We start from the raw sequence: 144,179 nt of genomic DNA, 5'->3' as shown, positions 1-144,179 counted from the left end.
ACAGGGTTCGCGGTTGACTGGCGAGTCTCCTCGACGCTAGGCTAGTGCCCCGGCTAGTGGCCGGGATAGTATCCTGGCTAGTGCACACCACTTATCCTATTATTGCACGGTATATACTTAATGGTCTACTTTTGATAGAGTTTACACTGTTTGTCCGATGCCGCAATGTTCGAAAATCGATATTATCCAGAAGTGGCAGAAAATTAGGTACTCTTTATAGGTATTAGTCTATCTTGTAAGCTCTAGCAAAAGCAACGTTCCGCAGAGAGACAACATCCAACACAGAGAGCTATCCGTCGACACAACGAACGATATAATGCTATAGGTATTTATTACAATATAAATATATACTATTACAATATTTTGGAATATTTGCTCTATAAATAATGTTATCGGAGTCGATACGAACTCGTCAAATGTCTTTATGAGAAGTACAACAACGCGATCTAGGGGTTATATCGATACAAGCATAGACATTAACTCGGTAATAATAGATACTTTATTTCTTAGAAACGTTTATAGTTATTCCAGAAGGAAGGTAGAGTATTTCATATACATTCGCACTAATAGGTTTTGTGCTAGATCACTAGATGCAATACATAGACGCTATTCACAGTTACATCTCCACTTATCGACTAATTCCCTTATACATATTGCTTACAAATCTACTCCATTTCCCTTTCCCCAGCTATACATTGGAAATGTCTCATGTCGTCTACAGCTGCGGCCCGTCTCTCAAATATCGAATACTATCGACGACGACCACAACTCCACAACTCCTTGGTTCCCATAAATCGTCCACATTTAATCACAATCACTTAATAGCCAATATGAATGCTAATACTGACACGACAATGATCATATTTGCCTCACTTTCCATAATTTATTCAACTATATTTCACATTCCAGGCGTAGCTCTCTCATGGTCGGCCGTCGGGTTCCATTCTGATGGCTCCCTTTACACACGTTATGAACACTACATTATCTTACACTAATGCTTACAAAATCTATTATTGTTAAATTGTCATCGAAAACTAAACAATGTTCGAGAATATCGCTCTTACGTTACTATGTACAACGTTTTATGTAACGACAATTTAATGATAATAATTTTTATATTCTCTAAAGTCGCAAGAATCTGCATCGTATAACAGCACTTTAAAGATTTTAGAAGAAAAACAATTGGACCTTTAACTTTTATATTATAACTCTCAACGAGTTCATCTTTGTCGTAAATATACAATATATTTTGTTATTGTGCTCAAATTGAACTTATATATTATCCAAAATGTCGACCAAGCTAATTGTAAAGAGTTCAAAACGCGCTGCGCGCGCACTCGCGCGGGAAACACGTCATTTTATAAAACATCCCAGTCCCTTATAACATCTCGGACATTTTTATAAGATACTTTAATTTCTTCTTTGGTTAATTACCCATGAATTAAGCACTAAGTATATATTTTATGTCAATAAATTTACTTAATACAATAACTCTACAGAGAGCGGTGGGAAAGTCCGATTTCACCTAACATATGCAACGCTACTTTATAACGAATATGTCCACAATCCACATATTGAATACACTACAGTACCACGGCCAACTAATATAAAGGATAATCTTTAATCACAAATATATCTTACTTAGTTACTAGGTAACTTACGCAATATGATATTGTACCTTTAGTACGTTATACGTATGGTGGTAGCATTTATTTATAGTCATTACATTTCGAACGTTTATTCAACTTATATTTAAGCACTTTCTAAACATTATTTTATATCCTGACAACGGCCAAAGTCCACTAGATTCTATTAAGCATAAATGCAATATATTTGATGATTTTTTTAACAATGATATATAACATTTCGCTAAAAGAGATAAAGAATATCGCAATATTAAATTGAAGCATAAATTTGTAACAATTTTCTTCGAGGAACCTCAGAAGTGTTTACAACGAGACGGCATACAAACTGTAAAGTATCGGAAGAGCGGCTAGGAAAAGTAACGACTAAAACAGAGTCCATTTCAGTTATACAATAAAAATATTATGTATAAATGTTCGAAGTTTGTAAATAAAACATAATACTGATATTTATTTGGATACATTTTTTCAAATCTTATACACCATAAATCTATGTTTATTAACACATTTTTCAACATCAACCCTTTGAATCGGTATAAATAGGCCGATACAGAACAAACACAATATGTCCTGTCACCTTTGATACACAAAACCACTGTGACGTCACTTTCCCAAAGTTACGGGAGCATCCATAATTTTATGAGTCTTTAACCAAAAGTTCTCAACAACACACCGATTACTTGTGCCCCTTCTTCTTGGGTTTGTACAGATATTGTAAATCGATGTCGTCGTTGCTGGAGAAGTAGAGCGGGGTTCAGTCGGAGTCGGAGTCGGAGGAGGGCGGTTGGGGCGGTGTGGGCGGTGTCGGTTGTGTCGGTTGTGTCGGTGGTGCGGGGTCGGTGGTGGCGGCCAGCGTGTAGGCGGCCGCCGACTGGCCCGTCGTGCGCTCTATGCCCACCCTGCACACACACATGCTCATATTGATATGTCGCAGTTATCTGGTTGAATCTGTTATTTGATTGAATGACTAGCGCGTTTATTATATAATTCAATTGAATGACTAAAGGAGAACTCTTCAAATTTTTTAATGTAACGTTCAACGTCTTTTAGAATTTAGAATAGTCGTTGGTTTGGATAAGGGGTTGGTTTAGTCTAGAATTTTAAACACGTTGAGTGACGTTTGTAAAATCAACGTTCATCCCAGTCATTCAATAGAATGTCGTCATTTATTAAATGCGTTAGTCATTCAATCAAATAACAGATTCAACCAGATGACGACGACAGATATAGGTACCTTATCAGGTACAATTAATGTGGAACCTATATACACACTGATATTGATTATTTTAAAGGTTAACGTTCACCCATTAAAATCATATTTTTAAATGTGAAAGAACATAAAAAAAAATTTTTTTTTACCCTGGTGAAATTCGCAATTTTTGCTTTATCGTTGTGAAGCCAACACCGATAAGCGATTTTTCTTTCTGTCTTTAAGGATACTATGCTCCTTCTCTTTTCTGTCCTTCTTCCTATTTTTACTTGCCTACCTCAGATCGGCTGTAATTACTAATTTATTTTTTCATATTTATGTTAAAAGGGGAAGTATACGTATGTTGCACTGAATTTAAATTGCATATAAAAAAATTACTTAAAAAGCGTGATTAAAATCAAATAAAAAAATCATATAATTTTTGTAGAACTACAAAAAAGCACGTGGTCAGAGTGAGAAGGAACAAGCAGTAGGCGGGTCACTCACAGGTACTCGTGGCGCGCGAGGTAGCGCACGAACTTCTCGGGCGGGTCGGCGTCGTGCGCGTGCAGCGCCACGGAGCGCACGGTGGCGTGCGAGGCCTGCGCCGCCGGCATCGTGAACTCCACCCGCGCCCAGCGCGCCAGCTCGCCCGGCACCTGGTCGTACGACGTGAGCGCCAGGCGGCACGCCAGCGCGTGCGACGTGTACGCGCCCTGCCCCTCCTTGGGCAGCCGCCCCATGCGCCACACCACGGCGCGGTGCTGGTGCTCGTACTTGGCCTGCCCCGACGTCACCTCGATGAGCGACTCGGCCGGCGGCTCCACGGCGCCGAGGAACCGCTCGATGCCCTTGATCTTGCCGGTGCGCCGGTGCGCCGACTTCACGGAGCCGTAGCGGAAGTGCTTCTCGACGCGGAACAGGTAGATCCAGCACTCGGGGATCGGGAAGCTGATGGCCACGTCCTCGCACGGCACCTGCCCCAGCGCGCGCGACGCGAACCCCGGCACCAGCACGTCCGCGCGCAGCTCCACCTGCCCGCGACACGGGACATATGGACACTCATACTCGAAACGGATAATAAAATCATCCATAATATTATATTATAAATTCAAACTCAAACTCAAACATTTATTTATTCAATTAGACTACTTTTAGTAGCACTTTCGAATCGTCATTACATAAGTATTTTTAACATTTACCACCGATTCGGAATTAAACCCAAAAACCTCAAATCGTTACATAACATAACCATGCCACCTCAATGCATCTATCAATGTACAATTAAATCTTTTCATTTTAGTTATTAAAAAAAAAATAGTCTTCAAACCCATTTTACTGCTTTACATAATATCGAAAAATTAATAATTTAGACCCAAATTAACAAAAATTAATGTCACTGGTAAGAAGGTAAAATCAAAATTAAATAAAGGTTATCATGATTTGCAAATGAATGTATGTCTGCACATACCTTGTTGCCGGTGACGCACCAAGCGGCCTTGAGCTGCAGCGGCAACTCGCGGTTCTTTGGAGGACGCACACGGAACCGCATCAACTCGATGTAGCACGCGTCCGGCGGTTTGAACCTGATCACCACGTCGTCCATGTTTATTTATTTATTTATTTATTTATTTAAGTAATACCACATAATATACTAATACATTATAATATTAAGTTTTATAAAAATACATATTGAACATAATATCATCTATAATATATGACAATAACGGTTTACATAAATTCAGCTATGACAAAACTTTTACACTAACATACTCTAAAACATGGTTTAAAAAAAATGGTTGCCTGTAAAGTCGGTTTTACGGGCGAAGATTTTACGTGACAACGTCTTTTTCTCTATCATAGTTGAATGGGAGAGAGACGCAAGGCATTCGGCGGGCCTCTCTCTCGTTCGGTGACTCATCGTAACGTTACCGAGCGTTACACTTTTTCATAAGTGACTTACAGTCGCAACCTAATTTAAGACGTTGTCACGTCAAAAAAAGTCACATGAAACATGATGCGTTGTTTTAAAATATTGAAGCAGATTAAAAATAACAGTAAGATAATAAAAAAGATAAAATAAGATACTATTTCTTAATACTGTGGGTACGTAAGTAATTGAAAACAATTCTTTTAAATTGGGATAGCTGGCTACCGAATACATCAAGACCCGTGATGGTACTGTTAAGTTTGTTGTATTCCTTAAGAATTCGAATGAGAGGAGCCTGTGCACCCAAATTAGTTTTGACAAGAGGAATATGGAAGATTCTGTTTATTCGTGTCCTTGGAAATGAATGAGGTACCTACTTGAATACGAATAAGTTTCAAAATATCTTTGCATTGAATATGTCCATTTAATAGCTTATGCAGGAACAAGACATCAGTAAAACATCTTCGATTATGCAAAGATATCATGTTGAATTTGTTAAGACGCTGTTCGTATGGCTGTCTATGAGAGAAACCACTGCTTATAAACGCTAGGTGCCTTGTAAAGGTTTTTTGAATACTCTCAATGCGTTGTGAGTGAACTGTATAAAATGGATTCCATATAAGGCTACCATATTCGAGATGACTGCGCACTAAGGCGTTATACAAAATTGTTTTAGTTTTTACACCAAAGCAACCCGTATTTCGCTTGAGAAATCCTAACATCTGGGCAGCTTTAGTGACTGATTTGTTTATTTGAGAAATAAATGTTATCTCATGTTAATATTAGCAACCACTATTTTGTAAACTTACATGTTAAATTTAACCTAAAAACGTTTTAGTTGACCAATCAATACCATATATCAATATTTTAATACGCTCTCAATAATCTAATTGTGCAAGAAGCAATATTATCTCTGAGTTGGTTGCTACAATGATTTGATAATATCCTTTAAACAGTTCCAATTGGAGCTTTATATTTTAAAAACAAATACAACAGATACTTTTCTATATATTTTTTAGATTTATCATTATATTCATTTGATTAATATTCGTATAAACACGAGGGAATATTTAATATTGGTACTATAAGATAAAGGTGTAAGTAGTAAGGGTGTGTGTTAACTTGATGATCTGCGAGTTGTGGAACTCCTCGGGCTGCACGCAGGCGTGGAACTCGGGCTCCTCGACGCGGATCCACTCCTCCGTGACGACGGGGATGATGTCGTGTCTCCCCACCACCTCCTTGCCCTGCCGCCGCATGTCGTTCAGCCCCAGCTCCACGTCCGGCATGCCTGCACACAAGTCAAAAATATTAATTTTATTTTTATTAACAGCCGTCATCGTTTACGTAATTAATTTCGACCGGTTTCAAAACATCATCAGGCGAGTAAAAAATGAATAAAAAGTGATTGTAATTTATTTTCATAAACTAATAGTCTTAAATGTACATAGTTTCAATAAAGATGACAATACAAAAAACTTACAAGTTTACAACTTTTAAAACTTCAACTTAACAACTTTTGATTTGATTTGATAAAATATAGTCGAATAAACACATCATCATCATCTCAATCAGCAACAGATCTTACCACTAAGGAAGCCGAGGAAGAAGATCCTCACGCGCGCGATCTGTTTCAGCACCGAACCCTCCGCGTCCTGCTCCACGTATAGCTCGTCCACTGTCGTAATTTGCACCTGTATGCATATTGGGATTTAGTTACTTCCATTTATGTAACATGCTATGCAGTATGTAAAATGCAGTATGTAGTATGTAGGATAACAATTAACAAAGAGTTATAGATGCCAAGTAGGGGAATTTATTCTTTTAAAAGGTCATTTCATGTTACTTTTCTTACTTTACTGTCTAACAAATGCTCCAAGAATATTTAAATCGTTTCCATAACTAAATTCACTAAATTAAGTATGGAACCTATTAAATTACATCGAAAACCATTTATTAAATAAACAGTTACAATTAGTAACAATCACCATGTTTACATAATTATAGTTGATGATATTTAAATAATAAAAGTGTTCGATGATATTATGATATTTTTATTTCATATAATCCATACTAATATTATAAATGCGAAAGTAACTCTGTCTGTCTGTCTGTTACTCAATCACGCCTAAACTACTGAACCAATTTGCATGAAATTTGGTAATTATGGAGATATTTTGATACCCGAGAAAGGACATTATAGGCTACCTTTTATAGCGAAATATGTAGGTACCACGCCCAAGGACCGGGCGAGTTTATACGTTCCCTAGCTATGCAGATACTGAGCCATTCTGCGCACGCGCGGCCTGTGGATAGAGAGCATAGCGTACGGGATGTGGGTGGGAATAGGTGGGTGGTTTACTTTAATCAGTCGTAAAAATTTCCAATTTTAGGAAGATTAGAAAAATGATTTTAACAATAGTTAGGAAAATTTCGATTGACAGAAAAATTACGATAAGTCAGGAAAACTTACATAAGAAAGTCAGGAAAATTTCCATAAGAAAGGAAAATGTCTATACGTCAGGAAAATTTCTATAAGTCAGGAAAATTTCTATACGCCAGGAAAAATCCATAAGTCGTAAAAATTTCTATAAGAAAGGAAAATTTCTATAAACAAGGAAAATTTCTATACATGAGGAAAATTTCTATAAGCCAGGAAAATTTGTAGAAGTCAGGAAAATGTTTATACGCCAGGAAAATTAACGCCATAAGTCGGGAAAATTTCGATAAGTCAGGAAAATTTCCATACGTCGGGAAAATTTCTAGAAACGGGAAAATTTAAAAAAAAGGAATATTTCTATAAGTCAGGAAAATGTTTATAATCCAGGAAAATTTCCATAAGTCCGGAAAATTTCGATAAGACAGGAAAATTTCTATACGTGAGGAAAATTTCCCTTTGCAACATAATTATATAGATAAGGAAAATTTGTAGAAGACAGGAAAATTTCTATACGTCAGGAAAAATCCATAAGTCGGGAAAATTACGATAAGTCAGGAAAATTTCTTTAAGCTGGAAAATTTCTATAAGAAAGGAAAATTTCTATAAGCTAGGACAATTTCTATAAGCTAGGAAAATTTCTATAAGCTAGGAAAATTTGTAAAGATAAGGAAAATTTGTATAAGTCAGGAAAATGTTTATAAGCCAGGAAAATTTCTATACGTCAGGAAAATTTATTTATTTATTTATGCTTTATTGCTCAAGATAAATTACAAATCGAGACTTAGCCTAGGATACAAAATATAACAAACGGCGGTCTTATCGCTAAATAGCGATTTCTTCCAGACAACCGGTTGTACAGAGAGAAATTAAGTAAAAATTAAGTAAATTAAGTAAAAAATTTCTATACGTCAGGAAAATTTCTATACGACCGGAAAAATCCGTAAGTCGGGAAAATTACGATAAGTCAGGAAAATTTTCTGTAAAAAAAATTTCATACGTCGGAAAAATTTCTATAAGCTGGAAAATTTCTATACGTGAGGAAAATTTCTCTTTGCCGCAAAAATTTCTATAAGTCAGCAAAAATCCATATGTTCCGTACACTTAGATTGGTTGCAAATTTAATACATAGTATGGAATTTTTTCCACGATCATACAGCAAAAAAATAATTTAATTGCAATTTTAACATTGTTCCGGACTGCGGACAAGGTTGCAAAATGAGATTTATTGTCGTCCCAATGTACCATTCACTTGACTTGTAGTTTGAAAACTTTTGGAATTATTGTGAATTTATTGTCTTGACTGACTGGAGTAATTGCTCCTAGGGGGGCTAAACCGTTGTTAGGCGATTGTGAAAGTAATAATATTATTATTTATTTAATTAATTATTTAATTTGATAGATAAATTTAAAAAAATAATCAGAGAGATAATGTAAAAAAGCAGTTTTAATCCTACTAATATTATAAATGCGAAAGTTTGTGAAAATGTGTGTGTCATGTGTGTGTGTGTGTTTGTTACTCTTTCACGCAAATACTACTGAACCGATTACAATGAAATTTAGCACACATATAGAAGGTAACTTGGATTAACACATAGGGTAGGTTTTATCCCGGAAATCCCACGGGAACGGGAACTATGCGGGATTTCCTTTGAAAACGCGGGCAAGGCCGCGGGCGGAAATCTAGTATTTTATACATGAACAAATAATGTTATGAAAATATTATCTTTAACATTATTGATATCAATTTGAAGAATTAAACATTTTTTTTTTAATGTTTGTGTATATAAAATGTGGTGATACCTCCTCCATCTTGTAAGTGAGCGCGCGGTCGCGGTGCGCGGGCAGGCGGAACAGCGCCTCCTCCACGCAGCACGAGAACTGCTTCACGTCCTCGTAGCTCAGCGAGCCCAGCTTGAACAGCTGCGACACCTGCGACCCCACGTCATGTCAAGTGCTTGCCAGTTGCCCGTCAACACAATATCATTTTTAGAAATTCAAAGACGATTCGACTTTATGTTACTGCATGTTATGTTGAGTAGTTGTGTAAAATGTATCGTAACTGTGTCTATTATCTTTTAAGCAATCGAGTGGTTGAAAAAAAACGAAATTAAGACATCAGTCTTGATTAATAATTGTGAAACATCTATATTTGAAATTTTACATGAAAATCGAATTGAAATCGAATTAGTCATTTGAGTCTTCTTCGACGTGCTTGACAAAGAACTTGCAGCAATGTATTCCGAGTTATAAGTTGAAACTTATAACTCGAAATACAAATATTCAAAATGTGGCGTTCCACAGGGCAGCATTCTAGGCCCTATCCTTTTCATTCTATATATTAATGATATTCTGAATGTAACAAATCATAAGGTTATTTTATATGCTGACGATATATCAATAATTGTGACATCTGAAAAGAAAAATAATACGCTAAAGGATCATGTTAATGAGATTAATGTAACGTTCTGTTGACAAAATTATAGAATGGCTGACTTTTAATAATCTAAAAATTAATTTAAGTAAATCAATGTATGTACAATTTAATTAATATTCTATTGACATTCCGAAATTAGTAGCAACAGATGACCTAAAATTTCTTGGACTTAATATCAATCAACGTTTAGATTGGAAATCACACGTTGAAATAGTTTGTGAAAAAATTAATAAAGTTTACGCTCTTAGAAAAATTAAAATTGTCACAAATATTAAAACGGCTGTTACATTTTACCACGCTGTAGAATCAGTGCTTCATTATGGACTTATTTTTTGGGGTAATAGCACAGATGTACAAAGGGTGTTTATTGCACAGAAGAAATGCATAAGAGCCATATGTAGCAGAGCTCCAGATGAATCCTGTAGACCAATGTTTAAAAAACTTGGTCTATTACCGCTTCCGTCACTCTACATTTACGATGTTTGTGTGTTTGTATCAAAAAATCTGCATCTTTTCAAAAAGGCTTCTTATATAAATGATCGTATTCGTAGGGATCCTAATAAACTTATTTTAGATGAATATCCTCGACTAAAGTTGTATAACAAAAATTGTATTTTTATTGTATTGCACGCCTCATAAGCGAAGCGTTGAGGTGGGTACTACTGTCGCTTCGCGCAAAACATCTGATTTTTCAAACTTAAAATGTCTTTATGTATCATACATTGCACTTGTAAGATAATACATACACACACATATTAAGAAAAAACACTATTTTTAACGTTCATGATATTTTTGATGTCATTTTTGTTATTTAAACTAGTTAAAAAACAGTTTAAAAAAGTTCTGTCTTGGACGTCCGTGTGTCTGTATGTGCGGATCCTTTTTCTTGTTAACACGATAGCGACCGAAATACTTTACTAATCGAGTCTTTTTTTTTCTCTTACGCTTGAGTATGCTCAGGAATAGAACCCTTTCATTTTTCAGGGTCTGATTCGATGTGGTTTAATTGTTATTAAATAAACAAAAATAATAATTAATAAATATTTATTAAAAAAAAATTATGAGGCGTGCACTTTTGGATTTTCCAAATTATTAAAATTTTATTATTAAAATTTATAATCACGTACCTAATAAATTTAAAAATAATAAGGGCAAATTATGTAAAAAAGCATTAGGAGAATGGCTAACTAATCGGTCCTTCTACAGTATTAAAGAATTTTTGATGACGAGAAATAGAATTATGATTGACAAGCTAATTTATATGATACTAGCGGTCCGCCCCGGCTTCGCCCGTGGTACATATGAAAAATAGATGTTGGCCGATTCTCAGACTTACCCGATATGCACAGAAAATTTCATGAGAATCGGTCCACCCGTTTCGGAGGAGTATGCAGACTAACATTGTGACACGAGAATTTTATATATAAGATAAGTAATAATTTTGTAATAAACATTGATAATTTAATTGGACCCATTGTTTTATATACAATTATAAAATTTGCATGCTGTTTTTTTAATGACGGCTAAACATGTTGTACCTACTATAAGTAAAAATGTAACATCTAAAAATACCATGTTTAACGTAAATAAAGAATAATTATGAATTATGAATGCAGTATTTATCACCACTTGCAGCAGACTGTTACCTGCGGCGCGTGCTCGACGGGCAAGCCGAGCTTGCGCAGGTCGCTGCCGAACTCCTTGACCCCCTGGTAGTCGCCCTGTATCGCGTACGCCGCGAACTGCGACAGCTTGTTCGTGATGCGCTCCGCCTTCGTCACCTGCCCCGGCCTGACACACAACACTCGCATTATTACCAATCCACATAATATACATCGATCCGTTTAAAATCATCACTTCACATCTTTCCCTCTATTTTCCAAGTGTTAATCATTTATGTTTACATAAATGACTCACATAACAAAGCACGGTTCGAAGCATCCCAATAAGAAACTTGCTATCTCTAACGGTGAAGTAACTTATGGAGATAAAATTAATGTGAAATTCCGTCAGAAATAAAATCCTAGCCAATCCTACTAATCACTACATAGTATACAACAAAGTCACTTTCTCTGTCAAATTTGCCGATGCGGTTTTTATAACAGAGTGATTATCGACTAAGGATTAGTATACAATTTGCTATTAAGCTGTGGGCGAAAAGCTAGTATGTAAAAGTTTACGCTTCAAACGTGACGTCACCGAACCGCGTGTGGGACGACGCACCTGACGCCGGGGCGCTCCTTGTAGAACACGTATTGCAGCTTGACGGTGAAGATCTTGCCGAACTGGTCGAACTGCTGCGCGCCGACGTCGGACACGGAGTAGCAGGCCTGCAGCGGCAGCTCCTGCAGCGGCGCCTGCGCCTCGCGCTCGCCCGGCCCGCCCAGCAGCTGCACCGCGGGGCTGTCGCCCTGCACCACGCGCACCCACACCTTCTTCCAGAACCTGCCCGACACGCCGCTCACTCACTTTGTGCGATATCGATTCGAATACCGTTTCTTCATCGAGAAATATACTATTGAAAAACTGTAAATTGTACTTTCAAAAGAATTGAATATTTAAAATAAAATCATAATATTTACATTCACAAATAAAATGGTTATGGCACCGCATAGTGAATACATTATACATCAACAAAGTCTAGGGATATTTAGTATTGCATCAATATCTCAAAATCAATGGAGAATTTTGTGATATTGTAAATGGAAAAATTTAAGCTCATTTTTAGGGTATTTAATAAAAAATAAAAACAATTCATGATTGTTTTTAATTTTCATCAAAAATGTTAATTTTTCCCACCACAGTGGAAACTTGAATTGTTATTTGAATCTTGAATCTTTATTTTTAGCCAGAAAACTATAAATTTTGACTAAAATTGGCCATTTTTTTTTCAAAAAATCCATACTAATATTATAAATGCGAAAGTAACTCTGTCTGTCTGTCTGTTACTCAATCACGCCTAAACTACTGAACCAATTTGCATGAAATTTGGTATGGAGATATTTTGATACCCGAGAAAGGACATAGGCTACCTTTTATTGCGAAATATATGCCACGGGCGAAGCCGGGGCGGACCTCTAGCATAATATTATAAATGCGAAAGTATGTTTATTCGTTTAAATGTGACATGGCCTGTGGACATGGCCATGGGTAACTTTTGACAGCGGTGAAACGACTCACACTAATGCGAATTTAACATCAGGGGAATCCGCGGGCAAAGAAAACTATATGAATATTATTTTCAATAAAAATTATGATGATGATATTGTTCATGAACGCCCAACGACCAGGCGAGTTTATACGTTCGCTAGCTATGCAGATACTGAGCCATCTGCGCACGCGCGGCCTGTGGATAGAGAGCATAGCGTACGGGATGTGGGTGGGAATAGGTGGGTGGTTTACTTTAATCAGTCGTCAAAATTTCCAATTTTAGGAAGATTAGAAAAATGATTTAAACAATAGTTTAGTTATAAAGTTAGTCGGGAAAATTTCTATAAGCTGGAAAATTTCCATAAGAAAGGAAAACGTCAGGAAAATTTATATAGATAAGGAAAATTTGTATAAGTTAGGAAAATGTTTATAAGCCAGGAAAATTTCTATACGTCAGGAAAAATTTTATAAGCCAGGAAAATTTCTATACGTGAGGAAAATTTCTCTTTGCCGCAAAATTATATAGATAGGAAAATTTGTATAAGTCAGGATAATGTTTATAAGCCATTAAAATTTCCATGAGAAGGGAAAAATTCTATAAGCCAGGAAAATTTCTATACGTGAGGAAAATTTCTCTTTGCTGCGAAAAATTGTATAAGTCAGGAAAATGTTTATAAGCCAGGAAAATTTCTATACGCCAGGAAAATTTCTATACGTCGGGAAAATTTCTATACGTCAGGAAAATTTCTATACGTCGGGAAAATTTCTCTTGGCGCAAAATTATGTAGATAAGGAAAAATTGTATAAGTCAGGAAAATGTTTATAAGCCAGGAAAATTTCTATACGCCATGAAAATTTCTATGCGTCGGGAAAATGTCTATAAACTAGGAAAATTTCTATACGTCGGGAAAATTTCTATAAGCCAGGAAAATTTCTATACGTCAGGAAAATTTGTATAAGTCAGGAAGAATTATATACGCCAGGAAAATTTCTTTACATCAAGAAAAATTCTATAAGCCAGGAAAATTTCTATACGTGAGGAAAATTTCTCTTTGCCGCAAAAATTTCTATAAAAAAATCCATAAGTCGGTAAAATTTCGCTAAGACGAGAATTTCTATACGTCAGGAAAATTTGTATAAGTCAGGAATAATTATATACGCCAGGAAAATTTCTTTACGTCAGGAAAAATTCTATAAGCCAGGAAAATTTCTATACGTGAGGAAAATTTCTCTTTGCCGCAAAAATTTCTATAGGTCAGGAAAAATCCATAAGTCGGGAAAATTTCGCTAAGACAGGAGAATTTCTATACGTCAGGAAAATTTCTCTTTGTGGGGAAATTTCAATAAGTCAATAAAAAGATAATATTATAGATAAATTATGATAAAATACGTATTTAAGGCGATAGAAACGATTCAACTATAAATTTATATTTAAACATGGTATGCATAATAAATAACCTTGTATTTCGTGTTTCTCAGAAATAATAATTCAGAAGAGAACTGAATACAACGGTTCGGTGAGATGGGAGAGGATACGGAAGATTGCTCTTAACCGTTATTAGGCATTGTGAAGGTAGGTAATATTATTATTTATTTAATTAAGTATTTAATTTGATAGATAAATTAAAAAATTTAATCAGAGAGATAATGTAAAAAGCAGTTTTAATCCTACTAATATTATAAATGCGAAAGTTTGTGAGGATGTGTGTGTTTGTTACTCTTTCACGCAAATACTACTGAACCGAATACATTAAATTTAGCACACATATTATAGAAGGTAACTTGGATTAACACATAGGGTAGGTTTCATTTAGATGAGTTATATCGTTATATCTGTTCAGTATGACAGTGACACTGGTATTGTAACGTTTGTTACCTCTGTCCCGTGATCTTCTTCTTGTTGGGCTGTCGCAGATGCATCTCCCAGCCGGGCCCCAGGTACTTGGTGCGCGGGAAGTCCTCCAGCGGCTGCGACACGTCGTCGTCGAACAGCGGCGTGGGCGGCGTCTCGCCCCCGCTCCCGGCCCCCGCGCGACCCCGCACCGCCTCCGCTAAGTTTCATAAAGATTTTATTCATAAATGATGTGAAAAAAAGTGCTTTTATAAATTAAATAAATAAAACAGCCTGAAAGTAAATTTCTATAACCACAAATGCAAATAAATATTGTGATTTGGAAACATCCGTACGTGGTTGCGGCTGGAAGTGCAGCTGCGGCTCGGCGCTGTCGAAGGGGTTGACGCGCGGCGACTCGGGCACAGCGCGCGGCGGCGGCGCCAGCGCGGGCACCGCCGGCCCCGCACCCGCCGAGCTCTCCTTGGGCCTGCAATGCGTGCGTGCTTGAGATGCCTACAACGTAGCTTTGTATTTTTTTATTTGGTGCAAATTCAAAGAAATGTTTTTACTCTTAATAGAAGATTATTATGAACGAGTTAAAACGTCACCATAGATATAAATCTTTAAACCGTCTGTATCTTGTAAAAATAAATGAATATTAATCGATCAAAAGTATGTTGTTTCTGTGGTTTGGCACACTTCAGGTTAAAATAATTTTTTGACACCTCAGTGTATCCACAATATGCCGTATACATGCAGTATACTAACTTGATGAAAACTGAGAAAGTATCATCAGTGGAGTCCCTCGAGCCCTGGTGTTCGAGGCGCGGCGTGGCGGCGGGCGGCGGCGGCGCGTCCATGCTGAGGAACGGGTCGAACGCCTCCGCCTCGAACCCGCCGGGCGCCGCCTCCGAGCTGCCGTCGTCTCCCCACGCGTCTTCAATTATTATGCAAGTTGTTAACACCGAAATATATTTTTATTAATGTACTCACAATAGGACAACGACTCACCTGTAGCCATGTGATTTCCACTGGCCGAATCGAATTTAGCAGCGAAGGCATCGAATGCATCGTTATTCTCAGGGAAAGCGTCTTGCGCCATCGGTTCGGGTTGTCCCCATCCAAAATCATCTTGATTATCGACCTGCGATGCGGGCGCTGTGGTTGCAGGAGCACTATCGAAGATGTTTGTTCCAGTGTCGAAAGCCCCGCTGTGGTCCATGGGAGATTCTTGGAAATTATTTTTTGGAACTGAATTAAAAGCATCAGTTCCGACATTTTGCACCGTTTCCGCTGCAGGAGATATCATTGTATCACTAGGTTTTGCTGAAAATATATCAGTTGCAGCAAATGGTTCACTTGTGATACCGTCAGAGGCTGATTCGAAAGGATTTTTATCTAAATCATTGAACGCTTCATTTCCCAATGTGTCTTGTTCAACATTATCAAAAGGAGACGTTATGGTTTCTTCGACTTTTTCAGTTGCCTTTACTTCATTATGCGATTCTGAGGTATCCATTTCAGTGTTTTGGATTTCATCTTTAGTGTTAGTGTCATTTCTTATGTCCACTTCCTTGTGTGATTCTTCAATTGTACTCATTGAATCTGTAAAAATTAAACTTGAAGATTCAACTGTCGTACTAGCAGTAGAAATTGCATTAGGGGCAATATTGGTAGATATTTCTTCTTTAGCAGGCATTTCAGGTATATCATCGCTTAAAAAGTCAATAGGGTTTTCTTCTTTTTTAGGAGCTGAGTATAAACTCAGAATGGCTTCTTTAGTTGGTTTAATAACAACAGGTGCTGGAGCATCAAAAAGGTTAATATCATCAACTTGTGGTTGTGGAGGCGCTTGTGGTTGTGGAGGAGCTTGTGGTCTCGGTGGCGGAGCCGGTCGAGGGGGTCGCGCCGGTGGAGGTCTAGCTGGTTTATTTTTATTCACTTCAACGTTAGCACTAGGGGCCGGTGATTCTTCCAACATGTCCTGTTCCGGTGTCGGGCTAGGAGAATGAATATCTCTCACGGACACGGGACTTGGTGTACGCGTTGGTGGAATACGATTAAGTAAATGTGAACTTGTAAATTCCATCTGACCCGTGACACTGAGTATTAAATTTTGTGTTTCTTGTGGTACCGGCCTCATCGTAGGTTGATTATCAATTTCTTCAGATTTTGCATAGCTGTCATCCACGATTGTAGAGATAAGTTCTAGCTCCGTAGGTTTTAATATTTTGTCATTTGTCGTAGTTTGTTCTTCAAATTGATTATCAAAAATGTTAATTGAATTGTTTTCTTCATATTGTTTAGCTCCTATATTAACTGGCTCCGCATTACCAAATATATCAATGGGAACTGTATCACCAGCCGGTGGTTCATAATTGTTTCCAAAATCAGAGAAAGGATTGCTTGTAGCAAATGGGTTATCATTTGCTGTGAAGTCTGCGCCATCGTCTTCAGCTGTCATAAATGGATTGAGTTCTGCGGTGACAGGTGCAGCAGGTTCATTTAAACTTAAGAACGGATTGTATGCCATTTTTATTTTATTACTCTCAATTCAAAAATTCAGATTCTAGAAGCTTCACTTCTGTTTTTCCTGGTGTTAGATTATTTGCAAAAGATGTATCAAATGGATCAAAATCTTCAGTGTCTTGAGTAGTCTCAAGGGGCTCTGGTGTCAGTGCTTTTATTTGAAACAAATCGTCATCCGTTTCCAGTAAATCTTTATTTTCATTTACTGGTATATCTGTATCTTCACAAGAAAATTCTTTAGCTAATAATCTGAGTTCAGTTTTACTTGGGTTAATATTACTAGCAAACGATGTATCAAAAGGGTCTTCAACCTCTTGGTCTATCGATGCGTTTTGCGGTGGACCTGAAGGAGTTAAAACCTTTATCGGTAAATCAACGTCTCCGCTCTGAAGCAAATCGCTTTGTATCGAAACAGTCTGATCCGATTTCGGGTATTCCGAATGTCGTCGCTTAGTATTAACAGGAGGATGTGCAGTAAAATCTTCGTCAGAACGAGTTCTTTGTAAATTACTTGGAAATCTATCTGCAGCTTCGGTTTCTTCGCTTAAATCTTCTGTGATCGAAACTTCACGGCTATAATACGGTGTTAAAGGTTTCGTTGGTTTTGCTTTGCTGTCCAAACAGTTTACATCATTTGCACCATCGACATCAAATACCACACTTTTGCTAACTGTTAAATTTTCTGGACGAGACGCTCTTCTTTCTGTTTTTTTATCGATTACTTCATCAGCGCGAGGATCAAAATCAGGATCACTAGGAACCTTATAAATTGTCACAGGTGTGGGATCAATCAGTTCTTCCTCCAGTAATTTTAACTCCACTCTGCCTGGAGCTACAATTTTATCAACAATAGTAGTATCGAATGGATCGATGTCATTCAAATCAACTGGATCTAAGGGTGAATCACCTAGCTGTGTTAGATCAGTAGTGCTTCCTCCTAACAAATCTCTTGTTGGGTCGTTTAAGTGATTGTCAATAATATCATCAGATGTTATGGACTCCCTAACTCCAGAAGGATCCGTCAAATGAATTCGTACAGATGACTTCCTCCTATTATTTAAATGTACCTGTACTTCATCTGCACGGGGATCGAAATCATCATCTTCCTCCAATACAGCAGCTTCTTGTTTTAAATTGTATAAATTTGTGGAAGGCACAACAGCATCTGCAAAGCTAGTGTCAAAAGGATCGTCCTGATCAATATAAGGATCTAGAACATCAAGTTGATCTTCAACTATTCCCTCAGCAAATACCGACTCTTTTGTATTTGCTTCAAAGGCAGACCATGAATCTTGTAAAACTGGTTCAATTTTTATTTCACTCTCATCTAATTTAATAACCTCGGCTTTTGTTTCAAGAGATTCGGCTGCTAATAAAGTGAATTCATCGATTTCTTCTTCGCTAGGATTTTCCTCAACAACATTAGACGTTGGGCATTCCTGATCTTCTTGATGTACTTCTTTTTTAATGTGTTGTATAAGCGAAGTACTTAGATCAATGGGTGCTGTTATAGGAATGTCAGCATCAAGGTCTAAAATACTCTTTTCAACGGGCTCTTCAACAACTTTACTTTCTAAAACCGAACTTTTATCATCGTCTTCAAGTAACAAATCACCTGGTATAGTTCTTTTGGTTGGTTTCTTAGTTGTGACTTTCACATTATCTATACGACCAGTAAGGACTTCAACAGCAATTCCAATATCTAATCCTTTTTTATTTTTAGAAGACTTGACTTCTTGACCTTTTATTAACGCGTTGACGTAGGATGTATCGAATATATCGTCGTCCTTTGATTCCTCTGGAGAATCAGGAACGTATGCAAGTTTAACTTCACCACGTTGGACGGCGTCTATATAGGATGTATCGAAGATATCGTAGTCTTCTTCTTCCTCCTCCGACTCGTCGTCAGTAACACCGTAATCACTTTTGTCTCCGTCTGTGTCAGCAGCAGCTGCCTGTGCTAAGTGAGGAAAGTCAGCTTCAGTAACCTCAACTACAGGGCGCACTGGTTTTTCTTTTTCAACTGGCTTTAGTTCATTTTTTATGGTGACACGTTGAAAAAATGAAGTCGATTTTATGCGATCTAAGTCCCCTTGAGTTTTCTTGAGAACTGAATCAACGCCGGTAGTTAAATCTTTGAACTTGGACCACTCTTCATTCTCTTTAGCAGATCCTTCTCCGTTTTCAGCTTTTTGCTGATGTTCTCGTCTATACTTTTCTAATTCTTCTTCGGTAAAGAGTTCTTCTTCGCCTTTGCGTTTTGATTTTTTCCCTTTCTTCTTTTTCTTAAGGCCTTTGGGTAGCTTTAGCATTATATGTATTTATTAAATGCTTTTCGTGTTGCTGAAAAAAAAAACGTGAAAAATTTTAATCATAGGAGGAATTAGTTAGTTACAGGAATATTTTTTTTATTAATTAATAAGTAATCAGATGTTTTACAGTCAAGCGAGAAGAATTTAAATTATAATAGATAGGTATTTCACACTGTAAGTACACAATATGTGGGTCACTTCTGAAATGATTACAAAATCGTTTTTACGATGAATGTAGTCGCCCACTGCGCATCCTCCTTTTCCTATTGCCTATCCAATCACATATATTTAAATAATATAAGAATATAAGCATTCGCTTTGTTATATAAATGCATATATGTATATTTTATCCATATAGGTAAGTCATTTTGTTTTTTATAACACGCATTTAATTATTTAGTTCAGTCGTAAGTTGACTAACGGCCATGCAACATCGAGAAATATTTCGAAGATGATCTAACTACGTGATGAGGTAACATGTAACTACCCATGCCTGGCCCGCTATACGGCTGTACAGCAGACTGAAGCAATCGATACATAACTAAACGAGAGATGGGATAAAAGGTTCATGAGTGTTCGACATTGAAGACGGACAATAGATAAGATGAAGGCGATGTACGGGCGAGACCGCGGCGTGGTCGCCGAGCACACACAGCGAGCTACGGGCACGTACCGGGACCGCGGTCGCCACCTACAGCTAATTTATACCGCTATCGCACTATGGATAAAGGGCTTCTATACCTTCATCGCAACAGACTGACACTTCTAATGGTCTAGTGGTGCGCTTTGGGCGGCTCGCTCGAGACTGGCGAGGCGGCGCGGCGGGGCGAGCGCGGCGCCCTATCGACCCGCGCAGCCCCGGGCAGCCTCGCGCAGCCGCCGCGCGCAGCCGCCGCGCGCACCCGCCCGCTTGCGCGTCACGCGCCCCCAGAAGTTCAAGTGTCACCGATATACTCCGCCTTACGTAACTACCCCTACAGGCTAATCTCCCCGATCTATAATGATATCTACATAATACGAATACTTATACTTCAGTATTCGACACTCAAGTACCTGTAGATTTTTAAGAAAGGGAAAATAATTAAAATCCATTTATGCACCTTAATAGGTTACATACATTGATTTCTTCGAATTAGGTCACCCTCGCATTGAGTTATCACTATAATGTACATATTATAATTATTATTATCATAGTAGTTAGGTTACTGCCTTGGTTTCTAATTTTTTATTGCTTTAAGACTTTTTATAAAGCAAAATTACCAATCTTCTATTATGATACGAGTAATATTCAAGACCAAATCTATAAAATAAAATATTATTTCAAACTATGTACATGAAATTTTCGAGGATTCTGTTCGATCAAAAACATAAAATATTGATATTGACTCGATGAAAAAAAATCACTAAGTTAAGTAGCTCTAATTTTCACACTTTTACGTTTTCTACTTGACAATACCTATTATGATTTTTTTCTTATACAATAATATAAGTAGGTACCTATTATAACATTTGCGAGATCTTTGTCAAAGCATTTTGTGTAATTACTTTTAGTTTTCTTTTGCTCACGATAAAACACAACAACAAACAAATTACGCCATAAATGCGAGTTAAATAATATCACAAAATATGAATTAAATTCTTTTATTTTGATAAAAGAGAAAAATCTAGGGAACGTAACAAAATTGTCCAGTGAAGAAATTATATATTTTTTCTGTGCAAAACCAAATAATAAATACATACCTACTATGCATTTGCCTCCTATCTACGAAGACTACATGTTTTCTAAATGAGGGTAGTTGGGATATTTATTAAAAATGTTCCCTATAACAATTTTATATCTTATTAGCTGCTTGCTCGGCTCCGCCTGGGTAATCGATTTTTGTTCAGCCGTTCTTGAGTTATCTATATGGTACCTAAGTGGTCTAACTCACGACTTTCTTTTTAATCCTATACTTAACTAAACTTAATAATATTATAAAGAGGAAACTTTTGTTTTCTTGTGAGTTTGTTATAATATTATTACTCAAAAACTACTGAAACTGGAACGATTTCAAAAATTCTTTTACCATTAGAAAGCTACCTACATCTCTAATGCGTCAGGTCAGAGAATATTTTTTTTATAGAGTAAGTCGGGACAAGCAATTAGTATAGATAGATAAGTTAAAAAAAGAAATAGCCACATAGACAAATAGGTAGTTGAAATTCCAAAAATTATATATGAACTTAGCGTATTTTATTTTACTAATTACTAGTAACTACCTATAAGTATATTCACACGTTATCTACTCAGTTATAGTTTTAAAATAAACAACTAACTACGGAACTGAAAACTAAATACAAAAAAAATAGAGATATATAAGTATAAAGCTACTTATCACAAACTTTTGTTTCTAGAAAATTATTACCTATGACCTATAGTTAGTTTCTTGAATGATTGCAGTTAAGGGTTCAAACTTGAAAATCAATTATTATTCGAAAATGGCGCGCGAGCAGTGTTGCCACCTCGATTTTAAGAAATAGTAATATAAGAGAGCAAGTAATTAATGCCATTCAATGATAAATTAAGTACCTACCTAACGAATAAGATTCAATAGGTAATAAAATAAATTTTTCTTTTGTTTATCTTTAATATAAATCGAAACACAGATTTAAAAGACGATTTATTTATTAATTAATATCATAATAAATTTGATTTATGATTGCCAGAGTGAAAAATATATAATTTTTTATTTTTACTTTAAAATAGAAATTCTAATAAATTATACTGATAGAATCTCCTGTTTTTTTTAATATATACAAAGCATTAAATTATTGTGAAATATTGTAAGGATGGATGTAACGGAACGTTAAAAAAGACAAAACAAGACACGGCGCCATATATGCCTCTAGTGGGAATAGAATAGAACTATTTTGTCAAAATAGGATATAATGCTATTAAATTAAAATGTTATGGTCGTAGTGTCACCTTATGCTTCCTTCTCTTTCTGGCGTAGTGAAATATCCACATAAACCAGCATTAGTCGATTTGCACAACAGATAACATTGTATTTTTTAATCGTTAACTTTATTACCGCGAGGCTACGTCGCTAAATCGTGTCGTTTTCTAGGCGGAAAAAATATTATTAATCAGTGTTATTTTGCACTTTTATCTTTAAAAATGCTCAGTATTAACATCGATGGTGTGATTCAGCATAGGTGAAACGCACGTGGGAAGTGTAAAAACATAAACGTGGTGGTACGTCGACGAGTGGAAATTTGTTATCAAACAGCTCGCAAGAGCACGGGTAGGCCTCGAGGCAGCTGGCTATGGCGGAGGCGGCGCCCGGCAATATTGTCAAGGAGGGCTGGCTGCTCAAACGCGGCGAGCACATACGGAACTGGCGCGATCGTTACTTCATCCTTTTCGACAATGGCGACCTGGTGGGCTTCAAGTCGCAGCCCGAACGAAACAACTACCGTGACCCCCTCAACAAGTTTACCGTCCGCGACTGCCAGATCATGGCCGTGGACAAACCTCGCCCCAACGTGTTCACCATCCGCGGTCTGCAGTGGACCACGGTCATCGAACGGAACTTCGCCGTCGACTCCGAGCAGGAACGGTACGTACACTTCACCATGCTGATAAACCCCCAGTTAGATTTATTGTTTCTATCGTTTAGTTATTTTGGTGCAACTAGGTTGTTCATTTAATTGCATTAAAACAATTAATTATAAATTTAACTTTCAATATATCTGTGAATTAAATTAATGTTGCAGGTAATTAATTATAAACATTTGTTTTAATGTATTTCATGCCATAACAATGTTGTATGTCACAATAGTAAGTGGAAAAGCAGTAAAAACAGTGTAGAGTCCAAAGTCCACAGTTTGTTTGTTTACAGTGAGCCTGCACACTCATGTGGCTGACTCAGCTGAACACTTTTTATGCACACTTGTATGTATTGTTTACTCTATTATGACATTCTACGAAGGATTTCATAATTTTACTTTGCTATTATTTCATCATAACAAGTGTAAATATTTACATATACATGTATCTTTTTAGAGATATGATTGTCCTGTAATGAGTTCATTATCTCAAATCCGCTTTCACCTTTATTAAGTAAGTAATAGAAATATTTATTTTATATTTTATAATGGGAATTTTTAATAACTCAGGCCCTGGAACCACAGACACAATAATTTCTGTTGTGTCTGGAACCGATCGGGCTGCTTGGGGCTCAATGGGTTAAACCATTTGCTATTTCTGTTATGTAAACATTTGTATAAGTAAATTATAATAATTCTATTCTACACAGGTAAAGTATAGCCTTGATGTGGCCTCTGATGGATTGATTAATTAAAATTTCTGTGATTATTCACCTCTTATTACATTTGCATTAAACCAGGAAATTAAAATTTGTTACAGTTTTGTCAATAAGAAATTAAACAAAAAAATGAAGTACCTAACAGAAGTTATAGGAATGTTTATGAGCGTATGATTATGTGATTCCTCGTGTTCATCTGTTTACCGTAAAATTAAATTAGTAATTTATAATTAAAGTACATAATATTAAGTGAACACCTAGGTCTTATATTATCTTCTAAGGGGCCGCTAGAAGATAATATTTGTAAACATCTTTATATCTACATCAGCTCACATTGAGAGTTATGTTAAATCAATTTTCAATTGTTTCAATGGATTAACTCGGTCCACTGCATCTATAAACATAAAAATAAAGAAAAGAAAATGAAAACAAGTCAACAAACAAAATATAAAAAAAGGATTCATATAAAAATCCCTTGATGAATTTTGGCCTTTACTTCCAGAAATAATTTAGATAAAAAGTGTCATAAGAGTTCTTACAACTTCAAGATAAGACAGCAATAACGAGTGAATTCAGTCATTCTTAATTAAAAGTCTTTGTTATTTAGGTAAGCATTGATGGTGAATCATCTTGATTATAATTGGTAGGTATTTATGAAATAATAATAAAAAGTTTTGATGTGGCCATTATTCGAGTTGGGCTCAGTTGTGTCATAAAATAATAATATACAATATTGTAGCTTTATAGTGTATACTAGCTGTGCCACACGGTTTTAGCCGCAGATGGTGAACAAATGGGCAAAAGTCATATAAGCCAAAATGACATGTGAGGGATGGAAATTCTTCCTATATTTTGGTACGAAGGCTACATCACTGCCAAGTATCATCAAAATCTGTTCAGTGACTTTTGTGTGACAGATAACAAAAAATTAAACCAATAAATTCATATACTATTACAAACATTTGTTAGTGATAGTGGTGTTCAGCTTCTGAAACATATTTCAATCGATGTTGACAGTTTTGTAATTTATAGTCGAGCCAATTTAATAGGCAACATTTGACGTCTATCAATTTTATCTTCGAAGAGAGGTAACCTGCTTAAAAATATCGATTAAAGTGAATTAATCGATACGGATTTCAAACATTTGTCAATCGAATTTATTAATTTATGATGATTTTTATTCACAAGTAATCAATGCATTCGATTCTAGATTTCAGATTTCGATTTTTAGAGTAACGTCTCTGGTATTTTAAAAGAAAAAAGGTTTATTGACACAAAATTGTAGCGACGTCAGTTCTTCAATTCAGAAATTGTTTATTATGTTTAGAATGGTTTATCAGTAAAATGAAATCTTAAAATTACTTGTATCGGTCATTATTATTATAAATATATAATCGTAATTGAAAAAAGTTTAGCAAATGTGCAGTTCTAACAAAACGAAATATCATGTTATTCTATGTCGTCGTTACTAGGTTACGTTTTTAAATTTTGTTGAACTGTCAAATATTGCCTATTAAAATGGCTCTACTATAAATGAATAATATTGAATTTTTTGTGAATGTATTTCCATTAAATATCATCAATTGTTGTGATAATTTGATAAGTACAATATAAAAGTGAAAACTGTGAGATCACTTGTAAAAGATAACATTTTGCATATTGATTATTAAAGAGAGAAAAAGGAATATTTATTCAGCACCACACAAAACAAACAGAAAAAATACAAATAAATAGAATTAAATAATTGAATATCAAAAGTATATGTGTATGATAGTTAGACATAGACAACTATCAGTTAACCAAATTTTTTATATGCTATATGAGTTCTGTAAAAATAAACTATTGTTTTTCTTAAAATGTCCCATTTATTATGTATATTAGGTACGGCATTAATAATATGTACATTTTAAAATACATCTTGTATTACTCTTGTAATTGCTGCATTCTATCGTATTTTTATCTATACTAATATTATAAAGCTGAAGAGTTTGTTTGTTTGAACGTGCTTATCTCAGGAACTACAGGTCCGATTTGGAAAATTCTTTCGGTGTTAGATAGCCAATTCATCGTGGAAGGCTATAGGCTATATTTGATCATGCTAAGACCAACGGGAGCGTAGCGACGCGAGTGAAACCGCGGAGCGCAGCTAGTATGAAATAACATAAACTTGAATATTTAAAATTAGTTTTCAAGCCTGATGTTTTTAGCACGTTTCGTTTTCCAAATAGAATGAACTCGTGGGCTATATAGTAGTGATATCGTGGTGTGGTTGCAGCGAGGAGTGGGTGGCGGCGATCCGCTACGTGTCGTCGCAGCTGAGCGGCGGCAGCGCGGGCGCGGGCCCGGCCGGCCCGCCCGACGGCGACGACCGCGACATCGCGCAGCTCGGCACCAGCTTCCGCGACCCGCGCCGCATCGTGAGTGCACACACCACACACCCGCCATATTACACCACAAGCTACGCGTTGTCGCGTTGCAACACTGATATCCATTGACACCAACTACTTACACGGACCAGCACAATTCATCTAAACTTAACCCACAAGCCACAACTATAACAACACATTTCCTCACGTTGCAGATACACATTTGAAGTCACTCCCTGTAATACAAATTACGCCAAGAATGCCTTTTTAAAAAGAGCAGCTAAATTTTATACATAATGATAATTATTAGACATCTATATTTTCCAATGTTCTTGAAATAGTTATAGTAATCAATTAAGAAATATCATTTTATGTAGCTAATGTGTAACCTATGTATAATTTAAATTATTTAGTTTTCTAATCCTGTAATGAAATGTGGGTTTTATTTATTATTTTAAGATTAAGATTAGTTAGTTCATTTGCGCGAGGCTTGTTTTTTTTTTATATGCTGTTTTTCTTTTTTTAATATGTAATAGAACATGTTGTGTGGTCGTAGTGAATTTTAGAACATTTTTATATGAAATCATGTATGACTGTTAAGTTCTTACAATTATACAAATAAAATAAAACACAATAAGTATGTCCTTCAATACCCTGCATATAATTTATATTTTATGATATTTATAGCAACATAAGTGATGCTATGGAATAAGCAATAATAATAATTAATAAGTTTACAGTAATACCACAGTATTACAATATTATTTCCTACAGTAAGGAAACGCCTTTGATGTCGCGCGATGCCGCCGCCAGCGTAGGTACTGACGCTGCCACACGAAAATACGCTAGGGTTGCAACAAATGGGAAATAAAACAATTGTGATTATTAATATTATGATGAAATCATTTATTCATATGTACATTCAAAATAATTGCGATTATTAAATCTGATGTAATTATTTGTTCATAAATATTATATAATTACAGATATTGCACTGCTAAATATTATTTACGTTGACACTTTATTTTTGGATGTTCTTAATTGTATATTATAACATTTAACTAAGTAATGCATTCGCATTGGGATGTACAATCTGATTATAAAATAATAAGGACAACATATACATAGCTTTGATTTAAATTAAACAGATACAATTAATACAATCTTTCTGAAATATTGTTTCCTTCTGGGATTTCAATGTAGATTTACATCCGTAAACGGAACAGTTTGTGCGCGCCATAATAAAATATGTAAGTACCTATGTATAATAAAATTATTACACAAAAAATACGACTGCGTCGTCCTTTCGCGCTAGGTAAGGCAAACTAAGCGTGTTTGCCTTACGCGGCCCGCGTCGCCCGACCCCCCGCCAGTTCCCCTCCGTTTCTCTGCACAAGTACATTCGCTTCCGTACTGTATAGATATTGTAATACTGTGGTAATACTCATCAATGAAAAGATTTTTTTTTAATTATAAATAATTATGAAGAATTGAACATTTCTATTAATTATCATTAAAATTAAAAATATATTTTATTATCTATACATATAATAAAATCGTAGGAAAGTCAAAACTGTACATTGAATATTTTTTTAAAAGAATACATAATCCATGATCTATAATCGATATAGAAGCCAAAAATATAGTTTTTAGAATTTTTGTCTGTTTGTCTGTTTGTCTGTTTGTCTGTTTGTCTGTATGTTTGACCGAGCTAATCTCGAAAAGTACTGCATAGATTTACTTCAAATTTTGCATGAATATTCCTAAGAGGTCGGGTGAGGATAGTTTAAACATATTATCATGATATCACCTTCGGGGGAGGAGCTGTGAGCCTTTATTTTTCTTACATATTCCGTGTACTACGACAGCGTACAATCTAAAGACTCATGTTTAAATGTTGGTTTCGAGTAAGCCATGCTATTATCTAGCTTTACAAAATAAAAACTATGTCATTTACGTAATTTGGGCAGAGAAACAGTTAAATGAATCTTAGCAGTATAAAGACAAATTTGAAACAGCGCCATCTATGAAGTGTTAGAAAATCAAACACACGTTAACTATTGGAAATTAATAATCAAATGACGCATATATAAATGTTGTTTGACAATATCTAGATTGACACTATTAATTATGCCATTTAAGTAACTTGGGAAGAGAAACATAGTATGTAAGTTGTATAATGTTAATTTTGTAACAGCGCCATCTATGAGATTTCGTAAAAATCAAATCAATTTAGATGTTAACACTACTGAATACACAGTTGGAAATTAATAATTTAAATATAATTATGTTATTTATTTAACTCTTTAGCCCATATCTTCCCTTCCCTATAAGGTATATTTCGTGTAAATAATAAATATACTACATTTTTTTAAAGTGAGGGTAGATGTTTATTATTTTAAGTAAAACTAGACACCATTATCTACAGTTAATCTAATATTGATTGCGTTCATTAGTTACAATTTTAAAAATCTTCGTATTTTATAAATTTACTAGCTTACCGCCCGCGGGTTCGTCCGCTTTGTCTAAAACCTAATAAATTATATACTAAAACCTTCCTCTTGAATCAGTCTATCTATTAAAAAAAACCGCATCAAAATCCGTTGCGAAGTTTTAAAGATTTAAGCATACAAAGGGACATAGGGACAGAGAAAGCGACTTTTTTATACTATGTAGTGATATTTATAAAGCAATTGAATGCCATAAAACCAAAAATATCAAATGCAATCTTCGTGTTTTGTGAATTTTCACCATCATGCGTTCCCACAAAAAGTAAGTTGTTACTTATAGGTATTTATTTTTTATAATGATAGCAATTCATGTTTTTTGTTGGTAGGTATTATATTACACTTTTAGAATGAAATAATAAAATGATGAATTCTTTTATTATTTTGAGGTGCATTGGGAACAGTAGTTTTTGATAAAATTTTATTTGTAAGTAGCTTTTTTTATAGATTTACAGTTAACTTTTGATTTTGGTATTTACTGATTCAATGCTCATAAAATTATATCGCCTTTGGAAGACGATTTCTGCTGATATTTTTACAACACCACTTGAAAATTGATGATTTGATGGTAAAGATAGTAGCAGCGAGGATTAAGTGGAAATTAGTAATCATCCGCTTCGTCATTTTTTGACTGAAGTTAATGTCCAACGTCCAATGGTTCAATCATTGGAAGTATCTCGGGAAATTTTGGAGGATATTTTTCAGGAAGGAGAGGAGGGGCAGCCAACCACATATCAAACGACTACGTTTTAGTACCGAAAAAAATGTTAATCCAAATGAAACGTAAATTTTGCACTCACAACTATACAAGTAATGTTTTTATATTTTTGACTTTGCGGTTATCTGATTAAAATATTTATCGTTATGGCTATCGAGGTACCGACCGTACTGGGATCAGAGTACATGATAAAGTTCATCATCCAGGATTGCTAAGAGCATTTTAACACTGAAAAAGATGTTTTCTTTGAATCGTAGTTGCTTCATTTATTTATTTTTAATCATTTTACATAATATGTTTCTTATTTTATAAATATAATATCATTTTCATAATTTAAGTAGATAAAATAAATTATGTAACGGTTTTATAAGAAAACACAGTATATTTATTAGGCGACGGTGATTTCTTCCAGGCAAAAGATATTCATCAGCTCAATAAAATTGAATAGTATGTTGTTAGTTATTCTTTAGATTCACAATTGTAATGAGCATTTCCGCAAGCAAGTTGTATCGTAGTTTAGATATATCATAGTTTTGACATATTAAAGTTCCAACAAAACCCTCAAATTTTTGAGCAGGGTTGAGCAAGATAATTTGAAAAATGTGCCGTGTTAAGTATTATAGAAAAGGTTAGTTCGTTGGTAATTATTATTTCTTCTTCATTTACATGTTGTTAGTAAAAATAAACTTTGACTAACTGTCAAAGTATATTTTAACTAATACTACTTAATATCTATTATACCTACTTATGTTCAGTATGTATCTGTATTATTCATCATCATCAGCCCATATACGTTCCCACTGCTGGGACACGGGCCTCCTATGAGGGTACAGGCCATAATCCACCACGCTGGCCAAGTGCGTGTTGGCGGATGACACATGTCATCGAACTTTTTAATTCTTCGACATGTCGGTTTCCTCACGATGTTTTCCTTCACCGTTCGAGCAGTGGGGATGTTACAACATGCGCAGATAAATTGAAAAATCAATTTATTTCCTGCGCGCTCGCCTGGTCTCGAACCCCGGACTTATCGATTCGAAGTCCGAGGTCTCACCACTGAGCCACCACTGCTTATCTGTATTATTATTGCTTGGTAATTAATATATTTTCATGTCGTATACCTAAATATAAACATAAGTTTGATGTGTAATTAGCTGGATTTATTTTTACACACTCACAGACTTATATTTTATGTTAAAAGAGTGTTAATAGTGTAAATCATGATATTTTTTCACAATTAATAATAATCCTTTTTTCTAATGGTGTTGGCATTAAATTAAACCGCGCTGTCATTTCGTTCACAAAAAGTGATGTTATGAGGAGCATATTCGGTCCTCATATCATAAAAAATCTGTGCGAAAACAATAAACACGTGTGAGGCCCTCACGGCAGATCGGGGCGGTCTGACGCGAAGTGGGGAAAGCGTTGTCACTGTATCGCTCTTGCCACGCTGTTCAACAGACTTATTCGATAGTTCAGTTTTGTGTTAAGACCGCTGTGACGACCAACCCGTGAGACAACCAAACCCGGTCTCCCCTACTATCCCGTGAGACCGAAACCTTCACTGAGAGGGTATGACGTCTCACAGCTGATCGCAAACGGCATATTGTACTATCCCGTGAGACCGAAACCCTCACTGAGAGGGAATTACGTCTCACTACTGATCACGACAGTCATATTTTATCTCGAGAATCTGAAACTTTACTCAATATGAAGACCGTTTGACAAATGATAGGGTGCATCATAATATTATTCGATCTCTTGAAGATGAACATGAGTATAAGCAATGACTAGAGTAGGGACGCGAATATTACAATAATTATATGAGACAAGAACGATTAATAAGTTTGTTTAATGAAAGATTAAGAATTGAAACTATTCGGTCTCTGGAAACGGACGAATAGCGAGAGGCCCGTCTTACTGCAGACAGATTTCGTCATAGTCTTAATGACTTGAGGTAAACAATCTACGAATTCGGTGGTGTGGTCTGACAAATATAGGTTTGCTTATAACCTCACAATTGATTACAGATCATCTTCTGTAAAGGCGTAGTATTTTCTTTTTGTAATGCTTTAAAGTGTAGTAAGGAGCCGGCTTTCATTTGAAGATACACCGGAACCTTTGAAATCACTACTTTTAGAGGAACATACTGTGCAATGTAAACTGTTATTAGACAATATTCGCTCTTATAGTAGCGCGTTTCAAATGATCCTTTGGTGCTCAATAATTATCAGAAGGTCCGTTCATGCTTTTTTTTAAGATACAAGGTCAAGTTTACCATTTGATAGGATCCCTTTTGCCTGTAGGCCAACCTAAGTTTGTTTAAATAGGGTAAAAGTGGGATAGATGCCCCAATTTTTGAAATAGCCTCATAATTTTAAAAACATGAATCTTATACGAACACTTTGTATGAATATAGCTAGGTTAATTATCTGTTTTGAATTACTATATATATTTTTTATCCTATCATTTATAGATAATGTGTAATAAACATTTTTGTAGAACACCTTTTTTGAGGATAGATGCCTGCAGAGTGGGATAGATGCCTTACATACTCTATAAACGCGAAATCTAATAAAATTTATATGATAAACCAGCAAATGTCATGTTAACATAGTTTTTCTGTTGTCCAAGAATATACTTGCGCTCGCACTCCTTCTTTTCTTTTGTATTTTCGTGGCGTGGTTCTCCTACAATCAGTATAAGGGCAGATCATTAATAAGTAAGTATACATAACAAAAAAAAGCAAATTAAACGAGTAAAATCGGTTAACATAGAGAAAACCTCTGGCGCAATCAGGTAAAAATATAAACGGTACCTGTGATTATCGATAATAACATATACATAATATGTATTGAGGGATAGCCCTTAGAGGCCCCTAAGGGCATCTATCCCTCGAAAAAAAAGGGGCAACTATACTTTTTGATAAGGATAGCTGCCCCAGTATTTTTTTTATTAAATAAAAACAAAAGAGCCACTATTTTCACTTAGATTTGTAATTAATGAACCAGTGTATAGACATAATAAGAAATATAGTGAAATTTATTAATGCTTATAAAGTTATGCAAAGGCAAATATCAACCTTTTTAAATTTTAACGTGTTCGTGAAGTTCGCCGCGGATATTACAACACGCACTAGCGAAACACGTCTTCACCAAACAACAGCTCATGCGTACCCGAGGTGCGGGGTGATAGGAGCTCCTATTTAAATCATTAATTCGTAGTCACGACTCTGGGAAGTGAGGTTTTTTGAAAATGAGGCATCTATCCCGGTGCGGCGTCTATCCCACTTTTACCCTATATTTTGTATTCGACTACAACGAATAGTGGAAAACAAGAAATCAATATTTCTCAAATTTAAAACTGAACTCATTTCACAATTTTAGAACAGGTTAATTCGTATGTATGCAGTTTTAAATCGACATTAGAAGCTTTTCCTCAAGATGGTGATATCGGCACTCAGGAACTCCCTGGACGTGTTATAACGCCCAGGCCACAGTATTACAAATTTTTCTTAAAATAGAGCAACGAATGTATTTTCGCATAGCAACGGAGGGGAACTCGCGGGGGGTCAAGTGACGCGTCACGCGGGCCACTTACCACAAACATGCTTAGTTTGTGGTACCGAGCGCGAAAAAGTCATCGTGTTTTTAGTAAAGTTACTATGTTAACTAACGTAATTTAATACTTAAGTACATATTCTATAATGGTGTGCTCAAACTGTTAATCTACATTTAATTTAGATTATTATATTTTGATACTAAGTAATTTATTTATTTATTTATTTATTCTTCACTGTATAGGAAATACAAGATTAAGACGACACAAAATAAAAGATACAATCGGCATACAGTGGGCGGCCTTATGGCTATAAGCCATTTCTTCCAGGCAACGATCAGTAATGTAGAATTTAAATCACATTCATTCATGTTTTCTTCAGATTTTAAGATTTTCTTATCAGAGTGTTCAATTTTAATGCAAGTAGTTAAATTTTATAAGAGACAATAATTAAGAACATTCAAAAATAAAGTGTCACGTATTTTTTTTAAACGACGAATGACGAAAAACGACCTAATCGCGGACGAAGTCGCGGGCAACAGCTAGTTATTTACATAAAACTTTGAACACGAATGTTGCAGACACTGGAGAAGTTCGAGTTTGTGAAGGTGCTGGGCAAGGGCACGTTCGGCAAGGTGGTGCTGAGCCGCGAGAAGGGCACGGGCAAACTGTACGCCATGAAGATCCTCAAGAAGCACCTCATCATCCAGAAGGACGAGGTGGCGCACACCATCACCGAGAACCACGTGCTCAAGAAGACCAAGCACCCCTTCCTCACGGTCTGTGCTTACATTTAATTTTTTTTTAACGTGATAACGTTTTTAAAATCGTTTTAGTCGGGTGACATGTTCAGAAACTTGTCACACCAAAACCTTACGAGCGCGAACGCAGGTATAACGAGAGAGAGACGGACCGATCTCCCGTCTCATCTCGAGCACTGCCACCAATAAGACGTTATCACGTAAACATCTCGATCGTAAACCTACTTTACAAACAACCAATTTTTGAATACTAATTACTATACTTTTATATTATTTCATGAATTAGGGCTCGTTTGAATTTGATTCATAATTGCACTAATCGTAGAACAGAGGTATTTAACGGAAACGTTGTCACTGGTGCTGTGCGATCGCTCTATTTCCCACACGTAACGCCTCGCGCGCGCAGGCGCTGCGCTACTCGTTCCAGACGGCCGACCGCGTGTGCTTCGTGATGGAGTACGCCAACGGCGGCGAGCTGTTCTTCCACCTGTCGCACGAGCGCTCCTTCAGCGAGGAGCGCACGCGCTTCTACGGCGCCGAGATCGTGTCGGCGCTGGGCTACCTGCACGCCGAGGGCATCATCTACCGCGACCTCAAGCTGGAGAACCTGCTGCTCGACAAGGACGGCCACATCAAGATCGCCGACTTCGGCCTCTGCAAGGTGCCGCCCCGCTCGAACCCTCCTATACATATAGCGCCATCTATCGGGATTTGTACCGTTCCGATCACAGACATGTATATTAAGTAGACAACGCAAGTACCGCGATCTGTATGAAAACCAAGCGTGTCATATTTTTTGTACTGACCTTGACGCGTTATGACGTCACGAGCGCTTTTTAGTGATGGTAATTTCATTTTACGCTAAATCGATTAGGACGCCACTCGCGCGGCGATTCTAGTATCGTCCTATCCCATCGAAGTAAATCGAAAGAAATCAGATCAAACTAGATCTATGTCTAAGAGGTAGTTAAATAAATGAATCGTAATCGATTACTAAATCGATTCAAGACAGAAAAATGATAATTACCATAGACAGGGGAATGATAAAATAAAGTTATAAACCTTTTAATATTCTAACAAGTAAACTAATGTGTTTTAGCTTTTTCTTACATATGCCCATTGAGTTACCATGTACTACGTACTAGAGAGGCCATCGAAAGAAAGTAATGAAACTGTCAATCAATCAATCTTTATGTCCCGTTGCATCGATCCATTTCTCAGGGTTACTTGGAAAACTGAAAAAACAAACATAGTCTAAGCAATAAGGAGTTTTCTTAAAAAAACTCCCAAGATGACACTTTAACTAATGGCGTCCATGTCATAATATTTATTTTTAGTACCTTTGTATTAAAATACTTAAAAGTTCTAGGTCAAGTCGTATTAAATGACAAAAAAAATCTATGCCTTTTTTTCTGAAAAATTGCTCCTTCAAATTATCATTTTTCTGTTCGATTATAAAATCGATTAGAATCGAGAACTGTTGCATCAAATGAACATCACTAACCACAAAATTGGACAGAAAAATGAGAAGACGCCATTCATTGCTTGTTATCATACGACGCGATCTTTACCGTGCCAAGTAAAAGCCGCAATGTATTCCGAATCATTTCGTATGATTTGGTATCCGTGTTTGTCACGATCGTTTTCCACAGATATTCTTTATTTGATTTTAAAATAAATAGTGCATATTCTGATTAGAAAATTACTTACCGGTGGAAGGAAACATCTCCTATCGGAGATGTTTCCTTCCGAGTTATCACTCGGCCACTCACAGCTGTGGAGTTTCTACAGTTTATAACGGCGCAATTCGGCATTTTACTTTATTCAGCTTCACGTCTTTCCTTGGCGAACTGCAAGCGCGGACTGAGTGTAGGCCAGCGTCAAGTAAGTTTCATAAACTTAGTTTGGACACGGGAAGTACATACACTCGCTTAGTCTATCTTGATACATGTCTGTGGTTCCGATTGTTCAAATGCGCATCGTAATGGATCTGTCCTTATCGATGATGTTTCTATAATATGTATAGGTATATTAAGAAGAGCTGGAACGTCAACACATTTACACATTGCACATGTTAGGCCGGGAGATACTGACACAAAATTTCGGGTCTTTTGTAACAGGATGGCGGTCTAGAGGGGTCTTAGTACCTACGCAATGACAAAAAGAAAAATGATGGCCAGAACGCTGGTACCGGCGGACTAGTCGCGTGGGCGTTAGTCACACTCGTCGGATAAATAGCGAAAGTCCAACGATTTGTAACACAAAAAATTTAGAATTTACCGATAGCCCTTAAAAAAGATGTAGGCGGTAGTGTCATGCCATACTTTGACGATGTGACTTACAGTCCGCCATACCGACGTGAATGCGTTGATTTAAAAAAAACAATTCAACCATTTGTACCGGGCTAACTTTTGCACAGGTAACCATCGTCGTGCAGCCATTTACTAAAATCGCCATGCCATACTTTTCGGACGATTCCAAATGGTCGCCATACCGCGGATAATCTGCAAATTTTTTAATTTTTTTTTCTCGCCAAACGATTTGTACCACCCTACATTTTTTTTTCAACAACTCCTGAATGATTATAAATAGAAGTGTGATAATGCCTGTGGGAGGTGACGAATGTGTATAAGATTTTTTTCTTATTGTAAGATTTTATTCGTAGTTTGAACGATTTGTAGCAGTATGGCACTAATTTTTCCCTCTATTAAAAGTATGGCAAATATAATAATGGTCACGTTGCATCATATACTTTCCAAAAATGCCGTACTGGTACAAATCGCCAATTCTTTTCATTTTTTTTTACGTCTTGGCTTAAGTCTTACAATCATCCGCCCCATGTTTGCATTCTGCGATATTTTTTTCTAGGTAGAATTGTATACAAACAAACAGAATATAATGATCCCATACTGTAAAAAATTATTTTACGTATTGTACAGTCGTATTTTTGAAACGTGACGAATAAATTAATTTTTCAAGTATGGCAGCACTTTTTCCCCCTACTAGAAGTATGGCAAATATAATAATGGTCACATTTTATCAAATACTCTCCAAAAATCCAAATGCAATACTGGTACAAATTGTTTGGCGAAAAAAAAATTTTTTTTTGCAGATTTTCGGCGGTATGGTGGCCATTTGGAATCGTCCGAAAAGTATGGCATGGCGATTTTCGTAAATGTCTGCACGATGATGATTACCTGTGCAAAAGTTAGCCTGGTACAAATGGTTGAATTGTTTTTTTTTTAAATCAACGCATCGCGTCGGTATGGGGGGCTGTAAGTTACACTGGAAAAGTATGGCATGACACTACCGCCTACATCTTTTTTATGGGCTATCGGTAAATTCTAAAATTTTTGTGTTACAAATCGTTTGACTTTCGCTATTTATCCGACGAGTTCGACTAACGCCCACGCGACTAGTCCGCCGGTACCAGCGTTCTGACCATCATTTTTCTTTTAGTCATTGCGTAATAAGACCTCTGTAGAACCGCCATTCTGTTACAAATGACCCGAAATTTTGTGTCAGTATCTCCCGGCCTATGTATGTGTCATATTTTGCAATTGTTTATAAATACAGGGTGATGTAATTGGTGTAGTACGAAATTTTGTGATACAGTAAATGGAAGAGTTATAGTCTTATAGACTATTGTACAGTATTTAATAAAATCATTTAATTTTTTGTTCATTTTCATTAGAAATGTCAATTTTTCTCATCAAGGTGGAAATTTGGATGATAAGGATCTTGTTAGAAAAATATAAATTTTGACTAAAATCGGCATTTTTTTTTTCAAAAATCAAATTACTAATTAATAATCAGAGTTATCACATTATTAAAAAAATAAGCCAAACTATACACCATTTTTACCTACTTGATGCAATCCTCAAAGATCATGGACATAGTGTATTGCGCCTTCCACCATACCATCCAGAACTCAACCCAATAGAGTTACTATGGGGCATAATTAAAGGGAAAGTAGCATCACAAAATGTGAACTTTAACTTGAAAACTGTGGAAGAATTATTTAGAAAGGAAGCAAATGCTATTAGTCTGGATATGTTTAGTGACGTTTGGAGAAAGACGCGAGAACATGAGGAAAAATATATTCAATTAGAACCAAAAGTAGATAATTACACTGACTCATTTATAATAACATTAAGAAATTCCGACGGCGAGTTCTTCGAGCGATGAGTTTCAGTGAAGTAGAAGATTACGATTATGATTAAATAGATTATTCTTCTTCTCTATAGATACTGCTTTCTGAATTGGTGGTAAATGTTAAAACTGTTAAACTGTTATGACGATTCAAAAGTGCTTCTAGAAGAAGTCTAATTGTATAAATGTTTGAGTTTGAGTTTAAAACCAATAGTGTGAAAATTATACAATAAACATATTGTAACACATATTTGTTAGCGCGTATTGGTAGGTATTACGTACTTACTACAAATATAATATTTCTTAGATATCTTTACTCGACCAAAGTCAGGACAAGACTGCTCCGCAACTGCAGAAGACGTCCGTTATTTAAATCATTATCAAAACAACCATCCGTGTGTTAGACCGGGGTCGATAATTTTTGAAACAAAAAAAAAATAGTAGGTAGTAGGATGAAACCTATAAGAAAAGGAGGGGAATGTGATAAAAATTAAAGGAAAAATAAATTACAGACAATCCGATTATCACACTGTTTGTATGCATTTTCTGAGTAAATTTACTATGGTAATGTATATTATATTTTAGACCATTAGAAAGTGAGCGCACGTGTTATTTGTATTGTTTTTATGACCTGAAATTTAATTATTATTTGATAATTGAATAATTATTAATACTTTTATCCAATTGATTATTATTAGAATAAATAATTAACTTCATCAATTGATTTACTTTTAAATTATAATTTTACAGGTAAATTATGAGAGCTTTCATAATTATATTTGCATATATTTATCTACAACGCACCCATTTTACAATTCAAGTCTAAAATGAAACTAGAGTCGCATTTATTTTTGAACATACTGTAAGTGAAATTGCATAAGTGTGAGTACTGTGAACATGCCAGCTTTCCTTAATTGACCGATACTACTGTATCGTTCTATAGTCCCTGAACTATATCCAGATATTAAAATCATATTAAAAAAATCGTAATCGTTTCGTGTTATGAAAGTTGCGAAGTGAAAGATTGAATGCCTGTTGTGCTTATTTTATTTATTTAAACTCTTTATTGTGCTGCCAAAATACAAAAAAATACAAACAAAACTTATTCTTAAAGAAAAACAGCACAGAAGGCGGCCTTATCACTTAATATGAGTGATCACTTATTTTGTACATTATTTGACATTAATATCATAACAAATCGTATTATATAAAAATGAAACAAACACGAGTTAAAACTGTAATGATGTGCGTGCGCAGGTGAACATAACGTACGGGCGCACCACGAAGACGTTCTGCGGCACGCCGGAGTACCTCGCGCCCGAGGTGCTGGAGGACACCGACTACGGGCCCGCCGTCGACTGGTGAGCCGCACACACGCGCACACACACACACACACACACGCACACACACACATACACGCACACACAGTGTTATCACATAATAAAAGGCCGACATTTGTCTTGACGACGTAACTAAACCGTACGACTCGGCACTCGATATTCACTGTAGCCAGTGGCGTGCCTAGGGTGTAAGGACAGGACAAGCCCAAATTTTTAAAAGTGTTTGCTGGGTACCCTTTTCTTGAATTAGGTAGGAAGGTATACTGTGTAATTATGTTCGTTATAAAACTTATAAAAAAAACGTGAACATCAAATCAAATCTTCTATATTTTCACGCGCGCCCGCAAACAGTCGAGTCAAACGTTTATCATTGAAATTGATAAATTATATTAAACTGTATGACATTTTACTTTAAATTATTAATAAAATTCAAAAATTGTACAGATCATTTATATTCTAATTCAAAACGCCGATCTTTCATCTTTCTGAAGGAAAGATTTTATAACATCGGAATAGAAAGTAGGTGATTGTTTTAGAATTCAATTACATACCTATAACAGCTCCTTTTCTATGGCAATCATTGATTATTCAGAAAGGCGTTCTTGGCCTTGTGTATTTCTTAAATACGTACCTATGAATTCGATTTAACGATGAGAAAGCACGCTCCGTGGAAGAACTACCTACTAGCAGGAATCGTAACTACCAAATAAATGTGCAAGTTTCTACAGCTGGGGAAAGGCTTCTTCTAAGCAATTCTCATTCACGAAAATTGAAATCGATTAATTCGTAAACATTACAATTAAATTTTCGTTTATGTGACTTACTAGTTTGGGTAATGCACAAATCGGGAGTTGGTTTTGATGAAGAAATTAATTGTTGTTTTTCAGTAAAGTTTAATGATTTTACCTTTCCCCCGCTGAGCACAAAGCAAACCATCACAATTTACAACACAATCTGCTGTCGCGACACTCATTTTATCACAAAATTCGAAAAACTTAACCTAAATTACACCGGTATAATCACCCGCTCAAACAAACTATACCTAATAACAATAATATTCACGACGTTCGTTCGCGCAATCGTAACTATCTTCACACTGTAAAGCCGGGCTTTTTTCGCCATACAAATTGCTATAGAATTCTATAGCTAGGTATGTAGCTACTTCGACGAACTTTCATACGTTAGAAGAGATGAGCGCAAAGCCCGGTAAAAGCCCACGCGTGCAAGCGAGACAACTACATGTCGCTCAAGAACGACACCGCACTGTTTATAATCCATCCAATTTAGATTGTAATGTCAAAATAAAAGGTACGACCTTATTCCGATAGGAAGAAGGATGAAATTAAAAAGTTTACTCGAATTCGACATTGTTTTATGCTAGGCGTCATTTAAGCGTATTATATTATATTGTAGGTGAGTTTTCATTGAATTTCGGAGCAAATTATGAATTGCTCATTGCGCGCGAATATTCAAACGTGAATTTGCGTATTTTTCTTTTTGTCTCGTAGCGAATTTTTAAGGCAAGCCGGGCTTTTCAGCTTGTATGAACGTACCGCCACTGACTGCAGCGACTGCGTATTTACAGATATTGGCTGTATATTGATAAATCGATTCGAATGTGTATTGTAAAGTGCATTGGGGATAAGAAAATTTAATTGAAACTTTGACATTGTCGGTATTTTGAAATGATACAATGTGGCAAAGGTTAATTCTCTTTTATTTTAAATTTTTGGTAAAATAAGGAGGATTACCTACTTAATAAAAAATCGACAATTCGTGAGCCGAAATTGACAGTTGATTTTAAAAATTTAATATCTTGATCTTTTTTTCCCCTAACCAATTATGTATTTATAATTTGAGGGTAGTATAAAAAAATCATCCTTAATTTAATTTGCATTTCGGTAAAAAAAGGGAAATTCATGGGAACGAACTTTCATAACAGGTGATTTTGTGATGAGTATCGACAAACGCACAACTGACACCACTCAAACAATTATACACAACACCGACCGCGACACTACTGACTGGTCACTGGCAATAGGATAGTTCTGACATTATTGACACCACTCAAACACGTGGCTCGAGTACAATTTGAATTAATCAAAATTATTATTTAGCTCGAATATTTATAAAGCATTTTAATGCTATAAAATCGAAATAAAAAGTAATTCATAACAACGAGACATACAGGCCTCCTAAAATGTTTCGTAAATCTAAGTCGAATTCACGTGAAATAGGTCGAATATCGATTCGTTCGCGTATAGGATTGTATAATGTATCGGTCAATTAAGGAAAGCTGGCATGTTCACAGTACTCACACTTATGCAATTCCACTTACAGTATGTTCAAAAATAAATGCGACTCTAGTTTCATTTTAGACTTGAATTGTAAAATGGGTGCGTTGTAGATAAAATATGCAAATATAATTATGTACTTATGAAAGCTCTCATAATTTACCTGTAAAATTATAATTTAAAAGTAAATCAATTGATGAAGTTAATTATTTATTCTAATAATAATCAATTGGATAAAAGTATTAATAATCATTCAATTATCAAATAATAATTAAATTTCAGGTCATAAAAACAATACAAATAACACGTGCGCATACTCCCAACACACGGATGGTTGTTTTGATAATGATTTAAATAACGGGCGTTTTTTTAATAATGTGATAACTCTGATTATTAATTAGTAATTTTATTTTTGAAAAAAAAAATGCCGATTTTAGTCAAAATTTATATTTTTCTAACAAGATTCTTATCATCCAAATTTCCACCTTGGTGAGAAAAATTGACATTTCTAATGAAAATGAACAAAAAATTAAATTTTATTAAAAGATTTTATTAAATACTGTAAAATAGTCTATAATTCTTCCATTTACTGTATCACAAAATTCTTCATAGATTTTTAGATATTCGTACTACACCAATTACATCACCCTGTATTTATAAACAATTGCAAAATATGACACATACATAGGCCGGGAGATACTGACACAAAATTTCGGGTCTTTTGTAACAGAATGGCGGTTCTACAGAGGTCTTATTACGCAATGACTAAAAGAAAAATGATGGTCAGAACTCAGAACGCTGGTACCGGCGGACTAGTCGCGTGGGCGTTAGTCGAACTCGTCGGATAAATAGCGAAAGTCAAACGATTTGTAACACAAAAATTTTAGAATTCACCGATAGCCCATAAAAAAGATGTAGGCGGTAGTGTCATGCCATACTTTTCCGGTGTAACTTACAGCCCCCCATACCGACGCGATGCGTTGATTAAAAAAAAAAACAATTCAAACATTTGTACCAGGTTAACTTTTGCACAGGTAATCATCATCGTGCAGACATTTACGAAAATCGCTATGCCATACTTTTCGGACGATTCCAAATGGCCACCATACCGCCGAAAATCTGCAAAAAAAAATTTTTTTCGCCAAACAATTTGTACCAGTATTGCATTTAGATATTTGGAGAGTATTTGATAAAATGTGACCATTATTATATTTGCCATACTTCTAGTAGGGGGAAAAAGTGCTGCCATACTTGAAAATTAATTTATTCGTCACGTTTCAAAAATACGACTGTACAATACGTAAAATAATTTTTTACAGTATGGGATCATTATATTCTGTTTGTTTGTATACAATTCTACCTAGAAAAAAATATCGCAGATTGCAAACATGGGGCGGATGATTTTAAGACTTAAGCCAAGACGTAAAAAAAAAATGAAAAGAATTGGCGATTTGTACCAGTACGGCATTTTTGGAAAGTATATGATGCAACGTGACCATTATTATATTTGCCATACTTTTAATAGAGGGAAAAATTAGTGCGTTCGAATCGAATCGTACAATTAATTCGAATCGTACAAATCGTTCAAACTACGAATAAAATCTTACAATAAGAAAAAATCTTATACACATTCGCCACCTCCCACAGGTATGGCATTATCACACTTCTATTTATAATCATTCAGGAGTTGTTGAAAAAAAATGTAGGGTGGTGAAAATCGTTTGGCGAGAAAAAAAAATTCAAAAATTTGCAGATTTTCCGCGGTATGGCGACCATTTGGAATCGTCCGAAAAGTATGGCATGGCGATTTTAGTAAATGGCTGCACGACGATGGTTACCTGTGCAAAAGTGAGCCCGGTACAAATGGTTGAATTGTTTTTTTTTAAATCAACGCATTCACGTCGGTATGGGCGGACTGTAAGTCACATCGTAAAAGTATGGCATGACACTACCGCCTACATCTTTTTTAAGGGCTATCGGTAAATTCTAAAATTTTTGTGTTACAAATCGTTGGACTTTCGCTATTTATCCGACGAGTGTGACTAACGCCCACGCGACTAGTTCGCCGGTACCAGCGTTCTGACCATCATTTTTCTTTTTGTCATTGCATACTAAGACCCCTCTAGACCGCCATCCTGTTACAAATGACCCGAAATTTTGTGTCAGTATCTCCCGGCCTAACATGTGCAATGTGTAAATGTGTTGACGTTCCAGCTCTTCTTAATATACCTGTATATCTAGTCGTTCTGTCGTATATTGTCGAGCCGCACGTGCCGCAGTAACACTTATGTGCCGCAGGTGGGGCACGGGCGTGGTGCTGTACGAGATGGCGTGCGGGCGCCTGCCGTTCTACAACCGCGACCACGACGTGCTGTTCGCGCTGATCCTGGAGGAGGAGGTGCGGTTCCCGCGCGCCGTGTCGGCCGCGTGCCGCGCGCTGCTCGCCGCGCTGCTCACCAAGGAGCCCGCGCGGCGGCTCGGCGCCGGGCCCCGGGACGCCGCCGACATCATGGCGCACCCCTTCTTCAGCGCCATCAACTGGGCCGACCTGCTGGCCAAGAAGATCCCGCCGCCCTTCAAGCCGCAGGTCGAGTCCGACACGGACACGCGCTACTTCGACTCGGAGTTCACGGGCGAGTCGGTGGAGCTGACGCCGCCCGAGCACGACGCGGTGGCCGCGCGCCAGGTGGACCAGTTCCCGCAGTTCTCCTACCAGGACATCTGCTCGTCCGCGCACTCGGCGCTGTCGCACCTGTCGCACCACTCGGCGCTGGCCGACCGCCGCCACTAGCCATCGCCCGCCACTGCCGGCCACCGCCCGCCACTGCCGGCCACCGCCCGCCACCGCCGCCACGCGCGCCCGCTCGCTGGACCCCTTTCGTTTATGCTTTACGTTTTAAGTTTTCGATGTCCCTTTCTTTTTCGACGATTCGTCCCTCTAAATATTGATCGTGAGTCCGTTTCGTTCGATAGATTATTTGTGACGACGAATTGTGCCGTTGATCGATTTTTTGCGCTAGCGAAATACGAAACCCCCGAAATTGGATCGCAATATGTTTCGATTATCGTTTACGAATATGAACACCCGATCTGTCATAGTGGACCTCGATGTTGTGTTTTATAAGTGAGAAGTGTGAGCGGTTTTTTTAATAAGGATACGCGTATATAGATATAAAATAGGAACGAATTCGAGGAATTGTCTACCTAAAATGTCGAGCGAGACGGGTGAAGAGAAAGCATTTACTTTATAATTAACTAACGAGTGTACCGTGTGGCCGGCTGCCGACGCCGCGAGTCGCACGTGTCACGCGTGTCACATGTACTGCACGTGTCACATGTACTGCACGTGTCGCACGTGTCACACGTAAGACGCGCGTCGGTCGCTCTAACAAACTGCCGCCAAATAGATGTAAGGTTATAGTGAATGTTGGAGTTGTGACTGCTCGAGTGTATTAACTCAACAATCAATATAAAATCTCATTGCAAGTTCACCGGCAAAATGTAACTTGTATCACGAAATCGAAATTTCATGCTTTATTTTGTATTCGGACGACATTCGGGCCCGGCCAGTGTCGCCCCGGCTAGTGTCGGCCAGCGCTGGCCAATGTCGGCCAGTGTCGGCCAGTACTGGGCCCGCGCGCTCGAACGCGCTCTATATTTTCTTTTGTATATATTATATAATAAAGTTAGGGTTAAACTAAATTGATGTTTTATTTACGAATCCCGACCTATTGCTTATAAGCATTGCATGTTTTTTTCTTCACAATAAAAATGTAACATTTTAAATTCTGTATTGTACCATGATTGTACATTGAAAACCTAAACTAATATTATAAAGAAGAAGAGTTTGTTTGTTTTCTTGCTTGAACGCATTAATCTCGGAAACTTCTGTTCCGATTTTAAAAATTAGAAGAAAGGCTATAATATACAATTGGTGGTAAATGTTATGACGATTCAAGTGTCTAGTCTAATTGAATGAGTTTGAACCACGCATACGTTTATATCCGCGGGGCACAGCTAGTAATTAGTAGGTATGTTTGATGACTAAGTATCACCGAACTACTGAATGGATTCAAAAAAAATTGGTATGCTTTAAGTTTATACTCTGTACCTTGTATAGTATTATAATATCTGTGTACAGACACAGACACAGCTCTGTACTTACAAATTAGAAGCTTTTAATTCCGACACTATGTTACCCAGCAAATACAATTAACATTACACATAATAACACATTCTGAATGGCATTTCATATGAACGAATAGATACTGAGAGCAGCGGCAACAGGCTAAGTATATGCAATTAAGAAAAAAAAAATAGTATTTATAAATATATAGTTAATATTAGGGATGTAACGATACCGATATATCGGTATCGCCGATAATAAATCAACCGATACCGATATTTTTTTATTAAGGACGCGTTTACGAATCTGACAAAAATACGCAGTTTTTCGGTGCATTTTGCGGCGAAATAGTACAAAACCAAATTTAACTAATAATTACCATAAATAGATTACTCCTTAATCTTTAAAAGGTACTATATTTTAAGTCGAAAATTTTGGTTTATAATATTGAAAAAAATAATTTCCGTTGCCTCTTCACCCAAAATTGACAATATCGTGCTGAATAAACGAACATTTTTCTTGTATTTAATAAAACAAATTGATTTATTTAAAAATATTTTAAGTAAGTAGACATGTCTAACTCAAAAAGGTACTAGATAAAACTATCAAAATGTTACAAATAGGCTGAGAAAAAAATTAAAATCAAATCTTATTTTTTCACATATTTAGCTGTAACGCGTGATACTTATTGCATTGAAATAAGGGTTATTTTATTTGTCACTACCTTGAATTATTGCAACACAATTTGTAATGAAATATTTTAGTAATTTAGTCTGCGCATACTTATGGGATTATAAATTTCATATTTAGTTTCTGACTTGATGGAGTGACCTGAACGTGTACTTCGAAGACTGCTACTGGAACTAATAAACGATTAGAGCTAGGTATGCCGAGTTTGGGCTCGTTTTGTTAGTTATGTTGAGAGTTGAGACCTTACCTCCGGACTTGATGGAGTGACCTGAAGGTGTACTTCGAAGACGGCTACTGGAACTAATAGACGAGTAGAGCTAGGTATGCCGAGTTTGGGCTCGTTTTGTTAGTTATGTTGAGACCTTACCTCCGGACTTGATGGAGTGACCTGAAGGTGTACTTCGAAGACGGCTACTGGAACTAATAGACGAGTAGAGCTAGGTATGCCGAGTTTGGGCTCGTTTTGTTAGTTATGTTGAGACCTTACCTCCGGACTTGATGGAGTGACCTGAAGGTGTACTTCGAAGACGGCTACTGGAACTAATAGACGAGTAGAGCTAGGTATGCCGAGTTTGGGCTCGTTTTGTTAGTTATGTTGAGACCTTACCTCCGGACTTGATGGAGTGACCTGAAGGTGTACTTCGAAGACGGCTACTGGAACTAATAGACGAGTAGAGCTAGGTATGCCGAGTTTGGGCTCGTTTTGTTAGTTACGTTGAGACCTTACCTCCGGACTTGATGGAGTGACCTGAAGGTGTACTTCGAAGACGGCTACTGGAACTAATAGACGAGTAGAGCTAGGTATGCCGAGTTTGGGCTCGTTTTGTTAGTTACGTTGAGACCTTACCTCCGGACTTGATGGAGTGACCTGAAGGTGTACTTCGAAGACGGCTACTGGAACTAATAGACGAGTAGAGCTAAGTATGCCGAGTTTGGGCTCGTTTTGTTAGTTACGTTGAGACCTTACCTCCGGACTTGATGGAGTGACCTGAAGGTGTACTTCGAAGACGGCTACTGAAACTAATAGACGAGTAGAGCTAGGTATGCCGAGTTTAGGCTCATTTTGTTAGTTATGTTGAGACCTTACCTCCAGACTTGATGGAGTGACCTGCAGGTGTACTTCGAAGACGGCTACTGGAACTAATAGACGAGTAGAGCTAGGTATGCCGAGTTTGGGCTCGTTTTGTTAGTTACGTTGAGACCTTACCTCCGGACTTGATGGAGTGACCTGAAGGTGTACTTCGAAGACGGCTACTGGGACTAATAGACGAGTAGAGCTAGGTATGCCGAGTTTGGGCTCGTTTTGTTAGTTACGTTGAGACTTGAGACCTTACCTCCGGACTTGATGGAGTGACCTGAAGGTGTACTTCGAAGACGGCTACTGGGACTAATAGACGATTAGAGCTACGTGAAGGTAGTCGTGATGATACACCCGAAGGGCAACCGGAAAGATATGACGATCAATTTTTGAAGGAGAACATGAAGACACATCGATTTTATAAGAACAGCCTCCTTCCAGAATTGACCGATCCAAGATTCAAAAGAAATATGGAACTACAGGAACATTCATCAAATTGCCATAGTAATATAATGAAAACTAAGAATTAATTAAAAAGAATTGTTTTTCTTGAGTTTTATCCATTTTTTTATCTTTTACCCTACATAACCCTACCCTATCTATCCTACCCTACACTACTCTACTCTACACTACTTTACCCTATTCTACCATACTATACACTACTCTACCTTACCAAACTTCACATAAACCATGTACTTAATAGTCTGAAAAAAGCCTAAACATTTTATTTGGATAGGTGAGCCTGTTCTTGAGTTATAAAATTACAACGCAAAGTGGCATCACTACATAGTATAAAACAAAGTCGCTTTCCCTGTCCCTATGTCCCTATGTCCCTTTGTACGCTTAAATCTTTGAAACTACGCAACGGATTTTGATGCGGTTTTTTTTAATAGATAGAGTGATTCAAGAGGAAGGTTTATATGTATAATAATATCCATTAAGTAGTGGAGAAGTACTGTTATTTTTGAGGTTTCTAATGTGATGTCGTAAAAAATTACATTTATTCCGCTTACATTGCAAACGCAGGCTGAACCCTACGAGTTTTATCAAAATAATGTACTAAGTATTATACACATTGAAAAGGTCTACAGAAAAGTCCGCGATGGTATATGTCTATCTCTTATGGATAACCCACAATAACTTTTTTTTGTCATTTACTTTTTACGACAAATAATGGCTAATTTTCGAAGCGATTGCATTAATCCTTAAGCAATTAAATACCATGGATACATTGTTCATTTAATATAGATCTATATGGCCCTTTACACCGCATGATTTAAGTGAATATTTTCGAAGATATTACAGATTTAAAAATTGCGGGACGTAGCGTTTGCGGCCGCCCGGCTATGTATTTTATACCCGTGCGAATTGCGATGCCGGAGCGGGCTGCTATATTTTTATACCTATACAACGTTCACAATTTTTCTGTAGTGTATTTAGTATCAGCATTGCACCCGTGCGAAGCCGGGGCGGGTCGCTAGTATTATTATAAAGAGGAAAGGTTTGTATGTATGTATGGTTTTCACGCATAAACTACTGGATCGATTTTGATGAAATTTGGCACAGATAATCTTTAGACCCTGAGAAAGAACATAGGCTATGTTTTATATTTATTGCGAAATATGTACCACGGGCGAAGCCGGGGCGGACCGCTAGTTGATTATAAATAGATAGATACATTATATTATCACTATCATCACTACATAGTACATATAAAACAAAGTCGCTTTCTCTGTCCCTATGTCCCTTTGTACGCTTAAATATTTGAAACTACGCAACGGATTTTGATGTGGTTTTTTTTAATAGATAGAGTGATTCAAGAGGAAGATTTATATGTATAATAACATCCATTAAATAGTGGAAAAGTACTGTTATTTTTGAGGTTTCTAATGTGATGTCGTAAATAATAACATTTATTCCGCTTACATTGCAAACGCAGGCTGAACCCTACGAGTTCTATCAAAATAATGTACTAAGTATTGTACACATTGAAAAAGTCTACGGAAAAGTCCGTGATGGTATATGTCTATCTCTTATGGATAACCCACAATTACTTTTTTTGTCATTTACTTTTTACGACAAATAATGGCTAATTTTCGAAGCGATTTTAACCAATACAGCATTAATTCTTAACCAATTAAATACCTTACATACATTGTTCATTTAATATAGATCTATATGGCCCTTTACACCGTATGATCATTACCGTCTTTACCATAGGGGCACAGGGGGCCAGTGCCCAGGGCCCCCCATCGTCTGGGGGCCCCCCTGGAGGAGATGTAGGACTGACCATTTTTCTCACATAAATCTCAAAATATTTTATTAAAAAGCAATACACTTTTCTCGTTGCCAGAACGTCAGATCATTTCAGATTTATTCGAATCAAAACATCTATGTATAGGAATAATTCGAGTGATTCGAACACCATTATAATTAACTTATCAGACATTTACTCGAATTATTTATTTACTTATTAACGTAATATAATATATTTTTACTTGAATTATTTTGGGAATTATGAAAATAACAAGTCTAAGATTACAGAATAGCATACAAGGGCGTTGTGACAAAACTCTCTGGGCCTCTAGACAAGTGGCAGAAACGCTAGAGAATAGAATCCGCTATTGATACTAATTGATATAAGCTTATGACGTTTTGCTAATGTTTCGGTCACACTACCAAGGACGACGACGACCACGACCAAAATTCCCATCCAGCCGAAATTTGGTAAAATTATTAAAAACACAATCTATACTTCATATTATAAAGCTGAAAAGTTTGTTTTTTTGTTTGAACGCGCTAATCTCGGGAACTACTGGTGCGATTTGAAAAATTATTTCGGTGCTAAATAGCCCACTTCTTTGGCAAGATTATAAGATACCAAAATCGTTGAATTACTCCATGACGTTATTATGATGCGACCTTGAAATTTTACTCTCAACGCGCCTAAAATATATTAAAATTTCCCAACCTTCTGTTACTAGGAAAAAATTTTTCCTAAAAGTCAATAGATAATATATAGGTTTTTCGTGATTTTTACCGAAACGGTAAGTTTTATCATATAACCACTTTTACCCAAATTGTAGATCATAAAATTATCTATACAAAAGAATCAATACATTATTTAATTTTACATTATTTACTAAGATACAGGCTCGGCCTAGTTTAGACGATAATGTCCATAGTTTTAAGTATTGTGTTTGTATAAATTGAGTGGCATACACAGTGTAATTGAAGGTATGGATAAATAAAGATTTTTATTATTTATTATTTATTTATTATTTTCCTAAGATGTAGCTTCCTACCATTTTCTAAGATATAACGATTTATAAACTCATCCCATCCTTATAATATGCACACGTTTCTTAAATCACTTCACACCTAAATGATTTTATGATAAAACTTAGGTATCGTTTCAGTATAAATCGCGAAATCACCTATTTTTTATTTATTTATAACCTGGAATATGTTTTTTAATTCACGTACCGGAATGACAGTTATTTTTTTATTTTATTAATCCTTTTGTAATTAGTAATCCTTTGAACAATTTTACTAATTTTCTGCTGGATATGATATTTTGTAGTTTTTAAGGTCCTAGAATTTAGTGAACTCTGTTCACACCGGACCATTTCTATACGAATAGATGACAAGCGTTTTGACTTTTGCCATTTGCCTAGGCCTTGAATAAATTATGTCAATAACGCACGCGATAATTTTGATCAATATGAAACGGCTACGAAAGAAAAAATCCAGATGCTAATTGAAAAGATAAATTTGAAAAAGAGAAAGGTAATTGGAAAAAGTAATTCTTAAAATATTTCTTAATTAAATTTAATTTAAGTCAACTTTGGAGCGCCATTACAGCAGCAGCGTTTCAAATGAATTATATAAAAAAAATAAGGAAAAAAAAGTTTCCTCAAAAGACCATATAATACAAGATTGGTCAGAAGTAACTTTTTTGTAAAATGTATAAAAAAAATGGAACATATTTCAATTGCCGGGGCCCTTGGGCCCCCAATTCTTGTGTGCCCAAGGGCCCCGGCATAGTCTAAGACGGCCCTGCGTATGATTTAAGTGAATATTTTCGAAGATATTACAGATTTAAAAATTGCGGGACGTAGCGTTTGCGGGTACCGCCGCCGGCCGGCCGCCGCGGCCGTGCCATTGCACCCATGCGAAGCATGGGCGGGTCGCTAGTTAGATATAAATAAAGATACATATTATATACGTATGATATAAGATTTTTGATAGATTTTATTAAAGTGAAACTTTTATTACATCGTCTCAAACTTTTTGGTCTGTGTAGCGCATGTCGCGTGTATCGCGGCTGCCGAGTAGGTATACCTACTCGGCACGCGACATGCGCTACACAAAGCAGTGTTCGGAACCGTTCGAACAGTTTCACTTTTACCGTGGTTTCATAAAACCACACAACATTTTATTTATAGTAATGTTTCAGTATATTGGAACTTAAAAAGTATTTGCAAGTACCTATCAGTAGTATATGTATGTGCCAAATAAAAGTATTTTCTTTCTAGTTTTCGAAAACCCACTTGCATTTGATACCACAACAAAATTATATACTAAAAAAACGAGCCCAAACTCGGCACACCTAGCTCAGCTCGTATATTAGTTCCAGTTGCCGTCTTCGAAGTACACCTGCAGGTCACTTTATCAATTGCGGAGGTAAGGTCTCAATATAACTAACAAAATGAGCCCAAACTCGGCACACCTAGCTCAAATCGTCTAGTAGTTCCAGTAGCCGTCTTCGAAGTACACCTGCAGGTCACTCCATCAAGTCTGGAGGTAAGGTCTCAACATAACTAACAAAATGAGCCTAAACTCGGCATACCTAGCTCTACTCGTCTATTAGTTCCAGTAGCCGTCTTCGAAGTATACCTTCAGGTCACTCCATCAAGTCCGGAGGTAAGGTTTCGACATAACTAACAAAACGAGCCCAAACTCGGCACACCTAGCTCTACTCGTCTGTTAGTTCCAGTTGCCGTCTTCGAAGTACACCTGCAGGTCACTTTATCAATTGCGGAGGTAAGGTCTCAATATAACTAACAAAATGAGCCCAAACTCGGCACACCTAGCTCAAATCGTCTAGTAGTTCCAGTAGCCGTCTTCGAAGTACACCTGCAGGTCACTCCATCAAGTCTGGAGGTAAGGTCTCAACATAACTAACAAAATGAGCCTAAACTCGGCATACCTAGCTCTACTCGTCTATTAGTTCCAGTAGCCGTCTTCGAAGTACACCTTCAGGTCACTCCATCAAGTCCGGAGGTAAGGTCTCAACGTAACTAACAAAACGAGCCCAAACTCGGCATACCTAGCTCTACTCGTCTATTAGTTCCAGTAGCCGTCTTCGAAGTACACCTTCAGGTCACTCCATCAAGTCCGGAGGTAAGGTCTCAACGTAACTAACAAAACGAGCCCAAACTCGGCATACCTAGCTCTACTCGTCTATTAGTTCCAGTAGCCGTCTTCGAAGTACACCTTCAGGTCACTCCATCAAGTCCGTAGGTAAGGTCTCAACATAACTAACAAAATGAGCCCAAACTTGGTACACGTAGCTCTAATCATCTATTAGTTCCAGTAGCCGTCTTCGAAGTACACTTTGGCAAGTACTTGTTTACCAATCAATCACTGTCCAATGAAATTAGGTAAATGGTATCTACTTTTGTGACCATTCAACGTTACAAACAAATCAAAGTAAATTAAAAAAAAAAACATGGCAATAAAAATAAGTTCAATTATCAAGTCGTGTCAGTTTAGTCATAATTTCGTCGTTTCTCGCATTTCGCTGTGTGTGTGAGCCGTGCACGTGTAGTAGTAAGACTCAAAACGTAAAATTGATGCGCGTCAATTTGTATATGCGTCCTTAAATTCTTTCTTTTCTTTTATGTTTTTGCATTGTATTCATTCATATTGTTTTATTTCTGTTTCTGTAATAGTGTTAAGGAAGAGCGGAACCTCCTGACAAGCATTTTATTTGCTTACTAAAGTCCGGTCGCGGAGCAGAAAGAATTTCGTACAATGACCTCTTTACCTACTGACAGTGGTCACAAACATTTTTGAATGAAGTGCAGTTTACATGAAATATTTGGAGGAGAAAATGTTTTTTACTAATTTATTAAATAAATGTCCTTTATTCATTTACAATACTTATTAGTTAGTTACATTTTAACTTTTTCAATAACAACGATATATGTATTATATAATAAAAAAAAGTGTGCACATAAGAAGTATAACTTCTTTATGACCTTATTTTTCAAAAAATGATTTACTATGTACAATATTACAGAAATACGTTAGTATAACACGCGATTTCGACTTAGGCGGATTTTGATTGGACATAAAGAGTTTGAGGCTTATTCTTATAAATTTTGAATTCACAAAATCATAATTGAACACCTGACACCAATCAAGCAAACACAAACTTTACGCTCTCAGGTTAAAGGTTTACAATCCCTAAGGCGCTGACTCCACGAGCGAGAGAATCGCGACGAGTCCGCGCTTATATCGTCGGATAATCTCCACGAACGAGCGATAATTCCGCCGCGTATCGTCGCGAGTCGTAACGGTATCGCCACGTTTCCTTGAAGAGAACTACGAGAAGACCAGAGGCAACGCTGAAATGACGCTGCGTTTGACAGCGCGCCCGCTGCTAGTCGCGGCGGGCTAGCGACGATGTAATGACGTTTCGCACGCTCATTGCCACTCGTCGCATCGCGGCGATAATATCGCCGTGTGGAGACGGTTCCATAGAGAGTGTATAGAAATACGTGGCACGACGATAATATCGCCGCGATTCTCTCGCTCGTGGAGTCAGCGCCTAAGGACGGCGGTCATTGCACCTGTGCGAGCAAGACACATTATTTTTACAAGGGAGTGACAGTGACGGGTAATAACAGGTTAATGTACGAAATTCTTCCTGCTCAGCGACCGGACTTTAGGAGTGTTCCAACCACAAATTTGTTTATGTAAAGGAAAGAAATAAATAATTTTGAATTTTTTTAATTTTTAACGTGATAACGTTTTTAAAATCGTTTTAGTCGGGTGACATGTTCATAAACTTGTGTCACACCAAAACCTCACGAGCGCGATCGCAGGTATAACGAGAGAGAGACGGACCGATCTCCCGTTTCATCTCGAGCGCTGCCACTGCATTATGTTATCACGTAAACATCTCGATCGTAAACCTACTTTACAAACAACCAATTTTTTTGATATCAAATAATTCAAAAATCTGCGCCCAATGAACGATGCGGGAGGCCGCCCGCGCGTGCGCACTTTGTTTTCTGAAAAAAGTCTACCATTATAGTAAACTTTTATTAGGTACTGATTGTATGTGTATTACTTAAAGTTTAACTGACTTCGTAAAATAATAATACTAAAATAAATGGTTTTGTTGTTTTTTGATTTGGCATTTTTATTTAAAAGAATACGATTAACAGTTGTCTCTGTTAAATGTTGGTAACTTTTTATGCATAATTCACTATTTATTTTTCTACCAAGCCATCGATATCGGTATCGGTATCGGTATCGCCGATACATTACTACAAATATCGGTATCGGTATCGTATCGGCAAAATCATGTATCGTTACATCCCTAGTTAATATACAATAATAATCTATTGGAAATTATGAAATTTTTAACGATAAACTCATATTTTATTGGATCATATTATCATGGTAATAAGATAAGCCGTTAGAAGTCTGAAGGAACCTAAACCCAAAGAGTAGCGTAATACCACAATTCAGGTAGATAACCTATACCACTATAATCTCTGTCCTATCGCCAGACACAATGAAAAAGAAAAGTAACTTTCATTTCGAATACAATTTACGTCGAAATGATTCCATCCACAAACACAGACTATGATTCTTGCGCTGCTCATCGCACTCGTATTGCCGGTCCTTTGACTCGCGCACAAAATCCGACAAAATAGGGAGCAGTGGGCAAGACGAGGAGCATGACGAGTAAGAGCTATTACGCACTGTCGACCAGTCGCTGGCGACTCAGTCGCCGGCGACTGTGACTTACTATAGTTTAGAGCTATTACGCACTGTCGACCAGTCGCTGGCGACTCAGTCGCCGGCGACTGTGACTTACTATAGTTTAAATAGGGGCTTGCGCACTTGGTCGTCAGTCGTCCCGGCGACTCGGCGACTCGCCGCGTTGTGGCGACGCACAGGCGACTGGCGGTCGCCGGCGACCAATAGAAGCACGGCTTCAAATGGGAGCGTTCGCACTGCAAGCAACTGTCGTAGCGACTCTTGTAGGGACCGGATTCAGCACGAATGTACTTAGAATACTGTCGCTCGGCTTGGTTTCCTGCCCCTAGTTTCTCTGTTTTGGTCGCCGAGAGACTGAGTCGCCGGCGACTGGTCGACAGTGCGTAATAGCTCTTAGTCGTCAGTCGTCCCGGCGACTCAGCGACTCTCCGCGTTGTGGCGACGCACAGGCGACTGGCGGTCGCCGGCGACCAATAGAAGCACGGCTTCAAATGGGAGCGTTCGCACTGCAAGCAACTGTCGTAGCAACTTTTGTAGGGACCGGGTTCAGCACGAATGTACTTAGAGCTATTACGCACTGTCGACCAGTCGCCGGCGACTGGACTTACTCGACGACTAAGTGCGCAAGCCCCTATTTAAACTAAAGTAAGTCACAGTCGCCGGCGACTGGTCGACAGTGCGTAATAGCTCTTAGAATACTGTCGCTCGGCTTGGTTTCCTGCCCCTAGTTTCTCTGTTTTGGTCGCCGAGAGACGTCGCCGGCGACTGGTCGACAGTGCGTAATAGCTCTAATGTTGCCACAATCATGTCTCTGCCTCTTTCCTCGTTACTTCCCATGCCATAAAATTTTAATTTTTTCTATTGTTTTCACCATGTCACATAAAACCTACGCATAAAACGGACATTGCCAATTATATGTACATGTTCGAACCGTCACATATAACGGACATTGCACATTATTCCTGCAACCGTGGTACATATATACATTGCACATTTTCAACTCTGTAATTCAAAATTATTTTCAAATTATAATTACTTATGGATAATCTAGTATAAGCTTTTCAAACATCTGTCTTAAAATATTGGTTAAAACTTTAACTCTATCGTTAAAAATAATGGATTTTAAAAAACGACACTATCAAAAGTCACAGCATAATTTATGCTTGACAACATTTCATTTTTTATAAGGCCATGAAAAAAAAAACCGTTTCTTTATTTTGCTCTTGCGATTACAAAAAAAAAATTATTTCATTTTATAGTCGCATATTTTAAATGAAATTAAATAAAAACGATAAATGTGATGATGACGTCATACATACGGAGGAATAAAAATGCGCCTTATCATAATTTAAAAAAAGTTAAAAAAAAAAACTCACTGACATTTACAGGGTATGGCATGTGTCAAATTTTATATTAATGTCATTTTTGTGAATTATTCATGTAAACAAACTTTTAAATCGTGTTATTGTGTTTTGGTTTTCTAATTTAATCTCATTAGCGTGATGTTTGTTTGATTGGAGTTGGACCAATTCATTTATATTATACAAATAGTGCCTATAGTGTTCATAATTTTCTTGAAATAAAAGACTTTGTTTACTTACTAAAAGTTGTATTTATTTAACACTTTCCAACGTTTTTGGGATAGTATATTTGTTTCCCAGTAATTTTCAGCACCCCTTAACAAATCCTGCATAAAGTCATCATCATCAGTACTTGCTAATAAGTTTCTTTTGTGTAAAATTTGGATCAGCAAATAATAAATAACAATATTTACAAAGCTTGACGAATCAAAGTGACAAATGTGCCAAAATGTCAACTGTCAAGATTTTTTTTTGGGTATCATATTTTATGCTATCACCAATTTAATTATAGTCTGTCCCTCAGAGGAATAAATGGTTCATTCTCACCATGATTCTCACTCTACGGCATGCTCTACGGGAATAAACCTAGGTTTATTGCTCTGAGGTCTGTCCTTGGTCTGTCCATTAGAATTGCTTTTTGACAGCTCGACGGGTGATACCAGAAGCACAGACTAATAATAATATACTACGTATACAACCAGAAGTGATGTTCAAAAGATTATCGATTGTGATACCATTTCAATTATAAATTCAAAATATTATCATAAATCGAATCAGGTACGTAAATAATAATTACAACGTAAACGTACTAATAAGATATGTAATAATAAGACCACATATCTATGCATTGTATGTTAAAAGTTAAAACTAAACTAAACTAATATTTTATTATTTATTGGTTTCTATCTTACAATTTGGTTGTCTTTACGTTTAAATTATATAACATAATAGAAGAGTTTTTCTGTATAGGATATATTTTACAGAGTATTTCTATTGATTATTTTAATCTATCGACCCATCATTGAATAATTCTGTGTAGGCATCACTAAGTGGGCGGGACCTGTCCATGAAGTACGATAATTATTTGTATGACATTTTAACATAGACAATACCGTTCTCACTCTACGGACAATACAATTATACATAGGCGTGAAGCTGTCAAAAAGCAAATAATATAATGGACAGAGTATAGTTTTGTGTTTCTTAAATAATAGGGTTTGTCCTCAAAATAGTAGATCTGTCACCAAAATGTAGACACCAAACAATGCAAAATCAGTTCCACAATAATTCACCTAAAATCCTGAGATAAAAGGTCTAGTACCAAATAAATGTTTGTGTATGTATTATAATAGGTGTGTCCTAATAAGTATTTAAGCAAACTAATTTAAAGAGATCACCAATAAATCATATTATGTTACTAGAAAATTGCATTAAGTTCAAATAAAAAATTAGGGTTATCAACATCATTTCAACCAAAAGATTTTGCTACTTAACTAGACTCCCAAGGTTCTAAATTTCCACTGGTAGTATAAATTATATTTAAATAAAATTTTTAGCAGAGTAGTAAAAAATAATCAATATTTATTGTTTAAAATAATTACCACTGAATAATCAGCTCTGGTTTAATAGCTGGCTTATGGCTAGCATAATTGTAGATAAAACCCTTAATTAAAGTTAAAATAATCAATTTTTAAAGCGCGCCAATTTGTCTCCGCCCCTTTGATCATTTTTTCATTAAAATTATAAATTGATGTATTATTAAATTGGTAACAAATACTAATAATTTAATATCTGAACGAAATAAAATGTTACTACTGTATTGGTGACAAAATATCAAATAAATAAGAGTCGCAGTCAGGGATCGATAATCGATTTATTTGGTGACAGATCTACCATTCTGAGCACAGAGCTATTATTTAAGTAACAAAACTGTTATTATAAGAACGAAGTTTATATTCATGTAATGCAATATAATTTTATTAAGGTTATCGATCTCTTATTTTACACATATATTAACATTAATTTGATAATTCATACCTGGGAACAATTTTTGTTTATTTGAGAACGTATAGAGAGAAATATTTCGTGGTGATAGATCTATTTATTAGGTGATACAACTTGATGACAAATATAAATTTTGGTGATAGAAAATATAGTTCCCTTTTTTTTTAATTTAAACTAGGTATGTGGCAAAGGAAAAAATGTATTCCTCCGTATATATGACGTCATTTGGCGCTTACGACATTTTAGAATGAGATGATTTTAAAACTCAAAAAGATGAATGAAAACTTCCATATTTAGAAAAAGCAAAAAATACATGTATCATAATTTTTGATCTAGTTTCCATTAAAATAAAAAAATAAGTAGCTTAAAATTTTGAAATGTTGTCAGTAATACAAGATGTATTTTAAAATGTACATATTATTAATGCAGTTATTAAAATACCTATAATAAAAGAGGCATTTAAAGAAATTCACTAAATTGTACAGATTGTAATGTGTTTGCTTCATCGTATGCAAAGAAGTCGTATACCATGCCTGAAGAACCAAAACAAACAGGAAATTTAAATCGCTTTTTTTGGATTCTTTGGCATATAATATATCCATTTGCTGCCAGTTTTTTAATTTGTAAGGTATTATTACACCGGTCTATCTCCTACTCTTGTGTGTAAGTCTGCGTTTTTGTGTACATATAAAATATTATTAAATATATGTATATACTTTGATGGTACAGTGAGGATACCAGTATTCTTAAAGAGATCTCTTAGTGAGTCCACAGCACGTAAATTATATATAGAGCGTATGGCTCTTTTCTGTAATATAAATATAGTTTCTATATCGGCAGCCCTGCCCCATAGCAGAATTCCATAGGACATAATGCTATCAAAGTAGCTAAAATAAACCAATCTAGCCGTGTCTTCATCGGTGAGATGCCTTATTCTTCGAACTGCATATGCAGCTGAACTAAGCTTAGCAGCGGTGGTGGCAACATGGGCCCCCGATTGTAGCTTCTCATCTAGTGTCAAACCAAGAAAAACAGTAGAATCCACAGGGTATAATACCTCCCCGTTTAAAATAATATCCCTTTTCACTTTTTTTACATATTTTGGAAGGATAAATTCTACACAATTTGTTTTTTTTTGCATTTAATAATAAATTATTAGCAGTGAACCAATTGGATATATGCGTAAAAGAGCAGAGTTTACTTCGTCAATATTTGTGTCATGTCTATCCACATTAAATATTAATGAGGTATCATCTGCAAACAGTACTATTTCACACATATCCTGCAAATAAGCTAGGTCATTAATATATACTAAGAACAAAAACGGTCCTAAGATAGATCCCTGCGGAACACCTATGTTAATCGGCGCACCGCGAGATTTCTCTCCATTAACAACAACGGTTTGTACCCTGTTCTGAAGATATGAAGCTATGAGGTCCTGAGATAAACCTTTAATACCATAAAAATTTAGTTTCCGTAATAGAGTGGTATGTTCTACACAGTCAAAAGCCTTAGAAAGGTCGCAGAATATCCCCAAAACATTCTTTGAATTTTCCCATGCTTTTTAAATATGTGACAAAAGAGCTATTCCAGCATCAGTGGTAGAGCGCCCCTTTGTGAAACTTTAATTATAGGCCTAACATTAATTCTTTATGTAGGTATGCACAGCAATCTCTGACTCATGGCTGGTTCACACTTTGATTAGTGCGAGTGCAGGTGATGAGTAGGACTACGTGTGGACAGCGACTGTTTAGTGCGAGTGTTTAGTAGGCTGTGTAGTAAAGTGAATAGAAGCGTGTTCTATTTTTTTGCGAGTGGACTGCGAGTAGCCACGTCCCGCGCGCCCTCCCTTCCCCCTCACTCGCAGTGTGCCTGCCTAAACACGTCTGGACAGGAGTGTTTAGTGTTTAGTGTTTAGCGTGGTGTGTAGCGTCGCGAATTTCACCATTGTCCTGCACTCGCACTAATCACCTGCACTCGCAGTTGAATTGGACACTACTCGCACTACACACCTGCACTCGCACTAATCACCTGCACTCGCACTAATCAAAGTGTGAACCAGCCTTAATGGCTGGTTCACACTTTGATTAGTGCGAGTGCAGGTGATGAGTAGTACTACGTGTGGACAGCGACTGTTTAGTGCGAGTGTTTAGTAGGCTGTGTAGTAAAGTGAATAGAAGCGTGTTCTATTTTTTTGCGAGTGGACTGCGAGTAGCCACGTCCCGCGCGCCCTCCCTTCCCCCTCACTCGCAGTGTGCCTGCCTAAACACGTCTGGACAGGAGTGTTTAGTGTTTAGTGTTTAGCGTAGTGTGTAGCGTCGCGAATTTCACCATTGTCCTGCACTCGCACTAATCACCTGCACTCGCAGTTGAATTGGACACTACTCGCACTACACACCTGCACTCGCACTACACACCTGCACTCACACTAATCAAAGTGTGAACCAGCCATTATATATAGTTATTAGTTATCTGTGTTTTTAATCGTATTATTATTTGTTTACAGTTTATTACCGATACCGCGAGGCTACGTCGCTAAATCGTGTCGTTTTCTAGGCGGAAAAAATATTAAATATTATTTATCAGTGTTATTTTGCACTTTTATCTTTAAAAATGCTCAGTATTAACATCGATGGTGTGATTCAGCATAGGTGAAACGCACGTGGGAAGTGTAAAAACATAAACGTGGTGGTACGTCGACGAGTGGAAATTTGTTATCAAACAGCTCGCAAGAGCACGGGTAGGCCTCGAGGCAGCTGGCTATGGCGGAGGCGGCGCCCGGCAATATTGTCAAGGAGGGCTGGCTGCTCAAACGCGGCGAGCACATACGGAACTGGCGCGATCGTTACTTCATCCTTTTCGACAATGGCGACCTGGTGGGCTTCAAGTCGCAGCCCGAACGAAACAACTACCGTGACCCCCTCAACAAGTTTACCGTCCGCGACTGCCAGATCATGGCCGTGGACAAACCTCGCCCCAACGTGTTCACCATCCGCGGTCTGCAGTGGACCACGGACATCGAACGGAACTTCGCCGTCGACTCCGAGCAGGAACGGTACGTACACTTCACCATGCTGATAAACCCCCAGTTAGATTTATTGTTTCTATCGTTTAGTTATTTTGTTGCAAATAGGCTGTTCATTTAATTGCATCAAAACAAATTATAAATTTAACTTTCAATATAATATCTGTGAATTAAATTAATGTTGCAGGTAATTAATTATAAACATTTGTTTTAATGTATTTCATGCCATAATAATGTTGTATGTCACAATAGTAAGTGGAAAAGCAGTAAAAACAGTGTAGAGTCCAAAGTCCACAGTTTGTTTGTTTACAGTGAGCCTGCACACTCATGTGGCTGATTCAGCTGAACACTTTTTATGCACACTTGTATGTATTGTTTACTCTATTATGGCATTCTACGAAGGATTTCATAATTTTACTTTGCTATTATTTCATCATAACAAGGGTAAATATTTACATACTAGCGACCCGCCCCGGCTTCGCATGGGTGCAATGCTGATACTAAATACACTACAGAAAAACTTTTAACGTTGTATATAAAAACATAGCGGCCCGGCCGGCCGGGACCGCTGCAAACGGTACGTCCCGCAATTTTTAAATCTGTAATATCTTCGAAAATATTCACTTAAATCATACGGTGTAAAGGGCCATATAGATCTATATTAAATGAACAATGTATTCAAGGTATTTAATTGGTTATGGATTAATGCTGTATTGGTTTAAATCGCTTCGAAAATTAGTCATTATTTGACGTAAAAAGTAAATGACAAAAAAAAGTTATTGTGGGTAATCCATAAGAGATAGACATATGCCATCGCGGACTTTTCTGTAGACCTTTTCAATGTGTACAATACTCAGTACATTATTTTGATAAAACTCGTAGGGTTCAGCCTGCGTTTGCAATGTAAGCGGAAAAAATGTAATTATTTACGACATCACATTAGAAACCTCAAAAATAACAGTACTTCTCCACTATTTAATGGATTTTATTATACATATAAACCTTCCTCTTGAATCACTCTATCTATTAAAAAAAACCGCATCAAAATCCGTTGTGTAGTTTCAAAGATTTAAGCGTACAAAGGGACATAGGGACATAGGGAAATAGGGACAGAGAATGCGACTTTGTTTTATACTATGTAGTGATACATACAGAATCTTTTTAAAGATATGATTGTTCTGTAATGAGTTCATTATCTCAAATCCGCTTTCACCTTTATTGAGTAAGTTATAGAAATATTTATTTTATATTTTACTAGCGGTCCGCCCCGGCTTCGCCCGTGGTACATGTTTACGTTTTCTCTACATAAGAACCATCCTCGTACTTCAAGGAATATAATAAAAAAAGAATTATCGAAATCGGTTCAGCCGTTCTCGAGTTATGCGCTTACCAACTCATTTTGCGATTCATTTTTATATATAAGAAGAAGATATAAGAAGATAATGGGAATTTTTAAAAACTCAGGCCCTGGAACCACAGACACAATAATTTCTATTGTGTCTAGGACCGATCGGGCTGCTTGGGGCTCAAGGGGTTAAATCATTTGCTATTTCTGTTATGTAAACATTTGTAAATTATAATAATTCTATACTACACAGGTAAAGTATAGCCTTGATGTGGCCTCTGATGGATTGATTAATTAAAATTTCTGTGATTATTCACCTCTTATTACATTTGCATTAAACCAGGAAATTAAAATTTGTTACAGTTTTGTCAATAAGAAATTAAACAAAAAAATTAAGTACCTAACAGAAGTTATAGGAATGTTTATGAGCGTATGATTATGTGATTCCTCGTGATCTGTTTACCGTAAAATTAAATTAGTAATTTATAATTAAAGTACATAATATTAAGTGAACACCTAGGTCCTATCAATATCCTATCAGTAAATTGTGATTTATTATTTTCTTTATTTTCAACATAGTGATGTTGAAAATATCAATCTAGACTTGATACATGTCTGTGATCTAGACAAACAAAAAACAATTATTATTTTAATAATCCATACTTCTATATGTTTATTTAAAACTCAAACATTTATTTATTCAAATAGACTTGTAGGGGCTTGTTATATGCGGGTGTAATAAAAGATGAATAACTACGCAAAGGTTATATGTATTTCGTTAACTACATATATTTATTCCTATGTAATTAATATTCGACCTATGCGACCCACCCGCGTCCCGACAAGCCCGTGACTGTCTGTGCATAGCGCACGAACTGTTTATACTTATACGATTTACCGTGTGAACTTTCTTAGCGCTACACTTGAAATTCGATAACTCATAAATTGGCTTGTCGTCGCTACATCATTCCCCCCTTAAAAAATAAAAAGGGTATACAAGTAAAAAAACTTACAATTAAACTAAACAATAAACAGATGGGTGTATATAAAAAGTGTCGCTATATAAGGCTACAAAAGTATAAAAAAATTTCACAATATAAATCAATCAATACGTATCGTATACAAGTGGTTAACAGTTAACACCTAATTTTGTTAAAGTATTTATGTTATTACAAAAACTCGGTTGGGTCTTCTAAGTGGCGTGCGATATTTTGTTACACGTCAATTAACACTTAGTAACATCAACATTTCAAATCTCAATACGTTCTTTACACTTGTATCGTTTAATATTACAAAGGCTATTACTATACACTCATAAGCCATAAATCAAAAGTACTTAAATTTCTAAGTAGTAAACATTTCAATAAAAACTTAACACAAACATAAAAATTTGGAAAATCCAAAAGTGCACGCCTCATAATTTTTTTTTAATAAATATTTATTAATTATTATTTTTGTTTATTTAATAACAATTAAACCACATCGAATCAGACCCTGAAAAATGAAAGGGTTCTATTCCTGAGCATACTCAAGCGTAAGAGAAAAAAAAAGACTCGATTAGTAAAGTATTTCGGTCGCTATCGTGTTAACAAGAAAAAGGATCCGCACATACAGACACACGGACGTCCAAGACAGAACTTTTTTAAACTGTTTTTTAACTAGTTTAAATAACAAAAATGACATCAAAAATATCATGAACGTTAAAAATAGTGTTTTTTCTTAATATGTGTGTGTATGTATTATCTTACAAGTGCAATGTATGATACATAAAGACATTTTATGGTTAGGGAGCCAGAAGCAGATTTTATGACCAAGTTCCTCTCAAGCGGTAATTAGTAAAATGCATCAAAGTATAGTATTATAAAGCCTCGTGAACGTCAGCTGGAGCTCGGTTGGGGGGATGAGCGGCTGTAGCCTCCCACGCACGTAGGAAAAAAAAATACATTCATTCATTTCCTCTCAGCTAAAAATTTGTCAAATTGTAGCTAACCCAATATCTCAACGAAAAAAAATAATCAGCTGGTTACAGCATGGTGTATTATACGTCAGCTGGTGGCTCGAACATGAAAAAAAAAATATTATTTTCCGTGATTTCCTCTCAAACAAAAATTTACCTGATGATAGCTTATATGTAACTGTGGATAAATATATAAGTCAGCTGGCTGTATCTTGGTGGAAAAACCGTCAGCTGATACTTTGAAACTTATTACATAGGAGTTAGACAGAAGCATCTATTGCCAATTTATATGCATCAGCTGACTAGATTTTCCTCAACTTATTGCTAGCTGATTCTTTTATTTATCGCATCAATATATTTTTAACACTCTCACTCACAAATTTTCATCTGAGAGGAAATGACGATATCTTTATGGAGTTTCTTGCCGGTTCTTCTCCATAGATACTGCTTTCCGAATCGGTGGTAAATTTAAAGAATGTAATGACGATTCAAAAGTGCTTCTGGAAGAAGTCTAATTGAATAAATAAATGTTTGAGTTTGAGTTTGAGTTTAATTATTCGACATTACGCTTCAATATAAGAGTTGAGTTGAAATAAACATTCAGTATCAATATTTTTGAAACGAATAAGTATGTAATCAAATAATTTTATATATTTAAATAATTAAATAATCAATTAGCAATAAATGAACTAGTTACTCGATAAATAATATTTATTATATAAACTTGATAAAAAATTATAATGAGATTTATTCGTTTTCGCTCTGGCTTACAGAGAGGATGTGATGTTACAGTGAGGATACCAGTATTCTTAAAGAGATCTCTTAGTGAGTCCCTAGCACGTAAATTATAATATATAGAGCGTATGGCTCTTTTCTGTAATATAAATATAGTTTCTATATCTGCAGCCCTGCCCCATAGCAGAATTCCATAGGACATAATGCTATGAAAGTAGCTAAAATAAACCAATCTAGCCGTGTCTTCATCGGTGAGATGCCTTATTCTTCGAACTGCATATGCAGCTGAACTAAGCTTAGCAGCGGTGGTGGCAACATGGGCCCCCCATTGTAGCTTCTCATCTAGTGTCAAACCAATCACAAGAAAAACAGTGGAATCCACAGGGTATAATACCTCCCCGTTTAAAATAATATCCCTTTTCACCTTTTTTACATTTGGAAGGATAAATTCTACACAATTTGTTTTTTTTTTGCATTTAATAATAAATTATTAGCAGTGAACCAATTGGATATGCGTAAAAGAGCAGAGTTTATTATATTGTTTTTTTTATCGAGTAACTAGTTCATTTATTGCTAATTGATTATTTAATTATTTAAATATATAAAATTATTTGATTACATACTTATTCGTTTCAAAAATATTGATACTGAATGTTTATTTCAACTCAACTCTTATATTGAAGCGTAATGTCGAATAATTAAAGATATCGTCATTTCCTCTCAGATGAAAATTTGTGAGTGAGAGTGTTAAAAATATATTGATGCGATAAATAAAAGAATCAGCTAGCAATAAGTTGAGGAAAATCTAGTCAGCTGATGCATATAAATTGGCAATAGATGCTTCTGTCTAACTCCTATGTAATAAGTTTCAAAGTATCAGCTGACGGTTTTTCCACCAAGATACAGCCAGCTGACTTATATATTTATCCACAGTTACATATAAGCTATCATCAGGTAAATTTTTGTTTGAGAGGAAATCACGGAAAATAATATTTTTTTTTTCATGTTCGAGCCACCAGCTGACGTATAATACACCATGCTGTAACCAGCTGATTATTTTTTTTCGTTGAGATATTGGGTTAGCTACAATTTGACAAATTTTTAGCTGAGAGGAAATGAATGAATGTATTTTTTTTTCCTACGTGCGTGGGAGGCTACAACCGCTCACCCCCCCAACCGAGCGCCAGCTGACGTTCACGAGGCTTTATAATACTATACTCTGATGCTTCTGACGAATTATCTCTTGAGAGGAAATAATGAACCCAATTTGCACCTGGCTCCCTAACTATTAAGTTTGAAAAATCAAATATTTTGCGCGAAGTGACAGTAGTACCCACCTCAACGCTTCGCTTATGAGGCGTGCAATATGAAATACCATACTTAAGACGTTAAACAATGAATAATGAACTCGTTTCAAATTTCATAAGTGCTATTATTTATTAAATACGATGTGTTGATTACTAAGTAGGTATTTATTATACATTTCTATGAAGTCTTATGAATACTTATAATCATCGTAATTCTAATAAATTTAAAATAGTTGAAACAATTACAAATACAATACTATTACCTAAATCGTACTGGTAATCGTATAGCTCTTCCACTACGCGTGGTATGTGTATTAGGCAATTCGCTACTTGGAATTTGTAATGGAACCTCAGTATCTGCCCCAGATGTCGTATCACTATCATCATTCAAATAATATGCAGGTTTTAGACGGTCTACAGATATTCTTACTTTCCTGCCAGTCATTTGAATGTAAAATATCTTTTCCTCTCGACTCAACACACGATAAGGACCGTCGTATGTTGGTTGTAAAGGCTTACGTACTGCGTCGTTTCTTACAAAAACATAATCGCACTTTTCTAAATCGGGGTGAATAATATGTTCCGTCTTTCATTCTGCCTAATAGCTACTGACTGATATTTCCTAATAGTATCTCGTAATTTACTCACATACTCAAGACTGCTATCTATTTCTAAACTCGATTTTTTATCGTAATAATCACCTGGTAATCGTAAAGTTGTTCCGTACGTAATTTCTGCTGCGCTTATGCCGGTATCACTTCTTACTGCTGTTCTAAGTCCTAGCAACACAGTTGGTAATCACGTAACCCAAGATGATGATATATTGCATAAACGAGCCGTTAATGCCGCTTTAAGCGACCTATGCCAACGCTCTACCGCCCCGTTACTCTGTGGGTGGTAAGGTGTCGTACGCAACTTATTAATGGTACCTAATAACTTCATTAGTGTAGCAAATAATTGACTTTCGAATTGGCGTCCTTGATCGCTTGTTAGCTTTTTCGGACAACCAAAGCGAGAGATCCATCCTTCATATATTACACGCGAAATCGTCTCAGCAGTTATATCTTTCGTAGGAAAACATTCCGGCCATCGCGTCCCCCTATCAACTATGGTTAGGCAATACCTAAAACCTTCGGGTGAAGTGGGTTAAGGTCCAATTAAATCAACATGAATATGTTTAAACCTATCGCACTGCGGAAACGATCCTAAACCTGACATTGTATGTCGATTAACCTTCGATCTTTGACATTCAATGCATGTTTTAGCCCTTTGGCCAACGTGACGATTCATATTTGGCCAATAAAAACGATTTTGAATCAATTTGCGTGTAGTCCTTATTCGGGGATGACATTAATTATGTACACTATCAAAAGCAATACGTCGAAATTTATCAGTCAAGTAGGGTCTAATTTTATCATTATCTAAATTATTACAATAAATAAATGTACCACTTTCAGGTAACATAATTTTCTTTAACCTATTATTAGCGTCTTTCAAATTAGATAATTGTAACATATAAGAATCTTGTTGTTGATCTTTAGAAAGTTCCGCGTAATCTATTACAGTGGGACAACTTATTGTTGCGACTCGTGATAACGAATCCGCAACGACATTATCTTGCCCACTTACGTGTCTCAAATCCGTTGTGAACTCACTAAATGAATATCAAGTGTCGTGTACGTCTGGGTAACTCTTTCTCGCTATTTACTTTAGAAAATGCATAAATTAACGGTTTGTGATCCGTGTACACCGTTAACTGTCGTCCTTCGACCATATTTCGAAAATGACGAATAGCTAAGTAAATTGCTATTAACTCCCTATCGTACGTACTATACTTGCGTTCAGTATTTGATAGATTCTTAGAAAAATAACCTAAAGGCAACCATTCATTATTTACACGTTGTTGTAAAACTGCACCTACATGAGTATCCGATGCGTCCGTCATAAGTGCGAGCGATGCATCGGCCATAGGGTGCGACAACGTAATCGCATTACACAAGCTCGACTTACATTGTTCAAATGCTTGTTCGGCGATTGACGTCCACACAAATCACAATGGGTGTTTTGTCTTTCTTTTTAGAGCCATGAATAAAACTATTGAGAATCGATTGTGATGAAACTGCGTTAGGTAAATGCGCTCTATAAAAGTTTACCATACCTAAAAATCGTCGTAATTGTTCAATGTTTTCGGGCCTAGGAAATTCATTAATAGCTTTTACTTTATCATCAAGCGGGCGAATACCATCTGACGTAACATGATAACCGACAAAGTCGATTTCCTTCTTCCCAAATGTACATTTCGCTAAATTAATTGTAATATTGTACTTATTAAATTGTTTAAATAATGATTCTAAATGTCTACGATGTTCGTTTTCATTTGATGAAGCTATTATGACATCATCAATATAACAAAAAATATTATCTTTACTGTCCGCGTCTAGGTCCTGAAAAACAGTATGATGCATGAATCGCTGAAACATTAGCGCCGGTGTCCACTAAAAACTTAATATTACTTTTTCTATCTCTTATACACAGGCGTTTATTTACGGTGGAACAGACATCCGCCTCTGTCTGCACCGTATTTAGTTTTTTGTTGGCTCTCCTGCTGCTTCTGACACGCACAAGGTTGAATGCACTTGCTGGCGTTATGCTTATATCGGTAATGAAAAAAACATAACCAATTGGGATTTTTTTGTTTTGAACGTCCTGCACGATCGCGACTTCGCGATGCGGAGCGATGCGTGCGTTTCCCATACCTTCGAACACTAAACGATCTGCCTCTCGAGCCTGCAGATTCCAGCTGGTTCATCCGCTGCGTTAACTGTGTAATCTGTTCAACTAGCGTAGGTTGTATTGTGGATATTTTATCCCTGGCACTCGATACCTCCTGTATCTCCGCAAAACGTGTCGTTTCTATAATTTTATCTGCCATGTTAGCTAATTTCTCTGTATCCTTTAATTCGCTAACAGTGAGGACTGCTTGCACGGCTGCGGGTAAATGTCCCATCCACAGCATCGTCAATGTTTCCTCCGAGAATTTATTTCGAGCCAGATCTCGCATACGCCGTAAAAGTTGAGAAGGCTTCTGTTCGTCCAACTCAAGTTCTTTCAATAATTTCTGGACCTGACGCACTTCCGATTCTTCATAGACTACGAGCAACCGGTTTTTCAATGCTTCGTACTTCTTTGTATCGGGTGGTGCCAATACAATGTCAATAACCTGCTCATCGTGTTCGCGACTTAATTTCGCTACCACCAGGTTATATTTCGATTCGTCCGCCAGCTTCTGATTCGCCACCACTGCTTCAAACTGCGCGAACCAAAGTCGTGGTGATTCTTTCCAGAAGTCTGGAATTTTACTCGACACAGTGATCTGCGCGAGAGCATTTTCACTCTCGTCCGCTCTAATTGGAACTGCCGGATTCATTTTGAATTAAATTTTAAACAAACGATATCTATGCAATTCACTATATAATAATGTTCACTTTTCGTCGGGGGTCACCAATGTAGGGGCTTGTTATATGCGGGTGTAATAAAAGATGAATAACTACGCAAAGGTTATATTTCGTTAACTACATAATATATTTATCCGTATGTAATTAATATTCAACCTAATGCGACCCACCCGCGTCCCGACAAGCCCGTGACTGTCTGTGCATAACTGCATAGCGCACGAACTGTTTATATACGAGTTACCGTGTGAACTTTCTTAGCGATACACTTGAAATTCGATAACTCATAAATTGGCTTGTCGTCGCTACATCATTCCCCCCTTAAAAAAGCACTAGAAGCACTTTTGAATTGTCATAACATAGTTTTACCATTTACCACTAATTCGGAAGGCAAGAAACTTGGTAGTTGCTCTTTTAAAATCATGTCAATATTATGTTTCATAAAAAAACTGAAAATTTTGTTTAATCATCTTATCTCAGGTACTAACTACTGAACCAATTTTATTACAAATTATTTTACCATCGGATCTGAGTGCTATATGTACCACAAGCAAAGCTGGGCCGCCGCCCAGTACAAGCCAATATGATAATATTCTAGCGGGCCGCTAGAAGATAATATTTGTAGAAACATTTTTATATTTCTGTCTACATAAGCTCACATTGAGAGTTATGTTAAATATTTTCATTAATTAATCAAATTTTCAATTGTTTCAATGGATTAACTCGGTCCAATGCGTCTATAAATAATTATAAAAAGAAACAAGTCAGCAAACAAAATATAAAAAATATGATTCATATAAAAATTCCTTGATGCATTTTGGCCTTTACTTCCAGAAATAAGTTAGATAAAAAGTGTCATGAGAGTTCTTACAACTTCAAGATAAGACAGCAATAACGAGTGAATTCAGTCATTCTTAATTAAAAGTCTTTGTTATTTCTTTGTCATTGATGGTGAATCATCTTGATTATAATTGGTAGGTATTTATGAAATAATAATAAAAAGTTTTGATGTGGCCATTATTCGAGTTGGGCTCAGTTGTGTCATAAAATAATAATATACAATATTGTAGCTTTATAGTGTATACTAGCTGTGCCACACGGTTTTAGCCGCAGATGGTGAACAAATGGGCAAAAGTCATATAAGCCAAAATGACATGTGAGGGATGGAAATTCTTCCTATATTTTGGTACGAAGGCTACATCACTGCCAAGTATCATCAAAATCTGTTCAGTGACTTTTGTGTGACAGATAACAAAAAATTAAACCAATAAATTCATATACTATTACAAACATTTGTTAGTGATAGTGGTGTTCAGCTTCTGAAACATATTTCAATCGATGTTGACAGTTTTGTAATTTAAATGAATAATATTGAATTTTTTGTGAATGTATTTCCATTAAATATCATCAATTGTTGTGATAATTTGATAAGTACAATATAAAAGTAAAAACTGTGAGATCACTTGTAAAAGATAACATTTTGAATATTGATTAAGTAATAAAGAAAAAAGGAATATTTATTCAGCACCACACAAAACAAACAGAAAAAATACAAATAAATACAATTAAATAATTGAACCAAGTGTACATAAAAATCGGTTAAGTGGTAGTTAGACACGCGACACGAGTTCCGTACAAATAAACTATTTTTTTTCTTTAAATGCCTCTTTTATTATATTTTAACTGCATTAATAATATGTACATTTTAAAATACATCTTGTATTACTCTTGTTGTATCGTATTTTTATACGAAATAACATAAACTTGAATACTTATCTATATATGTATATAAAAATGAAACCCGTTTCGCGTTGTCACGGCATCACGTGTGAACGGGTGGACCGATTTCGATAATTCTTTTTTTTATTATATTCCTTGAAGTACGAGGATGGTTCTTATGTAGAGAAAACATAAATATGTACCACGTGCGAAGCCGGGCCGGACCGCTAGTTTAAAATAAGTTTTCAATCCTGGTAAAATGTTCTTAGCACGTTTCGTTTTCCAAATAGAATGAACTCGTGGGCTATATAGTAGTGATATCGTGGTGTGGTTGCAGCGAGGAGTGGGTGGCGGCGATCCGCTACGTGTCGTCGCAGCTGAGCGGCGGCAGCGCGGGCGCGGGCCCGGCCGGCCCGCCCGACGGCGACGACCGCGACATCGCGCAGCTCGGCACCAGCTTCCGCGACCCGCGCCGCATCGTGAGTGCACACACCACACACCCGCCATATTACACCACAAGCTACGCGTTGTCGCGTTGCAACACTGATATCCATTGACACCAACTACTTACACGGACCAGCACAATTCATCTAAACTTAACCCACAAGCCACAACTATAACAACACATTTCCTCACGTTGCAGATACACATTTGAAGTCACTCCCTGTAATACAAATTACGCCAAGAATGCCTTTTTAAAAAGAGCAGCTAAATTTTATACATAATGATAAATTATTAGACATCTATATTTTCCAATGTTCTTGAAATAGTTATAGTAATCAATTAAGAAATATCATTTTATGTAGCTAATGTGTAACCTATGTATAATTTAAATTATTTAGTTTTCTAAGCCTGTAATGAAATGTGGGTTTTATTTATTATTTTAAGATTAAGATTAGTTAGTTCATTTGCGCGAGGCTTGTTTTTTTTATATGCTTTTTTCTTTTTTTAATAATAGAACATGTTGTGTGGTCGTAGTGAATTTGAAATCATGTATGACTGTTATGTTCTTACACAAGTAAAATAAAACACAATATGTCTTTCAACAGCTTGCATATTATTAAATTTATATCTTATGATATTTATAGCAACATTAGTGATGCTATGGAATAAGCAATAATAATAAGTTTACAGTAATACTCGTCAATGAATAGATTTTTTTTTAATTATAAATAATTATGAAGAATTAAACATTTCTATTAATTATCATTAAAATATTAACACGAATGTTCTAGACACTGGAGAAGTTTGAATTCGTGAAGGTGCTGGGCAAGGGCACGTTCGGCAAGGTGGTGCTGAGCCGCGAGAAGGGCACGGGCAAACTGTACGCCATTAAGATCCTCAAGAAGCACCTCATCATCCAGAAGGACGAGGTGGCGAACACCATCACCGAGAACCACGTGCTCAAGAAGACCAAGCACCCCTTCCTCACGGTTCATGCTTACATTCAATTTTATTTTTGAATACTAATTACTATACTTTTATATTATTTCATGAATTAGGGCTCGTTTGAATTTGATTCATAATTGCACTAATCGTAGAACAGAGGTATTTAACGGAAACGTTGTCACTGGTGCTGTGCGATCGCTCTATTTCCCACACGTAACGCCTCGCGCGCGCAGGCGCTGCGCTACTCGTTCCAGACGGCCGACCGCGTGTGCTTCGTGATGGAGTACGCCAACGGCGGCGAGCTGTTCTTCCACCTGTCGCACGAGCGCTCCTTCAGCGAGGAGCGCACGCGCTTCTACGGCGCCGAGATCGTGTCGGCGCTGGGCTACCTGCACGCCGAGGGCATCATCTACCGCGACCTCAAGCTGGAGAACCTGCTGCTCGACAAGGACGGCCACATCAAGATCGCCGACTTCGGCCTCTGCAAGGTGCCGCCCCGCTCGAACCCTCCTATACATATAGCGCCATCTATCGGGATTTGTACCGTTCCGATTGTTCGAATGCGCATCGTAATGGATCTTTCCTTATCGATGATGTTTCTATAATATGTACTACTGTATCGTTCTATAGTCCCTGAACTATATCCAGATATTAAAATCATATTATAAAAATCGTAATCGTTTCGTGTTATGAAAGTTGCGAAGTGAAAGATTGAATGCCTGTTGTGCTTATTTTATTTATTTAAACTCTTTATTGTGCTGCCAAAATACAAAAATACAAACAAAACTTATTCTTAAAGAAAAACAGCACAGAAGGCGGCCTTATCACTTAATATGAGTGATCACTTATTTTGTACATTATTTGACATTAATATCATAACAAATCGTATTATATAAAAATGAAACAAACACGAGTTAAAACTGTAATGATGTGCGTGCGCAGGTGAACATAACGTACGGGCGCACCACGAAGACGTTCTGCGGCACGCCGGAGTACCTCGCGCCCGAGGTGCTGGAGGACACCGACTACGGGCCCGCCGTCGACTGGTGAGCCGCACACACGCGCACACACACACATACACGCACACACAGTGTTATCACATAATAAAAGGCCGACATTTGTCTGTGCGACGTAACTAAACCGTACGACTCGGCACTCGATATTCACTGTAGCCAGTGGCGTGCCTAGGGTGTAAGGACAGGACAAGCCCAAATTTTTCGAAGTGTTTGTTGGGTACCCTTTTCTTGAATTAGGTAGGAAGGTATACTGTGTAATTATGTTCGTTATAAAACTTATAAAAAAACGTGAACATCAAATCAAATCTTCTATATTTTCACGCGCGCCCGCAAACAGTCGAGTCAAACGTTTATCATTGAAATTGATAAATTATATTAAACTGTATGACATTTTACTTTAAATTATTAATAAAATTCAAAAATTGTACAGATCATTTATATTCTAATTCAAAACGCCGATCTTTCATCTTTCTGAAGGAAAGATTTTATAACATCGGAATAGAAAGTAGTTTTAGAATTCAATTACATAACAGCTCCTTTTCTATGACAATCATTGATAATTAATAAAGGCGTTCTTGGCCTTGTGTATTTCTTAAATACGTACCTATGAATTCGATTTAACGATGAGAAAGCACGCTCCGTGGAAGAACTACCTACTAGCAGGAATCGTAACTACCAAATAAATGTGCAAGTTTCAACAGCTGGGGAAAGGCTTCTTCTAAGCAATTCTCATTCACGAAAATTGAAATCGATTAATTCGTAAACATTACAATTAAATTTTCGTTTATGTGACTTACTAGTTTGGGTAATGCACAAATCGGGAGTTGGTTTTGATGAAGAAATTAATTGTTGTTTTTCAGTAAAGTTTAATGATTTTACCTTTCCCCCGCTGAGCACAAAGCAAACCATCACAATTTACAACACAATCTGCTGTCGCGACGCTCATTTTATCACAATATTCGAAAAACTTAACCTAAATTACACCGGTATAATCACCCGCTCAAACAAACTATACCTAATAACAATAATATTCACGACGTTCGTTCGCGCAATCGTAACTATCTTCACACTGTAAAGCCGGGCTTTTTTCGCCATACAAATTGCTATAGAATTCTATAGCTAGGTATGTAGCTACTTCGACGAACTTTCATACGTTAGAAGAGATGAGCGCAAAGCCCGGTAAAAGCCCACGCGTGCAAGCGAGACAACTACATGTCGCTCAAGAACGACACCGTTTATAATCACTGTTTATAATCCATCCAATTTAGATTGTAATGTCAAAATAAAAGGTACGACCTTATTCCGATAGGAAGAAGGATGAAATTAAAAAGTTTACTCGAATTCGACATTGTTTTATGCTAGGCGTCATTTAAGCGTATTATATTATATTGTAGGTGAGTTTTCATTGAATTTCGGAGCAAATTATGAATTGCTCATTGCGCGCGAATATTCAAACGTGAATTTTCGTATTTTTCTTTTTGTCTCGTAGCGAATTTTTAAGGCAAGCCGGGCTTTTCAGCTTGTATGAACGTACCGCCACTGACTGCAGCGACTGCGTATTTACAGATATTGGCTGTATATTGATAAATCGATTCGAATGTGTATTGTAAAGTGCATTGGGGATAAGAAAATTTAATTGAAACTTTGACATTGTCGGTATTTTGAAATGATACAATGTGGCAAAGGTTAATTCTCTTTTATTTTAAATTTTTGGTAAAATAAGGTGGTTTACCTACTTAATATAAAATCGACAATTCGTGAGCCGAAATTGACAGTTGATTTTAAAAATTTAATATCTTGATCTTTTTTAGGGTTCCGTAGCCAAAATGGCAAAAACGGAACCCTTATAGTTTCGTCATGTCCGTCTGTCCGTCTGTCCGTCTGTCCGTCTGTCACAGCCGATTTACTCGGAAACTATAAGTACTACAGTGATGAAATTTGATGGGAATATGTGTTGTATGAACCGCTACAAAAATATGACACTAAATAGTAAAAAAAAGAATTGGGGGTGGGGCCCCCCATACATGTAACTGAGGGATGAAATTTTTTTTTTCGATGTACATACCCGTGTGGGGTATCAATGGAAAGGTCTTTTAAAATGATATAAAGTTTTCTAAAAAACATTTTTCTTAAAGTGAACGGTTTTTGAGATATCAGCTCTCAAAGTCGTAAAAAGTATGTCCCCCCCCCTCTATTTTTATAACTACGGGGTATAAAATTCTAAAAAAAATAGAGGTGATGCATGCTAATTAACTCTTTCAACGATTTTTGGTTTGATCAAAGTATCTCTTATAGTTTTTGAGATAGGTTGATTTAACTGTAATTTATTATATTTGCTGCTACGGAACCCTTTGTGCGCGAGCCCGACTCGCACTTGGCCGGTTTTATTTCCCCTAACCAATTATGTATTTATAATTTGAGGGTAGTATAAAAAAATCATGCTTAATTTAATTTGCATTTCGGTAAAAAAAGGGAAATTCATGGGAACGAACTTTCATAACAGGCCTTTTATTTTGTGATGAGTATCGACAAACGCACAACTGACACCACTCAAACAATACACAACACCACCGCGACACTTGGTCCATTGAAAAGTTACATTTGGGGTCGCATTTTTTAGAGGACGCAATTTTATTTTTTTGATGTGTAGGGGGGGTCAGTGTGAAGCTATCACCAAGTTTGTGGGGTCGCCACCCTTGTCCCACGGCCGCCATCTTGAAAATAGCGGTTGAAATGGTTTTTACGATATATCTCTTAAACTATTTATCTGATAATAAAACAATGTTAACATTATTCGTTGCAAATTAAATTCTCTACAACTTAGGTTCAGTAACTTTTTGTCGTAGAACTATAAACAAAAAAGTTATAAGCGAAAATGTTCAGAAATTAGAGATGTTTATATTTTTCAATAAAACTTTTTTTTATAAGCTTACGAAGAAATTATATCAGACCATTTTTGTAGATTGTTTTTCGTAGAACAACTTTTATTTACAACATTTTTTCATTAAGTAAATAGCTAAGGTTTTACAGCCATCCGAAGTGAGTACTATTTTAAGTACTCTTTACTATACAGAATACGATATATTATGTGTGTACTAATAATAATTTGTCACCAGTAATTATTTTATTTTTGTTATAATAATATTTTTAATAATTAATTTTACAATATTATTAATAATTAATTATTGAATCTGTTCCCCACAACCCAGGAGGTAGAGTCTGGAAGTGCGTTTTTTTTTTACGTCGAAAAGCAGGGCTGAAATGTTCTGCAGTGTGCTTCCATTGTTGTGGAGTCTGGGAAAAGAGCCAATAGCCAATTTATTATGTACTAGCTGTTGCCCGCGACTTCGTCCGCGATTCGGTCGTTTTTCGTCATTCGTCGTTTAAAAAAAATACGTGACACTTTATTTTTGAATGTTCTTAATTGTCTCTAATAAAATTTAACTACATTAAAATTGAATACTCTGATAAGAAAATCTTAAAATCATCGAAAATCATAGACATCGAATATCTGAGGAAAACATGAATGAATGTGATTTAAATTCTACATTTCTTAGTAATTAAAATAATAATCTAAATTAAATGTAGATTAACAGTTTGAGCGCACCATTATAGAATATGTACCTAAGTAATAAATTACATTAGTTTACATAGTAACTTTACTAAAAACACGATGACTTTCTTTCGCGCTCGGTACCACAAACTAAACATGTTTGTGGTACGTGGCCCGCGTCACTTTACCCCCCACGAGTTCCCCTCCGTTGCTATGCGAAAATACATTCGTCGCCCTACTGTAGGAAAAATTGTAATACTGCGGCCTGGGCGTTATAACACGCTCAGGGAATTCCTGAGTGCTGATAGACTTCCGTCTATCGGCATTTATACCAATTTTATATTAATATCACCATCTTGAGGAAAAGCTTCTAATGTCGATTTAAAACGCATATATACGGATTAACCTGATGAATTAACATGTTCTAAAATTGTGAAATGAGTTCAGTTTTAAATTCGAGAAATATTGATTTCTTGTATTCGATTTTTCGTCGTAGTCGAATACAAAATATATTTAAAGAAACTTAGGTTGGCCTTCAGGCAAAAGGGATCCTATCAAATGATAAACTTGACCTTGTATCTTAAAAGTAAGAATGAAAGGAGCATCTGATAATTGTTGAGCACCAAAGGATCATTTAAAACGCAATACTATAAGAGCTAATATTGTCTAAGAACTGTTTAGATTGCACATGTTCCTCTAAAACTTAAAAGTAGTGATTTCAAAGGTTCCGGCGTATCTTCAAACGAAAGCCGACTCCTTACTCCACTTTAAAGCATTACAAAAAGAACATACTACGTTAATATCGCCTATACAGAAGATGATCTGTAATCAATTGTGAGGTTATAAGCAAACCCACTTTTATATTATTTTGTCGGACCACACCACCGAATTTGTAGATTGATCTTCTATGTTTACCTCTAAGTCATTAAGACTATGTCGAAATCTGTCTGCAATAAGACGGGCCTCTCGCTATTCGTCCGTTTAAAGAGATCAATAGTTTCAATTCTTAATCTTTCATTAAACAAACTTATTAATCGTTCTTGTCTCAAATAATGGTAATATTCGCGTCCCTACTCTAGTCATTGCTTATGCTCATGTTCATCTTCGAGAGATCGAATAATATTATGGTGCACCCTATTATTTGTCAAACGGTCTTCATATTGAGTAAAAGTTTCAGAATTCTCGAGATAAAATATGACGATCGTGATCAGCTGTGAGACGTAATTCCCTCTCAGTGAGGGTTTCGGTCTCACGGGATAGTACAATATGCCATTTGCGATCAGCTGTGAGACGTTATATATACCCTCAGTGAAGGTTTCGGTCTCACAGGATAGTACATGCCGTTCGCGGTCAGCTGTGAGCCGCAATTCTCGTTGTGAAGCGGTTTCAGGTTCGGCATAACACATGTTGTTTTCGGTCAATAGTAAGCCTCTTATCTCTATCGATCCTTGAGAACTCTTATTTCTCATTTTCTTAACTTTGCTCGAATTTCGATATATAAAGATTTTTTAGGTGGCACTGATTCGGGTGAATAAAAATTAAAACGGACTAAGAGTGTTATAATCTCAATCATCATCATCAATACATATAATAAAATTGTGGAAAAGTGATGTCTGTACAATTAAAATATGTAGAAAAAAATTAGCAGGTGTTATTATTATCGAGAAATCGAGAGAAACCATTTTTTTCTCTTAAAAGCTCCCCCCCTCCCACTTCCCGAACTCCGATTGACCGTAATTTATTTTTCCTTACATTTTTATCATATCCTTTTCTAATGGGTTTCATCCTACTGCGATTTTTTTTTGTTTCAAAAATTATCTACCCTGGTGTATAGGTAAATTTTCCACATAAAATGTCCTTTAAATTATGTCGTATTATATTTTTAACCCCCGACGCAAAAAGACTGGTGTTATGTGTTTGACCGCTATGTATTTCTGTGTGTGTGTGTGTGTCTGTCTATGGCACCGTAGCTGGCTAACAGGTAAACCGAATTAGATGCGGTTTTTTTGTTAGGCAGAATATTTTCCGACGCTGGTTCTTAGATAAAGTGTATCAAAATTGGTTCATCCACTTATTATACCTACATAGGGGTAAAAGTGGGAATGAAAAAAATGAAAGTTATAATTTATTTTTAAAGATCGTCGGGAAGTTTATGAAATTATTTATTCCTTTTTCTATACACTTTTCTTCGTCTAAACGGTTTAGTTACGTGCTCTCTCTCTCTTCAGCCTTTAGTTACGTGCGTGAGACAGGAAAGATCTAATTTGGATTTGTTTCTGGATTTGATAAAAACTGAGTATCGATTAAGCTGATCAGTGGCTACTGGCTACACCATAGATTATTAAAAACATCCGTTTAAGAAAGGAAGGAAATAGAATTTGCTCCTCTCCCCCCCCCTGGTTCCTAAAAAATAATATGACATAATTTAAAAGAAATTTTACGTAGAATTAGTTAGGCATTTCTTTTTTGATTTTCGATATTATATACTAATCATAATTTTTAATTACAATATGTAGTAACTATTTGGTATAGGTTAGGCATTTCATTTCTTGATTTTCTTTAATAATTTGGTACGTAAGTTTTTTAGCTCAGTTTAGTAAGAAATTTTAATAACAATTCTTTTAATTATTTATGGTAGTACAACAGTACAGTATGGTTGTACGTATTTACTCAATAATTGTATGTTAAGTAGTAATTCAGCATGGGCGTAGCCACGGTGGGGCTGGGTGGGGCGCTTACCCTGGCTTTGATCTGGTAGGTACTAATTGTGAAGGGGAGTGGGCGTGGGCGTGGGATTGGGACTGAACGTGGCATATGGCGTGGGAGTGCGAGTGGGCGCGGGAGTGGGAGCATGAAAATAAAAATGATTTTTTATTGTTGCCCCACCCTGAGCCCATGGTCATAGGTCCCATAGTCACTATTCCACGCGAACGAAGTCGCGGGGACAGCTAGTAGACAAATATAATCAGAAAGCTTTGAACTCCTAAGCTCAACCATAAAAGATAGACATTTATGATGTCGGGAGATATTTTTTATTTAATATGGAGAACATTTCTTTCATACTTGATTTCTGTGTAGCTTTAACCATTAAGATACACGCATTAAGAACGCACACGCGACGAAAGCTTAAAAATGGAGTTGCTGCTCTGCTCACGAATATGAAAAATAATTGTACCAAGTTTCGTTTAAATCCGTCGAGTAGTTTTTGTTTCTATAACGGTTATACAGACAGACAGACGGACAAACATTTTTGACGTCGATGTCGATCTCTAATCACCTCGTGATAGTTATTTAGGAAATATATTTCATGTGCAGAATTGACCTCTACAGATTTAATATAAGTAGGTATACATATATTTAGATTCCAATTTCCATGTAACGTTAAATTCGACTATATAATAACTAACAGACAACGCAGGTTACTCTCGTTTCCGTAAGTTGAGGCGGCTACATATTCGGTCCTAATAACATGACTTTTTGTGAACGAAACGACAGCGCGGTTTAATTCGATGGCAACACCATCAGAAAAAAGGAAATATTTTTAACTTTGAAAAAATATTATGATTTAAACTATTAATACTATTTTAACATTAACACAAAATATAAGACTGTGAGTGTGTAAAAATAAATCCAGCTAGTTTCACATCACACTTATGTTTATAATTAGGTATACGACATGAAAATATATTAATTACCAAGCAATAATCATACAGATAAATACTGAACAAAAGTATTAACAGTCAAAGTGTATTTTTACTAACAACATGTAAATGATGAAGGAATAATAATTATCAACGAACTAACCTTTTTGTATTAGAGTCCCGCCTCGTGATCGAATTATTAAAACACGAAGATTTTTAAAAATGTAACCAATGAACACAATCAATATTAGATTAACTGTAATGGTGTCTAGTTTGACTTAAAATAATATACATCTACCCTCACTTTTAAAAATGTAGTATATTCACACGAATTATATAAGCGCACCTTATAGGGAAGGGAAGATTTATTATGGGTTAAAGAGTTAAATAAATAAATAACATAATTATATTTAAATTATTAATTTTTAACATTGTGTTCAGTAGTGTTAACATGTAAATTGATTTGATTTTTACGAAATCTCATAGATGGCGCTGAATCAAATTTGTCTTTATAGTACTAAGATTCATTAAACAGTTTCTCTGCCCAAATTACGTAAATGACGTAGTTTTTATAGTGTAAAGCTAGATAATAGCATGGCTTACTCAAAAACAACATTTAAACATGAGTCTTTAGATTGTACGCTGTCGTAGTACACGGAATACGTAAGAAAAGTAAAGGTTCACAGCTCCTCCCCCGGAGGTGATAGCATGATAATATGTTTAAAAAAACCTCACACGACCTGTTAGTAATATTCATGCAAAATTTGAAGTCAATCTATGCAGTACTTTTCGAGATTAGCTCGGACAAACATACAGACAAACAGACAAAAATTCTAAAAACTATATTTTTGGCTTCTATATCGATTATAGATCATGGATTATGTATTCTTTTAAAAAAATATTCAATGTACAGTTTTGACTTTCCTACGATTTTATTATATGTATAGATAGTTACTACTGAAAAATAGTACTCACTTCTGAGCGCTGTAAAACCTTAGCTATTGACGTAATGAAAAAATGTTGTATATAAAAGTTGTTCCTCGAAAAACAATCTACAAAAATAGTCTTATATCATTTATTCGTAAAATGATAAAAAAAAAGTTTTATTGAAAAATATAAATAGCTCTAATTTCTGAACATTTTCGCTTATAACTTTTTTATTTATAGTTCTACGACAAAAAGTTACTGAATCAAAGTTGTAGAGAATTTAATTTGCAACAAATAATGTTAAAATTGTTTTATTATCAGATAAATAGTTTAAGAGATATATCGTTAAAACCATTTCAACCGCTATTTTCAAGATGGCGGCCATGGGACAAGGGTGGCGACCCCACAAACTTGGTTTTAGCTTCACACTGACCCCCCCTACACATCAAAAAAATAAAATTGCGTCCTCTAAAAAACTCAAGGTCAGGCCTAAAAAATGTAACATTTCAATGGATCAACTACTGACTGGCAATAGGATAGTTCTGACATTATTGACACCACTCAAACACGTGGCTCGAGTACAATTTGAATTAATCAAAATTATTATTAAGCTCCAATATTTATAAAGCATTTTAATGCTATAAAATCGAAATAAAAAGTAATTCATAACAACTAGACATACAGGCCTCCCAAAATGTTTCGTAAATCTAAGTCGAATTCACGTGAAATAGGTCGAATATCGGTTCGTTCGCGTATAGGATTGTATATGCCGCACGTGCCGCAGTAACACGCATGTCCGCAGGTGGGGCACGGGCGTGGTGCTGTACGAGATGGCGTGCGGGCGCCTGCCGTTCTACAACCGCGACCACGACGTGCTGTTCGCGCTGATCCTGGAGGAGGAGGTGCGGTTCCCGCGCGCCGTGTCGGCCGCGTGCCGCGCGCTGCTCGCCGCGCTGCTCACCAAGGAGCCCGCGCGGCGGCTCGGCGCCGGGCCCCGGGACGCCGCCGACATCATGGCGCACCCCTTCTTCAGCGCCATCAACTGGGCCGACCTGCTGGCCAAGAAGATCCCGCCGCCCTTCAAGCCGCAGGTCGAGTCCGACACGGACACGCGCTACTTCGACTCGGAGTTCACGGGCGAGTCGGTGGAGCTGACGCCGCCCGAGCACGACGCGGTGGCCGCGCGCCAGGTGGACCAGTTCCCGCAGTTCTCCTACCAGGACATCTGCTCGTCCGCGCACTCGGCGCTGTCGCACCTGTCGCACCACTCGGCGCTGGCCGACCGCCGCCACTAGCCATCGCCCGCCACTGCCGGCCACCGCCCGCCACTGCCGGCCACCGCCCGCCACCGCCGCCACGCGCGCCCGCTCGCTGGACCCCTTTCGTTTATGCTTTACGTTTTAAGTTTTCGATGTCCCTTTCTTTTTCGACGATTCGTCCCTCTAAATATTGATCGTGAGTCCGTTTCGTTCGATAGATTATTTGTGACGACGAATTGTGCCGTTGATCGATTTTTTGCGCTAGCGAAATACGAAACCCCCGAAATTGGATCGCAATATTATGTTTCGATTATCGTTTACGAATATGAACACCCGATCTGTCATAGTGGACCTCGATGTTGTGTTTTATAAGTGAGAAGTGTGAGCGGTTTTTTTTAATAAGGATACGCGTATATAGATATAAAATAGGAACGAATTCGAGGAATTGTCTACATAAAATGTCGAGCGAGACGGGTGAAGAGAAAGCATTTACTTTATAATTAACTAACGAGTGTACCGTGTGGCCGGCTGCCGACGCCGCGAGTCGCACGTGTCACGCGTGTCACATGTACTGCACGTGTCGCACGTGTCACACGTAAGACGCGCGTCGGTCGCTCTAACAAACTGCCGCCAAATAGATGTAAGGTTATAGTGAATGTTGGAGTTGTGACTGCTCGAGTGTATTAACTCAACAATCAATATAAAATCTCATTGCAAGTTCACCGGCAAAATGTAACTTGTATCACGAAATCGAAATTTCATGCTTTATTTTGTATTCGGACGACATTCGGGCCCGGCCAGTGTCGCCCCGGCTAGTGTCGGCCAGCGCTGGCCAATGTCGGCCAGTGTCGGCCAGTACTGGGCCCGCGCGCTCGAACGCGCTCTATATTTTCTTTTGTATATATTATAATAAAGTTAGGGTTAAACTAAATTGATGTTTTATTTACGAATCCCGACCTATTGCTTATAAGCATTGCATGTTTTTTTCTTCACAATAAAAATGTAACATTTTAAATTCTGTATTGTACATTGAAAACCTAAACTAATATTATAAAGAAGAAGAGTTTGTTTGTTTTCTTGCTTGAACGCATTAATCTCGGAAACTTCTGTTCCGATTTTTAATTGAATGAGTTTGAATCACGCTTACGTTTATATCCGCGGGGCACAGCTAGTAATTAGTATGTTTGATGACTAAGTATCACCGAACTACTGAATGGATTCAAAAAAAATTGGTATGCTTTAAGTTTATACTCTGTACCTAGTATAGTATTATAATATCTGTGTACAGACACAGACACAGCTCTGTACTTACAAATTAGAAGCTTTTAATTCCGACACTATGTTACCCAGCAAATACAATTAACATTACACATAATAACACATTCTGAATGGCATTTCATATGAACGAATAGATACTGAGAGCAGCGGCAACAGGCTAAGTATATGCAATTAAGAAAAAAAAATAGTATTTATAAATATATAGTTAATATACAATAATAATCTATTGGAAATTATGAAATTTTTAACGATAAACTCATATTTTATTGGATCTTATCATGGTAATAAGATAAGCCGTTAGAAGTCTGAAGGAACCTAAACCCAAAGAGTAGCATAATACCACAATTCAGGTAGATAACCTATACCACTATAATCTATAAGTCACTATATCTAAAAAGACTCTGTCCTATCGCCAGACACAATGAAAAAGAAAAGTAACTTTCATTTCGAATACAATTTACGTCGAAATGATTCCATCCACAAACACAGACTATGATTCTTGCGCTGCTCATCGCACTCGTATTGCCGGTCCTTTGACTCGCGCACAAAAACCGACAAAATAGGGAGCAGTGGGCAAGACGAGGAGCATGACGAGTAATGTTGCCACAATCATGTCTCTGCCTCTTTCCTCGTTACTTCCCATGCCACTCGTCGAGTGTGTGGCTGGTGGTAGGCGTATAAAGATGTGAGGCGTGATACTGTAAAGACCTAGAAGTAGATAAGACTGTGAAGTTGTTAAGTAGATATGTATGTTAAAATATTTTTCAGTCGGTCATTGTAACTTGTATTCAAAATATAATATAACTATAGGGAATATCAGGTAATATGAAGCCCAGTCTCAGTGATTAGGGTTATAAAACCCTAGGGTTTCTAGACTGACTGTATTTCATTTATTATAGTAGGTATATACCTATACCTGGTATGAAAACATTAATTAATGCAAGTATCGAAAGAGAAGAGTTTTCAGAATCTTAATACTATTATAAAGGCGAAAGTTTGTATGTATGGATGTATGGATATTTGTTACTCTTTCACGTAAAAACTACTGAACCGATTACAATGAAATTTAGCACACATATAGAGGGTACCTAACTTGGATTAACACATAGGATAGGTTTTATCCCGGAAATCGCACGGGAACAGGAACTATGCGGGTTTTGTTATGATGCACATAAGCCAAACGGCGAAAAGATTTATTTTGTATAGGTAAGTACTGACTTGCTGTGGATGTGTTTGCTTCTTGTTCTTCGCGTTTTCTTTTACTTGCTACAGCCATATAAGACTTTCGAGTATGATTTCTACGACAATGTTTATATTGTAGTTATGGTAGATTTCTGATTTTTAACTTAATAATTAAAACTAGAAATGTAATGTACCTACTAGGTACTCGGCGTACTCATTCATATTCATAATATGACGATTACAACTTTTACAATTTTAAGGGTCGTATTATCTCAGAAACGGTGGGTCGTATGAAAAAAATATTAAGTACCTAAGTACTTAATAGGTACGTTTTGTAGATAATTTCATGATCAAATTATAAATTATTTTTCTTGTTGATGGGTCACTTTTTACCCATTTAAAATTCAAATTCAAATAATTTATTGCATAGGAAATACATAAATACGTCTATTAATATTAGCAACCGCAGGTATTGCAATACAATCATATCATACTGTATACAAATATATTTTTTCGACGACGCGGTTGGCGCAGTGGTAAAGTAACTGCCTACTGAGCCGACGGTCCCGGGTTCGATCCCCGGTCAGGGCAAATATTTGTGTGATGAACTCAATTATTTGTTCTTGGGTCTGGGTGTTATTATCTATATATGTATTTATAATATTATATTTATCGTCGCCTAGTACCCACAACACAAGCCTTAATTGAGCTTACTGTGGGACTAGGTCGATTTGTGTAATAATGTCCTATAATATTTATTTATTATTATTTATTATTATATATACAATTACATCATATTATCACATAATATGTACCTAAGTACATTTAAATTTAACAATAATCAGATTACAACAATAACAATAATGATAATATACAATTTAGATATGTCCGGAATCTATTATCTAAGGGAAAATTATCTATACATGTAATAAAGTAGGTTGTTTGATTATTTCGTAGGTTTAGTTACATCGACGTTTTCAAGTTAAGCTTATTTTAGGAATCAGTAGGTTAAGATAGGTAAGTATAAATTATTTTTGTTAGTTTTAATTACATTTAGATAGGTATCTATATGAGATTGGAAAAGCTAAAGAACACGAAAATCCAAGTATGGCGCAGTTTAGCTTTGAAATATAAAATACCTATTCATTTATTAAATAAAAACATTTTTGGATTAAAAGGAGCTTCAGTCAATGGCCTCAGTTAAAAAACGGTGCAAATATATTTTGTAGAAGAAAAAAATATTGGCGACATTTCAACAGGTTTTGATTTTGGAAAACTCGAACCATGCTGTTTTCAAATTGTTGTCCAGACTATAAATGCTCGGAAATCCAGCGGCGGCCTTACCCATTGCGAGGCTCCGGGCGGCAGGCCCTTTGCGAGGCCCTTTGCTCTTCGTGAAATGTATGTGATGCGAAAGTAGGTCTGGTTGTTTGGTTTAGGTATTTGTCATGTTTGAGGAGAAATGATAAAGTTATACAAATGAACAAAATTTGAGTTTTAAATATATATTTATACATAGAAAGATTTACCAAATTAACAAAAACAGAGATGATAAATTTTAAAATTGATGTTTGCGGCTTTTCCTAAGGCTAAAATCTTTAATTAAAGCACAATCTTAAGCACAATAATCCAACGAATGAGCTACGTCATTTTCGATTGAAAGAATAGCAAGGGCTGAAAGCCGATCTTGTGTCATCGAATTCCTCAAATATGTTTTAATAATTTTAAGCCTCGAAATACGATAATAAATCTATGACTCACGTAAACACGTGTTTGTCGAGTCGAAATCCTTTATAAGTTAAAAACTCTATAACTCGAATTTTTGAACTACCGCACGAGCCGAGCGAGTTGCAGCAGCGTCCGGTGTAAATATAGCGAGGAGCGAAGCGACGAGCGTGTTAGACTAACATAATATTTCTGTAATATTGTATAATTATTATAGTAAATTATTTTTTGAAAAATAAGGCCATAAAGAAGTTTCACTTCTTACGTGTGTACTCTAGTACACGCACACATTTTCATTTTTTTAAATTTGCTTGGGTGGGTTGTTGCGCGAGGCCCCTGCAAGAGCGAGGCCCCGGGCGATTGCCCTGTTCGCCACCCCCTAAGGCCGCCGCTGCGGAAATCATACTTCAATTTAAATAGATTCTTTTTATAGCCTTCCTCTATAAATGGGCTATCTAACACCGAAATAATTTTTCAAATCCATTAGTTCCTGAGATTAGCGCGTTCAAACAAACAAACTATTCAGCTGTACCTTATTCTGATTTCTGAAGATAGCTCTGAGCTAAATCTTTGACTCCATAGTTATACAATTTCCGTAGTAAAGTGGAAAATCTACACAGCTTTCACACAATATTCCCAATGCATTGTTTGAGTTTGCCCTGGACGCTTTTTAATATTAGTAGCGGTCCGCCCCGGCTTCGCCCGTGGTAGGTACCTAATATTATAGATAAATTATGATAAAATACGTATTTAAGGCGATAGAAACGATTCAACTATAAATTTATATTTAAACATGGTATGCATAATAAATAACATTATATTTCGTGTTTCTCAGAAATAATAATTCAGAAGAGAACTGAATACAACGGTTCGGTGAGATGGGAGAGGATACGGAAGATTGCTCTTAACCGTTATTAGGCATTGTGAAGGTAATATTATTATTTATTTAATTGAGTATTTAATTTGATAGATAAATTAAAAAATTTAATCTGAGAGATGTAAAAAGCAGTTTTAATCCTAGTACTAATATTATAAATGCGAAAGTTTGTGAGGATGTGTGTGTTTGTTACCTACTCTTTCAAGCAAATACTACTGAACCAATTACATTAAATTTAACACATATTATAGAAGGTAACTTGGATTAACACATAGGGTAGGTTTTATCCCGGAAATGAAACGGGTTTTCCTTTGAAAACGCGGGCGACGCCGCGGGCGGAAATCTAGTTTTATTATAATCGGTTAAGTGGTTCCTAAACCAAGGACAAACATTGTGACACGAGATTTATGTATATATATTAAGATGTGTGTGACACGAGCTACCCCAGCATCTGTGGTACATTTGTGAAACCCTTGGTGAAACCTAATTGTTTGGCGTGCTGTAGGTAGATTATTTGATACAAAATAACAATAATAAATAAATGACTAGACAAAATTGGTGAAAAATGAACTTCACAAAGACCTTACTCAAAGTAGGTAATGGTTGGATGTTGGTTGGAGATAGGTCTATAGTTATTAGCCTTCTTGATATCCACCACGTTTCCACGTTTACATAAAGAACTCACTTAGCTTTAGTAATTCGGGGAATAATATTTGTATACCACAATCACAACAATCATAAAATATTAAAGCCAAAAGGGTCGCAATATTTACGCAACATTATTTATTAAATTTACATTCCTATTCCAAATATAGTTACCAATTTTTATATTGAGGTGTTTTTAGACACCGTGTTTATACATACTTGACAAAACAATCATTATTTAGTGCCATATGAATACTTACTACAATAAAAGGAAATAAAGAAATAAAAAACAACACTTATTCTTGAAAGTATATTTCAATAAAAATATATGGAGTCGCGGCTTAGCGTTGCAGTTGCACTGAATCGTAGATAGTAGACAATACACAGGTGTGAGTGTGAGGCGGCTTTTCACTTCGAGTCGCAAACTGACTCCTCCTGACAACTCACAAATCACTCACTTTTTGAATAGTAAAGCTCACTTCTGTTGGTTTACATTTACATACTACAGGTTTTAACTGTCTGCAAAATGTCAAGGAATTTGGGAAACTAGAGGCGTAATAGAGGTATTAACAGGTAACATATTATGTGTGTTAAAGTATTATGTGGGCATATGGCGATGGTCAGAGAGCGTGCACGTTTGCGGCACTGAGTGACTGCTGCACTGAGTGACTGCTGCACTGAGTGACTGCTGCACTGAGTGACTGCTGCACTGAGTGACTGATGCACTGAGTGACTGATGCACTGAGTGACTGCTGCACTGAGTGACTGATGCACTGAGTGACTGATGCACTGAGTGACTGCTGCACTGAGTGACTGCTGCACTGAGTGACTGCTGCACTGAGTGACTGCTGCACTGAGTGACTGCTGCACTGAGTGACTGATGCACTGAGTGACTGATGCACTGAGTGACTGCTGCACTGCTGCCCGCGGGTGGTTGGAGATCGGGGTGAGGTTGTTTGCCGAAATGCAGTGACTAAGCTTCCCATTTCACAAATTTAAACACAAAATGCGACGCGACGCAAAGCATTATTACTGTTGTTAATATACTAATTATATTCATTTGCACATATTTATATTTATGAGATTTATTACACGACAGAGTACGAAATGAGAGAATCAATTAATTATGAAATTACGTAGGGCTTTGCGACGCGTCGTCTGGTGTTTGTTAAACTTTAAAAACATGAACAAATAATAAATAAGCGGCGCCGCCCCTCACACGCATAAAGCGCACCTAGTTAGTAGGTAGATATAATTTATTATGTCGTTACATAAGTTCATATTGCGCCATTTCACTTAGATATGTATCGTAAACATACTTAAAAGTTACAAACGTCGTAAATAATAATATAGCCAAATAATCTTTTAAATTTGAACGATTCATTCGATATTTTACTATAAAATATTTCGTTAATATCACTTTGTTTTTGTACAATATAGGTAAGCAGTAATAAGAATCATATTAGGTATAACAAACAGTAATATGAGATCCAGTCCTATCTTCCAGTGCTGAAGTAAAAAATATTAAATTTGCTAGTATCAGTACAGTAGATATAGTATTATGTACAAAGAGATGTAATTGTAAATTATCATAATTCTGGAGCAATAACAAAGTACTTGGTCGATCGTGTATAATTTACAAGGAGGTGAGTTATTATATTATAAATATTGCTTTTCAAAACTACTAAGTAATTATAACTTACGATATATAATTCAATCAATCGAACAGCTTAGATACTATTTATACATTTGAATAAGTGTCAGCTGTGTGTAGAATGAAGCTATGTAATGCACGAACTATGAAGCAGACGGAACCGTGGCACCTTGGCGAAGTTCGTGTTCGCGTTCGCTCGCCCGCCGTTCCGATGTATTCTTTGAATAGGAAATAAGAAAATAAGTAGTTATAGGTTTTGTTTTTATTAGAAAAAGTGTATATTGACTGAATATAACGACAGCTATTTGTTTTTCCCTGTATTGTGAGATATAATTTGTAAATTACCCTTATTATTAGTCGGAATCGAGGGCGAGCGAAACGACGGCGACCCGAGACCGGCTATAGAGCGATGAGTTTCAATTTACACAGAGTGGTCTAATGAACATTCTAACTACTCGATAGGTATTTTTTGTGAATTTCATTTGCTCTCGTATGCGTACGAGTCGGCTTTAAGCTCTCGATGCCTTTTTAATAATATCACACCGCATCGACAACGTCATTCGTCGTCTAAAACAATAATAAACTAATGCAAGCGATCACCGCTTAGCGGCAATTTTCGAGTATTATCATTATCTAGACATAAGTCGTATCCGTCTAAGCTCTACAACTAATATTATATCATTATCTATAATATACAGCCGGAATCGGAACGATCCGAGTTAAACGTAAGCGAGTATGTACAGGAAAGCGCGTAACGGCCGAATGAAGCGATCCGGCATTCTGTCCGACGGCGTTTTGGGACGTATCGCTAGGCAGGGTTCCCCTCCGACGCCACACACTGATCCAAAACGTCCGACAGCGGCAGCTCCGCTCACGTGCGCGCGGCGCGGCGGGCGGCGCGCTACTGCGGCTCGCCCGCCGCCGCGCGCTACACGAACTCGCGGCGGCGCGCGGCCCCGCCCCCCGCGCCGGCCCCGCCCCCGGCCCCGCCCCCCGCGCCCCCCGCACCCCCCGGGCTGCCCGGCGACTCGCTGGGCGTGGTGGGCGTCGGCACTTGAGGCGCGGCGCCTTTACTCCGGACCTGGAACGAAAATGTTACGTCGGCAACGAAATACTATATTCCTTATGTATAAAAAGTAAGTGTCGCTCTTTTTGTCCGCAATGGACTCCTAAACTACTGAACCGATTTTAAATTTGATTAGGTAGCACCCCGTTTTCATTTTGATCTAACTTAAAAGATAGGATAGGTTACATCTCAGTTTATAGAAGCAATTTTATATTTCTTTTATTTAGCAGTCACGATATCTGCAGTTAGATCCAAACGATTCTTACATATGGCGACATCTGTGCCTGGGTTGATGAGTCTCAGTATAACCACCACGTGTTGTTGAGGCGATACTCGTTTGACCGTTCATATTCATAACTAGGACAGGATAACGTCTATCGGTTCAGCTAATAAACCATACAATAATATTATAAATGCGAAAGTAACTCTGTCTGTCTGTCTGTTACTCAATCACGCCTAAACTATTGAACCAATTTGCATGAAATTTGGTATGGAGATATTTTGATACCCGAGAAAGGACATAGGCTACCTTTTATTGCGAAATATGTAGGTACCACGCCCAACGACCAGGCGAGTTTATACGTTCGCTAGCTATGCAGATACTGAGCCATCTGCGCACGCGCGGCCTGTGGATAGAGCACTTAGCGTACGGGATGTGGGTGGGAATAGGTGGGTGGTTTACTTTAATCAGTCGTCAAAATTTCCTATTTTAGGAAGATTAGAAATTTCGATTGACAGAAAAATTACGATAAGTAAGAAAGAAAGAAAGAAAGAACAAAAGCTTTATTGCCAACAAAAACTAAGACTATATTAACTTAAAAAGTAAACACATACATATTAGGCAATCGGAACAGACTCAGCCATGCTGTGGGCTAACACCCGAACAGCGCTGCTTTTCAGTCTGCCCGCGTATTTCAGTCAGGAAAAATTACTATAAGTCAGGAAAATTTCCATAAGAAAGGAAAATGTCTATACGTCAGAAAAATTTCTATAAGTCAGGAAAATTTCTATACACCAGGAAAAATCCATAAGTCAGGAAAATTTCTATAAACAAGGAAAATTTCTATATATGAGGAAAATTTCTATAAGCCAGGAAAATTTGTAGAAGTCAGGAAAATGTGTATACGCCAGGAAAATTTACTCCATAAGTTGGGAAAATTTCGATAAGTCAGGAAAATTTCCATACGTCGGGAAAATTTCTAGAAGCGGGAAAATTTAAAAAAAAAACAGGAAAATTTCTATAAGTCAGGAAAATCTTTATAAGCCAGGAAAATTTCTATACGCCAGGAAAATTTCCATAAGTCCGGAAAATTTCTATAAGACAGGAAAATTTCTATACGTGAGGAAAATTTGTATACGCTAGGAAAATTCCATAAGTTGGAAAAATTTCTATAAACAAGGAAAATTTGTATACGTCAAGAAAATTTCCCTTTGCCTCATAATTATATAGATAAGGAAAATTTCTATACGACAGTAAAAATCCGTAACTCGGGAAAATTACGATAAGTTTTTTTTTTTTTTTTTTTTTTTTTTTTTAATTTGAGATTAGGCTGGCATTTGACCATCGCTTCGCCTGATGGAAAGCGACAAGCGAGGTCTAGGATGGAGCATGCTGACCTAATAAGTGCCTATTCACTTTTTTTTTGAACAAGTCCAGATTATAATTATCGGGAAACACGGACGCCGGAAGATTGTTCCATTCCTTGCTGGTACGCACGAGAAAGGATGAAGCGTAACGCTTAGTGCGTATGGGTGGAATGTCGATGACATAGGGGTGGAGACCAGCACGGCGTCGAGTCCCCCGGAGATAAAAGGGAGAAGCGGGTATCAGGTTGTGCAGTTCTTCAGCACATTCACCGTGGTAAATCCTGTAGAACACTGCCAAACTAGCCACTTTTCGACGATGTTCTAAGCTATACAGTTTCGAGGTGGTAAGGGCTTCATTCCCGATTAGCCTAATCGCTCGTTTTTCAATTGAGTCCAAGGCGCTAAGTTGGTATTTTGCTGCACCAGCCCAAAGGTGGGAACAGTACTCCACACCTGACCGAACTTGAGCTTTATAAAGGTTTAGGAGCTGTTCCGGTGTGAAGAATTCTGCCACTTTGGAGAGTATTCCAAGCTTCTTAGCGGCAACCTGCACCTTGGACTCAATGAAGGTCTTGAAGTTGAGGTTGGAGGAGAGCGTTAGGCCTAAAAGCTCCAGTTCATTGGACAACTCTAAGGACACATCCTGGAAAGTAGGTGTTAAACTGAAGTCGGTACGTTTAGCTGTAAAAAGGCAAGCCTGCGTTTTCGAGGAGTTAAACCTGACTAAGTTGGCATCGCCCCATTCGGAAACCGATTTTAAAGTAGTGTTCAATCGCTCAACTAAAGCCTTTCTTTGGGCCGCCAAAACATTGACCGTCTGCGCCTCGGATGCGTAACTGTCAATAACTGTGCTGTCATCGGCATAACTGTAAATATTTGGACCTAACAAATCATCTATATGAAGCAGAAATAAAGTAGCAGATAGTACTGATCCTTGAGGAACTCCGGCGTTAATGGGTAGTAGATCGGACGCACAACCATCGATCACCACTCGAAGTGAACGTTCACACAAGAAATCAGAGATCCAGTTGCACAGGCTAGGGCAGATCCCATATGCTGGAAGTTTGTTGATAAGACCACTATGCCAGACTCTGTCAAATGCCTTTGAAATGTCGAGGGATACGGCTACTGCCTCCCCGAGCTTCTCGATAGCAGAACCGAACATATGAGTGAGGTGAACCAGAAGGTCCCCAGTAGACCTTTTACGTCGAAATCCGTATTGATGATCGCTGAGGAGATCGTTACCTTCTAGATACCTCAGAAGCCGGTTGTTTAAGATACGCTCCATAACTTTACAGATAATGGAGGTGATTGAGATAGGCCGGTAGTTACCTGGGTCGCTGCGGCTTCCTTTTTTGGGTATTGGCTGGACATTGGCTATTTTCCAGGTCTTGGGAACTTTACCAGTGTCATATGAGAGACGATACAGCCGTGTTAATATCGGTGAAAGTTCAGGAGCACAACTTTTTAGTACCACAGCAGGGATACCGTCAGGTCCACTTGCTTTATTCACGTCTAGACTTTGGAGAGCTTTAAGAACTTCTCTCTGAGTGATGCGAAATTCAGGCATATTTTGACCGCAGTGAGGTAGAGAAGGTGGTAGCTTATTACTAGGGTCCAGACGGGAATTATTAGCGAAGAGATTTGCAAAGAGATCCGCTTTTTCCTTTGCAGTATGAGCAAGTGCACCGTCAGGTTTCTGCAATGGTGGTAGAGACGCCTTACAGAAATTAGCTTCAACTGCTTTTGCAAGGGACCAAAAAGCTTTGGACCCAGAAGGGTAAGAAATAAGCTTGTCCCCAATTTGCCTGATCCGATCAACGCGAGATCTTTTAAGCGTTCTTTTGAAGGATTTAGCAGCTTTGTTGAATTCTCTCTTTTTGCTTGTGATGTCAGGGTCTTTACGTGCTCTAGCATCGGCCCAGATTCGATATGCTTCGTGTTTCCGTTGTTCAGCTCGTCTACATTCGGTATTATACCATGGCCGTTCTCTACCACCGGTGGATACGTCTTTAAATGGAATGAATAAGTCAGGAAAAATTTCTATAAGTCAGGAAAATTTTCATACGTCGGGAAAATTTCTATAAGCTGGAAAATTTCTATAAACAAGGAAAATTTATTTACGTCAGGAAAAATTCTATAAGCCAGGAAAATTTCCATACGTGAGGAAAATTTCTCTTTGCCGCAAAAATTTCTATAAGTCAGCAAAAATCCATAAGTTCCGTACACTCAGATTGGTTGCAATTTTAATACATAATATGAAATTTTTTCCACGATCATACAGCAAAAAAAAAATTAATTGCAATTTTAAGATTGTTCTGGACTGCGGACAAGGTTGCAAAATGAGATTTATTGTCTTCCCATTCACTTGACCGTAGTTTGAATACTTTTGGAATTATTGTGAATTGATTGTCTTGACTGACTGGAGTAATTGCTCTGAGCCGTTATTAGGCGATTGTGAAGGTAATATTATTATTTATTTAATTTGATAAAAAAAATAATCAGAGAGAAAGAAAAAAAAAGCAGTTTTAATCCTACTAATATTATAAATGCGAAAGTTTTTGAGGATATGTGTGTCATGTGTTTGTTACTCTTTCACGCAAATACTACTGAACCGACTACAATGAAATTTAGCACACATATAGAAGGTAACTTGGATTAACACATAGGGTAGGTTTTATCCCGGAAATCCCACGGGAACGGGAACTATGCGGGATTTCCTTTGAAAACGCGGGCGAAGCCGCGGGCGGAAATCTAGTGAATAATAACGAAATATACTTTCGGAATGTGCCCCTGGAAGGAATCCTTCCACACAATTATTATCATTATTATATAGAATCCCAATATGAGTGAGTCGGCTCTAGTCTTACAAGGAAAAAACAAAACGAGTTCAATTTTATTCAGAAACTATCAAATACTTGATAAATATAAATAAACACACATATTGTAAATAAAACCTTTGAGCGTCGTTTCCTGGCCCCAGCCGAGTCTATCCTGTCCGTGCGGTCGCCGCGCTCGCTCCTGTCCCGTTCCCGGTCCGGCCTGTCGGCGCGCTCCGGCCTGTCGGCGCGGTCCGGCCTGTCCGCTCGGTCCGTCCGGTCCGGCCTGTCCGCCCGGTCCGCTCTGTCTGTCCGCTCCGTCCGTTCCGTCCGCTCGGCGGACGCGTCGAGACTCGAGTCATTGTTGGGGTCCGCTCCGAGCCGCGTCGCTAACATAGTGAGGAGCTCTTCTACCCTCGCTAGCTATGGTAAAAATAATAATCACGTTAGACCGACACGACGGGCATCAATAAATTGGTTAAAAAAACCGACTTCAAAAACTAAAAAATAATTAAGATTTTAGAATTTATTAATATTAATTCAATAACGATATTTTATTTTATTTGTATAAGAAGATTTATTTATTTATTTATTTATTTATTTGATTTGCCAACAGATGTACATCTTATATTTATAATATATTTTGAGTATGTGACATAAATTAGCATGCATAGCAAGATGTAGATCCAATTACAGGCAAATACAACATGCATTTTTGAGTTGTATCAAATTATAGCTTCTAATCGTAGTATAAATTCTAATCAGAAAACATTATTCTCATCAGTATAATTTTTATGTAAAACGCTTTTATATGCAAACAAACTAAGAAAGTTGATGTCAACTTTAGTGCTGTTAAATAATCTATTATGTTCCCGACAAACTCTAGCAATGACGCTGTTGAAGCCTAAATTGGTTCTATATCTTTTGACAAAAAATACATTGGTTTTCCTAGAGTATCTCCTTGGAACAGCTATATTAATTTTTGATAGAAGATTAGGACAAATATACGAATTTGTAACAATTTTATATAACAACATTTGATCTGCCATCCATCTCCGATGTTTAAGACTTTCCATTTTAAAAAAGTTTAATCTGAGGTCGTATGATTTTAAAGATTTAAGTTTTTGCTGATGAAAAGTAAGTAGATAAAGAAACTTTTTCTGTACAGACTCAAGTCTTTTTATGTGACATCGATAAGATGGATTCCAGACTGGTGAGCAATATTCCAAGAGAGATCTTACTAATGAACAATATACAATTTTTATAGGTAGCACACTTTTGAACATTTTGCAATTTCTCCATACAAACCCAAGAAGTTTTAGAGATTTCGTTACTATATTATTAATATGATGAATAAAACCTAATTTTTTATCAAATGTTACTCCTAAGTCTCGCACTTGGGTTATCTCCTCAAGGATGATATTATTTATGGAATACGAAGATGGTTGAGGTCGCAACTTTTTGGAAAATTTTATAAATTTGCATTTATTTATATTTAACGGTAGCTTATTAGATACTGTCCATTCTGAGATTCGATTTAGATCGTCTTGAAGAAGTTTAGCATCCTCTGTATTATGTATATTTTTGAATATTTTAAGGTCATCCGCGAATAGTATAAATTTTGAGTGATTAATTTCATAGGACAAATCATTAATAAAAATTAAAAACAGAATAGGCCCCAAGTGCGAGCCCTGGGGAACACCCGAAGTAGCTACAAATGGCTGCGATTCATAACCATTAACCGTAACTTTTGACGTTCTATTGCCTAAGTAAGTTGCAAACCACTTTAACATTAGACCATGAATACCAACCCTTGACAACTTTTTAAGCAGCAGTGAATGATCCACCTTATCGAATGCCTTACTAAAATCCATATATATTGCATCTATTTCTTGACCTCTATCAATAACATCACACAAATCATCAGTGTAAGTGACCAGATTAGTTAAGGTAGACATCCCACTACGAAAACCATGTTGTTCAGGTATTAATTCGGCCTTTAAGTGGTATGTTAAATATGGGTATATCAGCGATTCAAAGCATTTTGCAAACACAGATAACAGTGAAATGGGTCTGTAGTTTTGAATATCTCTAGCTTCACCGCTTTTAGGAATAGGAACTATATTAGATGTCCTCCACTGTGAGGGAAAATAACCGCTATTTAAAGATTTATTATATATTATGTTTAATGGCACTGAAAGGCAATCAGCACAACGAGAAACGAAAACAGGAGGGATACCATCGGGTCCAGCGCTCTTATTGATATTCAATTTTCTAAAGGATTTTATCACTGAGGCGTTATCCAATACAATTCTATCCAAAATATTATTTCGAGGAGAAGTTTCATCTATAAGCTGTACTAAATTAATCCAATTACTTTTGGTATACACGGAAGAAAAGTGTTCAACAAAGGCACTACATATATCTGCAGGAGAGGAATAAACAACATTATTAAGAAGCATTTCCTCCGGTATTATACCTTTAGAATTTCTTTTGGCGGAAATATACGACCAAAAAGCTTTTATATTATTATTACTTAAAGAAGCGTCTTCAAGCGTAGAGTGAACAGGTACCTTCTAGGGAAGCGCGTTCCATCTTAGACCACATCTCAGCTTAACATCAGGCGAGATTGTGGTCAAGCGCTTCCCTATTACCAATAAAAAAAAAAAAAAAAAAAAAAAGAAACTTCGACGTTTTTAAGATATTTTTGGTAGCTTAGCTTAATCTCGTTATGACATCGAGTTCTCGCTAAGTTAAACTCCAGTTTATCTAAAGGATTTTTATATTTCATAAATTTTTTTCTTATTTTTTCTTTTTCTTTTAAAAGTTTTATTAAATTTTTACCATACCAAACAGGATACAAATAATTTTTGTGCATATGTTTTTTGGGAACATTGTCCTCAATAATATGATTAATAATGGAGTAAAACTTTTCTACCATATCGTCTACCTTATTTATGGTGGCTAATTCCGCATTCCAGTCAATTTCATAAAGTTTGCTTTTGATAACTTCATAATCAGCATTCATGAAATTAAGTTTCACCACTCTATTCCTTTTTAAAAATTTGTGCACGGGAAAGTCTACTAAAATATTAATAGCCGGATGATAGCAATCGACCCTAGTCAGTGCTGATAAAGCTAGTTCTGTCTTAACATAATCAATATTACTGAGGACTAAATCCAAAATTTTATCATCAGAGTTTAAAACTGTATTGTACTGCCGCAAATTATGTAATGCCAAAAAATCGTTCAAGCAACTAGACAGCAAATTAGAATCCACCATAAGTGAGGTCGTTGAGTGACGTTCAGGTTGGGTGGAGGGTATGACCCATAGAAGTTTACTCGTATTAAAATCACCGACGATTAAGACATTACTGTCCCCTATGTTCGTGAAAGCTTTACTCATTGAAAACAATTCGGATTCCAGTTGAGGGAGTGTCAATGGTGGTGGTAAATAAACGGCGCATATAAAAAGAGTTTTACTGGAATTATTGTGATTAGTAGATATCTTTATCCACAAATCTTCGCTCTCACTTTCAAAGGAACAGATGCGTGAAGCTTTAATTTGTTTAGAAACAGCAATAAGCACTCCACCACCGTCATTTTTGCGACTACTAGTAGTGGATCGGTCCCGTCTGAAGATTTGGTACCTATCATTAAGAATTTCAGCATCGCAAACACTATTGTTGAGCCATGTTTCCGTAAGTATTATCAAATCATATGTAAGATATTACGATCGCTTAAATTACAAACATAAAAAATTGGTTGCCTGTAAAGACGGTATACGGGCGAAAGTTTTACGTGACAACGACTTTTTATGCCTGTCTCTCTCGCTCTTAGGTGTGCTAACCATGCCCGCGTGCCTCTCACTCGCTCTCATTGTGAGCGCATAACGTGAGCGGAGCGTAACGCAGTTTCTTGAAGTGTCACCCGGCAAACCAATTTATAAGACGTTGTCACGTCAAAAAATGACCTTATGTTGTAGTCGTTGTACTTCGTTGCGCACGTCTCGCCGCAGCTCCGCCAGCGCGGCGTCGTGCGGCGAGACGGCGGGCGGCGCGGGGGGCGGGGCGGGTGCGGGGGGCGCGGCGGCGGGCGCTGCGGGCGGGCCGGCGGGCTGCGCGGCGGGCGGGCCGGCGGGCGCGGCGGGCGGCCCGCCGGCGCTGACGGCCGCCGCGGTGGTGACGCTGGCGCCCGCAGCGGGGGTCTCTTCGTCGATGGCCTCCCGCCACGTTGCCGCTCCTAACACGCTACTCGCGCGGTTCCGTGTGAATGCTGCCTGAAAACGAAACATTGTATGGTATGTAAGAAAGAAGAAAGAAAGAAAGAAATAATTTATTGTCTTCGACTCCACCGCGCCAGACGTAAATTGGTTACATAATATTGTACGGTGCAACCGTACAGAGCGCATCATCAGCATTTTTTGTATATCATAGCATTTTCATTTTAATATAATCTTAGCAGTTTAGTTTTATTATCAGCAGCAGCATTTCCAGGTGTACGAACCGGACAAATATAAAATATAAATAATCACGATGTGCGGCTTATTAGTCGATGTCCCGAATAGTGACTACCCTGTAATATATTTAATTTAACATATTTATTTTTTAGCCTTATTTCAAGTTAATACAAAAAAAAACTAATTTTCAATCGCAAAATCTGATTTTATAAACATAGGTTTCTATGAACCATCGTCGCGTCGGTCACGTGTCTCGATTCAAACGACTATAAGGAATATTATCGAAGCTCGTAATGCGAGCGTTCACATAATACTTTATTCAATAATAAATAGTTTTTAAAAAACACGCCCCATATTATTCCTAAATAAAATAAGTAAATAATACCAAAAAAGCCAGTCTGATTACTTTCAGCGAGAGCGTGTTGGCGGCGGGCGCGGGGTCGGGCGCGGGGGCGGGCGCGGGCGCGGCGCGGTCCCGCGCGCTCAGCGAGCGGCCGAAGGCGGCGCGCGGCGCCTCGCCCGCGTCCAGCGAGCCGCCCGCCAGCAGCCGGCCCCACTTGCCGCGCGCCGCCGCCGCGCGCCCGTCGGGCGCCGCCTCGGGCGCGGCCACTCCGGCGGGCTGCTCGCCGTCGGGCGCGGGGGGCGCGGGGGGCGCGGCGGGCGCGGGGGGCGCCAGCGGGGCGGCGCGCGCGGGCGCGGGCGCGGCCGCCACGCTGCGCTCGCGCCGGAAGCGGGAGAATATCTTGCGCACGAGGTGGTCCTGCGCCTGCTCGAGCTGCGGCTCGCGCTTCCGCCGCTCCATGAGTTCGCGCTCTCGACGCACGTCCGCCACCTGAGGGTTTCGAATGTTCAGCCCTATCGAAAAGTCGCCTGAACGATTAAGATTACGGGTCGGTTATATCCCGGTTATATATTGTACGTATATACCCGAACGGCCGGCTTACGAGAGTAAAATTTATAACGATACTTTGAAAAGTTACGATAATTATGACAATATTTATCGAATAAACTAAATGTAATGAATTTAGATATGAAAAATATCGTGAGTATAACGAAGTAGACCGGTGCCGATAATTTTTGAAATAAAAAATAAATCGCAGTAGGATGAAACCCATTAGAAAAGGAGGAAAATATGATAAAAATGTAAGGAAAAATAAATTACTATCAATCCGAGTTCGAAATCTCTTTTACACTATAAGAAAGTAGAGATACTTTCTTATAGTGTAAAAAAATAAACATTACCATAGTAAATGTTCTCGGGAAATACATACAAACAGTGTGATAATGTGCTTTTACTAAATCAGGCACACTTCTCGAATATATTTTCTCTTATATCGGCTTTTCGGTAATATTTCAAAAGAAAAAAAAAATTATCTGTTCTAAGTATAATATTTTACAGCATATTCAAAAGCAAAATGATGACGATAAAAATATTTCAGGTAGTTTGAGAAGTGTGCCTGATTTAGTAAAAGCTCATTATCACACTGTTTGTATGCATTTCCTGAAAACATTTACTATGGTAATATTTATTTTTTACACTATAAGAAAATAGAGATTTCAATGAACAAAAGGCTCCCCAAGTTTTTGCAAAAAGATCATATTTTGACGGGAGAATTTTCGATTGAAAATTAGGTTGTTTTTTGGTTTTAAGTTGAAATAAGGCGAATAAATAAATATTTTCAATCAAATAAATTACAGTGTATTTGAGACATAATAAAGTAAGTTTCCATCAAATTTCGTAGAAAAAAAATTTTTTGAAGTAGTTAAATAAAAATAAAAAACCAAACACTTGGTTGTTTGAATTTTTCACCTAAATTTTGAAGTTATGTGAAAAAGTTGTTAATACAAAAGTTGTAGATCTTTTTATTACCTACAACTTTGCCATTGAACTTTTTTTCCGTAGGACTTGTAGTTTTGTCGGAAATCGAGAGAGACCATTTTTTCTCTTAAAAGCTCCCCCCCTCCCACTTTCCGAACTCGGATTGACCGTAATTTTTTTTTCATTACATTTTTATCATATTTTCCTCCTTTTCTAATTGGTTTCATCCTACTGCGATTTTTTTTTCACTTTTAAGCTATTGCATAGCTTCTTTCGCGGGCCTTGAGCGCGGCGACCGAATCCAGAAATTCGGTAACGAAAAAACCTCACGCTTCCCACTCCGACGGGGACGGGCACGGAGGTGTGGCTTGAAGGCATAGCATGCAATAGCTTAACCGTGGCAGTCCCCGAGTGCCACACGTCTTTTTTTATTATTTTTAAAGGCTTCTACCCTGGTCTAAAGAGTTAATTATCCTCGTAAACTTCCAATTTTTTGTTTGTTTTCAAATCGAGAAACTTGGCTGCTGCCTACGCTTGGGTCGATGCTAATTGAGCCAAGCGTAGGCATACTTTCAATATAGAGGTAAATCGATATAGAATACTTTCAATACACAGGTAAATCGGCTGTAGACTTAACTACATAGTTGTATAATTAAGGGCAGTTCACACGATGGGGTTGCCATTCCATGGAGGAAAGGCTCGTTAAACCAGTGGAATGAATTTATTATAGATAGAAATGGTAAACGTATTCATAATCGTAAGATCTTTAACTTAATTTTAACTTAATGCATCGGTCAGTACAATCAAAATTTTTTTTCTAACCAAAACATCACAAAAATTGCGATTGTATTTTCACTATTTTCTAAATGTTGGAATGTCTAGTTAGCGGACCAAATAAAAAAATATGTTATTATAATTCGATCCGTACGGTAAATAAACGATACGGAAAAACGAAAGAACAGATACGGGATCACAAAGAAGTTCGCGAGTAACCTTTCGGAAAATGAGTCGATGGCGCAAGTTGTAGGTGAGCGTGAGGTTGCGCGCGAAGCTGTTGGCGAAGGCCTGGTAGAAGTCGAGCACCTCCAGCAGGCGGTCGCGCTTGATGGTGTGCAGGTCGCAGTACGTGAGCGCGCGCACGTTGGCGGCCGACTGCCCCACGGCGCTGTCCTTCCAGAACGAGTCGCCGAACACGTCGCCCTTGCCTGCAACCGTCGGCGGTACGTGAGCGACAGCTGTGTGTATGTTCAATGGCAGCTGCACACTGCAATAATAATATAATACCAGGCGAGCGTGTTTCACTCGGATTTAACACCGAGTGACTCGTCGCCTCGCTCTCCTCAGTCCGTGTAGACTGAGGAGAGGAGGAGGAAAATTTATATAGATAAGGAAAATTTGTATAAGTCAAGAAAATGTTTATACGCCAGGAAAATTTCTATACATCAGGAAAATTTTTATAAGCCAGGAAAATTTCTATAAAAAAGGAAAATTTCTATACGTGAGGAAAATTTCTCTTTGCCGCAAAATTATATAGATAGGAAAATTTTTATAAGTTAGGAAAATGTTTATAAGCAGGGAAAATTTCCATGAGAAGGGAAAAATTCTATAAGCCAGGAAAATTTCTATACGTGAGGAAAATTTCTCTTTGCCGCGAAATTATAAAGATAATGAAAAATTGTATAAGTCAGGAAAATGTTTATAAGCCAGGAAAATTTGTATACGCCAGGAAAATTTCTATACGTCGGGAAAATTTCTATAAGCCAGCATTCCAAACGACAGGAAAATTTCTATACGTCAGTAAAATTTTTGTACGTCGGGAAAATTTCTATAAGCCAGCATTCTATAAGCCAGAAAAATGTTTATAAGCCAGGAAAATTTCTATACGTCAGGAAAATTTGTATAAGTCAGGAAACATTATATGTATACGCCAGGAAAATTTCTTTACGTCAGGAAAAATTCTATAAGCCAGGAAAATTTCTATACGTGCGGAAAACTTCTCTTTGCCGCAAAAATTTCTATAAGTCAGGAAAAATCCATAAGTCGGGAAAATTTCTATACGCCAGGAAAATTTCTATACGTCAGGAAAATTTGTATAAGTCAGGAAAATGTTTATAAGCCAAGAAAATTTGTATATGTCAGGAAAAATTTTTCTATACGTGAGGAGAATTTCTCTTTGCCGCAAAATTATATAGATAGGAAAAATTGTTTAAGTCAGGAAAATGTTTATAAGCCAGGAAAATTTCTATACGCCAGGAAAATTTCTATACGTGCGGAAAATTTCTCGATGCCGCAAAAATTTCTATAAGTCAGGAAAAATCCATAAGTCGGGAAAAGTTCTATACGCCAGGAAAATTTATATACGTCAGGAAAATTTGTATAAGTCAGGAAAAAATATATATGCCAGGAAAATTTCATTACGTCAAGAAAAATTCTCTTTGCCGCAAAAATTTCTATAAGTCAGGAAAAATCCATAAGACGGGAAAATTTCTATAAGCCAGGAAAATTTATATACGTCAGGAAAATTTGTATAAGTCAGGAAAAATTATATACGCCAGGACAATTTCTATACGTGAGGAAAATATCTCTTTGCCGCAAAAATTTCTACAAACAAGGAAAATTTATATACGTGAGAAAAATTTCTCTTTGCCGCAGGAAAATTTGTATAAGTCAGGAAAATGTTTATAAGCCAGGAAAATTTCCATGAGAAGGGAAAAATTCTATAAGCCAGGAAAATTTCTATACGTGAGGAAAATTTTTCTTTGCCGCGAAATTATAAAGATAAGGAAAAATTGTATAAGTCAGGAAAATGTTTATAAGCCAGGAAAATTTCTATACGCCAGGAAAATTTCTATACGTCGGGAAAATTTCTATAAGCCAGCATTCTATAAGCCAGAAAAATTTCTATACGCCAGGAAAATTTCCAAACGAAAGGAAAATTTAAGATAGGAAAATTTCTATACGTTTGAGAAATTTCTGTACGTCTGGAAAATTTCTATACGTTAGGAAAATTTCTATACGTCGGGAAAATTTCTATTTGCCGCAAAATTATGTAGATAAGCGGCGACACGGGGGCGAAGGAGCTCACCGAGGATGGCGACCACCTCGTCGTCCTGGATGACCTCGAGGCTGCCGGTGACGATGAAGCACAGCGAGTCGATGGACTCGCCCGTGTGGTAGAGCAGGTCGCCGGGCGCCGAGTGCGACATGTGGAAGTGCATGGCCAGCGCGCGCAGGCAGCCGTCCGACGCCAGGCGGAACGCGGGGTGCTCATTGAACACCTTGCGGTTCAGGTGCACGCAGATGTCCGCCTTCATGTCCTTGGGGCAGTAGTTCAGCACCTGCGCACACCCGAGCGGTGGTCGATATCGTTCGACCTTCGCATGTGACATCGTTACAATCGTGTCGAAATTTCGATGCGGTTCCTAGAAAAGGAATCTCGTCGATTTTTCGCGTTCACCCCTCGCTCGAATACTTTTGGAGCGATAGACGACGACGCTTAAATATGCGCGTGACCACATCGTCGTCATTGAAACGCAATAATCGTGGATTAGTGGACAGCCCTGATCTGCTAATCGCGAGACTTTTAACTTAGCTTCATGTCGCAATGAAACACTAGTGAATTTTGACCATTTTAAATATGATCAAAATTCACCAGTGTTTTATTTATAATACCTACTGCTATGATATTTTATGTATAGATACGTTATATACTCACAATATATCCAAAAAAAATGTTTCATATGCAGTGTCAGGCACACACAAATACAATTTTCATTTTACTTAATTTATTACATTGACAGACTGTATAAGAGAGATGGCTCTAATAAAATGATATAAATAAAAAAGACAAAGATAGTTTGTCACTTCCGCGCAGGTGTAAGCAAAAGTCATAAGAATTCACCAATTAAATATAAATAAACAAATAGTTGCCATGGTAATTGGCATAGATAAACGACACAGAAGGTTCAATGTTATAGATGTTAGGTTTCCTGCACAAGTAAATAAATGTGACAATTTCATTTACTATTTTATGATTATTATGATGTCGTATTAAAATGAAAAAAAAAATAAAAAACTTTTTTGGAGATATAACTGTATTAAGTATTTATTACTAGCTGTGGTGTTCGTTTTCGGTCATCATCATTTCACCCGATAATCACCCACTGCTGAGCATACTGCATATAGTCCTCCTTATAGAACTCCATAAGGACCGATCTTACGCTATTCGTTTCAAGGCAGTTCCCGAAACCCGTACAAGGTCATCACTCCAACTTGTAGGATAATTATAATAATAGTGGTGCCTAGATGAAAAAAAAAGTATGAAATAAAAGAAAGGATGAAGTATAAGCCTTTTTAATCTAAAACACAAATAAAATTTATGTTCAATAGCTATTTACAGAAAAGCAAATAGCCTTTTTCGTCAGTAGCGATAATCTTTTCTTCAATGTATACGTATATTCAACATCATTTTTGCAAACAAACATTTTTGCCATCACGATTTCATTGTATATAATAAATAGATATATTTGTTAATTATATGCACTGTGTGGATTTAAATATAAAATTAATCAAGTATTTACCCAAATCGAAATTAATAAAATAACCGTTCTATTTTCAATAATCGTATCTACATGATAATCTTTGAACACAGTGTACGCTAGCTTTGTCACACTGGTGATTGAAGCAATGTTTTATCCCTTTCATTATTTCAAGCAAGTGTCATTAATAAAGAATTGTAAATTGTTATTTTTACTCTTAAACTGTAATAATTTAATATATTTTGCTGTGATATGATATTCCTTTATCTTTCTTTATTTTTATTTTTTTTGCACGAATACGTGCACTTTCTGAACACACAGGAAGGCATTTTCGACAACTTTAATGTACCTATCGGCACATGCGCTCACTGGGACCGGTGACAATCTGACTGATTGCATTGGTCCCAAATAGGACCAATTCACGGAATCAGTTTTGGTGCGTTGATGACGTATCTACCTCTTGTTTCTATATATAATATCATTGACCTACTGTCTATCATGAGCTCGATTCGTTTAATGCATCGATCAGTACAATAACAATTAAAAAAAAAGAGCGTGTGTGCCGAGCACACGTGTCAGAAGTGAAGCTTCTTTGGCAAGATTCAAAGATACCAAAATCGTCGCCTTACTCAATGACGTGACTGTATCGTCACCTATATCTTATATTGTCTAATTATAATTTTAACGAATAGTTTAGTTAGGCATATGACTTTTTAACATGTTATCAAAAAAATACTTTTATTTTCACCATTCTACTGAACAGTCGCAACGTCAAGTTAGCGGACGGAATGAAAAAAATAATGTCAATAAGCCCTTTGGCAGACGCAAAACGAACCTTATCCGTGTCGAGGCCCTTGGTCATGGCCCAGGTGGAGACGACGTAGTCCATGACGCGCTCGCTCAGCGCCTTGGGCACCTCGTGCAGCTTCATGAACTCGCGCACGTTGTTCAGCATGTCGTGGTACTTGGCCGTCGCCGACGTCATCTGCTGGATGATGGTCGTCACGTGCCCGAATATGGTCGCGTACAGCAGGGCTGCCGGTGGCGAAAACCTACTCCGTTAACTCCGCACGCTTCGAGGCGAGGCTCGGCCGACGAGGAAAAAGTTAAGGGGAAAACGACGTTCCCGTTAACTTTTGCATCGTTTGCGCTAATCTAACTAAAATTAGTCATTGCAAGGCGAGCACTCGTGAATCGAGACGATGACGTTACGCTCAAATGGAGTCGCGCCGCGAGTCCCTGTCGCTCCTGGTTTAGTTCCGTTCATGCGTCGGGCGGTCGTGCTGTGCCCACTGCAGAGCGGCAGGAGCGGCAGGAGCGGCAGGAGCGGCAGGGCGCGGCGCGTGCGACGCTTCGTGGGCCTGCACGGGGGAGGGGTGCGAGGCTGGAGTGCTGACGGGACGGCAAATGAAAACCACTACTATGAACGGTGCGAATCGATTTATTCTATTTAAAATAAAACGGTAAGAACTTAAAATTGTAGACAACCTAGTCTATGTTAATTTTTTTGTTTTTTATTATATTAGTCGATAAAAAATTTACATAATCTCGATTGTCTAGGTGGAGTTTAACGATTAATTATCTAATAGTGACCAAGTAAACTTCCAAAATAAAATTAAAATGAAAAGTATAGTGCGTGTAAATAAAAAAAAATACAAAACGTAATAAAATCTAGCTAAAGTAACGTGAGCAACATAATAATTAATGATAACTACCTGAGGGAGTGGGAGGTAGGGGGAGATAGAGGGAGGGAGCGGGAGGGAGCGGGAGGGAGCGGGAGGGGAGCGCGGCCCCCGAGGCAGCTCCGCGGGGAGCTGCGCGGGGGTCGCGGCGTGCTCCGGCTAATAACAGAAGAGTTCCGGCACCTGCCACGATCATCATGCAGATGGTGAAGATCTTCTCGTTATCGGTCTCGGCGGCGACGTTGCCGAAGCCCACGGAGGTCATGCACGTCATGGTGAAGTAGAGCGCGGTAACGTACATGGTCTTGCGCGAGGGCCCGTTCACCAGTTCGGGCCCGTCCGACTCGTTAGACCACACGTACGAGTACGGGCTCTGCGTCACGTTGGCCAGCTTCCACAGCCACGAGTACTGCAGGCCCGAGTCGGCGTCGGAGCGGCCGATGCTGTACCACACGCACGCCAGCCAGTGCGCCACCAGCATGTAGAAGCACAGCAGCAGGATGAGCATGGCGGCGCCGTACTCCAGGTAGCGGTCCAGCTTGCGCACCACGCGGCCCAGGCGCAGCAGGCGCACCACCTTCAGCGCGCTGAACAGGCTGCCGATGCCCTGCGACCCCAACCGATATTGGTTCATGCAAGCTGAACGGTGGCGGACTCAGCCCCGGCGTATCAAAGAAAAGCTGAATCGATAGTGTAAAGTATGAAATCTGAATACAATTTTAAGTGTTGCTAGTCATAAAAATAACTACCTACGTAAAATAAAAACCCACTTCAAAAAAGGAAAAGTAAAAATAATTAATAAAGAATTGATATTATTAATTACTACATATTATTTAGATGTGCTATTTACTAAATAGGTTTGATGTCGGTGCACGGCCTTAATACTAAGTGCTTAGTGCTTGGCACCGACTTCGATCTATGTCATGATAATTTTTTATCGCTATTCAATTTACAGTACTCCAAAATTAATAATGCACCTGCAGATCTTCGCTAATTGTCGTATTTCCAAAAACACCCGAATCACTGAATCGTAAGACTTAAGAGCCCTAAACAATGCACTTGCATTTTACACCTTGTTCAAAAGAAATAGAAGTCAATTCACGGTCATACACAATCGAAAACAGTTCAGTATCAAACAGAAAATAATTAGAGGTTTTTTAAGCACTCATATTTTTTATATCATAAAAAGATAAAAAAAAAATTTAAGCTTTGATCGAGAATAAAGGCAGTTCTACCTTTACAGTCCGCCACTAGAATTTAATAAAAGTGTGTCCACTGCTCGTAAATAATGCAAACGAAACACTCACGTCTTCGTCGTGGTCGAAGGCGTTGAAGACGTCGTAAGGCAGACAAGAGAGGAGGTCGATCAGGAACCAGGACTTGAAGTAGTTCTTGCGGATCACTTTGGGGTCGCTGACCACCTCGCCGCCGGGCCCCACGAACGTCGTGTGGAAGTTGAGCACGATGTCGATGAAGAACACCACGTCCACGATCGAGTCGATGACGAGCAGCGACACGTCCTCGCTCGTCTTGTTCTTGAAGGCCACGTTGTACGGCACCATGATGGCCGTGTAGAAGGTGAGGCACAGGATGATCCAGTCCCAGATGGCCTTGAAGGCGCAGTAGTGCAGCAGGATGTGCGGCGGCGTCTTCGGCGCCTCCTGGCGGTACTGCGGCAGCACGTCGCCCGACAGCGACATCACCTGCGGCACGGGGCCTTGCTTCCAGCGATATCGCAATAAAACTGTGCGTTCAAAATGGCTCGATACATTCTTATAATTTATTTGGCCGTGCATACCTCCGCTGAAAATTTATCATATTAACTACTTTATTATTCGTATCAGCCCTTTTTAGCGCACAGCTTTAGCGATATCGTTTTTTGTTCTCGCTAGTGTTATTACTTATTACATTTGTTTACAAATATCCGGTGCACGAGTCCATTACGGTGCCTAAAAATAATAGCGTTATGATATTGTAACAAAAATTTGGTAAAATAATGAATCCGTGTGAATAAGTGAATAGAAAAGAGCAGTAAAAGGGATAATTGATTGTGTGTTTAGATTAAAGCTGAAGAAAATTGTGCTCAGGTATATTATGAAGAGAATACTCACGATTATTGGCGGTCGATGTTTTAGAGCCACGTCACGTCAGACAATTATTATTGAGTTACAAATGAAAAGTATAAGTACAGAGTGCTATTAGAGTTTCTGAAGAGCGGGGTGCGCTATCTGGAAGCTCAGGAAGAATTGCGTTTAGAGTGCTGTAGGTAGTGTCACTAGCCGCTAACGATACCTAACTTCTCCTTAATATTTTTATTATTTTAGAATAATCTATGAACTTAAACTAGCAAGGATCGTACATAGCTGGACCCGGTATATATGTCACTTTTTTGCAACCGACTGGTATAGTTTGCGACGTACAACAAGGTATAACTAAACGTTCTGTCTGAATTACATCACTACAAAATATGTGTAAGTGCAACGAATTATTGACAATGAAATAAGATCCATCTAGCGATGTTCGGTCCCGCTGAATAGGCCGACGCCCGCGCGCCTGCCGCAGGCGGCGCCGTGCGGTGTGCAGCTGTGCGGCGGGCGGCGGGCGGCGGGCGGCGGGCGGCGGGCGGCGGGCGGCGGGCGGCGGGCGGCGGGCGGCGGGCGGCGGGCGGCGGGCGGCGGGCGGCCGGCGCCAGGCGCGCGGGCGCGGCACGAGCGGACAGAAGGTGCGTGTTTACATGCGGTGCGGTGGTACTGACATGCGCGAGGTGGCTCTGGCGCGCCGGCTCCTTGAGCGCGGGCAGCGCCGACACCAGCACGGAGCGCGACCGCGTCACCGACCGCGCCAGCTTCGCGAACTTGGACAGACCTGCGACACAAGGCACGCTCAGTGGGGCGCTCGGGGGGCGGGGCGGGGCGGGGCGGGGGGCCGGGGGGACACACCCACCTCCCTTGGGGTCGTCCGCGTCGATGGGCTGCTTGAGCGCCGTGATGTCGCGGAACGTGAGCAGGAACAGCACCACCAGCTCGCGCTCGTTGCGGATGGGCGCCACGTGCACCAGCAGCCACAGCGGCGTCCCTGAAGCGAACCGAATTCGAATTGACGCCATTCCTAGTATACTCTCTGGTGTAAATGTTTGTTTATGGATTTTTTTCTTCTTATAGTGCGGTTAATATAATAATTACCTAAAAGCTCGAACGGAACGAATAAAACGGCTCGAGTCACGAGTGAAACAAAACGATATCCCCTCGAGAGTACCCGGATATCCCGTTACGGTGCGCCGGTCGCTCGTACACGTTACGTTTTATGACGACACGTAAGTAATTAAAACGAACAATTTCACCAAATGTTAACATTCAACCAATCAAAAGTTGTACGTTTTCAAATATTTAAAATTTTCGAAATGAAAAAAGGCACAGTCGGTTACGGTTCTTTTTGTAGAGCAGAATCTCGCACTGGTCGGTGAGGTGGTGGTCCAGTGCGCGGTCCACGCGCTCCACCGCCTCCTTCTCCGTCAGTTCGCCGTACATCCACGTGCATCTGCGGACCAATTTTTGATAAATCAATGATTCCTTATAGTTAACTTCAAGATAAAAAACACACGCTTTCACTTGTTGAGACCCTATAGAGAGAGAGAGAGAGATATATATGAGAAGAGAAGTTTATTACATCAGCCATATTACATATCTGTATTACAATTATTGACGTTATAATATATTATTTGACTGAATTATTTGCTTGAGGATTAAAATACGTATTTCTTTACGCGTTTTATTTTGAAAATTTTGAAGAAGGCAAATTTTTGACAATGTACTATGTAGGTACTAGGTACCTAAATACACAGAAATCAAACGAACTTAACTGTATGCTATAAAATAATTATTATTCTAAAACACAGTTTTTTACAACATAGTTCAATAATTAGCACTTACTGTATCTATAAGTAGGTATGTTACGACTTACCTACGCTCAAAAACGGTAAAGGCTTATTGAACGATATTTGACATTTTCGTGTGATCACAACCGGCAATTCATGATATGGCTATAATATAATGTAAATACCTAGTATAATATTATGTATAAATCTATATACTAATATTATAAAGCTGAAGAGTTTGTTTGTTAGAACGCGCTAATCTATCTTCTCAGGAACTACTGGCCCGATTTCAAAAATTCTTTTGGTGCTAGATAGCCATTTATCGAGGAAGGTTATAGGTGGTTATAGGCTTTATCACCTATATATCATCACCCTAAGACCACTAGGAGCTGAGCAGTGCGGGTAAAAACGCGGGGCACACCGCACAGCTAGTATATAAATATTTTAATGTGATGAAATTTTTTTGATGGATGTATGTCTGTAGGTAGCGTACTCGGTACGAAATAACGGACGTACCTGCAAGATTTCTGCATGACCTCGGCGCGGTTGTAGCCGCTCATCTTGCAGAAGGTCTCGTTGCAGTACACGATGGGGTAGTCCACGATCTGCGCGTTGGCGAGCAGGAAGCTGCTGTCTGCTGTTGACAGACAACCGAGCTTCGTCACGTGTCCCGCTTTTATTATTTCATATACGAATTGTGCTTGCCGCCAAAATTGTAGCTAACTTTACTACCTAACTATGTTCTCCTTTCCAAATGTTACACAAAGGCTAACGCTCGTATAAAGCTATCTTGAAACAATATTGTAATCTATTCTATACATATAATAAATCTGTAGAAGGGTCATTTCTGTACATTGAAAATATTGAAAAAATAAATAGCAGGGGGTGTTACTGGATCGATAACAAACCCAAATATGTGATTAAAAAAATTTTTGTCTGTCTGTCTGTCTGTATGTGAAGACTTCACGTGAAAACTACCGGTTCGATTTCGATGAAACTTGGTATAATTATACCTTATTATCCTGGGCGTAAAATAGGATACTTTTTATCCTGGAAAAATACGTAGAAAAAAAATTAATCTTAATTTTTCAGTTTTATCCATAGACGCTGTTCTGTAGAACCGCGAACACGTTGCGTATTATTATAGGCCTAGCCGTATTTGGGTCCAATAGATATTTATAAGATGTCATTGTCAGAGTTATCAAAATGGAGAAATAAACCATCCACGCGAAGACCGACATCCGCGCGGACGGAGTCGCGGGCGAAAGCTAGTTTGTAATATAGGGCAACCTGTTCCGAGCCGAAAGTCGTTGTTGCATCGATGCAGTAAGAGGATGATTCATCCACTCAACCAATGTAACCCATGTCTGATGTCACCCCATGTAACAACAAATGCATTAACTATTGCGTAACGTTTCGACACGAGTTTTCAGACATGTTTTATGAATGAGTAGGTAAAGTATGTTCCCGGAGGGAATCTCGAATTCGATATCTCGCATATCCTTAAAGCATTACAAATCCGCTTAAATCTTTGCTATAGCGACTCCTCTGTATGTAAAATAATTATCAAATAATTTTCGGAGGTAAGTGGAGATAATCTTATTCATCGAGTTAAATATTTTAACATAATATTTTTCTTATTATCTGTTGAACATATAATATTGTTTTGTGTTGCTTTTACATCGATACAAATAAAGCTTATAGCGGGATTAAAATAGCATGACACTTTTCCCGTTCATTAAATAAAGCCCATCCTATTTTGACCAAAGTAATACATTGTATTTCTTTACATTGCATTGAACTGAAGTGTTTTTATAACGACTATAAGTTTGTTGGGGTGAGTTAGGTTCGGTTACTATTTTTTTAAGCACCTAGAATTAGGAGCCCCGCGGGGCTCCGTCGCCTCAGTCGCGGTCCAATTTCTCACATTGACCGGCTGCAAGTAGGGAATTATTCATACTGCCCGGTCCAAGTGATAAATTCAAGCTATCTCAAACACTTACTTATTATAATATGGACCACGACAGCCGTCGGAAATAATTAATAATGGGCAGTCCTTATTAATAAAGCCCAGTTAATTACGTTGCCCGTAACATATTTTTAATTTTGGTAAAGTAGTATATACTTAGCTATTTTTAGTAAAGTAGTACCTACCTATACATGAATTTGAATTTAATAATATTATAATATAGGTAGGTATCTAAACCAAGTGACGAGTGCACTAATACTAATACGCGATAATAAATTAGGAAGGTGGATACTGACGCTGAGAAGAGGAGCGGCGGATGATGTTCTCGAGGAAGGTGTTCTGAGGGGCCACGAGCCCCCGGCGGCCGCCCGGCATGCCGCCTCACTGCAGCCAGCCGTCAGTCGACTCGCGCGGCGGGCATCCTGCGGCACCACGTGTCTCGTCAGTCGCGTTCCAATTAGCCGCACCAGCCCACCAGGCTACAGATTTGAGACCTTTTCCAATGGGAATCGAACCCGAGCGCACGCAAATAGTTGCCCCAGAGGAGCTGTCGAATTGAATTACAAAAATAAAGTAAAATATTTTGTATTTACAATATGTGGCTGAACTTATTTACTCATTCATTTCCTTGTTTGTATTAAGTATTTCTTAATTCTTTATTAATCCTTTAAAAACTACAAGACATTATAATAGTAAACGAACAAAAGAGGTAAACTAAGTAGACCTTAGTATCAAAAGAGCATTGAACTCGGCTTAGGGAAGCTTCAGATGTGTTTCGAAGTATAAAGGCCCTCCAGTGAAGTGGCGCTACAGCGCGCCTCAACAACAGCCTCGCATTGTTCCAGCCTCGTAACTTCACAAGAGGTGATCATGGATGGCTATTTATCAATGCACTATTTTGTGTTTATATGAGGTTAATCAGTTAAATTATTAATCAGTTAAGCCTATAACATTCTTGGGATACAAAGAAGAACCGTACCTATTTAATTAAGTGAGCACTTATTTATTAGTCTTATAATTATGAATAATTAAGTAGGTATTATGACCGATTAGACATGAAGTAGGTATATTATTTAGTCAGGCAAATTAGGACCCAAATGGCATTTTGCCAAATGACTTGACTAATATCACCATTCTTAACAAATTTTATGTGATGAGAAAATAAAGAGCTAATTGACCTCAATGCGGCAAAATCATATGCAACACATAGGTTTCAGGTATAATTTATAAAACGCTACGCTATATATACTTATATAGCATCCTAGCGTCTGTATAGTATCAGTTATAAGCAATATTATGTATTATGTTTTGTGTTTATCATTACAAAAAAGGGAACTAAGCTCTAGTTAGCATAAAATGTGTCATGTAGCTAACCAATATGTACCTACATTCCTTTTGTAAGGGTACCTCGAAGATACAAATAAGTTCTTAGTCTCAAGATGTCCTAAATAAAGGGTGACGAAGAGATGGTTGGTTATTGGGTGATATAATAAAATAGATCCTATAATAAGTTTATTTTTGTTTACTTTTAACGCGACAGGGAACCACTGTCAGCTATCACTTACGTAACTTAATTAGGCACATGAATCGGTTCGCAGATCGCACAGAGACGACGTATGGAACTCGGCTCGCTCACAGCCGCACTCGAGGGCTGAGGACTCGAATCGATCGAGTGGCTCGCGGCACGCACTGGGTCCTGGCGCGGCCGGAAACGAATATGTTTTCATGATTCAACGTGCACCGGAGTCGTCGATCGATAGTGTTTACGTGAGACTCGCCGTCGACGCTCGCTCTGCACTCCCACACTCTCCGCGTTACCGCTGCGGCGCTGCTCCGGGACTCGGTCGAAGTTCGCAAGAGCTCGAATGCGGGACAGAGTCGAGGGCCGGCCGGAGGCGGCGGTGGCGCGGCGCGGGCGGCTCGGGCGCGCTGCTCGCATCACGGGCGTGCGGGGCGCAGCGCGGTTCGCTGCGAGCGCTCGCTGCGCGACTGCCGCCGCCGCCGCGCGCCGCCCCGCCCCCCCGCTCACCCCGCACCGCGCACGCGCGCCCGCTACTTGGGTTCCACTGATTCGTCACTTACCTACGTTTGCGAATTTCATATCGAGTTTCGCTATTTGACAGTTTGTCGCGACCCGCATCGTCACCTCAGCTTTGATCGCACCGAAACCATACCATGACAAATAATGCACTTAGAGCGATTAACACGGTCACTAGCGTCGGATATAACCAAGTACTGTTCGTGAGCCTGCAGTGGTTTTTTTTCATGATACAAATTCTTAATTTTACTCAATATCGACGTCCTCCAAGTTTTGCATACACTGATCACGAAAAAAACACTTAAGCAACAAAATTACGTCATTATTTTTTTGCTAAATTTTTCCTCAGAATCCATGTTTTCTTCTCTAGCTTCGCGCAGCCGGCATATACCGCTTCGCTAATATGAGCATTTTGTCTATGAAAACATAATCTTAAACGATAGCTCACGTGCTGGTGGCAAAGTTGGGCGGGTTGCTTGTTATGGGTGTACACATAGAGTCTTAAGAATTCAACTATTTGAAAAAAAATGCGTCTGGAATTTTATAAGTATTTTTTACCAACTCAGCGTATGCCAAACTATAACCTCATTTGAGCTTAGTATAGGTACCAACAGTGGGACACCCTGTATACCTACGGTCTAAAAATTTTAACCTCAGACTTATAGTTATGTCTTTTAAGCAGGTAATTATCTAAGTGAAAGCAAGTCGTTGTACGCAACAGCTACGTCGGCCACATACAAGTACAATTACAACTTGATAAAAACTACACTCGCATCCACGCTCAAAAAGAATAAGTCTGGCTACGCCGTAGCCCGTACGCGTGTAGGCATAGTTTTTCAATGAGCAAAACACCACTCGGACTTTTTTACACTACTCTTTGCGCTAATAAAAAAGAGTACTTACCTAAGGAATCTAACGACTACATAAGCTTCAAACAATTCGCGCTAAGACTGGACAATGTCTGTCGGTACACCGTACACCGTATTGTCTTGTCTTGAATATTACACGTATCATCTAATAGAAGATTGGTAATTTTGCTTTATACTCACTCTTAATATGAGATCACACTTTCATTTCAAAATATTTCAATCAAGATTTTGAAGTGGCCATCCAGTATCGTTGCAATCTTTTGTTATACCTATAGTCCATTGAAATTTTACATTTTTTTGGCCTACCTTGCGTTTTTTAGAGGACGCAATTTTATTTTTCTGATGTGTAGGGGGGGTTAGTGTGCAGCTAAAACCAAGTTTGTGGGGTCGCCACCCTTGTCCTACGGCCGCCATCTTGAAAATAGCGGTTGAAATGGTTTTTAAGATATATCTCTTAAACTATTTATCTGATAAAAAAAATTGTTAACATTATTCGTTGCAAATTAAATTCTCTACAACTTTGGTCCGGCAACTTTTTGTCGTAGAACTACAAATAAAAAAGTTATAAGCGAAAATGTTCAGAAATTAGAGCTATTTATATTTTTCAATAAAACTCTTCTTTATCATTTTACGAAGAAATGATATCAGACCATTTTTGTAGTTTGTTTTTCGAGAAACAACTTTTACCTACAACATTTTTTCATTACGTTAATAGCTAAGGTTTTACAGCGCTCTGAAGTGAGTACTATTTTTCAGTACTCTTAACTATACGTATATTGGCTATTGGCTCTTTTCCCAGACTCCAGAACAATGGAAACACACTGCATAACATTTCAGACCTGCTTTTCGACTTAAAAAAACGCGCTTCCAGACTCTACCTCCTGGGTGGTGGGGAAAAGATTCAATAATTAATAATATTGCAAAATTAATTATAAAAAATACTATAATAACAAAAAAAAACTATTACTGATAACAAATTATTATAAGTACACACATAATATATGTATACTGTATAGTTAAGGGTACTGAAAAATAGTACTTACTTCGGAGCGCTGTAAAACCTTATCTATTTACTTAATGAAAAAATGTTGTATATAAAAGTTATTCCTCGAAAAATAATCTACAAAAATGGTCTGATATCATTCTTTCGTAAAATGATAAAAAAAGGTTTGGTGAGAAATATAAATAGCTCTAATTTCTGAACATTTTCGCTTATAACTTTTTTATTTATAGTTCTACGACAAAAAGTTACTGGATCAAAGTTGTAGAGAATTTAATTTGCAACGAATAATGTTAACAATTTTTTTATCAGATAAATAGTTTAAGAGATATATCTTAAGAACCATTTCAACCGCTATTTTCAAGATGGCGGCCGTGGGACAAGGGTGGCGACCCCACAAACTTGGTTTTAGCTGCACACTGACCCCCCCTACACATCACAAAAATAAAATTGCGTCCTCTAAAAAACGCAACCCCAAATGTAACTTTTCAATGGTCTACTACATATTCACCGTATGTGATAACATTGTACAGTGCGTGGTGGTTTTGAACATAAACGGAACAACATGTTCTTAAGAGTGGAAGTTCAGGGGTTCGTAAACATCCGGTTTGTTACTCACGATCCCATTTCCGCGTCATTAGTGAAACATTAAACATTTATTCTCGATGTAAAACATACGGTAGTCGCCGTGATTGTTAGGAGTTTATATTACTGCAATCCCGTGAAAAGAAAACACTCACCGAATTTCATCATAAAAACGACCAATCTTAAAATCTTCCGAAAACAACATTCGATCAAATCCTCAATATTTTTGGGCTTATAAACCCACTCCTGCCTGATTAAGGTGTAACTAACAATCATCAACTGATGGTGCTACTATTTGCGATCTATTGCGATACTCACTGTCATTCCGTTTTTGTATTCAATGACAGCAGCAGTGACGCATCGTCTTTTAATGGTGCGTCGCGCTCTGATGAACCTTCTATTGATGTTTCCAATTTTTTTTAAAGCTACTGCATAGCTTCTATCGCGGGCCTTGAGCGCGGGGACCGAATCGAGAAATTCCGTAACGAAAAAACCTCACGCTCTCCACTCCGACGGGCTCGGAGGTGTGGCTTAAAGGCATGCTATGCAATAGCTTTACCGCGGCAGTCCCCGAGTGCCACACGTCTTTTTTTTTTAATAGTCACAAATCAATCACTTCGCTATATATCACAACATCAACATGGCTTCTTTCGGGGGCGTAGCGTGGACTAACCTTATACTTTATATGGACTTTCCTTTGAATGCTATAGATGGTGGCCTGCAGATGGACGCCGTCTGTGCTGACTTTTCAAAAGCATTCGATGAAATGAATGAAATAAAAAATAAACAATGCTCAAAATTTGTACCGAAAGAAAAAACAATTTCGTTATGTTTTTATCGTAATTTATTTTTTTTATCAAAATATACGCTTAAAATAATTTTAAAGTTTACAATTTCGAAAATTTGGTTTTATTATTTTAGATGACATTTTCGTTTACAAATAATACAAAAATTCCATCGGGATATAAAAAAGAAAGTGTTCATATTCATCATAAGAATGTAACATAGCATTTACATCAAACGAACATAGAGCTAGAGCTAGAGCAAGAGCATTCTTTCGTTATCTTTTAGTGTAAACGAAAACTCGTATTCAGTGTTGTTCAGTATTAGAATATTATTTTCCAACGCACTAAGAACAACGAAAGAACGCTCTACGCCTGTTTACACTAAAAGATTTGGACACGGTGGGGTCAGAATGAGCATTCGCTCGTTCGACGTAAACGCACCGCAATCATCGAGATATATACTGCAATACGTCGCAGCTAAATACTGATCCACATTACAAAACGTGAATCACCTCAGCGAACAAAACTAACCTAAAATATTTCAGGTTCTAATTCTTTTCGAAAAAGTAATCGATCAGTTTCTATAGGACACTTTCATCCAAAAATTCAGCCTATCCTTTAAGGATTTAACTTCTCACGAAATCTGCTCTTAAGTAATGCAACAATTAATATTTAATAAAGCACATTCGTTAATCACACGTCACTATATCACGCGGCTAGCCCGCGGCGCCGGCTCGTCTAGTCGGCGCGGCGCCGCACCACGAGCGGCGCGTGGCCGGCGCGCTTGGCGACGATCACGCGCGTGTACGTGACGCCGCGCCCGCGCCCCGCGCCCTCCGCGCCGCGCCCCACTCCGCGCCCCGCCCCGCGCCCCGCGCGCACCGTCAGCGGCGCGGCCGACAGCGGCGCCAGCGGCGGCGGGCCGGCGGGCGCGGGCGGCGGGCCGGCGGGCGCGTCGTCCGCGAACACGATGGGCAGGCGCAGGATGTCGGCGGGCGCCAGGCGCGCGCCCAGCGCCAGCGGCGTGCCGCCCGCCGCGCGCGTCACCACGCAGCCCTCTGCAACGTACTCGATGTTATGCTTCTATATATTATGTATTATTGACGGACGGGTAATGAACGAATTCTTATAATTTGGAAAAAAAAAACGTGTTCGACTTTAAAAATTAAATTAATTTTCGACTTTAACGCTAAGAGTGAATGTAATTATTTTCGAGTGAACGAAGTCACTTTCGGCGCTATCGTTCTACTTTATACTCACCTACGATCTCGATCACCCTGTTGGCCCTGAAAAATACAACGGTAGGCGTAAGGAATAGTAAAAAAAAGAGACAAATAGTGAGCACACGTTCCTGAAGTGAAACTTCTTTGTCAATATTTAAAGATATCAAAATCGTCGCCTCGCTCTATGATGTGACGGTATTGCCATGACGCGACCTTGAAATTTTACTCACAAGTCACAACGCGTCTAAAGAAGTTTCACTTCAATAAACTAATATAAAATATTAATGTAAATCAAATTTATTTCTATATTATTAATAAATACTTAATCAAAATATTTTATCTGTAATATATTAAAGTAAACGTACCCAGAAGGTGTCGTAGTTGCTGCATCATCCACTGCAACAAACAAGTAGTAATCTTTGCAATGATTGTGGATGGATTTTGGACTTAACTATATAACAGTGTGGAAATTTTCGATGGGCCCTGGAGGGAAAGTACTTGAAATACTGAAGATAGTGAATTTTGCTGAAAGGAAACATTCCTTTATTTTTCAAATGAAATAGAACTGCATTCAAAGATTTTCGAAAAATTCACTTGCTTCCGGGAATCAAACTAACTAAAAATGGAAAACATTGAAATTTGTTATTTTATTCTTAAAATCGAGTCGGACAATGTTAAAGATAATTATTTCCTAATTTTTCGTAAAAATATTTACTGTTAGAAATAGAAATATCTCGGAATTTAACATTTTTGTTGTGTCATCAACAATATGCCACCATAAAGAACGTAACTAATTTTTACACTATTTAACTAATAAATTCTTCAAAATGGATACATTCATTTATTTTTTTCTGAAATAAAAGTAAAACATATGAAAAATACAAAATAATAATCCAATTGTAATACTCCGGTCTTGCACCGGCAACATGTTATAACGTCCTACTTAAAAACAAAGAAAATATTTGCATTTAATTATTATTTATTTATTACCAATGAAACTATTTTCTTGCTTAAAATTATTACCTACTTTGAAGAAAGTTATAACTGGTTGTTCACTTGACAGACGGACATTTTGGACGTTGATCAAGGCCCTTTATTAGGTAGGTACTCCATAAAAAAGTTTATATGTACCTATGCATTTTTATCATTTCAATTGGTGTTAACAAAGAAAACATAGATGAAAACCATCAGCGATATATAAAAAGGGAGTTTTGTTCAAGTTCCTTTTAAAATCACATTAATATATTATTATAACTCGTATGAATCACCTTCAGTATGTATATCTCTACGTTTATAAAGTATAAAAAAACGTCTTAAATTTCAATCAATGCGGATAGTCCCAGGCGGCTCACCTGTGCAGCCGTCGGCGGCGCCCCCCTCCCCCGCGGCGCCCCCCTCCCCCTCCTCCCCCTCGCCCGCCTCGCGCCCCTCGCACACCCGCACCGCCCACCGCGCGCACTCCTCCTGCACGCCCCAACATACACATTCCAAAATTATACATGCTCTTCGTTTTTTATCAGTGAATTTACAATGTAAAATAGTAATCACGAAAAGAAATCGCACCAAGTACCGAAACACTGACCGGTGACGTTGCCGATAAGTTTCGGCCCGCATAGGGATGCCGTATTATAATGACTACGTTTAGTGAAATATGAATCTTTAGGTGAGCACGGGCCGACGGCGCGGGCGTCGGAAGGCACGTACCGCGACGGCGGCGTCGAGCGCGTGCTGCGGCAGGCGCGCGCGGCGGCGCAGGCGGCGCGGCAGGCGCAGCGCGTCGTCGGCGCCGCCCAGCAGCAGCAGGCGGCGGCGGACGGTACGTACCGCGACGGCGGCGTCGAGCGCGTGCTGCGGCAGGCGCGCGCGGCGGCGCAGGCGGCGCGGCAGGCGCAGCGCGTCGTCGGCGCCGCCCAGCAGCAGCAGGCGGCGGCGGACGGTACGTACCGCGACGGCGGCGTCGAGCGCGTGCTGCGGCAGGCGCGCGCGGCGGCGCAGGCGGCGCGGCAGGCGCAGCGCGTCGTCGGCGCCGCCCAGCAGCAGCAGGCGGCGCGCGGGCCCCGCGCACAGCGCGCCGGCCGCCCCGCGCCCGCCCGCCCCGCTCGTGCCGGCCACGCACAGCAGCGGCAGCTCCACCTGCGACACGCGCGGCGATCAAAAAAGACGACGCATCTCACGCGGGACGAATTTTTCGGCTTTTGGAGAATATAGGGGGTATTTTTTCTTCAAAACATACCCGTAAAAGGACGGCTCGTCCTAAAAACTAAGTTCGAGTTAGACCAAATCGGCGTCCAGGGGCCGTAAATAACATTTTAAAAAACAACACAAGTTCCAGACGACGGAGACGAACTCATTCTTATTGGCCATTTGACCAAGTTAGCGGGTAGGCACATGATCGTAGTACAAACAAACACGACTGATTATCGTCTACATTTAATCCGTCAGAAAATACGTGATGTCGAGAATATCTCCTAGATCTCTTACTTCCGTGACGCGTTTTATTTCATGACCGGAGAAGGCGTAATCGAAAATAAGGGGATTACGTTTTCTGTTGAATGAAATAATTTGACATTTATCGGGGTTAAGAAATAATTGATTGATGCTGCAGAATAATTCAAACTCTGATTGCAATTTTAAACAATCTTCAAGTGTATTAACGGTATGGAGAGTTTCCTGCCAAGTGGAAAGAGGCACTTATAGTTCCAATACATAAGAGTGGACCAAGAAACCAGATTGTAAACTACAGGCCCATATCTATCCAGAATTCGTTAGGTAAAATTTTCGAGATCGTTATTCATAAACGCATCTCACCACTTGTCTATAAATTTATACCACCTCAGCAGCATGGCTTTATGAAAAAACGTTCCACTGTCACTAACTTATCCGTTTTAATTAATTATACTTTTGATGAAATGAACAATGGACGGCAAGTAGACGTAATCTACACGGACTTTGAAAAAGCTTTCGATCGTGTCGATCACATTATTCTTCAAAATAAACTTTACGCACTTGGTATAAGAGGTGACCTACACAGATGGATTTGTTCTTACATAATAAACAGAACACAGGCGGTAGTTTTGGGTTCTGCTAGGAGTGACTTTGTGGGCATAGTATCTGGGGTACCCCAAGGATCTATTCTCGGGCCATTGCTGTACAATGCTTACTTATTTGACATATTTACCTGCATACAACACGTGCGCTACTTAATGTACGCTGATGACAAAAAAATTTACTACGGAATTGAATCCGTCGAACACTGCCGCCTAATTCAAAGTGACTTAGATAGACTGGCAGCATATTATATTAAGAATCGTATAAGTGTAAATGTTAATAAATGCCAAAAAATCACTTTTAGTAGGAAAAAATATCCAATAAACTTTGAATATAAAATAAACGATGTTTTGATAAAAGAAGTGAACTGTGTACGTGATCTAGGCGTATCGCTAGATTCAAAATTGATTATGTCGGAACATATTGACATCATTGTAAATAAAGCCTATAAACAACTTGGTTTCATAAAGCGATCATGTAAAGATTTTAACAGCATAAATTGTATAAAATCTCTATATTCGGCCTATATTCGAAGCATACTCGACTACGCGTCGAGTATTTGGTCTCCCAGCTACGCCGTATACATAGATAGAATAGAATCAATACAAAAAAGGTTTCTCAGGTTTTTAAGCTTTAAAAACTTTACTTATTTTGACAGCTATGACGAAGCTTGTGTCCGCTACGAAATAGAACCGCTAGAAATACGACGTAAACGAAGTGATCTAATGTTGCTTCACGCATTATGGAATAACCACATTGACTGCTCAGAATTGCTTGAATCGATGCAATTGAATGTACCCGGTTTTCGTACGCGCCAGACTAACTTATTTTACATCCCTAAAGTTAATACTAATTATGCACGAAACGGTGTGTTAAATCGCATTATGCGTGTACACAACGCAGAGTACACAAGTGCTGACATTTTCCTACTCTCTAAACAACGCTTTGCTAATGAAATATCTAAAATAAATGGTTTTTTAAACAAGCACTAGCACACACGCACACACCTACACGCACGCACACGTACACATACACACACACTCACTCACACATACTCTGTTATGTTTTTTATTAATATTATTGTTACTAGTTTATAGTCTATTCTTGAGAATGATATTATGTTGTAATCCTTATTGGCTATTTGTTCAGTAAATCAGCAAAATAGTGGTCTTGTTAAATGTAAAGCTGTTGGATTACCAAATAAATAAATAAATAAATAAATAAATTATACTTTTGATGAAATGAACAATGGACGGCAAGTAGACGCAATCTACACGGACTTTGAAAAAGCTTTCGATCGTGTCGATCACATTATTCTTCAAAATAAACTTTACTCACTTGGTATAAGAGGTGACCTACACAGATGGATTTGTTCTTACATAGTAAACAGAACACAGGCGGCAGTTTTGGGTTCTGCTAGGAGTGACTTTGTGGGCATAGTATCTGGGGTACCCCAAGGATCTATTCTCGGGCCATTGCTGTACAATGCCTACTTATTTGACATATTTACCTGCATACAACACGTGCGCTACTTAATGTACGCTGATGACAAAAAAATTTACTACGGAATTGAATCCGTCGAACACTGCCGCCTAATTCAAAGTGACTTAGATAGACTGGCAGCATATTATATTAAGAATCGTATAAGTGTAAATGTTAATAAATGCCAAAAAATCACTTTTAGTAGGAAAAAATATCCAATAAACTTTGAATATAAAGTAAACGATGTTTTGATAAAAGAAGTGAACTGTGTACGTGATCTAGGCGTATCGCTAGATTCAAAATTGATTATGTCGGAACATATTGACATCATTGTAAATAAAGCCTATAAACAACTTGGTTTCATAAAGCGATCATGTAAAGATTTTAACAGCATAAATTGTATAAAATCTCTATATTCGGCCTATATTCGAAGCATACTCGACTACGCGTCGAGTATTTGGTCTCCCAGCTACGCCGTATACATAGATAGAATAGAATCAATACAAAAAAGGTTTCTCAGGTTTTTAAGCTTTAAAAACTTTACTTATTTTGACAGCTATGATGAAGCTTGTGTCCGCTACGAAATAGAACCGCTAGAAATACGACGTAAACGAAGTGATCTAATGTTGCTTCACGCATTATGGAATAACCACATTGACTGCTCAGAATTGCTTGAATCGATGCAATTGAATGTACCCGGTTTTCGTACGCGTCAGACTAACTTATTTTACATCCCTAAAGTTAATACTAATTATGCACGAAACGGTGTGTTAAGTCGCATTATGCGTGTATACAACGCAGAGTACACAAGTGCTGACATTTTCCTACTCTCTAAACAACGCTTTGCTAATGAAATATCTAAAATAAACGGTTTTTTAAACAAGCACTAGCACACACGCACACACCTACACGCACGCACACGCACACACACACACACTCACACACACATACTCTCACACACACACACACACTCATTATGTTATGTTTTTTATTAATATTATTGTTACTAGTTTATAGTCTATTCTTGAGAATGGTATTATGTTGTAATCCTTATTGGCTATTTGTTCAGTTAATCAGCAAAATAGTGGTCTTGTTAAAATATGTAAAGCTGTTGGATTACCAAAATAAATAAATAAATAAATAAACTGTCATAAAAATTTTTGTATCATCGCCGTAAAGCAGATGGTGTGAATTTTGAAAACAAGAACCTATATCGTTTATATAAACAGTAAACAAGAATGGACCCAAATGGGAACCTTGTGGAATAGGTACCCGAAGGAATCTTTAGGAATCCAGAAGTGTAACCTTTAAGTGCGACAGCGTGGCTTCCATTAGAAATATACGATTGAAGCCAGCGGAGAAGGTCACCGTGTATACCAAACTTGGATAATTTCATTATGAGTGTGGAGTGATTAATTTTATCGAAAGCTTTTGAAAAGTCAGTATACACGGCGTCCACCTGCAGGCCGGCATCAGGAACATTTAAAAGAAAGTCCAAGTTTATTTATTTAAAACACACACTAACATTACAGTCTCCCAATACGATAGTGGTTTTACATTTAATTGGTTACATTAAAATTAGAAATATTTAATATACAAACTAAAGACATTACTTTTTATAGCATATTACAAATAAAGCTACTCTCGTATGGCCGGCGCGGCGGCGGCCGGCGCCGGCGCCCCGCGTATTAAATTAGCGCTCGTATATGTACAAAAGACGCCAACCAGCCATAATTCAATTCACGCCGTAAACTGTCTGGAAATAAGAGGTCATAATACTTAGTCCAGTCTGTGGGGAAATGTAAAAGCCTCTGCTCTACAAAAGGTGGCGTAGAAAATGTTTTGAAACAATATTGTTTAGGTATGAAAGGTTAATAAAAATCCAAGTTTTCGACCTTGACGGACCCAGGCGCTAGCCGCCATCTTGAATTAAAGGTGCTAAAATTAGGTATATTTTAAATAACTTCTCAATTGTTTACTAAATCACAAAAATGTCTATGAAGGGTTCAAAGAAGACAAAATTACCTACATTTTTTGCATACATGATTATTCTGTAAGTCTTAAAGGTAAAAAGTTACAAGCGACGGAAATAATAATATTTACAGAAATCATATAGTAATTTTAATTTTGTTAAAAAATTGTGCAGCTATCATTTTTTAATTCTTTTTGATAGCCCGGGCTGGTCAATGGTGGCTTCTTCATTATCGTCGCTGAAATTTTCTGTTTCATTGTCTGTATTTTTAGTTTCCAACCATGAAATTTCGTCGTCATCACAGTCTTCGTTATCTATCTGAATCTCTACTGCATTTCACACAGCTGACCACTACAGAATCCACAAACAATAGAGCATTTTAATCCAGCTTTTCTGCAACTACATGCTTTGCTGCATCCTTTTTTACAGTGGCAAAAAATTACACTTAAAAGCATCTGAGGTGCTGCTTTCTCTGTCGTTATTGGAGTGAGCCTATTGGTGTCATATCTCCAGCCCCAGTCTTCTGGATTTTTTTCAATTCCATACCATTTTTAGACTTGGTGGTATGTCCTAAACGCATGATACCATGCAGCGTCCTTTGTTGGCGGCAAAGAAGCAAGTTTAAATTTAATTTTTACTGATAACTAAGGATTTCTTATCCATGTCCCCTCTGTACAAAGTTACTAGAAAGCGTGCTCCAGCGTCTTCGATTTCTTCTGGTCATGGCGACGAAATTTCATGGTTGGAAACTAAAAATACACACAATGAAACAGAAAATTTCAGCGACGATAATGAAGAAGCCACCATTAACCAGCCCGGGCCATCAAAGAGAATTAAAAAATGATAGCTGTACAATTTTTAAACAAAATTAAAATTATATGATTTCTGTAAATATTATTTTTTCCGTCGCTTGTAACTTTTTACCTTTAAGACTTACAGAATAATCATGTATGCAAAAAATGTAGGTAATTTTGTCTTCTTTGAACCCCTCATAGACACTTCTGTGATTTAGTAAACAATTGAGAAGTTATTTAAAATATACCTAATTTTAGAAGAAAGAAAGAAGAAGAAAGAAAGATCATTTATTTGACTCCACAAAAAATAACACGCACACAATACAATTAGATTAAGACAATACAATTTAAACACAGTAAAAATAAAATATATATAACTAAATTAAAAGATATAAAATTAAGAAGTGGAGCCAAAATGGCTAAATTTTAGCACCTTTAATTCAAGATGGCGGCTAGCGCCTGGGTCCGTCAAGGTCGAAAACTTGGATTTTTATTAACCTTTCATACCTAAACAATATCGTTTCAAAACATTTTCTACGCCACCTTTTGTAGAGCGTAAATACCTACAGACTGGATTAACTGCCCCTGGTCGCGTATTATGAGCTCTTATTTCCGCCTTCCGGACAATTTACGCTGAGAATTAAACTTAACGGTAAATTCATATTATTAACGCAATAGCCATGGCTGGTTATCGAGATAATAATATGAATTTGCCAGTCAGTTCAATTCAGTTTCATTCTATTTAATTTCATTCTATCTGGAAATAAGAGGACATAATACGGCCACAGATCGGATGACGGCTCAGGTTCACCTCGAAAAATGTTTCTCGATCCTAACCTCTATCGTATTATACCACCGCCACTCTCGCTCAACGGGACAAACTAGACGCGGGCTCACCTCGGCGAGCAGGTCGTCGGGCGCGTCGCGCGGCCCCTCGGCCGTGAGCAGCGGCGGCGCCAGCAGCAGCAGGCCGCGCACGCGCCGCGCCGCCGCGCCGCGCGCCAGCCACGCCGCCAGCGCCGCGCCCGCGCCCCAGCCGCCCAGCAGCACGGGCCGTGAGCCCGCCGCCTGCAGCAGCTCGGCCAGCGCGCCGCGCGCCGCGTGCGCCCGCGCCGCCACCCCCCCAACCCCCGCCTCCCCCCCCACCCCCTCCAGCGCGCGCACGTGCAGCAGCGCGCCGAGCCGCCGCCGCCAGCGCGCGTCCTGCCGCGCGCAGCCGCTGCTCACCCACGCGAGCCACGGGCCCTCCGCCGACCCGTCCACTGCCTCTGTTGGCGACGACTTCCCTCGTTAGGATCCGATGTGCTCTCGTTAGATTCTATCTTTTGTTACGTAACGGCACTTGTGTGTGTGTGTTACGCTCAAAAATGAAATCGGACATCCGGCGAAGAACATTTCTTTGACCTTACGACGCCACGGTCACCGGTAAAAGATTCACATATTATACTAGTATCGAAATCGTTTCAGTCTCACTGTTCGGGGACGCTACGTGCGCTGCTGCAGCGCCCCCATCCTATAGGGTCTTTCATTAAGCATGGGTCGATGTTTTCGTGCTGTGGTGGCCACTGGCCACGTCCAGTGGATCGACACTTAGAACATCGTTTTGGTTATGCTGACACTATCGTTTGATAATAAACTCTTAACTAGGGTTCACAAAGGGGCGCTCAACCACAGATGCTGGAGTTGCACTACTAACACATATATACAGGGTGTCCCACCATTGGTATACTAAGCGCGAAGGGACGTGTAGTTTTGCATACACTGATCACGTAAAAAATACAAAACAACAAAATTACATCAAAAAATTTTTGATAAATTTTTCCTGAAAATTCATGTTTTCTTCTCTAGCTTCGCAAAGCCGTCATATACCGCTTCTCTAATGTGAGCTTTTTGTCTATGAAAACATAATCTTAAACGATAGCTCACGTGCTAGTGGCAAAAATGGGCGGGCTGCTTCTTAGGGGTGTACACATAGAGTTTTAAGAATTCATCTATTTGGAAAAAAAATGCGTCTGGAATTTTTTTAGTAATTTTTACGTACTCAGCGTAGGCAAAACTATAACCTCCTTTGAGCTTAGTATACCAACAGTGGGACACCCTGTATAAGGCATGGGAAAACTCAAAAAATGCTTTGGGGATATTTTGTGACCTCTCCAAGGCATTTGACTGCGTTGAACATTGTACTTTATTGCGTAAACATAGTCACTATGGGATTAAAGGACAAGCTCAGAACCTCATAGCCTCATACCTGCATGATAGGATACAAACTGTAGTTGTTAATGGAGAACGTTCTAGCGGTGCGTCAATTAACATTGGTGTTCCACAGGGATCTATTTTAGGACCCTTCTTGTTCTTGGTATATATCAATGATCTACCTTATTATTTACAGGATAGGTGTGAAATAGTTCTGTTTGCAGATGATACCTCATTAATACTTAATGTGGATAGGCATGACCCAAATGTTGACGAAGTGAACAGTGCTCTTTTACACATATCCGACTGGTTTACTGCTAATAATTTATTATTAAATGCCAAAAACACAACTTGTGTTGAATTTTTACTACCAAACGTTAAAAAGTTAAGCAGAAATATTACCTTGAACGGGGAGGTATTACACCCTACAGAATCGACTGTATTTCTTGGGTTAACATTGGACGAGAAACTACAGTGGGGAGCCCATGTCAACACCGCTGCAGGTAAGCTCAGTTCAGCAGCATATGCAGTCCGAAAGGTAAGGCATCTCACCGATGAAGATACAGCTAGATTGGTTTATTTCAGCTACTTTCATAGTATTATGTCCTATGGAATTCTACTATGGGGCAGGGCAGCAGATATAAAAACTATATTTATCTTACAGAAAAGAGCCATTCGTTCTATATATAATTTACGTGCTCGGGACTCACTAAGAGATCTCTTTAAGAATACTGGTATCCTTACTGTACCATCACAGTATATATTTAATAATATTTTGCATGTACACAAAAACGCCGACTTACACACAAGACTAGGAGATAGACACTGTTATGGCACAAGGAACAGAAATAGAATTGAAATGCCATTTTTCCGATTAGCTAAAGTTAAAAATTCATTTATGGGTCAAGGTATACGCTTTTACAATAGAATTCCTCATAATATTAAAGAGTTTAGTAGTTCTAAATTTAAAACTTATATAAAAATGTACTAGTTCAGAGAGCGTACTACAGTATTCAGGAATATATGGACGATAAAAACCCATGGAGGGTTGTCGCGAAAAAACCACAGGACAGTTCTTTGGCATGTTATTATAATATATTATGATGTTACATATGTATTATAAATAAATTATTATTATTACTACTAAGTACGTCTTTTTATATTATTACTAGCGGTCCGCCCCGGCTTCGCCCGTGGTACATATGAAAAATAGATGTTGGCCGATTCTCAGACTTACCCGATATGCACAGAAAATTTCATGAGAATCGGTCCACCCGTTTCAGAGGAGTATGCAGACTAACATTGTGACACGAGAATTTTATATATAAGATTATTAAATAAAAAACGGAATAGAATAGTATTAATCTATATTTACAAAATACAAACAGAAAATATGCATTATTTTAAATCTTGGAACTGCCGTAGGTTTGCTGTATCGGTGGCCTTTGTTAGACCGCTTAGTGCTGTTCGGCATCCAGTTAACTCATCACGTTGCATTTATCCATTTCTCTTTTAAATTAGCCTCTTTGGGAAATCTATAAATAAATTGGACAAATGAAAGCTAAGGAAAAATAAAATAAAATTTAATATTTATAATGTTTGTCTTTTCTAAAGTATCGATACTGTCGATATGCGCCACAAGCATCACTAAAGCGACATTCGTTTGTTTATTGCAATAATATTCCAGAAAGTCTTGTTTGCTGTTCAATCTATAATAGTACTAATTTCTTACGGATTAAGGTTCATTTTGACTAGATATTTGTATACAATTTTGACAAATTACGACAAGCGAAGTTATAACATAAAATATAATTAAAATAAATAAAAATAAGACTTACCGATGGTATGAAATGCCTCCATTGCTGATATTATTTCGTCTGCTATCATTTTTGCACTCTAATACCGAACAACACGTCCTAATTAATGAATAAATATGGAAAAAAGGTTTGACAGCTGACAACCGACTCGAATATTTTTCTGCGCACAACTGAGAGCAAGTTAGGTGATCTTACCTTACTAGTGACACGTGGGCCACGCCCACATCACACTTCTATCTACTTTACTGTTCTGTGCGTGTTACATTTGGTGACATTACAATAAATGAACAATAGCTAAAGCAAATTAAATCAAAATGGACTCCAAAAGTAATGTATTGTACTTTATGAACAAAAGCTTTGATGCTTTGTAACAACTAACAAGTGAAAAAATAATTGATGATAGAGTGCACGTAGTGGGGGTCGGGGGATTCCCCGCGCGACATATTGTATGAACCTGTTCGGCACAGGCCGTCGCGCGCCGCCCGCTTTGTTTCGTTCGACCTCCGATTAACATCCGATACAAAAGTATCGGAACCGAAGTCGGAACCGAAAGTGTAATAATAATCGGAAGTTCCGACTTAACGGAACCGGAATCGAAGCTCCGTTACATCTCTGGTGCACACGGTCGAGAGTCGACGTGCGCCTGCACATATCGTGTGTTGTCGAGGCGTCTTTCCAATCTATACCTAGCCAGAACGCAACCATAGGAAACTGCTCGTGTATATATTGTAATGCTGTTTTTAAGTCTGTGATTACAATATATACACAATATACTGGGTGTCCCACTATTGGTATACTAAGCGCGAAGGGCCTTGTAGTTTTGCATAGGTACACTGATCACGTAAAAAATACTTAAAACAACAAAATTACGTCAAAAATTTTTTTGTAAATTTTTCCTAAAATCCATGTTTTCTTCTCTAACTTCGCGCTACCGGCATATACCGCTTCTCTAATGTAAACATTTGTCTTTGAAAACATAAATTTAAACGATAGGTCACGTGCTGGTGGCAAAGTTGGGCGGGTTGCTTGTTATGGGAGTACACAGAGTTTTAAGAAATCATCTATTTGAAAAAAATGCGTCTGGAATTTTATAAGTATTTTTTACGTATTCAGCGTATGCAAAACTATAACCTCCTTTGAGCTCAGTATACCAACAGTGGGACACCCTGTACACATACTTAATGAAAGACCATATATTTCATGACTTTATAGACAGACCGTCCGACCGATGCGCATCAGTCTGTTCGATTTCAAAAATATCAACCGTTCAATGATACCGGCGGGATCGGTACGCACCTCCGACGGCGTCGAGCGGGTCGGGCGGCGGCGGCGGCGGGCGCGGCGCCAGGCGCTCCGCCAGCCGCGGCACCGCGCGCCGCAGCTCCGCCAGCAGCGCGTCGTACAGCGCGCGCGGCCGCCGCGGCAGCAGCGCGAGCAGCGTGCCGTGCAGCCAGCCCGCCAGCGGCCAGTGCGCCGCCAGCGCCGCGCGCAGCCGCGCCGCGCCCTCCGCCGCCGCCTCGGCGCGCTCCCAGCGCCCCGCGCCCGCGCCCGCCAGCCGCCGCAGCCGCATGTCGCGCAGCGCGTCCAGCGCGGCGGCGGCGAGGCGCGCGTGCGCCGGGCCGGGCGCGGCGGCGGCCACGGCGCGCTCCCAGTCGTCCTCCTCGGCGTCGTCCTCGTCGTCGCTGGGCGGCAGGCGGTCGGCGGGCGGCGCGGGCGGGCCGCGCGGCGGCGTGACCACGTCCAGCCGCTCGCCGGGCGCGCCGGCGGGCTCGCGCGGCGCGCGCGGCTGCAGCAGCGTGCGCACGTGCGCGTGCGGCGGAGGGCCCCGCTCGCGCGCGTACGAATGCTCGCCCCATACCCCCGACCGGCCCTCCTGCGTCGTTCCGATTATTATTTGAGAATGATATGAATTTCGGTTTAAAGTTTAAACCTTGACGAAGTGATAAAGATCAATGCGGGTCGGTCTTGTCGGTAGGTCGGTGATCTGGTATAGTTCTGCATATTCACAAGGATGATTAAAGTAACTAAGTGTGATGCGACATGGATTTCATGAAATTAAAACATAAGTTTAAACATGCATTAAGAAATTTTTAGAACAATTTATTAATCGATGCAATGTTTTTGCAGTAACTGTCTAAAAGTCTTCTTTTATTTTTATAAAGTTTTACTTGAGTAAGAAACATTTAAATGGGATACATTTGTCAACTGGTATAGTTTTTATATACCAGTTCATCACTGATGGCGAGTGTGTGAGCCACGAGCTTCTCATGCAGAGATACTTCTGATGTGTCCATGGCTTCCGATAAGTCCTGGAAAATTTAATTTTATTCTGATTACAATGATTTTAATTGTTAATGAGCAGCGCCGTAACATAACATTTCATAACATAACATTTCATAACATTCTGAAATTGCTGCATTTTATTTTAAGACTAGCTGTGCCACACGGTTTGCTACATTGCTCCGCCCCTGTTAGTCTTAGCATGACGGTATATAGCCATCCTCGATAAATGGGCTATCTAATACCGAAAGAATTTTTCAAATCAGACCAGTAGTTGCTGAGATTAGCGCATTCAAACAAACAAACAAACAAACTCTTCAGCTTTATAATATTAGTATAGATTTATTTATGGGCCTTAAATTGTCAGTCTAGAAAAAAATTATATCGGACCAACCAGAAGGCGCAAGCTTTCGAATAAAGTTTCAAGAAAGCATCATTGAATTTAGTTGACCCAGTCAATAGATCTGAGTAGTCTGCTAACAAATACTTGTTGTTTTGTATATGGTTGAAACAAAAGATACTTAATCCATCAGGCCCCGGAATCACAGACACAATAGAAAATCTATTGTGTCGCGGTCGGATCTGGCCTCTCGGTGGTTGAGAGGTTAAACAAACATTGATTGTTTTATATTGGATGTTGGTACAATTATCACTGTTGTTTTAGATCTATATACCTACTTATTTCCTAAATTGAATAAAAAATGACTTAGAGCCATAACGCCACCATTTGTACATTTAACTTTAATAAGATGTTAATACCTAAATGGCACTGATTAAAAGAGGCAATATAGAATCAAGCAGGAAAATAATGAAATGGGTGGTAATAATAATTATTGAACATAATATAATATATGTATATATAAGCAATTCTGTAAACAAGGAGGTGGTAATATTAAATATAAATTAAATAACTTCCAAATATGTTTTTCAGCTGAAATATTTAAATAACAGCTAAAAAATTAGTTCCCTTTATTAATAAGACTGATTGTACAATGAAGAATAAATAAATAGATTGTAATCAAATAGGTTACTGGATAAAAATGTTTTGTAATTAAGGCATGATAAACATTATTTAATTATATAGAATACAAGACTGAGAACTGATTGAGGTGTGAGGTTGAGGTGTGTGTAACAAACATCACAAAAGAAAAGCTTCGTGAATTAAACAGCCAGCCAGGAAATAATTCAATAAAAATAAATATTCTTACCTTTTTCAGTTCAATAAAGTCTGGAAACGAGGAGGAACATCTTAAACCCAAATCATATACTGCCATTTTCATAAACAGAATTGGTTGTCTTGTATAATAAACTTCTTGTATATAAGAGAGGTGAATATGTATTACTTAATGCGACTAAGGTAGGTACCTACTTAGGTAATTTACAAATGTTAAAAATCAAAATAACCATATTAATTGAAATAACAACAAATGTACTGTATCTAGTAACTGTCAAGTGTCAACCACCACCATTCACACTTCACAGCAGTGAGCAGAGCAAGCTTGAAGTATTGTCAACTACAGTGAACATAATTATTGTGTGTGTCGTCTGTCACTTGTGACGGTTCACGGTAGGATTGCGGTAGGGTAGGATCCTCAGAGGAATAATAGGTTTATTGCTCTGAGGTAGGATCATATTAAAATATCACATAGAGTCCATTTCAAGAAAGAAGTCCCGCAGACGCAACATTGCAACATTATTCTTGCGTCATAATGTTGCCAGGGCCCAGGGTTAAATATGGGGAAATAATTTCACGTTCATTTATTTTGTGATCTAGTTTCATTTTATAAACTACTAAGTACTACTCGAATATTTAGATATAAAAAAACGACGTGTGGAACTCGGGGACTGCCGCGGTAAAGCTATTGCATGCTATGGCATCAAGCCACACCTCCACCCGTCGGAGTGGGGAGCGTGAGGTTTTTTCGTTACGGAATTTCTCGATTCGGTCCCCGCGCTCAAGGCCCGCGATAGAAGCTATGCAATAGCTTAAAAATATATAAGTAGGTAATGTATTTTATGGTACCTATTTGATGTCTATTCTAATAAGGTCAGATTAAAGACGCTGTCACATATATTATCTGCGTTACTCAAAGGTATCTAACGTCGCAAGTCGCAACGTGGTTCGCGGGAACATCACGCTCACGTAATCATAGCGCATTCCATTTTATAGATCATCTTCATACTTGATATTATTTTTATTTTTTTTATTTTATTGAAATTGATTACTGGGAATTTTAAAAATTCATTTTGTTACTTTTATTACAATATTTCACAAAAGCGGCTGACGTGAGTATTGTTCCCGCTCGAGATCCTGACAAACGTATGCCTCGTTGTAAAACTGCGCTTTACTCTAAAAGTGGACCTATTATGCTTATAAAAATATTTAACCATGTTCCTAAATGCATACGAAACCAAACATTGAATGTGTTTAAAAATAAGTTAAAGAAATGGCTGATCATTAATTGTTTTTATAGCCAAGAAGAATTTTTTGACCTTAAGGACGCTGTCACTTTTCTGCCCTACTCAAATTTAGGTATATCTATATAACGTCGTAACTTTGTTCGCGGCACGTTCGCGGCAACATCACGCTCACGTAAACATAGCGCATTCCATTTTATATAGACTAGAGTAGATAATTTTTGAAACAAAAAAAAATCGCAGTCGGATTAAACCCATTAGAAAAGGAGGGGAATATGATGAAAATAAAAGGAAAAATAAATTACGGTCAATCTGAGTTCGGGAAGTGGGAGGGGGGAGCTTTTAAGAGAAAAAAATGGTTTCTCTCGATTTCCGACAAAACTACAAGTCCTACGGAAAAAAGTTCAAAAGCAAAGTTGTAGGTAATAAAAAGATCTACAACTTTTGTATTAACAATTTTTTCACATAACCTCAAAATTTACGTGAAAAATTAAAAAAACCAAGTTTTTGGTTTTTTATTTTTATCTACTTCAAAATTTATTTTTTTTCTACGAAATTTGGTGAAAACTTACTTTGTTATGTCCCAAATACACTGTAATTTATTTGATTGAAAATATTTATTTTTTCGCCTTATATTGAATTAATACCAAAAAAACAACCTAATTTTCAATCGAAAAGTCACCCGTTAAAATATCAGCTTTTTTCAAAAACTTGGGGAGCCTTATATTCATTGAAATCTCTACTTTCATATGGTGTAAAAAAAATAAACATTACCATAGTAAATGTTCTCAGGAAATGCATACAAACAGTGTGATAATGAGCTTTTACTAAATCAGGCACACTAATTAAAAAAAAATTGCTAATTTTTTCCTGAAAATCCATGTTTTCTTCTCTAATTTCGTGCAGCCGGCATATACCTTCTTGCATATACGCTTCGCTAATGTGAGTATTTTGTCTATGAAAACATAATCTTAAACGATAGCTCACGTGCGGGTGACAAAGTTGGGCGGGTTGCTTTTTAGGGGTGTACACAAAGAGTTTTAAGAATTCACCTATTTGAAAAAAAATACATCTGGCATTTTACAAGTCTTAAAAATAATTTTAAAGAGCATTGAAATACATGTTTAGGAACCATTGTTGGCGCCATCTTGGATTTTAGTATTGACCTCATATTGGTTAATAGCTACCCCAAAAACCATGAAAACGACACCCATGACGAAAAGATGTCAAATTTTCGTAGGTTAGGTTAGGTTAGGTTAGGTTAGGTTAGGTTAGGTTAGGTTAGGTTAGGTTAGGTTAGGTTAGGTTAGGTTAGGTTAGGTTAGGTTAGGTTAGGTTAGGTTAGGTTAGGTTAGGTTAGGTTAGGTTAGGTTAGGTTAGGTTAGGTTAGGTTAGGTTAGGTTAGGTTAGGTTAGGTTAGGTTAGGTTAGGTTAGGTTCGGGCGGGCCTGGGTGCTGGCGCTAGAATCTCTTGGACCCAGGGTGGAACAGCTGTTCACAAAATGCCTCCAACAGGGCCAATTTCCCCGTAGGTGGAAGACCGGGAACTTGGTCCTGTTGCAGAAGGAGGGACGCCCGCGCGACTCGCCCTCGGCTTATAGGCCGATCGTGCTGCTCGATGAGGTGAGCAAGCTCTTTGAGCGCGTCTTCGCAGCTCGCCTCATCGACCATCTGGAGGGAGTGGGGCCGGACCTAAGCGAGAACCAATTTGGATTTCGCCGGGGAAGGTCCACTATCGATGCGATTGCTGAATTGCGAAACCTCGCTGATCATGCAGATAATGAAGGCGGAGTTCTTTTGGCGGTGTCCCTTGACATCGCCAACGCATTCAACACTCTGCCGTGGAGTTGCGTGATCGAAGCGCTCCGCTACCACAACGTGCCCGGGTATATGGTGCGCTTGTTGCAGTCCTACTTATCGGAGAGGGCTGTGGCGTACCCCGCGCGTCGTGGGTGGCAAGAAAAGGAAGTGACGTGCGGTGTTCCACAGGGCTCGGTTCTTGGGCCCCTTCTGTGGAACATCGGCTACGACTGGGTCCTGCGTGCCACTTATCTACCGGGTGTCAGCGTGCTTTGCTACGCGGATGACACCCTGGTAACTGCACGCGGGGCCTCGTACAGGGAGGCAGCCCTCATTGCGACCGCTGGTGTGGCGGATGTTGTGCGCCGAATCAGACAACTTGGCTTAGAGGTCGCTCTGAACAAGTCAGAGGCAATTTTGTTTCGCGGCCGTCGAAGGGCGCAGGCTGCTGGTTCAGCTATCCAGGTGGGTGGCACGTCCATCGGCGTCGGTTCCACTTTGCGCTACCTGGGCATCGTGCTGGACAGCCGGTGGACATTTGTGGAGCACTTTCGTCGCCTCGCCCCCCGTCTTGTTGGGGTGGCCGGGGCACTTGGAAGTCTGCTCCCGAATCTAAGAGGGGCTGGGGGTGCGTGTCGTCGTCTATACACCGGCGTCATTCGCTCCATGGCCCTCTATGGTGCGCCCATTTGGGCCGACTCTTTGAGCGTCCGTACCAGACCATACTTGCGTAGACCGCAGCGGGTCATGGCGCTCAGAGTCGTGAGGGCATATCGCACAGTGTCCTTCGAGGCCGCGTGTGTCATGGCTGGGACGCCCCCGTGGGACCTGGATGCCGAGATGCTGGCGGACGTTTATCGCCGCGTCACCGCGTCCAGATCGCATGGAATTAATCCATATCTGGAGCAAGTCCAGCAATGGAGGGCTGATGCTCTCGAGCGGCGGTTCAGGGAGTGGGAACGCCGGCTCGAGAGGCCCAGCGCAGGAGCGAGGACGGTCGAAGCTATCCGACCGGTCCTACGCGAGTGGTGCGACAGGCGGCATGGGGCAATTACCTTCCGCCTGACACAGGTGCTGTCCGGACACGGCTGTTTCGGGTGGTACTTGTGCAAAGTCGCCAGGCGAGAGCCGCAAATGGCTTGCCATTGGTGTGACAGTCCGGAGGACACGGCAGACCACACTCTCGCCGTGTGCCCCGCGTGGTCCGAGCCCCGTGCTCACCTAGTCGCAGTCGTCGGCCCTGATCTCTCCCTGCCTTCCATAGCTCGCGCAATGGTTGGCAGCGACAGATCGTGGCGCGCGGCTATCACATTCTGTGAAGATGTGATGTCGCAGAAGGAGGAAGCAGAGCGGGTCCGCGAGGGAGATCCCAACGCGGATCCTATTCGGCGGCGACGTCTTATTGGGCGCAGTCGCCGAGTCGCGACCGCTGCACACGGTCGCGACTTGCTTCCCTAATGTTGGGTGCCGGACGGTGGAACGGGGACATAATCCATCGTCCGGTGCGGTGAGGCGGCGTGAGACGTGTTCCGTTCACGCCGCCCCCCAGGAAGGAGGAACTGGCGAACACTAGCCAGGTCTTAATCGCGATGGGCCTATATAAAAAATAGGCTGCCGCTGACAGGGTTACGGAAGCGGTTACACCAAATACCCGCGACCCTGCCAATATAGCGGAGAGACGGAACACAGTGGAGTTTAGTCGGTAGTCGCCGCATTCTGCGGTGTGAGTCCGACATAACCCAGGGCCCTTTCCCCGAGCGCTCTGGGTATGCCTAAATGCATTCTCCACTATAAAAAAAAAAAAAAAAAAAAAAAAAAAAAGGTTAGGTTAGGTTAGGTTAGGTTAGGTTAGGTTAGGTTAGGTTAGGTTAGGTTAGGTTAGGTTAGGTTAGGTTAGGTTAGGTTAGGTTAGGTTAGGTTAGTTAGGTTAGGTTAGGTTAGGTTAGGTTAGGTTAGGTTAGGTTAGGTTAGGTTAGGTAGGTTAGGTTAGGTTAGGTTAGGTTGGTTAGGTTAGGTTAGGTTAGGTTAGGTTAGGTTAGGTTAGGTTAGGTTAGGTTAGGTTAGGTTAGGTTAGGTTAGGTTAGGTTAGGTTAGGTAGGTTAGGTTAGGTTAGGTTAGGTTAGGTTAGGTTAGGTTAGGTTAGGTTAGGTTAGGTTAGGTTAGGTTAGGTTAGGTTAGGTTAGGTTAGGTTAGGTTAGGTTAGGTTAGGTTAGGTTAGGTAGGTTAGGTTAGGTTAGGTTAGGTTAGGTTAGGTTAGGTTAGGTTAGGTTAGGTTAGGTTAGGTTAGGTTAGGTTAGGTTAGGTTAGGTTAGGTTAGGTTAGGTTAGGTTAGGTTAGGTTAGGTTAGGTTAGGTTAGGTTAGGTTAGGTTAGGTTAGGTTAGGTTAGGTTAGGTTAGGTTAGGTTAGGTTAGGTTAGGTTAGGTTAGGTTAGGTTAGGTTAGGTTAGGTTAGGTTAGGTTAGGTTAGGTTAGGTTAGGTTAGGTTAGGTTAGGTTAGGTTAGGTTAGGTTAGGTTAGGTTAGGTTAGGTTAGGTTAGGTTAGGTAGGTTAGGTTAGGTTAGGTTAGGTTGGTTAGGTTAGGTTAGGTTAGGTTAGGTTAGGTTAGGTTAGGTTAGGTTAGGTTAGGTTAGTTAGGTTAGGTTAGGTTAGGTTAGGTTAGGTTAGGTTAGGTTAGGTTAGGTTAGGTTAGGTTAGGTTAGGTTAGGTTAGGTTAGGTTAGGTTAGGTTAGGTTAGGTTAGGTTAGGTTAGGTTAGGTTAGGTTAGGTTAGGTTAGGTTAGGTTAGGTTAGGTTAGGTTAGGTAGGTTAGGTTAGGTTAGGTTAGGTTAGGTTAGGTTAGGTAGGTTAGGTTAGGTTAGGTTAGGTTAGGTTAGGTTAGGTTAGGTTAGGTTAGGTTAGGTTAGGTTAGGTTAGGTTAGGTTAGGTTAGGTTAGGTTAGGTTAGGTTAGGTTAGGTTAGGTTAGGTTAGGTTAGGTTAGGTTAGGTTAGGTTAGGTTAGGTTAGGTTAGGTTAGGTTAGGTTAGGTTAGGTTAGGTTAGGTTAGGTTAGGTTAGGTTAGGTTAGGTTAGGTTAGGTTAGGTTAGGTTAGGTTAGGTTAGGTGTAGGTTAGGTTAGGTTAGGTTAGGTTAGGTTAGGTTAGGTTAGGTTAGGTTAGGTTAGGTTAGGTTAGGTTAGGTTAGGTTAGGTTAGGTTAGGTTAGGTTAGGTTAGGTTGGTTAGGTTAGGTTAGGTTAGGTTAGGTTAGGTTAGGTTAGGTTAGGTTAGGTTAGGTTAGGTTAGGTTAGGTTAGGTTAGGTTAGGTTAGGTTAGGTTAGGTTAGGTTAGGTTAGGTTAGGTTAGGTTAGGTTAGGTTAGGTTAGGTAGGTTAGGTTAGGTTAGGTTAGGTTAGGTTAGGTTAGGTTAGGTTAGGTTAGGTTAGGTTAGGTTAGGTTAGGTTAGGTTAGGTTAGGTTAGGTTAGGTTAGGTTAGGTTAGGTTAGGTTAGGTTAGGTTAGGTTAGGTTAGGTTAGGTTAGGTTAGGTTAGGTTAGGTTAGGTTAGGTTAGGTTAGGTTAGGTTAGGTTAGGTTAGGTTAGGTTAGGTTAGGTTAGGTTAGGTTAGGTTAGGTTAGGTTAGGTTAGGTTAGGTTAGGTTAGGTTAGGTTAGGTTAGGTTAGGTTAGTTAGGTTAGGTTAGGTTAGGTTAGGTTAGGTTAGGTTAGGTTAGGTTAGGTTAGGTTAGGTTAGGTTAGGTTAGGTTAGGTTAGGTTAGGTTAGGTTAGGTAGGTTAGGTTAGGTTAGGTTAGGTTGGTTAGTTAGGTTAGGTTAGGTTAGGTTAGGTTAGGTTAGGTTAGGTTAGGTTAGGTTAGGTTAGGTTAGGTTAGGTTAGGTTAGGTTAGGTTAGGTTAGGTAGGTTAGGTTAGGTTAGGTTAGGTTAGGTTAGGTTAGGTTAGGTTAGGTAGGTTAGGTTAGGTTAGGTTAGGTTAGGTTAGGTTAGGTTAGGTTAGGTTAGGTTAGGTTAGGTTAGGTTAGGTTAGGTTAGGTTAGGTTGGTTAGGTTAGGTTAGGTTAGGTTAGGTTAGGTTAGGTAGGTTAGGTTAGGTTAAGGTTAGGTTAGGTTAGGTTAGGTTAGGTTAGGTTAGGTTAGTTAGGTTAGGTTAGGTTAGGTTTGGTTAGGTTAGGTTAGGTTAGGTTAGGTTAGGTTAGGTTAGGTTAGGTTAGGTTAGGTTAGGTTAGGTTAGGTTAGGTTAGGTTAGGTTAGGTTAGGTTAGGTTAGGTTAGGTTAGGTTAGGTTAGGTTAGGTTAGGTTAGGTTAGGTTAGGTTAGGTTAGGTTAGGTTAGGTTAGGTTAGTTAGGTTAGGTTAGGTTAGGTTAGGTTAGGTTAGGTTAGGTTAGGTTAGGTTAGGTTAGGTTAGGTTAGGTTAGGTTAGGTTAGGTTAGGTTAGGTTAGGTTAGGTTAGGTTAGGTTAGGTTAGGTTAGGTTAGGTTAGGTTAGGTTAGGTTAGGTTAGGTTAGGTTAGTTAGGTTAGGTTAGGTTAGGTTAGGTTAGGTTAGGTTAGGTTAGGTTAGGTTAGGTTAGGTTAGGTTAGGTTAGGTTAGGTTAGGTTAGGTTAGGTTAGGTTAGGTTAGGTTAGGTTAGGTTAGGTTAGTTAGGTTAGGT

At 38.3% G+C, this 144,179-nt stretch overlaps 7 protein-coding genes and 1 long non-coding RNA gene across 11 annotated transcripts in view; 2 read left to right on the top strand and 6 right to left on the bottom strand.

Moving 5' to 3' along the window:
• Nucleotides 1-17,153, bottom strand: part of stnB (stoned B) — a 17,186-nt gene extending 33 nt beyond the window's left edge. Inside the window, exons 1-12 of the mRNA XM_089697170.1 lie at nt 15,632-17,153; nt 15,389-15,557; nt 14,974-15,107; nt 14,663-14,837; nt 11,860-12,081; nt 11,283-11,427; nt 9,003-9,131; nt 6,351-6,456; nt 5,885-6,053; nt 4,304-4,418; nt 3,340-3,866; nt 1-2,542 (exon numbers count right to left, since the gene is read on the bottom strand). The exon at nt 1-2,542 is cut by the window's left edge and continues 33 nt beyond it. Of these exons, the coding sequence (XP_089553296.1) occupies nt 2,398-2,542; nt 3,340-3,866; nt 4,304-4,418; nt 5,885-6,053; nt 6,351-6,456; nt 9,003-9,131; nt 11,283-11,427; nt 11,860-12,081; nt 14,663-14,837; nt 14,974-15,107; nt 15,389-15,557; nt 15,632-17,153 (3,558 nt within the window). The 3' untranslated portion in view covers nt 1-2,397. The remainder of the gene's footprint in view (nt 2,543-3,339; nt 3,867-4,303; nt 4,419-5,884; nt 6,054-6,350; nt 6,457-9,002; nt 9,132-11,282; nt 11,428-11,859; nt 12,082-14,662; nt 14,838-14,973; nt 15,108-15,388; nt 15,558-15,631) is intronic.
• A 16-nt stretch (nt 17,154-17,169) lies between these two features.
• Nucleotides 17,170-20,256, bottom strand: stnA (stoned A). Its single transcript, XM_089697168.1, has 2 exons — nt 20,203-20,256; nt 17,170-19,492 (listed from the first exon to the last, which is right to left on the bottom strand). Exon 2 carries the CDS (start codon nt 19,459-19,461, stop codon nt 17,170-17,172), a length of 2,292 nt encoding a protein of 763 aa, XP_089553294.1. The 5' UTR covers nt 19,462-19,492; nt 20,203-20,256.
• A 2,246-nt stretch (nt 20,257-22,502) lies between these two features.
• On the top strand, nt 22,503-44,399 carry LOC149486862 (RAC serine/threonine-protein kinase-like). The gene is made up of 6 exons (XM_089697163.1): nt 22,503-23,060; nt 26,044-26,185; nt 33,499-33,696; nt 34,085-34,339; nt 39,088-39,191; nt 43,763-44,399. The coding sequence occupies exons 1-6, from the start codon at nt 22,768-22,770 to the stop codon at nt 44,253-44,255; spliced, it is 1,485 nt and encodes a 494-aa protein (XP_089553289.1). The 5' UTR covers nt 22,503-22,767; the 3' UTR covers nt 44,256-44,399.
• A 16,814-nt stretch (nt 44,400-61,213) lies between these two features.
• Nucleotides 61,214-84,250, top strand: LOC149486860 (RAC serine/threonine-protein kinase-like). The gene is made up of 6 exons (XM_089697162.1): nt 61,214-61,800; nt 72,623-72,764; nt 73,521-73,718; nt 73,908-74,162; nt 74,617-74,720; nt 83,614-84,250. Exons 1-6 carry the CDS (start codon nt 61,508-61,510, stop codon nt 84,104-84,106), a joined length of 1,485 nt encoding a protein of 494 aa, XP_089553288.1. The 5' UTR covers nt 61,214-61,507; the 3' UTR covers nt 84,107-84,250.
• Nucleotides 69,654-70,624, bottom strand: LOC149486861 (uncharacterized). Its single transcript, XM_089697113.1, has one exon. It carries the CDS (start codon nt 70,539-70,541, stop codon nt 69,654-69,656), a length of 888 nt encoding a protein of 295 aa, XP_089553239.1. The 5' UTR covers nt 70,542-70,624.
• Nucleotides 84,251-90,073: 5,823 nt separating the features above from the next.
• LOC149486859 (potassium voltage-gated channel protein eag-like) lies at nt 90,074-118,463 on the bottom strand. 4 transcript variants are annotated; one of them, XM_089697165.1, is made up of 15 exons: nt 118,332-118,463; nt 115,541-115,666; nt 113,792-113,912; nt 112,826-112,938; nt 112,345-112,476; nt 112,136-112,266; nt 110,709-111,104; nt 109,585-110,008; nt 108,555-108,754; nt 106,267-106,519; nt 104,175-104,386; nt 101,769-102,194; nt 100,877-101,182; nt 97,042-97,326; nt 90,074-92,512 (listed from the first exon to the last, which is right to left on the bottom strand). In XM_089697165.1, exons 2-15 carry the CDS (start codon nt 115,617-115,619, stop codon nt 92,360-92,362), a joined length of 3,231 nt encoding a protein of 1,076 aa, XP_089553291.1. In that variant the 5' UTR covers nt 115,620-115,666; nt 118,332-118,463; the 3' UTR covers nt 90,074-92,359. The 4 variants fall into 4 exon arrangements, with proteins under 4 accessions (XP_089553291.1, XP_089553290.1, XP_089553293.1 ...); XM_089697164.1 differs by lacking the exon at nt 118,332-118,463 and adding an exon at nt 116,810-117,221; XM_089697167.1 differs by lacking the exon at nt 118,332-118,463 and adding an exon at nt 116,810-117,221 and having other exon boundaries at nt 112,157-112,266.
• Nucleotides 118,464-121,259: 2,796 nt separating this feature from the next.
• Nucleotides 121,260-136,854, bottom strand: Rcd1 (Reduction in Cnn dots 1). The gene is made up of 9 exons (XM_089697326.1): nt 136,539-136,854; nt 135,276-135,359; nt 134,347-134,923; nt 129,938-130,308; nt 123,689-123,877; nt 123,097-123,208; nt 122,110-122,140; nt 121,782-121,807; nt 121,260-121,579 (listed from the first exon to the last, which is right to left on the bottom strand). The coding sequence occupies exons 1-9, from the start codon at nt 136,602-136,604 to the stop codon at nt 121,260-121,262; spliced, it is 1,776 nt and encodes a 591-aa protein (XP_089553452.1). The 5' UTR covers nt 136,605-136,854.
• Nucleotides 132,584-133,310, bottom strand: LOC149486858 (uncharacterized). Its single transcript, XR_016315855.1, has 2 exons — nt 133,072-133,310; nt 132,584-132,768 (listed from the first exon to the last, which is right to left on the bottom strand). It is a non-coding gene; the product is annotated as an uncharacterized LOC149486858 (long non-coding RNA).
• Nucleotides 136,855-144,179: the final 7,325 nt, after the last annotated feature.

Source organism: Colias philodice, chromosome 7 (assembly GCF_061535455.1).
Source record: "Colias philodice isolate Cphi_HAF_F1 chromosome 7, ilColPhil1 Martin Lab GWU primary, whole genome shotgun sequence".
NCBI lineage: Eukaryota > Metazoa > Arthropoda > Insecta > Lepidoptera > Pieridae > Colias > Colias philodice.
The sequence above is the reverse complement of the archived record's forward strand: the minus strand, read 5'-3'. Positions and strand labels throughout refer to the sequence as shown.

What these genes read in the sequence shown, in the direction of transcription:
- LOC149486861 (XM_089697113.1), bottom strand. Translation starts at nt 70,541, where the DNA reads ATGAATCCGGCAGTTCCAATTAGAGCGGACGAGAGTGAAAATGCTCTC.
- Rcd1 (XM_089697326.1), bottom strand. Translation starts at nt 136,604, where the DNA reads ATGGCAGTATATGATTTGGGTTTAAGATGTTCCTCCTCGTTTCCAGAC. An exon ending in TCGCCATCAGTGATGAACTG is followed by an intron (nt 134,924 to 135,275) that starts GTATATAAAAAC and finishes GGAACGACGCAG; the next exon opens with GAGGGCCGGTCGGGGGTATG. An exon ending in GCAACTACGACACCTTCTGG is followed by an intron (nt 121,808 to 122,109) that starts GTACGTTTACTT and finishes TGTATTTTTCAG; the next exon opens with GGCCAACAGGGTGATCGAGA.
- LOC149486862 (XM_089697163.1), top strand. Translation starts at nt 22,768, where the DNA reads ATGGCGGAGGCGGCGCCCGGCAATATTGTCAAGGAGGGCTGGCTGCTC. An exon ending in CCGACTTCGGCCTCTGCAAG is followed by an intron (nt 34,340 to 39,087) that starts GTGCCGCCCCGC and finishes GTGCGTGCGCAG; the next exon opens with GTGAACATAACGTACGGGCG. An exon ending in TACGGGCCCGCCGTCGACTG is followed by an intron (nt 39,192 to 43,762) that starts GTGAGCCGCACA and finishes TATGTGCCGCAG; the next exon opens with GTGGGGCACGGGCGTGGTGC.
- LOC149486859 (XM_089697165.1), bottom strand. Translation starts at nt 115,619, where the DNA reads ATGCCGGGCGGCCGCCGGGGGCTCGTGGCCCCTCAGAACACCTTCCTC. An exon ending in GTCATGCAGAAATCTTGCAG is followed by an intron (nt 112,939 to 113,791) that starts GTACGTCCGTTA and finishes ATTGGTCCGCAG; the next exon opens with ATGCACGTGGATGTACGGCG. An exon ending in AGGGCCTCGACACGGATAAG is followed by an intron (nt 106,520 to 108,554) that starts GTTCGTTTTGCG and finishes GGGTGTGCGCAG; the next exon opens with GTGCTGAACTACTGCCCCAA.
- LOC149486860 (XM_089697162.1), top strand. Translation starts at nt 61,508, where the DNA reads ATGGCGGAGGCGGCGCCCGGCAATATTGTCAAGGAGGGCTGGCTGCTC. An exon ending in CCAAGCACCCCTTCCTCACG is followed by an intron (nt 73,719 to 73,907) that starts GTTCATGCTTAC and finishes TCGCGCGCGCAG; the next exon opens with GCGCTGCGCTACTCGTTCCA. An exon ending in TACGGGCCCGCCGTCGACTG is followed by an intron (nt 74,721 to 83,613) that starts GTGAGCCGCACA and finishes GCATGTCCGCAG; the next exon opens with GTGGGGCACGGGCGTGGTGC.
- stnA (XM_089697168.1), bottom strand. Translation starts at nt 19,461, where the DNA reads ATGCTAAAGCTACCCAAAGGCCTTAAGAAAAAGAAGAAAGGGAAAAAA.